The 144,179-nt window shown below is 47.4% G+C and overlaps 1 protein-coding gene across 1 annotated transcript; it reads left to right on the forward strand.

Moving 5' to 3' along the window:
- The first annotated feature begins 26,925 nt into the window (after positions 1 to 26,925).
- On the forward strand, positions 26,926 to 96,759 carry LOC146177489 (BTB/POZ domain-containing protein KCTD9-like). The gene is made up of 10 exons (XM_084581578.1): positions 26,926 to 27,003; positions 27,636 to 27,757; positions 35,343 to 35,399; positions 37,497 to 37,678; positions 44,577 to 44,644; positions 61,962 to 62,081; positions 86,146 to 86,295; positions 94,318 to 94,432; positions 94,749 to 94,882; positions 96,709 to 96,759. Exons 1-10 carry the CDS (start codon positions 26,926 to 26,928, stop codon positions 96,757 to 96,759), a joined length of 1,077 nt encoding a protein of 358 aa, XP_084437704.1.
- Positions 96,760 to 144,179: the final 47,420 nt, after the last annotated feature.

The raw sequence follows: 144,179 nt of genomic DNA on the forward strand, positions 1-144,179 counted from the left end.
CCCGGGGAGTGGCTGCACTCTTAGAGGATATTTCTTAGAGTTACTATGTCATTACAGAATCTGCAGAGTTGGTCCTCCGGATTTACCATTTGCTTGAGGTATCTCCATCTGGGAGACATGTGGTTCTTGGCTGGCAGACGCCGCCAGGTGACTGCCTCTGTGGACGTGCGGGACCTATCTGCGCGTGGATGTTTCCGACGTCCTAACTTGTACTGCTCGACGACCTCGTGGTTGGTCGCGCGCGTCTCGACCTTAAAGTTAGGTTGAAGCCGGCGTCTCCCCTCCTTCCCCCAGATATTGAGCGCTAGGGCGAGGGCGTTAGCCGCTTCGTTTCCTGGTATGTTGGATTGATCAGGGGCTCAGGTTAGGGTGATCCTCTATCTTGCCTTTCGGTATTATGCTCAACGCATAGTGGGATATCTTGCATTTGCAGAAATTCCTTACTGCCGATTTGCTATCACTGATGATGAGCTTCGCGTCCGTACTAACGCACGCTAGGGCGATCGCCGCTTCCTCCGCTTCCATGGCGTCTACTCCGCTTGTATATATCTTGCCTTGCTCTATTCCGAACCCGTCGACTACCACCGAGACGGAGTTCCCGTTATCGTCAAAAGCGGCGTTTGTGTAGACAACCGTCTCGGGTGGCATTCTGCTTAGTTTTGTTACAAAGTGTTTGGCTCTGTGCTGGCGTCTTTCCTGATCATGGTGCGGGTGCATGTTCTTAGGTATTGGTGCAACCGTGAGGGCTTTCCTAATGTGGAACGGCTATGATTTAGTGCCTCTCTTTTTTTGTAGTCCTACCCAGCATAGAATCGGCTGTCCTTTCTCAGTTATACCTAGGCGTTCGAGTTTCGCCATTCTCGTTCCTTCCGCTAACGCCTTCCTAGTGTTATGCACCCCCATTCTCTCGAGTGCCTCGGTTGAGGTCGAGATTGGGAGTCCCAGTGCTCGTTTCGGGCATTTTCTTATCATGGAGTCTAACTTTTTTGTCTGTCTTTTTATGTTAAGGAATGGGGTTGAGTAGCAGATGCGCCTCAAGATGAAGACTTGGTCTAGCCTCAAATTGTTCTCCTTTAGTCCTCAGCTCCTGGCCACGATTTTTCTAGTGGTGATTACTACTTGGTTTGTGTGCGCACCTAGCTTAGCTATAGTCGTGCGGGTGTTTCCTGTTTTGCTTCTGAGCAGCTCCTACCTGATTCTGCACAGAATTGAACGGGGAAGAAATTGCGCAAGTATATGAGATCCGAATTCTGGGCATGCTTGATGGAGGCGAAACGAAGTGGCGACCGTGCGTTGTGCGATATCAGTGCACCTAAAGATCCCCAGGTAGTCGAATTTACTCCGGAGCCCTCCACTACGGCACCATTTTCTCTCTTTTCACTTTCACTCCTATCTCCTTCCCTCCCCTTCCGGCGCGGTTCACAGAACAAGTGTGACTGATACTGCGTCTTTCCTTTCCCATGTGAACCAATTGTATACTATATAGCCAGCGAATCAACGCTATTGAGCTTATGCATGAATGATACTAGTAGCGTTTTGAATGAGTATGCTTTGCGGAAGCCATGTTTCGATGCTAATAAAAAGGAATTAGCTTCAAGAAAGCTAGCAAGATTTAAAGAAAGTATGTGTTTCAGAATTTTACAAGAAATAATGTTTAGTGCGGAGTTGCTTGCATTGCCTAGAGGGGTGGGGGGGGGGGCTGAAGTTTATCGGCCACTTTAAGAAATATGAGGGAAATGGCTTATGCTACACTAGGTCTATCAGTTTAGCTCATCTGTGCTTTGAGTGAAACTCTGCTTTGTCGTCAGTACAGCACAGTGGTTCATTGTTTACGTGCCTAGCACGATTAATGGACGCTGTAGTGAAGCGTACGAAATAAAGATGTCCTTATCGGATTTTAGTGCTGACCTCCTTAAGCGACTAAGGCTATGAGGGACATCGTAGTGCTTCATAGCTTTCGACCACCTGGATTTTTTAGGGTGTACGCCCCGCCGAGGTGGGGCAGTGGTTAGGGCGCTGGATTTGGGATCGAATCCCAGCCGCTTCTCGATGGAGGTGAAAAGCATGGTACCCTTCTGCTGTGCGATGTCTGTGCACGTACAGAACTCCAGGTGGTCGAAATTTCCTAACCATCCAAATACGGTGCCTCTCATTTTGGGAGGCACCGTAGGTGGATGGCTTTGGGAGGTTAAACGCCCTAAAGCAAATCACCTTTAAGGTCTATTACGCGCACACAGCACATGGGCACCTTGATGTTTCTGTCTGTTGAAAAGCTGCCTCTCGAATCGGGATTTGACGCCGGATCCAGGTATTAAGCAATCGAGCGCCCTAACCTCAGCCCCATCATGGTGGGGTCATATTGTTACGGGGATGCACTTAATGTAACAGCACTGCGATGGGCTGAACTCGGAGCTGAGACTTCAGTAGCCGTGCAGTGTCCACTCTGTGAGCGTCGTCCTCTTTCTCAACGCTTTGTCGTCGTCGTCTTCGTCAGTGAGCACATCACTTTGGTACCGCGTTTCCAGGTAACACTACCCCCCTCGGCAAAAGGCAACGTCCCGGTGCGTATTAGGCGTGCGATGTGGAGGGGGAGTAATATGGCTTTAGGCGGGCGACATGTACGATTTCGGAAGTGGGTGTAGCAGTCGGTGACTTTGGGTGGAGCGGTGAAATCTCATAGGTAACGTCGGTCACTGGGCGTAGTACACGGTAAGGACCTGTGTAGTGGGGCAGAAGTTTTTGACACAACCCCACACGACGGCACGGAAGCCAGAGCAACACCAGAGATCCGGGAGGGTAGTGCACATCGCGGTGGTGAGCGTCGTAGCGGCGTTTTTGAGTTTCTTGAGAGATGGTGAGATTCTGACGAGCAATCTGGCGAGCAGCGTCGGCTCGGGCGATGGTATCGCGGGCATAGGTTGTGACGGGGCTAGCGGCGGAGAGCAAAGTGTCGAAGGGCAGTAAGGGGTCTCTTCCAAAGAGAAGATAGAATGGAGAGTACCCAGCAGTGTCATGACGCGAAGAGTTATATGCAAAGGTGACAAATGGCAGACTAATATCCCAGTCGCGATGACTGTCGGATACGTACATTGCGAGCATGTCGGTGAGTGTGCGGTTAAGACGCTCCGTAAGGCCGTTCGTCTGAGGGTGATACGCAGTGGTGAACTTGTGCCGAACTGAGCAAGAACGAAGTATTTCCTCAACAACTCGGGAAAGGAAACAGCGGCCACGGTCGGTAAGGAGTTGACGGGGAGCACCATGGTGTAGTATGACGTCGTACAAAAGGAAGTCAGCAACGTCTGTGGCGCAGCTGGTTGGAATGGCGCGAGTGATCACGTACCGCGTGGCATAATCGGTGGCCACAGCGATCCATTTGTTTCCCGACAAGGACTCGGGGAAGGGCCCTAGGAGGTCAAGGCCAACACGAGAAAATGGCTCAGTCGGGATAGCAATCGGCTGCAGGTGTCCAGGTGGTAGCACAGGGGGTTTCTTCCGGCGTTGACAGAGGTCGCAAGCGGCTACATAACGTTGGACAGAGCGGTAGAGTCCAGGCCAGAAGAAACGCCGGCGCACGCGGTCGTATGTGCGTGAGAGGCCAAGATGACCAGCTGTAGGAGCGTCGTGCATTTGTTCGAGAACGGCGGAGCGTAGGTGTTGGGGAACGACCAGCAAGTGCTCAGCACCATCAGGTCGCATGTTGCGGCGGTATAGCGTATTCCCATGAAGGAAGAACAGGGCGAGGGAAGAGTCACGGCTGTGTGTGCGGAGGCGGTCGATAAGAGAACTGAGGGTTGGGTCCAACCGCTGTTCGTCGGCTATGTGGGAAAAGTCCGATATAGAGAAGACCCAGGGGTCCGACTCATGGTCAGTAGAGGAAGGGGGATCGACGGGATAACGGGACAGACAGTCTGCATCCTGGTGAAGCCGACCGGATTTGTATACAACGGAAAAGGTATACTCCTGCAAGCGCAGTGCCCAGCGGCCGAGGCGGCCAGCAGGATCCTTCAGGGAAGAGAGCCAACATAAGGCGTGGTGATCGGTAATTACTGTGAAGGGTCGGCCAAACAAATAGGGTCTGAATTTTCCAACGGCCCAAACGAGAGCCAGGCACTCCCGTTCCGTAATAGAATAGTTCTGTTCCGCTGATGACAGGAGACGACTGGCGTAGGCAATAACGCAATGTTGGCCGCGTTGTCGCTGTGCAAGAATGGCACCAATCCCGTGGCCACTGGCGTCGGTGCGAAGTTCCGTCGGGTCAGACGGGTTGAAATGGGCCAACACAGGAGGATTGGTGAGAATAGCGATGAGGGTGGAGAATGCGTTAGCCTGTTCTGGTCCCCATGAGAAAGGAACGCCTTTCTTCAGCAGATTGGTGAGAGGACGAGCAACAGCGGCAAAGTTTGGAACGAACCGGCGAAAATAAGAACACAGTCCTATAAAGCTGCGGACATCACGGGGTGAACGGGGACATGGAAACGCATTGACAGCGCGACCTTTGTCGGGATCGGGTTGCACGCCGGTGGCATTCACTAAATGGCCAAGCACTTTAAGTTCGCGGCGACCAAAACTGCACTTCTTTGAGTTCAGTTGAAGTCCGGCACGGCGGAAAAGTGCCAAGATGGAAGAAAGGCGACTAAGATGGCTTTCGAACGAGGGCGAGAAGACAATCACGTCATCCAAGTAACATAGACAAGTCGTCCATTTGAAGCCGCGGAGTAAGGAGTCCATCATGCGTTCAAACGTAGCAGGGGCGTTGCAAAGTCCAAAAGGCATAACCTTAAATTGGTAAAGTCCATCGGGTGTGACAAAAGCTGTCTTCTCGCGGTCTTGTTCGTCAACAGAGATCTGCCAGTAGCCGCTACGAAGGTCGATGGAGGAAAAGTAGCGGGCTCCATGTAAACAGTCCAAGGCATCGTCTATTCGCGGCAGCGGGTAAACATCTTTCCTTGTAATCTTGTTCAGATGTCGATAGTCGACACAAAAGCGCCAACTGTCGTCTTTCTTTCTAACGAGCACGACAGGAGATGCCCAGGGGCTGTTCGAAGGTTCGATGATATCGTTGCCCAACATCTTGTCGACCTCCTGCTGGATGACTTGGCGCTCAGAAAGGGACACACGATAAGGCCTCCGATGTACAGGCTTTGCATCGCCGGTGTCAATGCGGTGAGTCACAACTGATGTTTGGCCCAGAGAACCTGCAGCAAAGTCAAAAATGTCGGAGAAGGATAACAAAAGGTTGCGCAGGTCCTGAGCGTGTTCGAGGCTGAGGTCAGAGGCAATCATTGCGGAAATAGGGTCGGTAATTGTGGTGGAGAGTACGGGTGTTGGAAGGACGCTTGAATGTGGGCCAGGAGTGAGTGCACAAATGGTGCAGTCTGTGAGAAAGGACAAGGTAGCAAGGGATATTCCTTCGGGAAGAACTTGGGGTGACAGACTGAAGTTCAGGATAGGAAGGTAGGTGCTGTTCTGTGTAACGCGTACGATGAGATGAGGAAGAACGACGTTGCGGTCAAGAAAGACCTCGGTGATAGGGTAAGCAAGATAGTCACCGTCAGGCACAGGCGGGAAAGGTGACAGAGGTAGGTAAACAGCAGAGTCAGGGGGCAGGCGAGCGAACTCAGTGGAGCGAAGGCGGGGTGCAGATGGAGGATGTTCTGAGCAGACAGGTAGGTCCAAACGAAGAAGGCCGCTAGAGCAGTCGATAAGGGCAGAGTGGGCTGTTAAAAAGTCAAGGCCGAGGATCACATTGTGAGGGCACCGGTTGAGGACAGTGAACAAAACAGGGATGTGATGACCGGCAAGGGTGACTCGGGCAGTGCACTGCCCAGTGACGGCAGCAGTACTGCCATCGGCAACACGAACGGTGGGCGAAGCGGCGGGGGTCTGTACTTTCTTGAGGCGGCGGCAAAACGATGAGCTCATGATCGAGACTTGGGCACCAGTGTCAATGAGGGCAGCGACGGGAACACCATCCACGAACAGGGACAGGAGGTTACAGGGCGAAGAAATGGGCAGTAGAGGATTTCCAGGTCGGGGTACCAATGCAGCGTCACCTCCGGGAGCTGCATTGGCTAGTTTCCCGTGAAGCGGCCGGCAGAGGACGGCGAGGAACTGCGGCCAGGAAGAGGTGAACGGGAACGGCGGGCTGGCGGGGAAGGAGACCGACTGGACACAGGAGGAGGCGGAGTAGTATCGGTGCGGGGCGGCTCATAACGAGGCGTGAAACGGGGGTGACCGTAATTGGAGTAGCGGTCAACGTAAGGAAAACGTCGAGGTGGTGATGTCCAGCGGCTGCGGCAGTGGCGAGCGATGTGGCCAATACGCGAGCACGTGAAACAGATAGGCCTGTCGTCAGGGGTGCGCCACTCATCAGGATTGCGGTATCGGTAGCGTGGCACGTAGGTGTTGCGGGGTGTAGCGGTGGCGACCATGGAAGGGACGGAGCTCGAACTGTGTTGTTCTACGGTGTGGCTACAGGGGACGCCCAAGTTGGCAACCTCTTGACGAACGACGGCTTGAATGAGGGATATCGTCGCTAGGTTGCTGTCCAAGGAGGGCGGGTTGGATGCAGCAGGGGCGAGCGCTTCTAGTTCACGACGCACAATGCGTGTCACATTTTCAGTGTTGGAAGGTTGCCTTAGGGTCGGCAGATCCTCGCACGTGGAGGTAGGGGCAGTGTTGGGGAGCCGATCGAAGCGATGTGCAATGCGTCTGTGTTTGGCCTGCTCGAAATGTCGACAAACCTGCAAAACGGAGTCAACCGTAGTACAGTCCCGACAGAGTAGAAGATTGAAGGCATCGTCGGCTATGCCTTTCAGGATGTGCCCCACCTTATCAGGTTCTGGCATGTCTTTATCAACTTTTCGGCAGAGGGCCAGAACGTCTTGTATATACGTAATATAAGGCTCGGTAGATGTCTGGGCACGTTTGGCGAGGTCCCTCTTAGCGGCGAGTTGACGGCCAACCGGTTTTCCGAACAGGTCACGGAGTTTTTGTTTGCAAATATCCCAGGAGGGTATTTCTGCTTCATGCGTTTCGAACCAAACGCGTGCTGTGCCAGTAAGGTAGAAGATGACATTGGCCAGCATCAGCGTGGCGTCCCACCTGTTGTGCTGGCTAACACGCTCATAAAGCGAAAGCCAGTCCTCGACGTCGACCTCATCTGTACCGCAGAATGAGCCAGGGTCACGGGGGTGGGCTACGACGACAGTTGGGGTTGTGGAGGTAGATGGAGCCGCGTCGGTTGTCATCGTGACGGTTCCGAGGTGACGGCCACTGCGGAGATCCAGCGTCAGATTGTGTCGAACCCGCGACCTCCACCAAGATGTTACGGGGATGCACTTAATGTAACAGCACTGCGATGGGCTGAACTCGGAGCTGAGACTTCAGTAGCCGTGCAGTGTCCACTCTGTGAGCGTCGTCCTCTTTCTCAACGCTTTGTCGTCGTCGTCTTCGTCAGTGAGCACATCACTTTGGTACCGCGTTTCCAGGTAACAATATAACGAGAAAAAAAAATTCGGCAGTAGCAGATTGGTAAGAAAGAAGTTTATCAACGAATTCTCGGTGAGGGGTTGGGCAGAAGAATTCCGGATCTCGCTACAGAATAGATATTTAGCTTTAACCGAGGATGACGACATTAGCCTAGAAGCAATGAGCAGTAATTTCGCAGATATCATTACTGAGTGCGCTGCTGAAGTGGGCGGTAGGATAGATAGAGAGCATACCGGTAAGCTGTCTAAGGAGACGAAGAATTTGATTAAGAAACGCCAAAGTATGAAAGCTTCCAATCCAACAGATCAGATAGAACTGGCAGAGATATCAAAGCTAATCAATAAGCGCAAAGTGGTCGATATAAGGAAATATAACATGGAGGAAATTGAGCATGCTATACAGAACGGGGGAAACCTTAAAGCGATGAAGAATTGGACATTGGCAAAAATCAGATGTATGCGCTAAAGGACATGGCGGGCAATGTCATCACGAATATGGACAGGCTACGCAAAGTAGCCGATGAGTTCTATACTGATCTCTACAGCAGCCAATGAAGTCGTGACAGTAATGAGATTGGCGGTAGGTAAATGCAGTCAGATGTTTCGCCTATGACGAAGGATAAAGTTAAGAAAGCATTAGAAACTATGAAAAGGGCGAAATGAGTTGGAGGGAATAAGGTAACTATAGATTTGTCGAAGGACGGGGGGATATCGTGCTGGAAAAACTGGCCCCCTGTATCCGCAATGTCATCAACAATACCGAAACCATGGAAGAACGTAAATGGGAAGTTCCTGGCCCTACGGGGCTGGGACGGTATTCGTCAACGCCGCTTGCGTCAGGGGCTACCCAGCCACCAAATTGTATCTGTTGTAGGCCGTCATTGCACCCGCCACTGCTTCGGTGGTGGATGACGGCTGTTGTTGCGGCGCGCGTCTTTCTCTCTGTCTTTTTTTCCTTTCTTCTCTATTTTCTCTTCTGTTCGCACGAGGCAGCGGAGGTGGCTCAGCTACAGAGCCAGCAGCAGGCCCATGCTTTTTCTTTTCCTTCTTCCTACAGCCACAACAACAAAAATAACAACAACGACTCAAACATGATCTTAATTCATAAGAAAGGGGGCACAAAGGAATTGAAAAACTACAGACCAATTAGTTTAGTGTCTGTTACGTATAGACAAACACCGTGTTTACAAACAAAGGGGGCGCTCGCGGCTCCGCAGCTGACTAGGGGTGAAAAGTAGGGTTAATGCCCATAAGAATTCATGGAACCGAAAGATTCTAAAGCAGTTTTCTCATTTCATGGGGCACCTATTATGTCGTTATGCGGTGCAGAGTAACCATGGACATCTTAGAATAGATAGTGAAAGTATGAAATCTCATTATTGAGGTGAAGTAGTTTTAAAACACCGTGAAGCGTATGGGGGTGCGCGTTGAGAGGGCGACCTATAGAAACACATGTAAACACAACTTACCGCAACATGTTTCACGTTTCGCAGAGCACTAAATGTGGTGGCCGGTCCAAAAACATTGGCCATTGCTTTGACGAAGTATGTGACAAAGTATTCTGCGTCATTGCGGAGGCAGTCTACTTTTAAAACTACCCGAATTATATATGTCTTGTGAATCCCCCAAAAGGCTCACTGCAAGCTGGGCGTAGCGAATCGCGCAGGTTTGTGTACAGTCTGATATGCTGCCGCATGGAGCAAATTAGCTTATAATACTGTCGCTGAAGTGATACTTTCTAGATACAATTACATTTAAGGAGTAGTTGTCAAACGCCATACGACATTACAGACCGAACGACAATCACGCATTGCAGCAGATGACGGCGTAGCTGACGATGTACCCACCGCGGCCGCCTCCAGCTATGGAGCGTCTGCTAGCGACGGCGCCTGCATGCGGTGCTTGGTCGTCTGCAACTGGGCGCGGTCAGATTATCGTGCTATTGACTTCCAAAGCACCATCGAGCGGCGCTGCTGCTCTTGACAAGGAGCGCCATCTTTGACAGAAAATAGAAACTGGGGATACACGCGGCGGCACCACCTAGGCATCCCGTGCAAGTTTTCTACTTTCGCTCGCTCGCTTCCGCGCACGTGCAGATGTCTCGCGCTGCTTTGTCGCGCGGTGCACACACTGGACGCCGCCGGCTCAGCTCGATGCTTTCACGGCGTGCGCCGTGCGCTTTCTCTCGCACGAGCACGCACCTTGACGCACCCCTGCAGGCACACCGCGACATGCCACATGCATTCCGCCTTGAACCTAACGCGTATTTTCATGAAGGATACTTAATTATAGGCGGGAAACGTTTTATTCACGTCTGCACTGTAGAGCAGACAACAGACGGGGATGAGTAAATATTGATTGTGAATGCGTCCCACGTTAGCAAAAACGTAGGAAGTGCATCTCGACGTAAGTCCGCTATGTAATTATATTGTCGTATATAATATGTTTGAAAACTGCTAAAGTATCATCAGTACTGTGAGATAAAGTGGCCCGCTCGTTGTCCATCGTTTTGGCCTGTAGCATGCGATGTATATACGGATTTGTTTTTTATTTTTATTGATACGGCGTTACCAAAGGAAATCTTGCAGTAGAAGAATAAGTATATAGTCCGAAGGAGGTGTTTCTTCAAAGGCAAGAACGCTAGCAATCTCATAATGACATACGTGCTCCGTGCGCTGCACGCGACATGACCGGCTCGCTGGCTCGAAAGGCAGATGAAATCCAAGCTTTTACTACATTGTGTTTTATTTCGGTTCTTGTTAAATGGTTGTGCTTCATTTATGATAATATTTAGTTTGAACTCACGAACCCTGTGACGCGAATGGGGTGCTCCGTGCGAGTAGTGTCAGTCGAGCCATAGCTAGGATCACTTTTGTACTGCACTTAACACATATCTTCGTTAATAATAATAATAATAATAATAATAATAATAATAATAATAATAATAATAATAATAATAATAATAATAATAATAATAATAATAATAATAATAATAATAATAATAATAATAATAATATAATATTAATAATAATAATAATAATAATAATAATAATAATAATAATAACAATTGGTTCACTTATTGGCCAATTGGCGAAAATCTGTAAAAGCCTCTATATGCAATAGCATTTTTTCCAACGCCGCCCCAGTCCCCGAAAAACAAAAAGAAAAGGCCTCGTTCCTAGATATTTTCTTGGTCAATCTAAAAATGAAAGGGCGGCTGTGGACACTTAGGGCGCATTCACATATCAGTCTCGATCGCGGACGTCGTATCTGTTGATTTGGTTGCTTTCAGAGTACTCACAAAGCAGGGAGAGAGCACAGACAATTGACAAAAGTAGACACGCGGGGAGCGAAAAGCAGGATAATCTTCCATCCTCTCCACTTTTTATGCATGGTGTTAAACCACTGTACTTTTCTGATGCCTCTCCAAGCCATCTTTGTCAACTGTTAACATTTTTGAGTTTACGAAGAAAGAAGAAATTGGCTCTTTTTCTTTCCACAAAGAACGCGAGACTTCTCAGAACGCTGTCATGCGGTTGGAAAACAGGTCTTGCGGACACGCTTCCAAAGGAATCTGCAAAGTTTCACACGTGAGCCTCGTCCTTTGGAGCTACGCCCACTGTTGTGGCTTCCCATGACACAATGCTACTTAGTACATCCGTATCGCATCAGCGGAAGCGTTTTTGTATCGCCAAATAACCGCCAGGCGCAACGCGATCGCCGCGCGTGCACAGGAAGCTAGCGGAGCGTCTGCTTCGGCGAGTGGTGGTGGTGGTGAAAACTTTTATTGTCCGGAAGAGGCGACACCGGAGCTCCGGCACCGCTCGCAGGCGTCCAGGGAGCACGATGTCACCCCAAGAGGCAGGGGCTAGTAGACAAAGCGGTTCGCCGCTTCGGTTGCCAGTCGGACAATGTTGGCCTGTGTCGCCGGGTCTTCGCTATGAAGCGCGGTCTCCCATGCTTCTTCGTCCTTGAATAAATTGTAGCCCGGGGAGTGGCTGCACTCCCACAGGATATGTTTTAACGTTCCTATATCACTACAGAATCTGCAGAATTGGTCCTCCGGATTTCCAGTTTGCGTGAGGTATCTCCATCTGGGAGACATGTGGTTTTTGGCTTGCAGGCGGCGCCAGGTGACTGCCTCTGTGGATGTGAGGGACCTATGCTTCGGCGAAGCCCCATCGTTTCACATTTCGCCACCACGCCAGGAATGCGGCGCTGCCGTCGCGCGGCAATTCATGAGTCTGGGTTCCCTATGAACCAACGTTACTTGCTGTGAATAGTCCCGTAAATCGTCAGACTTGCAGTACTTGCAAGGGAATGTAGTGTGCGCTGCAGCAACGTCGGACTACGTGAAAAGCTTGTCGGAACCGGATAAACAGCGCTACAATGAAAAGCTGTACGTTGACAACGTTGTTCACCCGGACTCATTTGCTGTGCCTGAAACACATTAGAACTAGAAGACGTGAAGAAAGAGGTGATTGACTTGCAGCAGTACAGAAGGAGAAGTAATCTGGAAATCAAGGGGCTTCCTGTAGTCCAGGGTGAAAACCTTGTCGCTACTTTGACAGATATATCACGCCATTTGCAAATTGAAATCAGTGAGAGTGACATTGATGTCGTTCACCGAGTGCCATCGATGAACAAAAAAGAGTCAAATGTGTTGGTAAAATTTCATTCCCATGCCGCTAGAGACAAAATGCTGAAAGCTGCCAAAAAACAAAGACTAAACACATTTCACCTGGGTTTCAACAGCTCAGAAGAAAAGAGTTCACCAGTCTATGTAAACGAGCATTTGTGCCCGGCAAAAAAGGTGCTGCTGGGCGACGCTTTGAAGGCAAAAAAAGAGAAGGGTTGGAAGTATGCCTGGGTCATAGAAGGTAAAATCTTGATGCGCAAGACAGACAACTCGCACGTACTGCAGGTGAAGCGAATGGCTGACCTCGCCCAGGTACAGTAATAAATAGGCTGCCCTGTAATCGCTGTATCTCCGAATGACTTACACTTCTGCTCAAATCGAAAACAAATGGCTTGGGCGCGGTCAGGTATCTGTGTTACACTGCAACATCCGGAGTGCTAGGAAAAACCTCGATCATTTGGTTGCTTATCTGTCACATTACTCGTATCGTTTTGATGTTATTGCGCTGACAGAAACATGGCTCAAGCAAGGTGAAACTGTTGAAATTCCTGGGTACAATTTCCTCTCGCGACAGCGGGATAGTGTATCACGTGGTGGTGGCCTCGCACTTTTTGTTCGAAAAGGGATCGACTACTGCTGTAAATGCAATGCTAGTTATGAAGCAGGTGTAGTTGAAACACTGTTCATTGAAATGAAGTGTGGCATCATTATAGGTGTTGTTTACCGCCCACCTAGCGCTTGTCTAAACAAATTCTATTCCGTAATGGAAACTACGCTATTATCACTTGCGACGGGTAAATCGTCTTTGATTGTCTGTGGTGATTTCAACATTGATTTGTTGAAAGATGATTGCCGTGATTACCTCTTGCGGATACAGTCCTTTAACTTGACAAATGTTATAGATGAGCCAACTCGAGTCACTAACCAATCCGCCTCTCTGATTGACCATGTGCTTTGCAACAAGGACATAAATGTGTTTGCTGGTGTGTGCGACATTGCCATCTCAGACCACAATCCCATCTTTATTCTTTATCCCTGTGACCCTTTGCTTTATCCTCCCAAGCAGTTTAGAAAACGTACCACCCGAATCGATTACGCTCAAGTGCGATCGCTGCTTCAGTGCACAGATTTCGAAGGCGTGCATGATGATGACATAGATATTGAGTATCAATACCTGGTAAGGAAAATCACAGACGTCATTGACCGATCCACTTACACATACACTAGGCGTAACTACACCATGGTATATGCCCTTGGATGACAAAAGCTATACTTGAAGTCCTGAAAAAGAAAGATTCATACTATCATAAGTGGAAAAACAATCGGACTAATAGGTATTACCGGGAACAGTTTCGATGCTACAGAAACAAATCGGTCGCCATGATGAGGAACTCAAAGAAACAATACTACACTAATCTAATTATGAGACAGGAAGGAAATTCCAAAAAGATATGTGGAATTGTGAGCGATGTTGTTGGATTAAAGAAAAAAGAACATATCCTTCCAGACTTAATCTCAGAGGAGATGGCTGATACCTTCAATAATAATTTCGTCGATCGAGGAAGAAAACTCGTTAATGGCTTTCCTTCAACAACGCCTCACCTAGGAAGACCTATTGCAACAAATAATACCTTCGCTTTCCGTGAGATAACTGAAGAAGAAATGAGGTCAGTAGTTAAAACTCTGCGAGAAAACAAAGCTTGTGGTTATGACGGAATACCATCGAAGGTGCTAAAAGACAATATCGACATTCTTTGCACCCCTTTATGCAACATAATTAACCATGCGATGGTTAGCTCTCAGTATCCAATAAGCTTGAAGATTGCGAAAGTTGTGCCAGTCTACAAGACAGGAGATCCCAATGACCCCAGTAGTTACAGACCCATATCTGTGCTTAGTATAATCGATACTGTTTTTGAAAAATTAATATCCTTACAATTGAACAAGTTTCTGCTTGATAATAATGTAATCTGTGCTGAGCAGCATGGCTTTATCTCAGCCAAATCAACAACCACTGCTGTCACATCACTTTCTCACCATATTAACACTGCTCTTCACAAAAATCAAATTGCAATAGTAGTATTCCTCGACATAAAAAAGGCATTTGAGTGCGTCTGTCACACAGAGTTATTGGAAAAATTAAAATCGTGTGGTATTACTAATGCCTCTCTCCAGTTTTTTGATAGCTACCTTTCCGCTAGAAAAAAAAAAGTAGTGCTGAGTGACAGACACTCCACACTACTACCCGTGACTTGCGGGGTCCCGCAAGGATCTGTATTGGGTCCTGTTTTGTTTTCCATTTTCGTGAACGACCTACCGCAGGCCGTTCAATTTTCAAAAGTTTTTATGTATGCAGATGACACTGCTCTTTTGTTCACATCTAAGTCACTTTGGGCCTAGAAAATACGATAACGTCCGAACTGTTTAATGTTTCAGAATGGTTTCGTGCTAATAAACTAACAATAAATGTAGATAAAGCTAAATATGTAGTATTCCACTCCAAGTGAAGAAACATTGACCCTAGTACGATTCACATATCTCTAAACAACGATTGTGTTCAGCAAGTTTGTTCTTTCAAATACCTTGGCATCATCTTTGACCAACACTTGCACTGGCAAGAGCAGATAGATAAGCTATCTAAAAAGCTAGCTTTCAGTTGCTACGCGCTTACCAAGGCGAAAAGGTATTTCCCGTACACCATACTACGTTCCCTGTATTTTTCGTTATTTCACTGCCACATCAGCTACTGCTGTGAATCTTGGGGACAAACGTACAAAACTTATCTACTTCCCTTACAGAGACTGCAGAAGAGAGCATTGCATATAATATACCGCGTATCTTTCAGCTGCAGCAACAATAATTTATTTCTAGAAAATCGAGTACTTTCTTTAGAATCCATGCTTAAATCAAAATCTGTGTATTGGTAAATAACATCATTAATACTAGTATTCCTTTGCCACTTGATATTTTCTTGTTGCCATCTCGCAATACAAGACACGCATTAAATGGCAATTTCAACCTCCCTGCCTGCCACAATGTGTACGGAGAACGTTTAGTGCAATTTTCTGGAGCAAAACATTGGAACACGTTGCCTATTAATGTGAAACTTGCAGGTAACTTTAAAATGAGTTGTAAAATGTTCTTTATTAACAGCCAAGAAGAGTTATGATCCCCTCCCCGCCCTCCCCCCCCCCCTATTTTTTGTGTGTGTGTGTGTGTGTGCGCTTGCGTTTTGTATTAATTGCCTATGAATTGCTTGCTGAAAAGTATTTTCCTCCGTGCCTGTTGATTCTTTTTGCTTGTCTGTTTTAGTCGTTTTTTTTTGTGTGTGTGTGTGTGTGTGTGTGTGCGTGCGTGCGTGCGTGTGTGTGTGTGTGTGTGTGTGTGTGTGTGTGTGTGTGTGTGTGTGTGTGTGTGTGTGTGTGTGTGTGTGTGTGTGTGTGTGTGTGTGTGTGTGTGTGTGTGTGTGTGTGTGTGTGTGTGTGTGTGTGTGTGTGTGTGTGTGTGTGTGTGTGTGTGTGTGTGTGTGTGTGTGTGTGTGTGTGTGTGTGTGTGTGTGTATGTGTGTGTGTGTGTGTGTGTGTGTGTGTGTGTGTGTGTGTGTGTGTGTGTGTGTGTGTGTGTGTGTGTGTGTGTGTGTGTGTGTGTGTGTGTGTGTGTGTGTGTGTGTGTGTGTGTGTGTGTGTGTGTGTGTGTGTGTGTGTGTGTGTGTGTGTGTGTGTGTGTGTGTGTGTGTGTGTGTGTGTGTGTGTGTGTGTGTGTGTGTGTGTGTGTGTGTTTTTTTATGCGCTCATTACGGCTGCCTGACCAAGTTTATTCTGTACTGGACCGTCTACTAGCCCCGCGGCTATCGGTCCAAATATTCTTTATGTATTTCGTTTCCTACGAATAAAGATCACTTTGATTGATTGATTGATTGATTGATTGATTGATTGATTGATTGATTGATTGATTGATTGATTGATTGATTGATTGATTGATTGATTGAAGTCCTCTGGAGTGACGCGGGAGCTCTGCCACCATTGGGCATAGTTTCCGTCTAGGCATACAAGTCTCTGGATGCATATAACTATTTTGAATCAGGTGGGTGCGCGCAAGGTGATCAGCGGGGATATATGTTATTTAACTTTTTTTTTTTCGTTTATTTTCTTTTCCCCCGTAGTATCACTATGGTTCTTTGCTATCAGTGTAGTTTCCTTGTCTTCTTTTTTTTTCCCGCCCGGCGCAGTCCATGCAGCACGTGTACGGACGTCGGAACATAAAGGCTGTCAATATGTTTGTTTACTACTTGCTCCCCACATGCATGTTTCGTGACGCAACTACCTATGCATGCATTTTGATACTTACCGCCTCTACTTAGCCACGATGGATGTTTTCAGAACGGATGGACGTCGTGACCGTTATTTTGCTTTTGGTTCTTCTCCATTTACAAAATGAACCGTGTCTCGACGGCATCAATTACTGCTTTACGCGGCTCATGCACGTCGCCAGCACTTGGAATGTTTCTATTTTACTTTCTACTTTCTATTTTCCTTTTTACTTTCTATTTTACTATGTTTCTACTTCCGCCATGCTACGTGATTTCAGGCTGTAGTAAAAGACCTTCATCAAAAAAAAAAAAAGCCGCTTGGGCCTGCTAGACGTGGGGCTCGTCTGGAAACGTTGCACACATATTTATAGATAAATATGCTTTGCATAGATGTCAGACGCGAAATGTTGTTGAATACGTATATTCATGGCCGTAAAATAATACACCACCACTTAACAAACGACTGGCTTCGTAGGCGCAAGGTCAGCTTCTTTGCGAACCATTCTTTACATATCTTTTGTATTGGCCGTGCTACCGCAGTGCATTTCTAACTCGGAATCTTGACAGTGTGGGATTTTAAAAGTATATTGCCTCCACAATGACGCAGCATACTGTGTCGTGCACACACTTCTTCAAAGCACTGGCCAACGTTTGACGACCGGCCACCACTTCTGCTGTTCGGCGAAACGAGTGGTGTTTCGTGCATTTATGGGTCGCCCTCCCAAGTGGCACCCGCATACGCTGCGCAGTGTTTTGAAAATACTTCCTCCCGTTAATGACATTTCATACTTTCGCTATCTGTTCTAGAATGTTCATGGTTGCTCTGTACCGAATAACGACATCCTAGATGCGCTGTGAAATTAGAAAATTGCTTTGAAATGTTTCGGGTCCATGTATTCCTATGGGCGCTAAGCCTAGTTTTCTTCCCAACCGGCCCAGCCTGGGGACAGAAGCGCCACCGCATCGCGCCTACGTCACAGATCGGTGTTGGTCTGTAAGGTATTTACCAAAGTAATCGCTAATAGAATCAGGGAAACTTTGGACTGGAACCAAGCAAAAGATCAAGTAGGTTTACGGAAAGGATACTCTACTATCTATCATATATATACCATCAACCAGGTGATAGAAATGCTCGGAATATAACCAGCCCTTATACATAGCATTCATTGATTACGCAAAAGCATTTTACTCAGTAGAAACATCGGCAGTCATACAGACATGCGAAATCAGGGGGTAGACGAGCCGTATCTGAAAGTACTGGAAAATATGTATAGTGGCTGCACAGCAACCACAGTTCTGCGTAGAGAAAGTAACAAAATTCCCATAAAGAACGGTGTTAGGCAAGGAGACACAATCTCCTTACTAATATTCACAGCTTGCTTAGAGGAAGCGTTCACAGAATTGGAGCAGTTAGAGATAAGGGTAGATGGCGAATACCTCAGTAATCTGCGATTTGCTGATGACATTGCCCTGCTAAGCATCTCGGGGGACTAACTGCAAATAATGATTGATTACCTAGACAGGAAAAGTAAAAACGTAGGCTTGAAAATCAATATGCAGAAGACTAAGGTAATGTTCAACAGCCTCGGGAAGGAACAGCGGTTTACAATAGGTGGCGAAGTACTGGAAGTAGTAGGCAAATATGCATACTTAGGACAGGTAGTAACCGCAGATCCGGACCATGAAAACGAAATAACAAGAAGAATAAGATTGGAATGGAGCGCATTTGGCAAGCACTCGCAGATTATGACTAGCAGCTTACCGTAATCGCTCAAGAGGAAAGTATACAACGGTTGCATCTTACCTGTACACAACTATGGGGCTGAAACATGGAGGCTAACCAAGAGAGTTCTAATTAAGTTGAGGACAACCCAGAGGGCTATGGAACGAAAAATGGTAGGGGTAACATTAAGAGATAGAAAGCGTGCAGAGTGGGTCGAAGAAATAACTCAAGTTACCGACATTCTAGTGAAAATTAAGAAGAAATGGACATGGGCAGGACATGTAGTGCGAAGAGAGGATAACCGATGGTCGCTTAGGGTAGCAAACTGGATTCCAAGGGAAGGAAAGCGTAGCAGGGGGCGGCAGAAAGTTAGGTGGGCGGATGAGGTTAAGAAGTTCGCAGGGGTCAAGTGGATGCAGCTAGCACAGAACCGGGTTAATTGGAGAAATATGGGAGAGGCCTTCGCCCGGCAGTGGGTATTGTTAGGCTGATGATGATGATGATGAGGTTTTCTTTACAGCAAATGAATGGAATGAGGGTTTGTCAAGGTTCTCCAACTCTAAAACACAAATTTATTGTCTAAAGTCAATATTAGTAAATTAGAAAAAATAACCTAACGAACTAATATATATTTCTGCAATGAGTATAGTCAGGCTGAGGTTGATGATGATGACTTCAGACTGCTCGCGTGTTCTAATGCGAGAACATTATTAGTGTTCTCTGGGCGAGCTATTTTCGAGTTAGGCCTTGGACATGTAATAAAATTTTTTCGGTTGGTATTGTATTCGGTGCAGACTTTTGCGTATATCATGTAGACTGTCATGCTTAGCACGCCATCTGGAAGCCGTATTCGCTGAAACTTGGTTGGTATCTGCAGACTTTGCAAATGAAGTTCGGCAATGCAAAGGCCTCATCGAAGGCGTTCAGTGGTAATCATTCATAATCGACCGACAAATACAGGAATGTATGAAGTAGCAGTGGCCTGGGTCAAGGAAGGGATTAGTTGTTCGGCTTGCTTCTTGCATCATGCGCCTGCCAAACGAAGTCGTTCGTTTTTAAACAGAAGCCTTTTAATCTCACGGAAGGAAATCCCGCGCGCTAGAGTTTTACGCGAAATGTGCGTAGGATCTGCGCATAGGATCTCTGCTCTGGTGTGTCACTTGCTAATCAGAAATGCATAAAAAAATTAACTGTTAATCATCCTGATGACGTAATTTGAAAAATAAAAATCGTGTCTCCACAGTGAATCAAACCTCCATCCTTCGGATCCCCAGCCGATCACATTAAAGAACTACGCCCCGTCCTGGTTTATTTTCCGACATTGTGTTTATTACGTACAAAAAGGGCACATATAGCGCCACGCTCCTCGTCTTGAAACGCACATCTAGTTCTCCTTGTCTATCTTGAGGATGGCAGTAGTAACAGCAATGACACTGCAATTAGTGGTAATGACAATGATGACAGTAGCGATGATAATGACGGTGCATTTATTTGATAATGATAATGAGAGCAAACGTGATGCACTGTGTACAGTAACAAGGCTTCGGCTTTCGAATTTCTGCAGTTCAGTGTAGAATCCGCAATGCCTTTGGAATTTTTCTTGATGTGCAGCTGCTGATGACGTATGACTATGAATCTTGATCACTAACGCATCATGTTTTTTGCCTAATCGAAGAAACAATGACATCGCATTAAAATCTAGAAGGTGTCAGAAAAGCCCTCGATCGTCCAATTTTACCAGGTAGAACAATGTGCCTCACTTTCTGCTGCTTTACTTTTACCCTGCGCATGCCATATATTGGTGATCCTTTATGAGATTAACTTCAGTTGATAGTCAGTGTTAGTCTTTGTGCTTCTGCTTTGGTCGACGTTCTCTGAAAAAGGCCTAGCAAGTATACCTTTCCTTCCAGCGGTGGAAAATCTTGCATGCTGGTCGAGGCTAGCAGTGTCGATATACAAGGCAAGGTTTTTGTCTTGCCCGTCGTCGTTGCTCTGGCCCCCATAGGTTATTCGGTATGCCCGGTCACTCAGCTTAATGTAACCAAATTTTTGAATAAAATGGTGCGTCCTAGTGTAGTGGAACTAGCTAACTGCTGTTGTCAGTTGCCTGGCCTAGTCTGCCGAAATTTTACCACTCGATCGGCACATTTGGGTGCCAGTAAGGACTAATTACCTTACTTTTTAAATATTGACAGAGAATATGTCAATACAAAGTTGTCAATTGCTTCGAAAAGTGGTTAGCTGCGTTGCTTCGGTGGCGGTGCGCATTCAATCGGGATGTGATACCGATTGCGCTTTGCCTTCACAGAAGGCTCATGCTGCTAATTACCAAGGATACCTTCGCTGAGGTCTGTCCCACAATCGTCGGAAAGTGGCTGCGCTGCAATCGTTGTTCTGTCAATACGACGGCAGTGTTTAGCAGGCAACGCATGCTCTAAAGTGAGCCCGTGAATTGTTTTGCACAGTTCGGCATGGTGCATATTTAAGATGGATCTGACTGCGCTCGTTCTTTGCCTTTGCAGGTCAGGAATGTTACGCCATATATATTGCGACATATATTCTGTAACTCTTTCTGCTGCGCTGTTGCAAACATCACGGTGTAATTATCTGCGCTGCACTGTTGTTGCGTTCCCGTGTCGAATGGCATCGAGCCACTTAAGCTGATAAGCAAAGTAGGAGGGAGTGCAGGGGTAAGTATTCATCTATGGTTGGCATTGACACGCGTTACTAGATGTTCACGCCTAAAATGGATGCCAAGAACATATTTGTTCACTTTGGAAGACTTAGAAAGTGTAATGACCTGCTATGAATGGGTTTATGCTGTGTTATTCTGAGAAAATGAGATAATTTGAAAGCATTTGACCTAAAACGAACGAGGAGCTGCTGTCACAGGCGATCAGAAAGGAAAACGCGATGACGTGGAAACACTCCTGAACCTTGAGTGGCAATGTGCTTGTGCGTGAATATGGAGGGTCCGATTTTGCCCACCTCAAGAAGCCTTTGATGAGGTCAAAAGCTCGAGTACCGGGAATCACTCATATTGCTCATTAAGAAGACTCGGATCAAAGCAAATGTTAAAGACTGGGACGAAATTGTGGCTGTTCTGACATTTTTTCTTTATTTTTCCTTTGATAACAATCGCAATTGGTGTTCGGCCTAGGCCATATCTGTGTAAACGTTCCTCTCTGTACAAGTAGATAATTTGAGTGATGGGTTTTTCGGGCTTATGCCGCGATGCCTTCATCAACAATAGGGCGTTCGGGGGAATTTGTGCCATCTTGTGTTGTAAACAAGAATATGCCTACTAACATTTCTTAGCGCGTTCTGCAGCTTCCCGGCTTCTTTTAGGCCTTTTCATGCCAATGAAACAAAGTCCCCGCTTCCTCGTTCCGTAGCACTACTACACGCGTTCTCGCAAAATCCAGATGTCTGAAGCTGGATTCGCATTTGACCTTTGGAAACGCCAGTAGGGCAGAGGACGAGGAGACAGAAGGCACGTGCGGCATGGATGATAATTCGGTATGCGTAGAGATACTCTCTTGTTTCTATATAAAACGTATGTGAGACCAATTCTGGAGTCGGGCTGTGTTCTTTTCTCAGGGAGTACTAAATACAAACTACAACCTATGTTGCTGCTATAGAGGCGCGCTTTACGACTATGTTTGGAGTTGTCAAAATCAATTTCAAATGCAGTCCTCTATTTAGAGTCCCCTGTACGTGACGTGAACTCTCGATTTGAGCTTCTCACTGTGCCAACCTTTTTACGAGCACAGGAATCTCTGTCTGGAGTGACTTCTCCCATTTTTATTACACACCAAGCTCGGTTTCTAGATTATCTTTGGCCGCAATACAAGCAACCACAATTTGTATTTACTCAGTCCTTGCTGTCCAAAATTGCAGTTTCGCTTATGTCAGTAAGACGCGTTAGCAATGTTCAAGCTACTTCCGCACTGCTCTTTGACCAGTCGTTGCCATCTAATGCAAAAAACTTGACTACCACTGTAATAAATGGGCACCTTGAAGGTTATCTATTACAGTATCCACAACACGTAGCTATTTTCGCAGATGCCTCACAACGGAATGGAAAAGCAGCAATAGGGATTTATTCCCAAGCACTTGATTGGAGTTTTTCTGTACGGATCCCTAATTACACACCAATATTTACTGCTGAATTGCTTGCAATTGGTTTGGTCCTTCAAAAAGTTCCCGGTAACATTACTCACGTAGCCATACTCTCTGACTGCCTGTCAGTCTTAGCAGCATTAGAAAGCCCAAAAATGCGTCTTTTGAAACAAACCCTGATGTTTTTCCTTTCGTTACATTTACAGAAAGTACGTTTTCAGTGGGTTCCGAGACACTGCGGCATCGCTTCTAAACAATGGCGGATTATTTAGCAAATTCACATCTCAATGGGCCTGTTGCCGATGTTGTACCCAATATTATCTTGATAAATATATCCCGTTTTTAACGGTTTCAAACGTTAAACTCTTTGAGCCATGAGCCACTCCTTGCGACTACAGATTTTAACCATTTAAATTTCCATTGAAATGTCCGATGTTGTACCTCGAGGCAATGTGAGGTCTCCATGACGCTCATGCGTTGTAGAATTCCTCCCTCAATCTTTATTTATGTCGCTCTGGATTCACGCCGTCAAATCTTTGTGCGTCATGTCATGACGTGGAAACAATTGAACATTACATCCTCTCCTGCCGCAGGTGTGCTACTCAGAGAAGAAATTATTTAGAAATACCTCTTGCTCGCCTAGGATTGCCATTTACAGTTCCTGTCCTCCTCTCCTTTGGTGCAACCGTCAAGGGGTATGCCCTAAAACCGGTGTGTCACTTACTTCATAACTATAATATTGCTACTGGAAGATTTGTGTGTTAGCGCTGATCTGTCGGAATTGTACTATGTGTTTCTTTTTATTATTATTTGTATTATTTTACCATTTTAATCCTGTTTTCATTGTTTTCTATTACTATCGCCTCAAAATTTCAAATGATTTCAGCAACACTAACTCCTAGTTATTAGGCTATCTATCATACAGTCAAATCAGCATTATCAATTATATTATGTCCCCTACAACGAATTCTGGCCAATCCCCCACTGTGGGTATGTGCCATTATAACGAGGGAGAACAAGTAGACGAAGAAGAAGAAACTACGAGGAGCAAGTCTCACGTGTCAAATTCTTTGCTACCCAATTCTTGGCCGATCCCCCTCTGTGGGTGTGTGCCAAAGGTTATTTGGACAACAACAACAACGTCGTCGCAGGCAGTCACCGTACAGGCATGGTAGCCCATAGAAAGCTGTAACCCGTCATGTGACGACACGTGTTGCTCTCTCGCAGCTGCCACGCTGGGGCAGTGGGAAGTTTCGCTTTGCTTTGTAATTGCGCTGTGGTACTCAGCGATCTCATCAAGAACGTTAACCCATACTAGATTTTTCGGAAACGCCAACATTGCATGAAGCTCCATTCTCCACTGTGAGAGTCAACATGTCTTTGAACACTGGGTACGGCAGACAAAACCCACACGAAGTGTGTCACTTTCCAGCTGGGCAGCGCGCTGCTCGTGCTTTGCGTAACCTCAGACGCTTTGTAGAACTCGTGCAATATCCCAAATACTTGCGCGTTCCCATTAGACATTTCTTCGTCTTCTGATGTTTTGACAGGAAAGGCTAAAAAGGGTGGACATTTGTTGTCTTCTAGTGAAGAGCTGACTTTAAAGTGTTGAACAGTAGTTATACCATGAATGTTTGCTGCCTAAGCCTGTACGACCATAATGAAGCAACTTCAGAAAAAATTTGCTTCTCACGACCATTTTACTAAACTAGGGCTCCAGTCCTTCTTCGTGCCTTTCATCGCGAATCTGGTGCTGGCTCCGGCAATTGAGTAAACGAGGCCAAAACTAAATTATTTGAAGGTGGTGTGATGAATCATGTGAATATATAGACGAAATAATGCAGACGCAGCGTGTGCAGTTCGAACGTATGCATGTGTAAAGCAACTATAAGTAAAATACCAGCAAAATGAAACCGAAAGTATAACAGGTTACAACGATGAATAACTTAAATGAAGCACAACCGCCAAAAAACATAAACCTGCAACACTCAGCGAGAAACAATTTGAACAAAATGTAAACTAATGGGACATGCGGCATTTTTATAGAGCTAGGCGCGAATGAGAAGACTGCTCTGTTTATTTTCTCTGGCCTTTCTTGGGGGAGTACCGTTGAGCTTTTTTGCTCAGAGCGAAAGGCTCTGTGCTCATCAGGGAGTCCCATCTGGCATCTTATAGATTAGATTGCGCGGTAACTATATAACTGCAAACACGCATCTGCCATACTGTACCACGTGCTCTCTCCAGCATGCCGGAGTGGATGAAGACGATGGCTTCACAGGAACGCGCATGCAGTAGTAAATAAGGGCCCATTACGTCACAGGCTGGTTCGAACGTTGCTTCTCTTCAGATATAGGTGAGTCCCTTTACTACTTAGGCAATTCGCAGGTTCTTGCATTCCGTCGATACTTGTCAATAGACGCCTAGGTCTGTTGCTACAGAAGCATGGGTAGCCATGATTGGCCACGTTTATTCTGTTCAGCCACGGTGGACGCATACTGTCAGCCATGATACTGCTTTTCGTGAATTGGCGAGGAGAATGAGAAATTTAAGGTGGTTTTGCTGCAGAAGTGAAACATGGCGGTTAGCATCCCCTGTCACTCGATATTTCTGTTATTTGGGTCTCTTGCGGCAATGCCTAGCATTCCGATCACACACCAAGGCACGTACGACTGTCGGGTGAGTCAAATTTTATGCCACATACTGACCTTTAACGTGCAGTGACATTGCCGCTGTGCAAGTGCTTAGCAGCGTCGCAGCAGCTGAGTGGCAAGGGCGCTTTACAACCCAGACGGGAGACCCGGAATACTGGCATGTGTGGTGCCAGTGCTCGGCGAAGTGGATCCACATGACAAGCCGAATTACGATTCGTCCGCACGGGCCAGCATGGGGTGGTTCAACGTCACTGATTCGCGCTCGATCGTTTCATAACTCCAGTCCTTCAGAGATGCGCTTTCTGTTTTCGGGCATCGAGGAAAGGTTTCTAGCCATACTCCCGATTCAAGCATGCACAATATAATATATTGCAATGAGGGGGAACACTTAAGCTCTTCCTCTAAGAGTATGACAGTAACAAAGATTACAAAAACTGCAATGGGAGTCATTAACGTTGTCCCGTTTTGCCCTTAAAGCTGCAACATGTCACCTTGGTTTATGCGATAGCCTTGAAGGCCTCGCTCGCCATGGACTGTGTCGTATGCGTCCTCGACGTGTCAAGCGAAAATTCATCTGGAAGATGGCAGCCGACATGGGAGACCACCGACCATGGTCGTAGGGTTATGCGATATAACTTGACATGACGTGATTTCGAGGAATTTGAACCTGGGTTATAGGATTCGGATGCGAGGGCAAGCGGAATCGAACACCCACAAGGATCTTTGCTTTCACAGTAAGACATGCTACCGTGAGGACACGCTGACACGTTATGACTTGATTAAATGGAGCTGTATATTTGTTTGGGATGAGGGTTCGCATAATATGGCATATTACGACTGCATAATATGGCAGCTGAGGACGGTATGCGCAAGATTACGTTACTGCAGGCCCAATATAAGAAAATGTGGATTAAGCGAGCAGTAGGTACATACACACGATCGAAAATTCGCGCATGGGATCCGTTACGTTATCCAATCATACCTTAAAAGCGGATCGTAAGTGTCCCTAGTCCAGTGCTTGCCCTCTACAGTATATCAGTTAAACGAGGTCTTTTGAAAAGATTGCAGGGCGCTTTAGCACAGAACAACGAGCGCTTCTTCTTTTTACTGTCACGCTGGTGTGCGGTTTAAACCCGTTTTATGGCTTCAGAGCAACGTGTCTTCGGACGCCGTTGCATAGAATTACCATGATAGTACTTGATGTAGGGCTTGTTGGTTCATTCTACAAAATATTGACGGCACAAAAGGCACCCACACAGGAAACGACAGAAAGAAATAGACAGTAAGAGCGCCACTGTCTATTTTCTGTCTATTTCTTTCTCTCGTTTCCTGTGTGTGTGTGTGCCTTTTACACCGTCAAAATTTGGTACCATGACAGCCCGTCGCAAATACGCGACACCGGTTGTGTGTGGCGGCACTGGTCAGTCGCTTGAAGGCGCTTTCTGCTTCCGTGTGCCCTTTAATGCCCTTTAGCAGCGTAGTACAAACGTTCGCTTCCAAAGGCTGAATGCAGCATGCTTATTGAGTTTTGTTTGGAGTAAGCGTGATCGCTGGCGCTACAGAGGAGCGCCTTCCGATTTGTATTTTACCACATAATGTATGGAACTTAGCAGCTCAGTACTTTGGTAGAACAGCGCAACAATAGCAATATTATAGAGCTGCTGGCCTTCCTCTTGAACCAACATTTTGGTTCATGGCCACTTTTCCCAAGCATTTCACCCCAGAAGAGGCGAGCACCAGGCCGGCGGAAATCTTGAATCCATCGAAAATCGGTGGGTACCCGGCGGCACTGGGGATCGAATCCCGTACCTAGGTTTTGACAAGATTTTGTATATCTGTAATAAGTGGTCTATGCTCAGATATTTTTTGGTGGTGGATAGCTTTTCAGTGCTTTTATGGGCAGCAGACGAAGACAATGCTCATGTTTTAGCCCAGACCCCCCTCCTACTGTGCCTTTTTATTGATGTTCTATGTAACCTGACGCTGCAGCCATGACGGATCCGAAAAGACCTCGAATGACGAATGATGAGATACTGGTCCAGCGCAACGGAAACAGGGCTGAATGGAAGGTAAGCGCCTTCGAATAGAGAGTGCGACTAGAATTTTGCTGCAGACTGGACTACATGTCTGTAACCGACATGTGTATTTTAACCTTTAGTTTCCCGAAGTAAAGGGCGCAGAGTAGAAATGATCTTGAAGCATTTCAGGGTGGTTTCCTTGGTCTAAGTTTAATGTACTTCGGTGTGTTCTCCGTTGAGGTTTTATACCCATATGATCATGTAAAAATAAGTTTTATGCAATCGTCGATAGCATATTTTGAACAAGTAAAACTGCGCGAAAAAGACGGGACATAAGAAACACACAGCCACAAACAAGGCGCCGAAGGCGCCTTGTTTGTGGCTGTGTGCTTCTTACGTCCCGTCTTTTTCGCGCAGCTTTACTTGTTCAATTAACATGAACCAACTAGCCCTTCAGAGTGTATTTATTACTTCAGCATATTTTGCTCAGAAATCTTGATAATTAGGGAGACATCTACTATGGCTAGCAGGAAACTGCTTACAGGCGCCTAATTTCTAAAAGATGAGCTGTATTTCGTGATTGTTGCTATTCCAAAGCTCTTAAAGCATATCGAGTTCTAGCTGGAGCCACGGAGACGTGGATAACTGGAACTAAAACGGCATATTTTTTATCCTGCGTGCAGGTATTTTCCCTCCCCAGCTCGCTGGATAAATTTCTTGAGGAGATTTCGGCTAGTTTCAACATGACGGCTCGGCGACTGTTCAACACGAAAGGAGGCGAAATCACCAGCGTCGCCCAAATAAAGTGAGCCAGATTTTTTCTCTAGCTCTACGCGGTAACAAATGCAATGAGCTCTGCTCTGGACACCGAACTAACGGATCTGCGTTTCTTGCCCCTCAGGAACCATGACATACTTCTCGCGTCGGCAGGCGAAGATTTCGTCGCTGGTGAGCTATAATCTTTTCATTGTTTTATGTCATATTGAAAATTGTAGAAAAATTAGGAGGACGCTTTATCTTCACTGTATAATCAGGAGTGATAGACGGCCCACTTATTGCCTCACTTCTAATGACCGCGCTTCGGCATCCCACCTTCGCTTCAACCAAACTACCTGCTTGTTACGAGCGTTTTAAGTCCTTCTCGGTGTCCTTGTTACTAAGTACGCTTGGTACTCGAGCACCATCATCAGAAGAGGGCCGTCTTCAAACGAGGTGACCACAGTATTACAACCATCTGGTACAATATCAGGCGACGTTACCTTCCTAGTGACATCCGCATGCAGGATCCATCACAAGTGTTCACACTCATCGACACACACACACACACACACACACACACACACACACACACACACACACACACACACACACACACACACACACACACACAAACACACACACACACACACACACACACACACACACACACACACACACACACACACACACACACACACACACACACACACACACACACACACACACACGCGCGCGCGCGCGCACACACACACAAGCACATAAGCACACACGCACGCACACACACGCACGCATACACACACACGCACGCACCCACACACACACCCACACACACGCACACACGCACGCACACGCACAGGAGGTTGATCGTCTATACTACGCTGGTTCCATTCACTAATGGCCAATTGCTACTGACTGATTCAGTCAATCGCACTATCATCCAACCTCTGTTAATCACATAATACTATATATGTCATATATGTTCCACAAAAGGTGCCCATATTTCTCCTGGCGCGTTTATCGACTTAGCCTTGAAGCAGGTGCACAGATGCGATTAGAACGTGGTGGCGGCATTTATGTTGACACAGACGTATTAGGTGAGAGTTCCAGTTGCCTTCGATTCGGTGCCACCCCAAATGTTGTCCTTGGCACTGTTTCCACCTCTTAAAAGAGCCCTTTCTACCGGTGTACGAAGACTTTTGGACGCATGAAAACCAGTACGCCTAGTGTAAAATGGCCTCTCTGAGGGGCACAGAGTTTTTAATTTGAACTTTAAGCTTGGTGACATTTTGCAAGAAATATATCATCATAATGAACGCGCACTGTACATAAAAAAAATAAAATAAAAAAGAAAACGATCTCGTACATCTTGGAATACTTCCTGTTCAGAAGCATCCCTTGGTTGTAAGCATTAGGACTACTGAAAGATTTTGACGTTTTCTATGATCAAGCATGTAAGTGGTTTTCAAAAATACAAGGCCCACGGCTTCAGTCGGTGGAGCGGCTGCCGAGCCGCACCGCGGCGCTGCTATCTCTGCCCGGCGCTCGGTACGAGGGTGCCCTATGTGACGACAGCTCCCTCCCTCCCTCCCTCTCGCGCTGTAAAGTAACACGCCGTTGGAACTGCGCCGTTGGAATGTGCGGCGTTCCTCCGTTTCGCCTTTCTTCCTCTATGGTTTCGCCGCTCCCGTTCGCTACGAAAGAGGGCGTCTGGACTCTGGATATTTGCATCACCGGTCTCGGCGCGCCTTTGCAAATACTGGCGTCCTGCTACCTTCCTCCAACATACGTTCATTGCCGTACGTGCATCGAGACGCGAAAAACGAGTGTCGTGCCTCTCTCTCGCCGCGCTGTTATCGGACCTATAGGGACCGGGCGCCCGTTGTATGGCGCCACCGTCGCCTCGGTGGAACAGCGCCGCCCGCGGCGGAGTGCCGAAACAGCGGAATGCCGAGGCAGCTGAGCGGCGCAGTCGTTTTCGTTCTGCGAGGCATTTTTGAGCCTGTTCCTACCCGTCGTTTTGCGGTGTGGCTTTGAGAGCTTTGAGCTGCGTTGAGTAATCGCAAGGAGTATTGTTTAACCGGGAAATCTTGAAAAATAAAAGGGCCGTTCTCGGCAGGGCGTGCGTGTCTTTTTTTTTTTTTTGAAACCGCCGGGTGCATGGTATTTCTGTTATATACTCGAAAATGCCGCGCGCGTGATTTCACCATGCGCTAGGAACACCTTCGTTAGGCACTTGTTAAGGCGACTTCGAAGACGGGAATTGCGCCTGTACTGTGCGTCTATCTTAAATTAGGTCTAGTCGGAATCTGCCTGAAGTTCAAATACCGCCGAGCCGTGTAGTAGTGGTAGTTGTAATGGTCAGCGTTCATGTAAAATGAAAAAGATGCTGCACCTGTCTTTTTTGGTAATAGCTAGGCTCAAACGATTCAGAGTAGAAAATAGCAAATGACATTCCAGTTTCAACCTTGCAACGAGAGCTGTAAAAGGAGAAAAATAAACAAGCAAGACAAAAGTAGGATCCTATTTATGGTTGGAATAGCAAGCACACATATACTTCCAGGACTTCCTGCACAATTACGCTACAAAAGCTCACTGAACCCGGCCTTAAGACTATCAAATTTAATCATAATATAAGCCAAATGAGTAATACACCTCAGCATCATTTTTACATATACGACAATGCTCTTGTTGAACACGTCGGAGCTGCTACATATAATTGACTTAGAAAATATTATACTATACATGTCGTTCACCCGACATGCTGCGGAGGTGGGGAAAAGAAAAAAAAATTAAATTTCCTGCTTGCGTTCTCTCAGCGCAGGAAGTTCAATGCGATTGAACCCACCTGCCTTGAACATCTGAAGGCAATAGTCCAATACTGTCAAACTGTTAAATACAATCGAAAAAAAAAACACAGTGTGATGTGTTGTAAGATAAGACACCGACCACTAAGAGAGCGTTCTATTGTTAAATGAATCCCTCTGATGGCTCGTTCGCTAAGGTGCTCTACCTTCTCAGCGTACCACGAAGTTGCGGGGCCGATACCTAGCTGAGAGTGTGATGAGTGTGAGGGGACACGACCATGTATGTAGTTTTATATTTGCACGCAAAGGAATCCGGATAACTGAAAGCCATTCCTTTTACAACTTTGTCACTGCAGCTTGCCGGACTGCTGCTAAATCTGTTTACATTGGCCATAGAAGCAATTTCTGAGAGAGAAAACGATCTTGTCATACTACGCCACAATCAGGAAACCTCACGTTCCCTAAAACGCCGATGAGAAACACATGTATTTAGGCGGGCCAGGAAATGGACGCTGCTGAGAAAATACGTAAAGCCGTGTCAGGTGCAACGTGAATGCGAAAAAAAAAACTGCTACACGGCCTTCGAAATTAAAAAAAAAAGGCTACGTTTATGTTCGTCTCCTCACATTAAATTGTATTTTTTTTTCTTGTTCGACCTTTATATGAAGCCCATAGCAGATTTTGTGACCATGCGGTATTGATTGCGCTGTGAAATGAGTGATTTTATTAGGCAAAATGGACATGCCACAAACAAATATTAACAAATTCTAAGAGTATCAACGAAGAGCTCTCAGCGCATTTTCATTAGTTGACAAACGAAAAGAGGAAAAATGACAAGATCATGGTAATAGGCATTGTTCATGTCTCCTATCTGCTCTTTCTGTCAAGAGAAAAAAGTAAATTATCTTTACTATGTAAGCGAAAGTATCTGCACAGACATTGTCTCTGCCCATCACTGAAGATCTAACGCAGCCCGAACGACGATGGTGGAACTGCCTTTTCTTTTTCCGTGCTGGGGTTTTCTTGTACACAGGCGGGGAAATGCTAGCGTTGTAACTTACGTTGTAGGGTTATTTCGATTTCCAATTGTCAATAAAGTAACTACAGATGAAGGAGTGCGGCTTCGACACCGAGACTCTCGTGCCGTCACTCCTGGGGAACAGAAGGCACAGAGCATCCGGTAGCAAGCGGAATTTTAAAAATTCCGCACTTTCCATGACCACACAGTAACCAAATACGTAGATTCGTGCCTTTGCCTTTCAAAGAACCATGCTTAGGTCACCCGCTACTCATGCTTCTGTGGAAACCCGTAGAAAGGAATCGACTTAAAAACGTCCGACGAGTTTGCGTAGCTGCCAGTGGAGCCAACAACGCACCACGTTTCGCCAGCCTTGTTTGGCCAGACTTCATTTCACTGGACATATTCACACAACTAGCCCAACTTTCTGTTCTCTTGAGGATAGTATATTCACGCACAACGTCATCTAAACCTTAGGATTTCCAATTTCCGCACAAACCAATGACGAACAGTACGCTCCAATGCGCTGGCAATGCGCCGGCCCCGGCCGGCGCATTCCGGCGTTTGAGCGATGCGCCGAGAGGCGGCGCCACCCGTACAGCTGTCCGGTCCCTATGTCCACGGAGCATTCAGATGCCGCGCTCTGCAGTGGAGAGACCTTGCTACTCAGTTCGCTTCTCTAGTGCCGTTGTGGCAAAACTCAGTATGACTTTTTTAGAAAAGTCTGCTCTCCTCAGTGCAAACTCTTCGAAAGAAGAAATACCAAGTTTAATGGGAACAAATGTTCTACCATTGGCCATTTTGTCTAGTACAGTTGCACTTGACAAATCGGAGACCTTAAACGTCTACTGTGAATCATGTCAGTGAGAATAAATTTGAACATTGTGCTAGAATTAATGATATATCACTGGATAGCTTGTCAGGTATGATAACACTGTAATAATTGTGGGTATTAATGAGTTGTCACTAATTTGTAATTTGCGGTTAAATATTTCGCTACACCTTCAAGTCATAAATTGTTGGTAGCTATGCAGAGTATAATTGCGCTGGACTAGCTAATTGTACTTTTCAATTATTCATCGCTCTTTTGTTAATTGCAAATAAGTATGAAATATGCTACACCATGAAATCATGCATGGTTGGAAAACGTGTATGAAGCGTTATAGCAAATAATAATTGGTAGGGGCTAAATTATTGTCGCTAATTTGTTAATTGCGTATAAATATATACGTTGAACTACTACCTCAAGTTACGTATAATTAAATAGCTTATATAGAGTATTATTGCACAGAACTAATATAGGCGTTATTTATTTAGTGCTAATTTGGTAATTACGAAAAAATATATGTTACGCTAAAACATCCAAATACGTATCATTGGGTAGCTTATGTCGAGTATTATTGCACAGAACTAATAATATGGGTTAAATATATTTATTACTAGTTTGTTAATTGCGATTAAGTATATTCCCCACAACTATTTAAAATACGAAATGAGACCACAGCCGGGGTAAGGGACTAAACCGAGAAACGGCTGGTGAAAGAAAGCAGCACAATCGATGCCATTGAAACGATCCGAGACTCTTGCCTATACGGCCATCTTTGCAGCTATGCGGAGCTGAAAAATGTTATTATTTTATTTCGGGGCGATGTTGGTTTCAGCAGTTTAAGGACACCTGAATATCGCCTGGACTCATTTTACGCCATTGCGAAATTTTACGTTGTATTGGTATGTATGGAGATCGAACTGTAGAATTCACCAAGTAGTACTAGTATATGTGGCTGCTCTTCCAGCTCTGCACGATGCCGTTCAAGCTTGGATGACCTGTACATGTTTTCGTAGGCATTGCCAGTAAGGACCATTAAATTAGCTAAAGGTCCTATCTGAAGCTCGTTCTCGTCTGTTCTCGACCAACACTTTCTTCGGCGTGTTGGTCGCCAATCTCGTTCGCAGAATCTTTGTCCTTGAGAAGCAAATTTGCAACGCCCTTCTAAAATTGAGAAATAAAATGCTCCGAGAAACATTGTCTGTGAACAGGTGGAAAATGAAGCAACAGCAATTGAATATATCCAATAGTTCCCCCAAATTATTTCTGACAGGTGCTGCTGTGAGAAAATAGCTTGGGCAATTTGCAGTATGGCTTGTTATCAACGGTGTTTTTCTAGTACCAACATTATGAAAAATACCGGGAAGCAAAAAAAAATGTGTTATAATCACATGTGGGCATTGCATCCAATTATGGAAGTGATAGTAATGGGTGATACATAGGCACAAGGGAGAAGAGCTGGCCTGGGACGAAACGGGGATTCGGCATGTTAAGAGAAGTGAAGCAAATATATGTGTCCTAGCAGGATGGCAAAGGCCAAGCCAGGCAGATCAAATTAGGAAGTTACCAGCAATGAAGCAGTCAATGCAGGCACAGGACAGGCTGCTCTATATGAATATGGGTGAGAGCTTCTTTCTTCTATGGAGGCTAGTGATTATTGCATGACTATGAGCTTTTAGCGATTGATGTTTTATGAATGAATTCAATGTAATTGGCTGTATATAAATCAGTCATGTGTGTTTTTTGTGGTCATGGTTTTCGATAGACAAGCTAAAGATGAATTGTGTCTAGGCGCATACACATTAGATTACGAGATGATTTCTTATGAGATGTGCAAGAATGTAAAATGAGAAATTGTGTACAATGAATATGCCGATTTTATCACTGCGCTTATTGTAAACTGTGCGCTCGACTGGGGACAAACGACGAACTGCCACCTTTTGGATTCCATGCACGTGAGAGTGCATACAATTCTCCAAGGATGTGCATTTTAATCCAACCCATATTGTAGTTTTGACAGAGGTCTTGAAGAGTGAACAACGTTGAGATAAATGTCACGACAGGACAGAAGTGATTACGGCAGATTATCCTAGAAACCTTTATTTTGGTTAGAATAATGATATTCGAATTTGTAAATTACTGCCGATATGTTAAATAAGAAAGCTAACAGTGAGGCTGGACACAAGAATAAGGTTGTTACTTCTGCAGTGAAGTCAAAGTCTTACTGGCTTTTCTCGTACACGGGGATATCTGCTTAGAACAAAAGTGCTGGATAATCATACTTAACAAAATATTGTTTAACTGAGTGCACATATTTCATATCCCTTTTCGTTAGAGCCACTAAAACGGATAAAAATATAATGTGCCACTGTTACCTATATAGACAGTCTTGTACAAGCGCCTACCCCTGAATCATGGCTATACAGCTCCATTCAGCTCGGTTGTCGTCACGGAGTATTCTCAGCAGCAAGTTCGCATTTGCTAGTTGCACAACAGAATTGGTAGAAAAACCTATAGACTAATTTCTCAGAAATATGTTAGACTTGTCCTGGGGTTCAATTTAATTGAATCAAGTGAAGGCGCCCAGTGTTAGCAGTAGGATCAGCCGGTACCACTTAAAACGAGCGCTGACATCCAAATATTTTATAATCTACACTAGCTGATTGCATAATGCCAGTTCCATTGTCGATTTCGTGAGCTGTCATGTCACTGCACCATAATGGTTCTGCGAGTGAGCTGCTAGAGATTCTATGAAATGGATCAGTGCTTAGAAGATGACAGGATAGAAAAGGCGCGCACAGGGATGGGTTCAATGTGCTCTATCACAACGGAAGGAGATATTCGTTCTTTCAATGCATCTGCGCAACGAACAAAACAGAATGAAACATCGTCACTCACTGCTCAGTTGGACTGTATTTCCGTTTCTGTTTCGTGGGAGCGCAGGCCTTCCTCAGCCGCAACTCTCTGCTGCTGTTCCTCTCAGCGACAACACAGAGTGGATCCTGCTCAACGTAGGCGGGAAGCACTTCGCTACCACGAGGCGAGTGGACGCATGGCATTACTGGCGTACGCGGCGCATGCAACAGCTATTTAGTCAGTCCTACTCAATGCACATGCATAGCACCGATGGATTGCTTCCGTGAGACCTTGAGCCCAGCCTTAATATCAAACCCCCCTTCAAGCTTCAGCAACACGACTGTTGCATCATTGCTTAGCTTACGTAGTGTATAATAGCAATACAAGTTTTGTCTCGTTCGATATCTTATATCGAGCATATTCTTGCAATTAATGTTCACGCATCGTAAGTAATAAAAATTAATTTGAAAATTGCAAATATTTAGGCCACAGCCTTCAGTAATTTATCTCTATATAGCTTATGACGAGTAAAATTCAACTGTAAAGATGGCAGGGCTTAATAATTACCAATGTATTCGTTCTTGTATCATTTTGTACTCTATGCTACAACGTTATACCATATTTCGTTGAAAAGGTATGAACGATTAGCATTAAAACTAAGCGCTGAACCTCGCAAAACAGTTCTATCGAAACTATCACTCTTCTAACTCGTTTCAACAATGGTAAACCACTTCCCATTTATCCTGCTTGGATAAACAGCGACATCGGTCGACAGTGGTATCATTTTCCATGCACCGATAGAGCACTAGGCACGGTGAAGAATGACCTCGTTTTCGTCAAAGCTGAAAAACTCAATTTTAGCTGTCCAGGGAGGTAAAAGTACACCCGTTCATAAGCCTCTTAAGGAACCTGACAGTCCTGTAATTCGAACTACCGTTCTCCCTTCTTCCTCATTATTCGAATAATTGCAACCACAACTGCGTGGTCAGTGACTGAAACATACACGGCTCGTTTGGTCTTCCTTCCATCTGTACCACTCCGTCTGTTAGCCACGTTTTATACCATTCAAAACTGGTTGACAGAATCAATTTTGAAGTGCTGTTCATTTACGCAGTCAAATTTACAAGTAAAACCGTTTGCTGGGCTAGTTGGAATCTTTATCAGTCCAATTTATAGCGTTATTTTGTCTGCAGCCAAAACACCTTTCCGTTACTAGAACCTTGTGCTCTGATTAAGTTAGTTTTGAGATTGCTCACTTTGGGGGGGGGGGGCGAAAGTTTTTGCCATTATAGTTTTTGCCTCTATAGAACGTGTTCAAAATAACTCCGTCCGTTTCATTTATTCTAATTACAGCCGAACCGAAAGTACTACAGCCATGAAGTCCGACCTTCAACTTCCATCATTAAGATCACGTCGCAAAATATCTCGCTTAGTCCTGTTCCACAAGCTCTATCATCATCCTAGCCTGAGTGACGAATTCTTTCTTCAACCTCACTATGTATCCCATCGCATTCACCATCATCATAAAATCGGCCTCGGTAGATGTAATACACACTCTTTCTTACAGTCATTCATACCCCGAACATCGACTGAATGGAACCACCTTCCCGCAGATATTGTTTCCATCAATGATAACTCAAATTTTCGTGCTGCTTTAGCTAATACTGTATACTGACTGGATTTTTTGCACTGCTTCTTGTTGTATATAATTGTTTTGTATTTATTGTTGTATTTTAGATATTTTTGAAATTCATATCCTTCTAAACGAGACGGTTATGCTTATTTTGTTTTGTTGTTAACCCACTCCCCTCTTCAATGCCTTTACGGGCCCTGAGGGTATTGTAAATAAATAAATAAAATGATATAGTCTTATAGTGTACAGCTTAGACCACTGACAATTCTAGGCTGACAGGTTTGATGAGCGAGGAATTCAGAAAACGTCCGAGCTGACTGGAATAATTAAAACTGTAAGAATGTCTTTATAATTGATAACACAATATTTACCACATCGTAAGCAGCTGTTTTGAGTGGGTAGTGAGATCAGTACTGTACTGTGAAAGCGATGCGATAATAGCAAGAGTCTAAAAAGAAGCATAACGAAGCAAGAAAGGTTTTGTGATGACAATGGGAGTAAACTAAAGGAGCGAAGGAATAGCTCAGTATGACTAGGGCACAGAAAAGTATTGGTATTTCATTCTCTACAAAGACAATGTGCAGCTAGAAGTTTTTAAAGTCAATACTGTCATAGTACGTTTTGACAGAGACCCACTGCTTTTTTCAGGTCGACACTTTCCTCAGCGGGACCGCGGTCCTTGCTGGCAGGACTCTGGCAGAGCGGAGCCTCCCTTGCCAAGGACTCACAGGGCGCGTTCCTGTTTGATCGCGACCCAGTCTACTTCCGACCGCTGTTAAACTACCTCCGCTACGGGCAGCTGATCCTGGACAAGGGAGTTTCTCCCAAAGGCGAGTCGTTTACGCGAACTTATTAGCTTGCTGCAGTGTTTGATGCAGCGGATGTGAAAGAAGCAATCACGGTGCAGAAATTTTAAATGGAAAGAAAGAGGGAGATAACGAGCGACATAGGGATGGACGACAACTGCGGGAAGGCTGGAGAGTGCATTTAGAAAATATGAGCAATATTCTAGCTGAAACCGATTATAGGGTATGCAGGGAAGCGAATAAAGTCATGTAACCTAATATGGGCTTGCAAATAGTGGAAGATTGTGATAGCAAGAGCAGGAACCTTCGACGCTTCTTGCAAGAAAATTCTTTACAAGAGCTCATGCAGTATGCTTTAATGGCAATTTTCGAAAGAAAGTAATTGATGACGTGCTCATTGCTCGATCGCATTCGAATAGAAGAAGCCGTATGCTATGTGTTTTGAATTCTGTGGAGAACATGAATAGAGGAAAGAAGGGCATTATGTCGCGGAAGGGAAATGATTCCCGATATTTCCTCACAGTCGTAGAGCGACGAAGCGTATCTGTACAGCTTCCTGCCAGACATTACATCTCTCTGTCTTCGAGTGATCTCTTTTTTTGAGCACAGGTATTTGCTTGCCGAAGTGCCTACCTATTGTAGTTACAGAAAAGTGGAAATGCGAGTTCCGCAAACGGCACTAGCGGAGAAAATCAGAGGTTTGGCGGGCGCGCCAAGAAACATGTAGATTCGGCGGGTATCTGGCCGCATCTATGGCCGTTCTATTCTCGACCGCGAAGCACTTTCTACTTTCGAAAATTATCGCATAATTCACTGCTCGCATTACACCACACCGCCGGAACAAAAGTAAGTAGGTAGCCACAAGCGCCTACACAGAGCAGTGATAGAGGGTGCCATAGACCTCTTCTCACGTTTCGGCCTGAGCCGTCCAGAAATTTAAGAGCGGACGACGGGGGAACGCGATGGGGATAAAGGCGCGCTCGCCTGTGCGCTCACACACACACACACACACACACACACACACACACACACACACACACACACACACACACACACACACACACACACACACACACACACACACACACACACACACACACACACACACACACCAATGAAAACGTAGGATATTTTAAGAGGGCGCAGCCGTGCGAGAACTTTCTGCACAGTGGGCTTCAAGACTGCCGGAAGCGAACCTCTCGGAAGATATTAAGCACAAGGGTAAAGGGGAAATGAGCGGCTCCTTATGACACAGAAAACTGCAGAAAACGGCATGAATGAATTTAACCCGAATTTCACGCCCCATTAAATGCCGCCTATGTCATCGCGTCGGCGTGAAATTCAAATATATATATATTGTCGCTATATTTGATGAGTGTGCAGGTGCAGTTATGCGCGAGATGCGCATAGCCAGTACTAAGATGTCATGAGACCTCTTCAAGACGTTCGAAAGGTTTGCACGGTTTCTATTAGGTGAACCTAGTTCACTTCCTAGTCCCACAGCATCGTCTTCCATTAATACTTCAACCTGCTATGTCTACAGTTGAATGTCTCTACGAAACAGGCTTAGCATTGTGAGCTTTGCACCTCATTCGTAAGTTTTGTAACTAGTAGTGGTCTCAATGAAACAGAAAAACCCTTCAGAACCCCTATGACCGCTGTTCTCGTGTATGCATCCTTTTAATGCTTCTACCACTTTTCCGATGTCTTATGAATTGAGGTTCACGTAATAATGTAGTATCCAATAAGTGCTAATTTCCACAACTTTGCGGGCTGGCTGCTTACTCGGTTGCTGTGGTTAAGCACTGTGGAGCGGTGAAGATGCAGTGTATGAGCGAGGCGAAAGCCTCTCCGCGAATGATGGGGCGTTAGGATGTGGGGTGAGGGTTTCTGCCGGTTTGTCACCCGTTAATAATTAAGGGGGTATTATTAACGATGCGCCCTTAACGGTGCGCACACTCCCAGACACCCTTAGAGTGAGTGGGGGTAGCTGTTCCGGTCGCAAAGGAGATGCCCTCGACTTGCGTGGCAAGCTCAGCCGGAATTCAACTACCTTGTAGTGACAGAAGGGGGGTGGTCGTTTGGTGCCCAGCGGTCGCCGGTTCAAACCAGAGTAAGGATCGGAGTCAGAGGTAACAAACAAAACCACAATTTATGCACAGCAAGAGACGATACAAAGGAATACACAATATCACTTGAAGTACAACAGACGAGAGGTTCACAGAATACAAACGCTAAGCATGCAATTACACAGGTATCCAATAACGTAGAGGCTTTACAACAGATGAAACACGAGAGAGTACATAAACAAACACCAAATTGTTCACCGGGCACTGTTGCAGTCCGACGCCTCAAGAGTCACGATGTGGCCGCCATACGAGACGAGCGCCGCTCCCTTGAAAGTCCGTGGGCTTGCCAGCAGCGGGTGATCCCCGGGAGTCCAGCCGAAGCGCGAGCACGTCGCAAAGCACTTGACGAACTGAATGACTGACTGACTCATCAAACGGCGCGGTCTCTTTAAATAGGGCGCGCCGCGTCTGTTTGTTAACACGCGCCAAAGCTAGCGCGCACACACACATAGCTTCGCTGGTTGTAGCTCCCTCTTCTCCTCCCGTCGAGCCGCGCGTCGTCATTGGCCAGGTCCCATAGAACCTTCTCGAAAGGCCTGGCACATTCCAGGCCGATGAACCACCGTCCCCCCCCGGGCAAGGGGAAAGAGGGTGACGGCAACGCGTACAAAGCTACGCACTCTCCCGCGCGGGGAAGGGGTTTTTTTCTATACATGCTTTCCACGCGACGCCGCGCGGGCCTCGCGCCGTGTCGGCTTAATGAAATTGTGCGCCGATTTCGTGACACTGCCCCTCCCTTAAAGAATATTGTCCCACAATATTCACACCAACCACGAACATCGCGCGCACATGCATGCGCTCACAACTGTATGGGGCAAATGTTCACATCACACATATTGCACAAAATTCACAAGCTGTAATAACACATTACAGATATCATATATCAATGCCATGAAATTCACAAACATGTCAACACACTGTTCTCGGATACACATAGGAATCAACAACACAGAAACGCACAGCTATTCAAATGTGAAGCGCACAAACCCAAGGCATGCTTTCGCCTATATTTCCACAAACGGCTTGTGGCTCTTCCTTCGAACAGGTGAGCCCCTCTCAAACTACCTAGCGCGCCAGTTCTCTTTCTTACGAAGCACTGGTACTTCTTTCTCACGCGTGTCCTGCTTTTCTTCCTCATTCGCGTTTTGATCTTCCTTATATTGTCTGTTTGCCGATCAGAAGTAGTTTGGCCCTTGTACCTGAGGCCCCCAACAGTACGCTCGCGGAGAGAAATGTTGCCTGCAGGCCTAATATTATTCCGTGCCGGCCGCCCAGTTTCTTCTCTGTCTGAGTTGTTCTCCTTGCGCTTCAAGCCCTTCAGTAACTTCTTCCTTTTCTTTCTTCTTGACTTTTCCCGCTCCATTTCACCTGACTTGGCAGGTTTGAAGTTGTTTCTTTTCATTTTCACTTTTATTCGCACCTTTGGCCGAGAAACGTTTGATCCGGTTTTACCCTCATAATCAGAACATTGCTGTCTGAAAGGAGCGTCTTTTTGAGAACTTTGTTCTCCCTCAATCCTTTTCATTTTCTTTCTTTTCTTTGCGATCTTAAGTCGTACCTTCTCAAAGCAGGACTCATTTTCAACTAGGGACTCATTATCCTCACTTTTGGTTACCTCCTGTTCCTTAAAATGTTTCTTGAAACTTTTCATTGCAGTGCAGTCTTCGCTTTCTTCCATTTCTGAATCCTCAAGGTTAGGATCTGCACTGCCACCTTCATCCCAGCTTTCGTGCTCACTGCAATTTGAAGTCTCCTCATCCCGGTCACTCATGCACTCAGCCATGGTGTCATTTAATAAGAAGCCACAATCCTGCCCTTCTTCATCTTCAGGGGATGAAAATCCGAAAGAGGTTTCTGGCTCGATAACTACCTTCACAGCTTCGCCGCAACCTGTCATTTTGGAGGGGACAATCTCACTTTCTTGAGAAATCTTAGCTCCAGAAAAGTGTTTTCTTGCTGAACATACTGTCGTGGGAACGGACTGTTCCACAACCTTACTCTGACCCCTGGAGCTAGTCTCACCTTCTTCAGTGGTTGTCAAGGAGCCAGTCGGTACCTTTTCAAACAATATAGCCGCGTGCAGCGGCGGTTCCGCAGCCGGGCAGTAAGCAGTAGAGCCCTTAGCAGCATTTTCTAGTTCGTCAACCTCGATAGTAATGCCCATTTTCTCTCCAGAGTCAGATAGTAGTAACTTTGTATCTTGAGCCTTCACTTCTGTCTGTGTAGGCATACCTAGCGTACTCCACTCATCTGACAGAGTTTGTTTTGCTTTGGGAGCAAACATCTCTTCAGCCTCGTCGGCGTGACAAAGTTCGGGATTTGGTGGTCCCGCGTCCTTGATGCTACCCAAGATTAGATCGTACACTAGGTGTTGCATGCATATCGCAGTCACAACGCCGGTGAAGATCGGAGTCTTCACATGCACTTTGGCTTCAGGAAACAGTTTAGCGGAACCATCGAGGAAAAGCACAGGAGTCATTTCTCCGGTAAGCTCTTCATCAAGAACTAATTCTCTTTTTATAAACACTGCAGTGCTCCCTGTGCTTGTCAGTACAGAAATCGATTTGCCTCGAATTGTTCCGCTGAGAACCGGAATTCCAGCACTCTTGGATCCCGGCGCGGTGCACGCAACTGTGCATAATACTGGAGTTTTCTCCCAGCTCTTTTGTTGCACACTGTCGATGTCGACGTCTTCATCGCAGCGTTCAAATGAAGAGTCGCAGACACATGACGGCTGTACAAATGGCTTCCTTGGACAATGCACTGCTTTATGTCCCTTACCACCACAACTAAAACAATTAACCATTCCTGTGTGCACAAGGTTGTTACGGCAATCTGAGGCATAGTGCCCTACTTTATTGCACCTGTAGCATTTCACTTGGGGCCGGAATAATTTCTCACTATTGCCCCTTCCTTTGGCTAGCGCTGTCTGCTGCCTCTCACTCTTCATAGGCGCTTCTTTGACCTTCAATGAAAGCATTTTCTCCTGGTGGTCAAATTTTGTTTCTTGCGCCTTTTGATATTTCACTGCCCATCCTCGGGCGCTTTCTTTTTCTTCTCTCCCAAAATGGGTTATTTCGGTTACTTCTCGGGCTCTTGCCCTTTCTCTTGGCGCCCCTAATCGGGCTTTTTGAGCAGCTACTCGAGAGCTCTCTGCCTTGTATCTTTTCCTCTGTTCTTCATTCGCAGAGGCTTCTATATAAATCAGCCTTCGCCTCTCATTTTCTTTTCGCTGACTCTCTCTTTCCTTATTAGCCTCTTCTAGAACCTCTCTTTCTTTTCGGTCCACCCATTCACGCAGTTCAGCTCCTTTAAGACCTTTCTCTAGGCCCAACGCAATAATCTCCTTGAGATTCATGTTCAATCTGAACTGCCTAATGCTAACATATAGCACTCTCAATGGACCCTCACAACCGCTTCAGCGCGGTACCTCTCGCTATCGCTCTGCTGTTACGCCGTTTACGACCTCTTCGTAAACTCTTCCAACTCGTTCTCCGTCCTCTGCGCTTGAGTGCACCAAACGTCCTGTCGCGGACGCCAGAATAATTGTCACCCGTTAATAATTAAGGGGGTATTATTAACGATGCGCCCTTAACGGTGCGCACACTCCCAGACACCCTTAGAGTGAGTGGGGGTAGCTGTTCCGGTCGCAAAGGAGATGCCCTCGACTTGCGTGGCAAGCTCAGCCGGAATTCAACTACCTTGTAGTGACAGAAGGGGGGTGGTCGTTTGGTGCCCAGCGGTCGCCGGTTCAAACCAGAGTAAGGATCGGAGTCAGAGGTAACAAACAAAACCACAATTTATGCACAGCAAGAGACGATACAAAGGAATACACAATATCACTTGAAGTACAACAGACGAGAGGTTCACAGAATACAAACGCTAAGCATGCAATTACACAGGTATCCAATAACGTAGAGGCTTTACAACAGATGAAACACGAGAGAGTACATAAACAAACACCAAATTGTTCACCGGGCACTGTTGCAGTCCGACGCCTCAAGAGTCACGATGTGGCCGCCATACGAGACGAGCGCCGCTCCCTTGAAAGTCCGTGGGCTTGCCAGCAGCGGGTGATCCCCGGGAGTCCAGCCGAAGCGCGAGCACGTCGCAAAGCACTTGACGAACTGAATGACTGACTGACTCATCAAACGGCGCGGTCTCTTTAAATAGGGCGCGCCGCGTCTGTTTGTTAACACGCGCCAAAGCTAGCGCGCACACACACATAGCTTCGCTGGTTGTAGCTCCCTCTTCTCCTCCCGTCGAGCCGCGCGTCGTCATTGGCCAGGTCCCATAGAACCTTCTCGAAAGGCCTGGCACATTCCAGGCCGATGAACCACCGTCCCCCCCCGGGCAAGGGGAAAGAGGGTGACGGCAACGCGTACAAAGCTACGCACTCTCCCGCGCGGGGAAGGGGTTTTTTTCTATACATGCTTTCCACGCGACGCCGCGCGGGCCTCGCGCCGTGTCGGCTTAATGAAATTGTGCGCCGATTTCGTGACACGGTTACATAATCAACTCGCTGTGATAGCGACGGCATAGGGGCAACTAAACTGGCCCATGGACCTTCCTTCATACTATCATTCACTCATAAGTGTCCAAGTTGTAAAAGAGACGTTTACGCTTGTAGTTTCACGGTAAGTTTAGAAACTTTAGCTTCGATGAGCAGGTGCTAAGGGAGTAATACGGGGAGATGTTTACCTACTAAATATAAAACACCAGCGCCTGCTATAGTGTACCACTAGTTTCGAATTTAAATGGCTGTTCCCCTGACCACGAAACGTTCCTCGCAGGCGTGATGGAAGTAGCGAAGTACTTCCGAGTACTCTCCGTCATTCCGACGCTGGAGAAGCTCAGCAAGGTGAGACGACCAAGCTTCTAACCAAGGAATCACGATGGGGACGGCATATCTGCTGTGATACAAGTCTTAAAGAGATCCAAGGAATCGAAGATATGGCAGCAAAGAAACCCAACGCAGCTAAACCATGTGTGGTCGATGGTCAGGAAGAATTATTGGCCTCCCGCATGCTGTTATACCTCCGCTGTTTATAAATCCTAATTTTATCTCTTCTAGCCATATATATCTATTTTCCTCTTTAATTTTCACTTAGTTATTCATAATTATATGCGACTACATTGGCCTTGTACGTGGTGCCTTTTAAATATCCGCGCATAGAAAATATACGAGTAATATAAGGTGAGTATGATATCCAAAAAACCCAAGAGGAGGAGAAGGCAGAGACTGAGATTCAGGCTATGTAAATCACGGCTGTGAAGCGATTCTACGATTGGGAGATCTGGCCAATGCCTTAGAACTTTCGTTGCATCTAATTTTTATCGGTTACTTTTGTACGATTGTTTATTGTGCTAAAGCTTCATGCGTATAATATTTACGCCAAAATTCCTGTTATTCATTCCGTTTCTACAATTGTGCAAAATATCCATGGCACAGATGAAACATAAAACTTATATCACCGCTTCTATTACCCTTTCTGTCGCTCTCGCCTGTTTTTCAGCCACTTTGGATATTAAAACAAAACAGGCTCCCCGCTGATTTTTGAACCTCGTTTGCTTGCGTTCGAGCAAGTAGGTATATATATAAGGAGGGGGTTGAAGCTCTGACCCACTCGGGCAGAGTGGGTCAGAGAAATAGCTCAAGTTACCGACATTCTAGTAGAAATTTAGAAGAAGAAATGGACATGGGCAGGACATGTAGTGCGAAGAGAGGATAAGCGATGGTCGCTGAGGGTAACAAACTGGATTCCAAGGGAAGGAAAGCGTAGCAGGGGGCGGCAGAAAGTTCGGTGGGTGGATAAGATTAAGAAGTTCGCAGGGGTCAAGTGGATGCAGCTAGCCCAGAACCGGGTTAAGTGGAGAAATATGGGAGAGGGCTTCGCCCTGCAGTGGATATAATCAGGCTGATGATGATGATGATGATGAAGCTCGAATGGGTCCGGTAGGGCATAAACGTAAAGGAGGTGACGCACGGTATAAAAACAGTAAACTTTAATCAGAAGTTTCGGCCGGGGTCCGGTCTTTGTCAAGGAATGTAGGAATTCGTTGACAAAGGCCGGACCTCAGCCGAAACGTCGGATTAAAGTTTACTGTTTTCCCACCGTGCGTCATCTCCTTTACGATTATATATATATATATATATATATATATATATATATATATATATATATATATATATATATATATATATATATAAGCAGATCAATTAAGGGGAAATGAGGGTGCTCGTTATAATACATAAAGGAAAGAAGCCAACAGTTGGCGAGGCCAAGGAAAGCGTTGGGGATGGTACTTTATGCCTTTTTTTTAATGTTTACTTGGATAATCACAGAGATTAGTAATGTAATCTGTTTAGGGGAATGATAATGAAACACAAAGAGGAAGAAAAAACAACGTGCCGATTGTGGCAGCCAAACCCACGACCTCCGAATAACGAGTCCGGTGCTCTTCCAACTGAGCTACATCGGCCGCCGTCCCCCCTGCTACTTTCTTGGGTCTTTATGTTGTCTGTATACGAACCTTGAGAGTGTTCACCAGCGCCACCCTCAGCCAAGGCGGCGGATGTGGAACGTCCTTTGTTACCGCCAGCGTCACGTACAACGGGATCAAGAGCGAGGGCGAAAGCTGTGCTAGAACCCTCTTACGCTACCTATGGCTTCAAGAATGCCAGAACCGAGACCCCCATAAGCTACAAGCAGATCAATTAAACAAAGATAATTATACACTTCGTGTTTAATTATCTTTCTTCTAAACAGATTACATTACTAATATTTGTGATTATCTAAGTAAATATTAAAAAAAAGACATAAAGTACCATCCCCAACGCTTTCCTTGGCCTCGCCGACTGTTGGCTTCTTTCCTTCACATACCGGGTGTCCCAGCTAACTTGAACCAAGGGTTACAAAATATTATATTTGAGGTAGGTCAGTGAAACCAATTGCATACAACTGCCAGCCTGTTTGCGCACTACAATTTTTTGTTTTGCAATTACGTAATTAGCTAATTATGTTAATTTCTCTAATTTAATAAATATCAACTTTAGACCAAAAATGTGAATTGGAAAGTTGTAGAGCACCTTCAGAAACCCCCATTTCATTAATTGCGATAAAGAATGTCTCACGTGTATCTTTTTTTCCGGGTTCAGAAGAAAGCCCGCGAAATATAAATAATACCACGTGACTAGTGCATTTGTGCGCCGCGATTGTGGTGCTCTCAGTCGTGGTTTGAGCGAACGAAATTAGCTGCGGCTGTGTCTTCTTGGCCCCGTTAAAGCGGCAGGCCGATATGCCTACGATGGCTTCTTTGCCCGGTTCAGACAGCCGGCCCACGTGACGGTGCAGTAGCAGCGAGAGCGGCGAGCCGACGCCACCGAGATTCTAACCAGGCCTCATTCTCTCCCATCAGCGAACGCCACGACAAACAGATGTGCGATAAGGTATCAGCCACTGTATCTGCGCATACATGCTTGGGTAAAGGGGCGAGATGACATCATGTGACTCGACTAAAATTAGCGCTGCACCTTCATTTGCCGGTTCTTTATCGTCATCCACCTGTCGTGATGTAGGCTGCTGCGGTGCTCAGGTCTGGCCAAAATCGCGGTGGCGACGGGCGAGCTCGAGCTCGCTCGAATCATCGCCAAAATTTCTGCCTGCCGCTGCAACGGGACCATCGGGTCACGGCCGCAGCTGATTTCGTTCGCTCAAACCACGACTGAAAGCACCACAATCGCGGCGCACAAATGCGCTAGTCACGTGGTATTATTTGTATTTCGCGGGCTTTCTTCTGAGCCCGGAAAAAAAGATACACGTGAGCATTTTTTTACCGCAATTAATGGAATGGGGGTGTCTGAAGGTGCTCTACAACTTTCCAATTCACATTTTTGGTCTAAAGTCGATATTTATTAAATTAGAGAAATTAACATAATTACTTAATTGAGTAATTGCAAAACAAAAAAAATTGCCTGTAGTGCTGTTATGACCGTGCATCGTCCGCACTTGCGCGCTCTATTGTTTGCCCACACATTTTTGGTCTAAAGTCGATATTTAATAAATTAGAGAAATTAACATAATTACCTAATTGAGTAATTGCAAAACAAAAAATTTCCTGTAGTGCTGTTATGACCGTGCATCGTCCGCACTTGCGCGCTCTATTGTTCGCCTGTGGGCATGGATATGTGCTGTGGATATGTGCTGTGGATATGTGCTGTTGTTGCAAGGGCGCTAAGTGGGCCTGTTTCCATGAATCCTTTTGTGTGAGCCTGTTTTGCTTTGTCGAGACCCTGCAAATGCCAAATTGGCCCTGTCAAGGGAACGTCTAGAAAAATACAAAGAAATGTCGCCCTGTGGGAAAGTGCCGGAAGTGCTTTCGTTCAATTGTTCACCCTTCCCGTCGAGAAGCGCTATGGTCAAGTTAGGAATGCCTATTGTCCAAAGGAGATGACGTCCGCTGACGTACAGGACAAGAAAGGAGCATGACGCATACGGTTATTAGAGGAATTCCCGGGAATGCAGGAAAGATTTGCAATGACCGGAAAGGTACAATGCTGGGAGCAGTATGGGGCGCGCATATGCACTTGGGTTTCTGAGAAGGAAATCCACTTACCGGTACCAGCATATCGGATCTTTGCTGAAGAATAGAAATGTACCTCCTCGCCGTTCCCAAGCTCTTCCCGCCAACAAGTGACCACGCCCAACGAAACAATGCCGACCAGTCAGTGCATCAGACCATCAGTGCATGTGTTCGATTGGATGCCGATATCTGAGGGGCGTGCCCTGGAACTAGTTGGTCAGCATCTTCAGAGAGGGGCTGGACATAGGGGGTTTTAAGGACGTTGCAGAGCACGAAATGACGCTCTGAGCCCTGGGTAAACGGCTCATCCAGACGCTTCTCGCTATGAACTCTTAACGCTTGCCATTTTGCTGATATACCCTTCTTTTTCATGTAAATACGTTTTCTCAAAGTGCCATTAAACCTGCTTGTATATATTTTACCAACTTCGAAGATTCAATCCTTCACCAACCCCGAGTCTCTGCACGCTACCCAGTGAAGGCCGGGTCGACTTAGGCCCAGCGTCACGACAGTGCGCAAATAGGCTGGCAGTTGTATGCAATTGGTTTCACTGACCTACCTCAAATATATTATTTTGTAACCCTTGGTTCAAGTTAGCACCCGGTATATATATATATATATATATATATATATATATATATATATATATATATATATATATATATATACAGGGTGTTTCATCTAAGATTTTACCTATTTTTTAAAAATAGGAAAATTAAGTTTTATTGTCGATTCTTCTTTTAGCTGTTGTATTAAGAGTAGAGAAAAATCAGGAACCATAAAGGGTACTAATTAGCTTATTAATTAACTAAGATTACCTAATTAACTTTTTATTTATACCAGCTAGGAGCTGCTTTCAAATTGCAACAGTGAGCTAGCGGTGTGAGAACACCAAATAGTATTTTAAGCGACAGGAAACGCGCATTTCTTAAGGACCGCAGCGCTGGCAATTCTGGCCGCTTTCGACGCAAGAAAACGAAACCTAGCAGTCAAGGCGCGCACTTATGCACGCCCATGAGTGACGCAGCTGTGACGTCACCGAGAGAAACCAGCCGTCTGGAGGCGGCCGCTGCCGCCCGCGAAATACGCGCCTGGAGCAGCGTCATGGTCTGGTAGGATCTTGAGATATCACCAACGCATTGCGGGCGAAGCTTGTCATTGTGCGGGCGTAGCGCTGATGGTACATGGTAGAAGAACAAATGGTAGCGTAACTCCCATAGAAGCCTGCGTGTCGACTCTGAGCGAGGCTTTAGTTTCCCAGCGCCCCCTGCGAACTGTGAGGCACAACAAACACGTGACGTTGCTTGTGACGTCACAATGACGTAATTTTGGCGGGGAATTTGATTGTCTTTTTACTTATGAACGAAAAACAAGGCCAACCACGACGGAGGCAGAACGATGCTCGGATAAGGCAGAAAAATGGACACCGTAACTGTTCAGCCAACTTGACATGGATTTCTACAGTCAAGTTTTACGTTAACTGAAATGTTACGGCATCTTTAATCACCTTATCAAAGCATCGTTCTGCCTCCGTCGTCGTTAGCCTAGTCTTTCGTCGCGCGTCATGTAAACGCAATCTGGGGCTTATTTCTTCGGGCACGTTTGTGAACAAGGGCCTTCAAGTGAATTCGGCAAGCACATGGATAGAACCACATGGATAGAACCACATGGCTTGAGGCATTTCACTAAGGGCATAAATGAGTGAAGCTGTGCTGTATAGAAAGCCAGGCTTTATTAATTCACGATTACTTACATAGGCGCTTCACGACAATGAAATCTTTAAGTGTAGGAAAGCGACCACCGCTCATTCGTCACGGTCTTCATGAAATCCTCGTGATAACAAAATTTCCTGACCGTAGGTCTCCAAACGAGACGTGGTGAGATTATAAAAGGGTGAAAGATCTTGCTAACAAAGCACATATCAGCGTCAAAGAACAACAAAAACAAACGAACGGAATAACTAACGCTAGCGCTAGAACGCCAACCTGTAAGAGCTTAGGTAAGCAATTTAAATTGGGATTGCTAGTATTTAGAAGTTAATGCGTCTGAGAAGTGAAAATATCTAGCTTCGCTCCAATAAATCTCGCCCTGTTCACGATTCCCATATTTTACTCGCGCTTCATTTGCCACTGAAAGGAGTCAATGTGAGGTTACAAAGTTACAACTTAAGCATTTAACATGTTCATGAGAAAGATCCCATTGACAATAGGAACATCACTGTAATAACAGCTAAAGCACGTTCAGCGAACGTTGGTGCGGTAATACGACGCAGTAAGCAAAACACGCAGCAAAGGGAGCGGAACGGAAGGCTCTGAGCAATGCGACACGCGTCTTGGGGGCAATAAAATCTCACCTTCACCATTCAATTAAAACATGCAGCGATACGCCGCTTATGCAGACGTGTATCCGTAAAACAAGCCACCACTTTTGCGACGTGCCTGGGAGGCCGAGCCGAGCCGCCGAGCTGTGACGCAGCATTGTCCCATCGTCCGGAAATGCGCACATGCAGCGGCAATCAGTTTCTCATCGAGCACAGACAGTCTTCGCCTTGCTGTAAAGCTCTACCACAACCAGCAAAATGAAATACTGACTGTTTGTTACAGATAACCCACTCTGTACGCAGCACGCAACGATGAACGTTGAACCGGGGCCGACGACGCACCCATTCCGCGGATGAAAAAAGCTTTGGTCTGAGCTACATCTGAGCCTCTGAGCTTTGGGCAACTACGCAGCGGATAATAAGTGGCCGAGAGAGGCCGTTAGAAACAAGTTAAAATATTCTTAAAAATGTGACACGTTTTTTCTTACACAAGAAACAAAAACTGCATTCATTCCTGCGCGCGAATATTATGTTTACTTTCTAGTTCTTTGGAGTTCTGGCAGATCTTATTTTCTGTGCGCTAGTAATTTGCCTCACAGTTCGCAGGAGCCCTCATCATCGAGTTGATGCCGCTGGCAGTAGGCAGCTGCACGCGTTTTCTTCAAAGTTGCGCGACCAGTTGTACATTGACCTTGGATGGTATGGGCAAATCAGCCCTCCCTCTTGGCTACAAGCTTTGGCTCCCAGAGGGTGAAATAAAAAGAAACGCAGTACATGCACAGATATCGCACCACTGGATGTGATGACGCAGCGCCAAACGAATATTTCACGAGCGGCAGCAGCCGCCTTCAGACGGCTTGATTCGCCCGGCGACGTCACGACTGCGTCACTCGTGGGCGCGTACAATTCCGCGCTTCGTCTGCTAGGTTTCGTTTTCGTGCTTCGAAAGTGGCCAGAATTGCCAGTGCTGCAGTCCTTAAGAAATGCACGTTTCTTGTCGTGTAAAATACCATTTGGCATTCTCACACCGGTAGCTCACTGTTGCAATTTAAAAGTAGCTTCTAGCTAGTATAAAGAAAAAGTTAATTAGTTAATCTTAGTTAAGTTTTAAGCTAATTAGTACCCTTTAAGGCTCCTGATTTTTCTCTACTCTTAATACAACAGCTAAAAAAAAGAATCGACAAAAAAACTTAATTTTCCTATTTTTAAAAAATAGGTAAAATCTTAGATGAAACACCTTGTATAGACCTCCTTCACTCCGGCTACATAAACGAAGATGCGGTGGCGCTGTCGTCGTCAGTGACTTTCACGTGGTAAGCAAAACAACATTTCAGTCGCTTTCGCCATTTTAGTGGATCGCCGCGGTACAGCGCTAAGGCAGGATACCGACACCGGCTTATCGGAGTGCTGCCATGCCTAAGCTAGAGCTTATTCACCTTTACGCCAGAAATGTACAGCTGCTTAAAGGCCAGTATATTGTAATGCGTAGGCCTGTTTCTTTGTTGTAGGATGCATAGAAGTGCTTACTTATTTGTAAACTCCTCAATCACGTTTTATTTTCGATTTGTTAATTATACGTATGCGATAGTGAGCTGCTGCACGAGTCATCAGAGTTGAACTCTTTCGTGGATATGCTGCATGGCTAGTTTTCGCCGTGTTCACCTCAGATTATTTTAGCCTACACAGTAATGAAGATTGCCACCGCGCGTTGACAGCCGCTGATTTGCTCGATTGGAGCTGCATTTTTTTATACCGAACCGTTTCAGCTGTATTCACAGCGGCTGATAGTGATTGCGAGTCGTGGGGTTCAGCATCACCGAGCGATATATGGGCTCGGGATTCAAACTCTGAGGACTTTTATACGTACTGGCATTTTATATCATGCATGTTCACGCGGCCATGGTAGCCGGGACTGAAACGGGTCGCCCTAGCTACGGAACCACCACGAGCACTGCAGCTGGTAATTGTAATGCAAGCTGAAAACGTGAATACCCATGACGAAATTGCGAAAGGTAACGCTGACAGTCACCTATGAAGAGAAGCAGATACAACAGACTGCGGCGTGGCGATTTCAACGAATAACACTCGGAGAAGCAAATCTGTGCGGTGCCAACGCGCAATGCCCTTGCTACTGTTGGCATGCTTATCTAAAATCTACTCGAAGCGAGCGAGAAGCTTCGTGCTTAGAAACAACGTACATTTGACGCTCGGTGGGAAGAATCATTCGAGAGAGCAATAATATGTTCCACGCGGAATATTTCGTATATGTGTTTTGCGCGCGCTGTTTACTGGCGAGAGAAATCACCGTCTACGTACTCGACTGAGTGGTTGTGAGAACCCGACGTTTTGAAATTCTCTACGGGTTCCGCGGTTGACTTGGTGAGCTTAAACAACAAACAGATAACAACGTTGCTCATTTTCTCTGGCGGTCAGCAACGCTTCGCTTGTGCGTCTTGAACTCAAGCTCCGTCTTGTACGGCGTACGGAACCAGGCGCCGCAAGCCGTGTACGGGATAATTTTTTTTTTCATGTACCGCTTTTGTCCGCACCGCTGAGGCTCACGAACTTATCTTATTTCGTCCGCTCCCGTGCTTTTTGCCTACCGTGGGATGGATGGATGCGCGGACGGACGGACGGACGGATAGATGGATGGATGGATGGAAGATAGAAGCGTCCCCTTTGAAACGGGGTGTTAGCAGTTGCTATCATGGTCATTGTTCGCCTATATCTTAAGTATTATTTTAGATTGGTTAACTATACCATCATTCTATTTTTCTTTCTACATTACTAACATTATGTCCCTTTTCTGCTTTTAAGCCACCAATCTTCCAATCGTTTTTTTACTAGCTTCCACCGCAGGTTCATTCACCCGGCCACTGGTATCTGTAAATCCCAGAGCTTCAGGAAGAGTGACTGCGCCTGCATCGACTTCCGGATGGATACCATTACATTCGAGTATAATATGGTTAATTGTTTCTGTGGGCTTAACACATATTGCACATGTGTCATCTTCCCTGTTAAATTTCATTTTGTAGCTGCATGTTCTACGACACCCTCATCTTGCTTAAGTTATCAAAGAAAGCTTCCTTCCTGATCTACCATATCCACTTACGGTATAGTTCTACACCCTGTTTCTTTTCCATCGAATTTATCCAATTTTTACCTTGTGTGTTTTTCAACAGTTGCTTAACGCTCATTTGCTTAACGCTTACTGGTTATTTTCCTAATTCTTTCCTCCATTGTGCGTCAATGCTTTTTAGGCATAGGTATTTAAATACTTCAGCTGCCCATCTGTTACTGTCCAATTCCTTCAGGCGTTCCTCATATAATATTTTACTCTAAGCGTCTCGTACTTCAAAAGATGCCTAGCCCACATCTCCCTGTACCGCGTGATTTGTGGTTTTGCCGTGGGCACCCAGTGCCAACCATCCGACGGCTCTCTGATTTATTTCTAATGTCGACTGTACCTCTGATTTTAGGCACTAAACCGCATTTCGGAAAGTAAGCCCTGGTACCATAATTCCTTTCCAGAGACCCCTCAAACCCTCATATCTGCTGTATCCCCACAATGCCCTATTCTTCATTATCCGGGCATTTCTTCGCCCTTTTGCCTTAAGTGATTGCTCATGCTTTTCAATGTATGCCAATCCTTCGTTTACTCATACCCTGAGATATTTATATTCTGCCACTGTGGGCATTTTATGACCTTGCATTTTAGGATCTGATCAGTTAAGCCGTTAAATATCATCAGACCCGACTTAACTGCGCTGAAACTGAAGCCTAGAGCGTCCCCTTCGTCTCCGCAATAGTTAACTAGAGTTTGCAATTCTTCCAGACTCTCAGCTAGCAGCACAATATCGTCTGCATACATCAAACCGGGGATAGGCGCTGCTCTACCGCCTTTCCACCTAAACTATATGACAGGTTGAAACCTAGGTTACTGTCTTGTATCCTCAGTTCCAGGTTTATCATATAAAGCATGAACAGCACCGGTGATAGAGGACAGCGTTGTCTTAATCCTTTGCATACCTTGACAGCTTCCGTACTTCTAATCCCTTCCATATAATTTCTACTTTTTTATCCCGGTATATTTCCTGTAGGAACTCTGTTATCTCATGACCGATATCTTCGTTTTTAATATGTTCCACAGGAGTTCCCTATTTGCGTTGTCGTACGCCCCATTTATGTCCAGGAAGGGCAAATATAAAGGTCTATTTTCCGCTCTAGATATTTCGATGCATTGGGTAAGCACGAACAGGCTATCATCTAAGCGCCTACCCTTTCTGAAGGCGGTCTGAAGTTGTCCGAGTATCTTTTTACTTTCTACCCATGCTTGCATCTTTAATTTCACCGCCTGCATGGCCAACCTGTATACAACAGATGTTATGGTAACGGGCCTGAAGGATTTTATGTGCATCCTTTCTCTTTTCCCTTTACAAATCAAATTGATTTTACTCTGCCGCCAGCTGCCCGGAATTTGCATATTTGTTATGACTGTTTCGAAAGCTTTTTCAACGTTTCATTACTTCTTGGACCAAGTTCATTAATCAGCTTGATCGGAATTTCATCTATTCCTGTAGATGGTCTTCTAGGAATAATTTTTTCTCTGCCTTTTTGCAGTTTAGATCGGTCTGTTCTAAGTTGTTTTTTTGTATTCTGTTTTCTAGTGTTGCTTCCTTATTTCGGAGATTACCCTATCGTCGCTCTTAAATGACTCGGCTACAACTGATGTAATGTAGTTCACTGCGTTCTTAGCCTTTAAACAATTTCCCTCCTTATATTGAATTTGGTCCTGCTGTCTTTGATTCTTTGTACTTAGCCAGCATATATGGTTCCAGAATTATCTTGGTCCGCCTCTAGTGGCTTCGTTTGCGTCAGCCATCCAGCGATCGGTGGACTGCTTTATTTTACTTTGGACGAGGGTCTGTACCTCACGTTTCTTTTGTCGATGTGATTCCCAATTTTGGTGAGGTACCTGTGCTTTCTTTGCCTCTCAGTGTTCCCTTGAAGCTGCCCGTCGATGTCCAATGCCTTCCCCGATTTCCTTATTCCACCAGCTCCGTGGCTTCCTCTTTCTATTCCAGTGGTTTGCTACTTTACCCTCCCTAATTTATCTCTTTATGAGTAGTTCCACCTGTTCATAATACCGGTCTTCCATGGGGCTTTTCTCTATTTCTTCCTTTACATCTGCTGCTATCTGCGCTATTTGATCATCCTTCAGTTTTTAGTTTACTTTTGTCTAAGTTCCATTTCTCTTTTCATCAAGGGCCTCATCTGCAGACTAATATGTTTATCATCATTTCCGAGACTACACTCCCCTTCTTCGTATATTTCCATTTTTGTGACCTTGCTATAAAATCCCTGCGACATTAGACAATAGTCGATGGTCGTCTGTTGTGGAATTCCCACGTGATTTGTCCTTCGTGTTTTGTTTCTCTGTTTAAAAAGCTAGGTCATGTCGCTAACAGAAATCTAACATTAGCTTCCCGTTACAATCCGTGTATCCATCCAGATCATTGATGCGGCCTTTCATGTACCCCAGTAGAATAATATTCTCCCCGTCTCCAAACTGGCTTATTTTGTCACAGAGATATTCGAAGAGATCCTTGTTTTCTTGCCTGCATTGATGTCCTGTTCCTAAATAAACTACCTCTAGGCATGTCCTCATGCCGGCAATTGTTCCTAATACCCAGATATGTTCTTTACAAGATGATTTAATTCTTTGCCAATTTGTTCCCTGGTGTATCAACATACCTCCCCGCCACCATTTTTTTCCGTTCTCGTTCTGTTGCACCCTTCCCAGACGTAGCCTTCTATAAACGGTGGATCTTCTAGATCCCTGAGATGAGTGTCGCATAGAGCGTAGACACCTATTTTGTCATCCTTCAACTGCTGTTCTATCTCTAGCCATTTCGCTCTTTTTCTACCTCCTTGCATGTTTATGTAGCTGAACCCAGTGTTAAATCTCATTTTGTACTTTTCTTTCTTGACCTCCTTCTTGCCATTTTTTTGGGCTGAACTGCAGTTATTACGCTTTCTTCTGCTTCACTTATAACTACCCCTGCACATGGAGCCCTCGCGGACCCCCTAAGAAAGTTGCAGCCCTGCCTGCAGGCGCCAGCCGATCTCTGCTTCCACCCTTTTGTTAAACTAGATGCCATCTCGCTGAAATGCCCTGCCATAACCTGCTCTATGGACCTCCTTGTTTATCTTAACCACTTCAAAACTCTTCTCCAGACTTAACTTCCTTATCTCCTCATTAACTGTCACCACGTCCTCCTGCAGCTTTCCGTTCGTTACTAGCATCTCCGGTACTGTGCATACAACTATCTGCGCTTACTGTGCTATCGCCCTGATATCATCAACTCCCTTAGCTAAACTTTCCACCACTCCTGCAGCGTCACCATTTAGGACATCGTTTAGCCCCGAAGCTACTATCACTATACTGCGCTCTGCGAAACCTTTCAACAGCCTATTTTACTCTCTTTCATCACTGCGCTCATTGTCATCTCTTGGAAGGTTCCAACAAAACTCGCTTATCTCCCCTTACACGTTCCATGATATCTCGCTTGCACCTGCTCGCGTTGGAATCCCCATGTGATACACACCTGGGTATTCTCTGTCTCTCTCTCAACTGTTGGCTCCTGCTTTCGGTTATCTGTGTCCTTCTCTCTGAAATTTTCATTCCTCCTTCTTCCTTTTTTCCCGACTTCTTAGTAGCTATTTACAAATAACTCTGTTGGTTCGGATACGCTTGACCTACTTTGCTTATGCCTTCCATGCCAGTTCTGATCACAGCCACGTGGCCCTGCTGAAATGTTCATCCTCGTTGTTTCCAAGGGCAAAGTCTACAATTTTTTTTTCCATTTCAGGAAGCTGTCTCAGCAGTTTCTGATTTTCGGCCCTTAATAAACCTGCTTCATTTTCTAAGGCTTCCACACGAGACACTAAACCGCCCTTTTCTAATTCAAATCTATCTAGGCGCGCACTCAGCACGCAACACCGGCACAAAAAGCAATTGCCTTCCGCTTCCTCTGCCGAGTCAAAACGCTTTTCCATGAGATTACCCTGTGCCTCACAGTGAGCACACTTTACCTCCTTTTGATTGCACATTTTAAGCATGTATCAACTGAACTATTTCTACTGCATATTCTCAAAATATACAAACTGCGAAGGAAAGACACAAAAACGACTAGCAAACACGCGTTGAAATACATTCTGTGAATGCCAATGGCCTAGAAAAAAGAATAATTATCTAAACAAAATAGTTAAAGAATGAACGTGGAGAAAATCTAGCTGCCGGCGCAAAAACCCAGGCCGTTAGGACAAAGAGTTCAAATCTTTTCTTCAGGCTGCATCTAACCTAAGTAGCTGAAAACAAAATAAAGTAATAAAAGAAAGAACTCATCAATTTGACGCTTTAGGAAACTCCCGCTGTCGCCAGTCCGTCCGTTTCCGATAGCCACGTGCAATCGGAGCTGGAGGTGGTGGTGATAAACATTTATTTACTCTTTCTACAAGGAGGTGTTTGGACCGAGGCCCTATTGGCCCCGGCCCTCACAAATCTGGGTGGAACTTCTATTCCGGAGCCCCAATGGCGTCTAACACCACTCGCGCCCTGGCGACCAAGGCCCGCTTGAGAGAAGTTCCGCAAACCCCGCTGCGCCCCTCTTCCACGGTGGGCCTAAACTCAGTTTCGAACCTCGCAGCCTGCAAAGGTGGTTCAGTTTGTCTTGAAAGGATACTTCCTTTGAGCCTCACCTGTAGTGCTCCCTATGAGCCTCACTTGCAGCAGTCCTGCAGCTCCTGGCCGTGAGGAGGTGGCAGGCTAGGAGGCCACGATGAGGAGACGGCGTGTCTTTGTGGCGGGCCAATGGGTTACCACTGGCCGTTGTGCCTCATGTCCTGTGTCGCCGGCCCTGCAGCCTGCTGGAACTTGTACATCAGGGCCTGTACATCAGGGCCTGTACATCTGGGCGGGGCGGCGTCTGTTCATTGGCACCGGGAAATGGGGGTGGGCGCAGGGGTGGGGGCGCCATGAATGCCGTGGATGACATGCCCATGGGCGGAGCAAATCAAAAAGGGGTGGTCGGTCCTATCTGAAGCCCCCCACCCCTAGCATTTCCTGCAGCGTCCTCTGGAGTTGTGCCGTGGCAACGCCAGGTGGTTCAATGCGATGCGGCGGCGGTTGCTGCGCATCAGTGGGTACACCTGGAAGAATCAGCTGACGCATTGTGCTGCTGCTGTTGCGGCTGCTGTGGCTGATGCTGGAGGATGTACATGGTTATCTGTCGCATGGTTCCTGGAATGATGCTGCTGTTGATTGTCCAACAAGCGTTCTCTGACATGCTTTTGATCATCCGTCGCATGGCCTCTGACGTGACGTTGCTGATCGTCCAGTGCATGGCCTCCAGCGTGACGCTGTGGATCGTCCATCATGCGTCCTCATGTGTGACGCTGCTGGTCGTCCGATGGCTGACCTCTGCCATGGTTCTGCTGGTCGTCCATCATGTGGCCTCTGGGCTGGTATATGGGTCCTTCACCCCGTGCCCTCCTTTGCTGCTGGTTCAATTGCGACAGCTGCTGGATCTGCACCTGCCGATTTCATGGCCCACCCCTGACATTCGGTGCCTGCCACTGTGTGCGATTGCCGCGATTCCTTTTGCGATCCTGGCGGTCCAGATTGGCTGCACCACTCTTTTCTTCCGCATCGCCATTCTTCTTCTTGGGGCACGGGCAGTCCTTGGCACGATTGCCTATCTTGCCACATGAGCGGCACCCTCGGTCCTTTAGCGGCTCTCCATCGCCCAGCCGCTGTCTGTCAAAGAAGTATGTCACAGCCGAACATTCATGACAGCTGAGCAGCGCCGCCTCCCAGGCCTCCCTAGAAGGGTGGGTAATGAAGAATTGGGAACGAAGTGGATTGGATGGACATGCCCAGACCATGTAGAAAACATCAGAGAAGGTCGGTCCACACAGGCTGCCTCCCCGATCAAAGTCTATAGTGAAGTGCTTCAAGACTGCTGGGCACATCATTGTGTTTGTAAATATTTTGAGAAGGAGAATTTCGTCCGCTCTCCATAGACCTTTACAAGGTTCCGAAAAGCGGCGGTGGCTGTCCCAAGCAAGTCTGAGTGCTCGGGGAGAAAGCACGCGGGCCGCCTGATTGGCTAACTCATTGCCCAGGAGTCCCTGATGGCCGGGAGCCCAGATGAGATTACAATTTTGAGGGTTGCTTGATCGACAGCAAATTTGTAGGATACGCTTGGTTAGAGGAGGTATCCAACCCAGCTCATAATTCCTATAGGCCCCATTAGAGTCGGTAATGTGTTTTACTTGTGGGAGGGAGAGGGCGAGCGCAATCGCAATTTCTTCCGCGTATATTGGGTTGTGGGCCTGGAAGGTGTGTCCTGCCACTGTGTTGGTGTTGCGGACCACTGCCGCTGTGAATCACCTCTCACGATATGGACCGGCAATGTCCACGTAATATACACCTTGTCGTCTGCCATAATGCCGCTTCAGTGCTTTCGCACGCGCCTGGCGACGGCCATTTGATCAGAGTGTGACATGTTGCGGGTAATGGGTCTGACCCTGAGGGCGCGTCTACAGGGTAATGGCGCTCGTACCCAATCCTCAAAGGTGGTGGTGCGTTGGATATGTAGTCGGTCAAGAATGCGGCGACCGGATGGCGTTTGTTATAGGCGCGTGTATTGGGCTTCTCGGAGTTCCCGATAGGTGTTGACCATCCTAAGGTCCAACAAACACTGGTTGGATGTAGCAATGGGGAGGTCAAGAGCGCGATTGATAATTTTGCGATGTATCCCCTCGAGTTTGACCTGATTATGTTTGCGCATGTGAAGGTAGGGGGTTGAGTAGAGAATTCTACTCGTAACGAATGCACGTGCCAGCCGCAAGGCATCTTTACTTCGTAACCCACCACGCTTATAGAGACCCGGCGACCATACGGCCCACCTGGTCGCCATACATGCGAAGTTTCGTTAGTGTTGTGTCCGGTCTGCGTTGTTGGTGAATAAAGAGGCCAAGGATGCGGATCTCCTTGGCCTCTCTAATTAGACCCGAAGGGAGTGTAAGGTGAACTGATGTGTTATCCCGTGGGGAGGGACAGATGCGGACAAATTCTGATTTGGTGGGGCACATTGCAGATCACAGTACGCAGCGCAAGTGTTCACCACCTCCGCTGCCTGTTGTAGGCATGTTTCCATGTGTCCAAGATTACCTTCCGTTGCCCAGATAGAGATATCATCCGCATATATGGCATATCGGATGCCAGGCATACAGCTTATTTTGCGGGAAGGCCTTTCATTGCAAGGTTGAAGAGGAGAGGAGACAACACTGCGCCTTGTGGTGTACCCCGGGATCCAATGGTATAGGGTCCGTGTTCCGTGTCTTGAATTAGAATATAAGACGGTCGACCCGTGAGAAATTGCCATATGGATTGATTAGTATTCTGACCACAGTTGGTATCTTAGATATGATTTAGTATCAGTTCATGTTTGACGTTATCGAGTGCTCCTTTCAAATCTAAGGCCAGGACTACCTTGTCATTGTAAGAGAGTCCCTTAGGCTCTAATATGTCATGATGAATTTGTAGAAGGATGTCTTGCGCGGATTTCTGCGATCGGAAACCAAGCATAGTGTCCGCAAAAGTGTGATGTGTTTCGAAGTAACTAGACAACCTGACTCGCGTCATAGTCTCCATTAATTTGCCGACACAAGATGTGAGGGAGATTGGGCGCATGTTTTCCAAATCAATTGGCTTGCCTATAGCGAAGGAACACGCGTCCGCACCACACGGCTGTCAACTGTTCACAGACGACTGTGTCAACTGTTCACAGAAGGATCGCAGACGACTGCAGCGCCACCTGGAATGCCTTGTTAGTTTGTAAACATGGAGGAGGTCTATATACATACAGTACATAGACCTATATAGTATATCGTGGATAGTGTGAAGTACATGCCCGGCTTAAGCTTCTCTATATCTTTGCAATTTTCTGCTATTTTCTTCCTTTTTGGACAAGTTCGCATCCAGGGCAGCTGCAGTTTTAGTTGCCGTGTTCAGTATTGTTTGGGTATTTCTCATTCTGTTTAACTCTGTGTTTTCTTTTATAAACTTAGCGATTGTACCTTTTTGTGTTCATCTTCGTCCCTTTTTTCTTTCATGAATGATTGTGAATACATGCTTAAATTTACACTGCCTAAAGTTATACGTGATCACCTTTGCGCTTGTGGCTTAATACCGAGTGATGCTCTGCAGGAAGTAATCCCACCACGCCAAGCAAGGTTGGCGCCCACCTCCTCTGGCTCGCATCCGCTAAGTCGGGAGGACGTGCTCCAAGCCCTTGCAAGAATGCCTTCGGCGCAGGTTCGCTTCCAGGTACGTGTCCTCTGCAGCATTATTGCGCACTTTTCTTAGCCCTTCGCACTTGTTGAGCACTTTTCTGCTCTCAGAGCCGCTACAAGGATTTTATTCCTAAAGAAATACAGAGCCGAAGACACAGATATTGTCGAAGCAGCTCAGCAGTTTGCTCGCTGCACAGTTCCACCTACTTATCAGACAACTTACTTAGTAGTGAAACAATATTTTGAAACAGTATTAGTATTTTGTTCATTTGCTATTGTATTTCTTTGGCTCTATTTTGCCGGTGCAAGTATGTTCTTCACCTTGTCTGTAGTTCATATATATACATATACATATATAATGATGTGCAAAAGCCCCTCTCCTCTATAATGCTTCTTGTAAGCCGTGAGGATACAAATAAATAAATACTTTCAGGTTTGGGGTAACAAATTTTACTGATTTTTCTCTGCTCCTCGCTGACAAGCGTCATGTCCAAATACCACTTGTCGCTCTTCCCATGAATGCTATCAACTATGATTGCTCATTCCGGTATGGCATAAGCTAGAAAAGGATGCCGCGTGCTTTTTTGCTCCATTTCACCATCGCCAAGCGTAAGTCTTGTACAAACACCTTGGGATAGATTTTCTATGTACCCCGTCGTTCTGGCCTGCATATACTACCACAATGGCCGCTTGTGATGTTCACAAGTCTGTCTTTATCCGCGACTGCTAGCATATCCTGCGGCATACTCCTGGTCTTCTTCCTCAATTGAACTGCTCTGTAGCACCACACATGCAATATATCGTTTGCCTCAGGCGGCCCCCATTTTATACCACACAAAAGGACAAAAATGCATTCCTTTTCTCTCTCCCTCATGACGCCTTTGTAGCATCCTACCCATCTATTCGATGCTAGATTCAACGGCGACTTCATGACACCTTCTCTGCGCTCTCTCTATGCCAAGACGAATGATATATTCGTTGCTAGCTCTCGCTTTGCAACACCTCATTTCCCGTTTATTTCTGCTGTCTAGAGCCGACATCCCGTCATATCATCCAGCAGGAGGTTTTGACTCCGGCCACGTCCAGCTTCCGTTGTCCTCCCAACGCCTTCGTGAACGATGCATGCCTCGTTGGCGATTCTTCCAGAGGTGGAGGTGTAAGCACATCAGGTCCCATGACGTCAATTGTTAATTCCATCTCTCTCACAGTCTGGCTGATTTTGAAGTTTGGATGAGACCTTAAAACGTGTTTCGCAAAAACTTCACCTCTTACTGTATGGCTCTGCGTTTCTTGCGTTAGTACATGGAACTCACATTCCAGAGTCACTCTTTATTCATTCCACTCCACGGTCACCGCATCAAAAAGGGATGCTAGGTATGCAATAGCAGGGCGCCAATCATGTTTCACTTGATCTATGCTCAGGGCAAAATCTGCATCGCTCTCATTTGTAGAATCCATTTGGGCATCCAGTGCGGCCACCCGGACGCAGATTCTCCAGGGGATAGTCTGACCGATTTTAGCCGAAGTCAGGTCTTCCAACTGAATCTCGTGAAGGAAAAACTACCCAACTCATTTTCCCTCTTCACCTCCTGCTTCTCGTCAGCGATGCGTTTGTTCTCATGGATTGTGTCTCTCGCCATGTTTCTATATGCTGCAATAAATGCATTTCCGCTACGAAACAACTCCTGGCTTATTATAAACTTCAATCTTCCACACAGTAGCAAATGGGTATGTGAGCTCATGACGCCATGTCATGCGGAAGATGATAGCGCCGATGACTACCTAGTTATTGATAGCAATGATGATGTAAGGAAAAGGCTTTCGCATACTCGCTGTTCAGCGGACAGATGTGAAATCCTGTCATTTTCGCTCACCCCTGCCTTTCTATCTTTATCCGTCGATTCATATTTTACCCGATCATACAGCCATCTTGATAACACAATCCGCATCCTTCGCTTTCGTAACTCATGTTGCGTCGGCGATCCTATTGTCTCCATTTAGCACTGCTCCACACAGTAGAATCTTTGTCAAAAGTGTAGAGTCAGAGTGTCTGTTTCTAAGCCACTTGGTGCGGCTTGTAATGCATTTCTAGGGTTCCAAATGTCTTGGTGCTGAAACGATTTTTTGTATAAATCTTTCCAGTGGGATGGACTTCAACTAATACTAATCAGTGCTACTAAACAGCTAAAACGTAGAGCCCCTGGGATCTACACTTTTTGAAAAGGTTGTACCTGGATAGTGCACATATATTATCGCTTTGCATAGCAATGAAGGGTATATCCATTTTAGAATTGACTAATTAACCAGATTTGTCTTAAACGCAATTATTTTATATTCTATTTATAAAGGTTGCAATGTATATTTGATGCAGACTGTGAGGAATATGATGTCAGGAATCCTTTCAAGGAATGGTGAATATCACCATGCTAACTCGAAGTTTACTTGCGCGGCATGCTACGTAGCCCAAGAGGTTCGCTTTTAAATTCTGCAATGGGCTTTGTTCGATATATCCAGATTTCATAATCTCGAGCTGGTAAGAAATCTCGCTTTCATACTGCACAGGCTGAGAAATTTCAGGATCGTTTCCAGGAGCTCGGTTTCAGTGCTTGGAAGCAATCCGCTCGGGCTCTATGGTCCAGAGCTAGAAGAGGAGCCGTAGTGGAGGGCTACGGAGTAATTTCGACCACCTGGGCACGTAACGATCCCCAGGTGGTCAGAAATACTCCTCAGCCCTCCACTACGGCTTCTCTTTCTCTCGATCCCCTTTGACTCCCACCCTGCTCCCATCTCTTAGGGCGCAGGTCAGGTATCCGCAGACACGTTTGACAGATGCAACCAAACACCAACCCACGGCGCAACTATTTGGGCCGTGACCCCTTTTCCCAAGCATTTCACCCCAGAAGAGCCGAGCACCAGGCCGGGGGAAAGCTTGTACCCATTTAAAAACCGGTGGGTACCCGGCGGCACCAGGGATCGAACCCGGTACCTCCCGATTGCGAGCAGCGGTGGCGTAGCGGTAGAACATCCGCCTCGCATGCAAGAGGACCGGGGTTCAAATCCCGGTGCCGCGCAATTCTCCACCGGATGACAAAAAAAAAAAAAAATCCGCGTGTCGATGGAATTGCATATACAGGTTTGGGGTGCGACCTGATGCCGGTGAACACCTCCGGCAACGCACTCCCTCACCAGAACAGGAGTTGGCCACCCTGGTGCAGTAATTGGCCACAACCTCCTATGATAAGCTCCATAAAACCCCGGCCCTCAGTCACCAGCGGCTGCGGAACAACTGACCACGGCGGCGGTCAGACCTGTGACGCAGCAGGGGGTGCTAAGAAAGCCTGGCTCCGCTGGACAGGCCGCCATTGGAAACTGACCCTGGCAACGTTTAATGCTAGAACCCTTGCTAGTGAAGCTAGTTTAGAAATCTGAAGAAGGAACGCAATAGATTAGTAAGAAAGAAACCCATCAACGAATTAGCGGTGAGGGGGAGGGCAGAAGAGTTCAGAATCTCGCTACAGAATAGGTTTTCTGCTCTAACTGAGGATGGCGACATTACCCTAGAGGCAATGAACAATAATTTCAGAGATATCATTACTGAGTGCGCAGTAGAAGTAGGCGGTAGGATAGTTAAAGAGGATACCGGTAAGCTGTCTAAGGAGACGAAAGATTTGATTAAGAAACGGCTGAGTATGAAAGCTTCCAATCCAACAGACCAGATCGAATTGGCCGAGATATCAAAGCTAATCAATAAGCGCAAGGTGGCCGATATAAGGAAGTATAACATGGAGAAAATTGAGCATGCTGTAAAGAACGGGGGAAGCCTTAAAGCGGTAAAGAAGAAATTGGGCATAGGCAAAAACCAGATGTATGCGATAAGGGACAAGGCGGGCAACGTCATCACTAATATGGACAAGATAGTCAAAGTAGCCGAGGAGTTCTATACAGATCTCTACAGTAGCCAAAGTAGTCAGGACCATAGTGAGATTGGCGGTAGGGAAAAACAGTCAGACGTTCCACCAGTGACGAAGGACGAGGTCAAGAAAGCACTAGAAACTATGAAAAGGGGGAAATCAGCTGGAGAGGATCAGATAACTACAGATTTGCTGAAGGACGGGGGGGATATCGTGCTAGAAAAACTGGCCACCATGTATACGCAGTGCCTGGTGTCATCGACGGTACCGGAAGCATGGAAGAATGCAAACATTATCCTCATTCACAAGAAAGGGGACTCTAAGGACCTTAAAAATTACAGACCAATCAGCTTACTGTCTGTTACGTATAAGGTATTTACTAAGGTAATCGCCAATAGAATCAGGACAACCTTAGACTGCAATCAAGCAAAGGATCAAGCAGGGTTTCGGAAACGGTACTCTACTATCGATCATATCCATACCATCAATCAGGTGATAGAAAAATGCTCGGAATATAACCAGCCCTTATACATAGCATTCATTGATTACGAAAAAGCATTTGACTCAGTTGAAACCTCGGCGGTGATGCAGGCATTGCGAAATCAGGGGGTAGACGAGCCGTACGTGAAAGTGCTGGAAGATATATATAGTGGCTGCACAGCAACCATAGTTCTACATAAAGAAAGCAATAAAATTCCCATAAAGAAAGGTGTTAGGCAAGGAGACACAATCTCCCCAGTACTATTCACAGCTTGTTTAGAGGAAGTATTTAGAGACTTGGAATGGGAGCAGTTAGGGATAAGGGTAGATGGAGAATACCTCAGTAATCTGCGATTTGCTGATGACATTGCCTTGCTAAGCAACTCGGGGGATGAACTGCAAATAATAATTGATGACCTAGACAGAAAAAGTAGAATGGTAGGCTTGAAAATCAATATGCAGAAGACTAAGGTAATGTTCAACAGCCTCGGGAAGGAACAGCAGTTTACATTAGGTAGCGAAATACTGGAAATGGTAGGCGAATATGTCTACTTAGGACAGGTATTAACCGCAGATCCAGACCATGAAAAGGAAATATCAAGAAGAATAAGATTGGGATGGAGCGCATTTGGCAAGCACTCGCAGATTATGACTAGCAGCTTACCGGTATCGCTCAAGAGGAAAGTGTACAACAGTTGCATCTTGCCTGTACTCACCTATGGGGCTGAAACGTGGAGGCTAACCAAGAGAGTTCTACTTAAGTTGAGGACAACCCAGAGGGCTATGGAACGAAAAATGGTAGGGGTAACATTAAGAGATAGAAAGCGTGCAGAGTGGGTCAGAGAAATAACTCAAGTTAATGACATTCTAGTGGAAATTAAGAAGAAGAAATGGACATGGGCAGGACATGTAGTGCGAAGAGAGGATAACCGATGGTCGCTGAGGGTAACAAACTGGATTCCAAGGGAAGGAAAGCGTAGCAGGGGGAGGCAGAAAGTTAGGTGGGCGGATGAGATTAAGAAGTTCGCAGGGGTCAAGTGGATGCAGCTAGCACAGAACCGGGTTAAGTGGAGAAATATGGGAGAGGCCTTCGCCCTGCAGTGGGTATAATCAGGCTGATGATGATGATGATGATGATGATGATGATGATGCATCTTTGCCGTCTGGTGAATCAATTATTATTAAGGGAACGCTTTTTATTTTCCTTACTGCCTGGTCTTGACACTTTGCTTTTCACGAGAACAAAATCAACAAAAATCACGCAAGTGCTATTTACTTATGACACACTAAAATTCACGCATACACAACAAAGGCTTTAACCTTGTGAGCCACTCGGGAGGTTCAGCTGCAGCTTTCTGGATTGCCAAACACCTGTCCACGATCTCCCGAAAATTAATTCTGGCAGGCCGTGCATCTTTATCGCAGTGTTAACCCACCATTCGTGAGCGCCATATACAGTGGAGGCTCATGAGCATAATTAAATCAAATGGTACCCCATCCTCACTTTCTACGCATAAGTACCGAATGCCACGCTGGTCTAGCGGAAAATCTTTCATTAGCGTTCTTTGCAATTTTGTTGGATCGGAAAACATTCATTTCGTCAATGCAGATGCAGACGGTTCTTTGCAAAACATCCCAAAGATATACTTCTTCCCAACAGTGTACAAAAAATAGTCTATTGTTTCTACCTTCCAGCATATTAAACAATGTGATCCGCAGGGTACAAATAGGTAACGCGAAATCGAGTGAAATAAACAGTTTGCAAAGCGCTACCGCATATATCTAGCGAGAATGGGCGGCATGATATACATGTTCGGGAACAGCAGCTAGCTGTGCTTACTGTACATGCACCTTGTCGGATCATGGGTTGCCCACTCTCTAGGGAGTTCTTTGTAATGGCAGGCGGCCACATGGTCTCATGTTTTATGTAAGAGGGGACCGTACTGTACATCAAAAGGACTGAGTATACTGTGAGCCACCGCTCGAACAAACGTCTTTATTCCAGCCACAGTCTGGAACACTGCGAGTGATCTTGCGAACACCGGTGAATGATGACGCTGCGTATGCACAGGTGAAAGAAGTGAAGGTTTTGGCACCGCGCTCACACAAATCCCTCCGGCAAGGAAGCGGCCACCCTGGTCGCTGTTTAGATGGAAGTGGGTCAGCGGATGTACGGCTTCATGCGCGAAACATGAACATCTTCTGAGCGCCGACGCCGATCGGCGACGGTATGCGACGGGAAAAAGCGGTAGTTGACGGGAGATGTTTTCTGGAGTAGGGTGTAAGGACCGATGTAGCTATGGAGGAACGTCTCGCACAATCCAGGCGTGCGGATTGGCGTCCAGAGTTGCACTTCATAACCGGTTGAGAAGGAGGCTGTGCGGTGGTGCTGGTCATAGCGTTCTTCCGTTCTTTCCGGGCGGCTTCAGTGTTGCGGCGAGCAATTTGCTGGTAATGGGCCATACATGTAGAAAACTGGTCACCCAATGGGGAGGCAGAAGCAGAGAAGGTGGGGTCGAATAGAGTTGTTGGTTGACGGCTATAAACTAAGATTGGGTTGTAGCCAGTGGTGCGTTGAACGGCGGAATTATAGGCATAGGTAACGAAAGGCAATATGGTGTCCCAGTTCTTATGGTCAGGACTCGCGTACATGGATATCATGTCGGACAAGGTGCGGTGAAAGCGTTCGATGAGGTCATTGGTCTGAGGACGATAACTAGAAGATGTCTTGTGGACGGGGTTGGCAGCGTGGAATACTTCCGCCAGGACTTGGGAAAGAAATGTCTTCCCGCGGCCGCTAATCAAGATACGGGGAGCACCATGACGCAAGACGATCGCTCACAGCAAAAACTCAACTTCAGAAGCGGCACCTAAGCAAAGAGGGGCTGTTTTCGCGTAACGCTTCAGATGGTCAATGGCGGTTACAACCCATCGATGACCGGTGGCTGTGAGAGGTAGGGGCCGAATAATCAATGGCGATAGAATCGAGAGACACAGATGGGCAAGCAAAATGTTGTAGGGGCCGGCAGAAGAGATGTTGACCGCTTATAATGTTGGCAAGACGGACATGATTATATGTATTTGGCGATGCTGATAGAAAGCCCGGGTCAAAGGTAGCGGCTTTTTATACGGTCGTACGTCTTGTGGTGTCCTAAATGACCGGCAGTGGCATCGTCATGGTACGCCTCCAACACTCGATGATGGAGAGAGCGAGGAACAACGGGAACCCACCGGTGACCAGTCGTGTGGTATACAGAGCGGTAAAGCGTTCCGTGTTTAATCTGGAAAAGGCGAAGCTGACGACGCAGGCAACAGTTGGGTGCCGGTGATTTACGGCGCAGGCGAGCGATAATTGTGCTGCAGTAAAGATCAGTCTGCTGCTATGCAGGAATGTTACTGCTTAGGTCCAGCGGAGAGGCCTTGATGGGTGCAACATCTAGACGATCACTGGAAGGCTGACGTGAGGGGCAGAGTGTAGTGGCCGCTTGGGAGTTGGTTGGAGTAGAAGACAGTGGGCAACGAGAGAGGGCGCCAGCATCGAAGTGTTTTGTGCCGCATTTGTAGGTGATGGTAAAGGTATATAGTCTTTTAAACGTATCACCCAGCAGCCGAGCCGACCTGAAAAGTTCTTTAACGACAACAGCCAACACTGCGCATGATGGTCGGTGACGATTATAAAGTGGCGGCCATATAAATAGGGTCGAAATTTTTGGACAGACCAAACAACGGCAAGGCATTCTTGTTCCGTAATCCTTTAGTTACGCTCAGCAGCTGTGAGAGAACGGCTAGCTTATGCCACTACCTGCTCTTCGAACGCAGCGTTGCGTTGCAAAAGGACTGCACAGATGTCTTGTCCACTGGCGTCAGTATGAAGAATGGTGGGAGCTGTATCATCAAACTGTCGAAGCACAGGAGTTGAAGTGAATGCATGCTTGAGGGATTCGAAGGCCTGTTCACATTTATTGGACCATAAGAAATGCGTGTCAGACTTCAGGAGGTTGTGTAAAGGGGCCGCAATAGAAGCAAAGTTTCGGATGAAACATCGGAAGTACGACGCCAAACCGAGGAAGCTGCGCAGTTCTTTCTTGCGTTTGGGCTGAGGAAAATTGTTTACAGCTGAAATTTTGTCGAGACCGGGCTGTATGCTCGCCTTGCTAACGACATGGCCGAGGACTTTGATGGTTTTGCTGGCGAAATGACATTTTTTGTGTTGAGCTGGAGACCGGCTCATGCCAGACATGTGAACTTCTCTGAGACGGTGCAAGTCCTGGACGAAGTCCAACGAAAATATGATAATATCGTCTAGATAACACAAGCACGTCTTCTATTTCATGCCTAGAAGCACTGTGTCAATCATGCGCTCGAAGGTGGCTAGAACATTACATAAACCGAAAGGCATCACATTGAATTCCTAAAGACCATTGGGAGTAGCAAATGCAGTATTGCCCTTGTCTGATTCATGCATGGGAATTTGTGAATATCCCGAGCGCAAGTTGAGACTTGATAAATACTCTGCTCCCTGAAGGCAGTCCAGTGCGTCATCGATGCGTGGTTGCGGGTAAACACCTTTGCGGGTTATCTTGTTAAGGGCCCGATAAACCACACAAAACTGCACAGAACCATCTTTTTTTCTGAGAAAACAACAGAAAAGGACCACGGAGTGCTCAATGGCCGGATGCTGTTTCGCGCGAGCATGTCGGCGACTTGGTCCTCAATGGTTTTGCGTTCTGATGAAGAAACGCGATATGGGCGGCGACGAACAATGGTTGATCCTTCAGTCTCTATGCGGTGGGAGGTGACACATGTTTGGCCTAAATTTGACGTACACGCCGACAAGTGTATAATCCAGGTTAACAATGATGAGGTGCTCACGGCCAGGGCTAAAAACGTACTCAAGGGCAGCGAGCACACGCAGTGGGGAGGAGGAAGATTCTGCTTCGAACTCAGTGTCCGCAATGTGAATGAGACAGTCACTGCAGGAGACAAGGGCAAATACCGACGATAAAAAGTCCTAGCCTAAAATTAGTTCATGAGCGCATGACGAAATAACCACAACCGCAATATGATGCCGCTGGTCATCGATGAGAACGCGCGCTGTGCATTGCCCTATGGGTGTGATGGTAGTAGCGTTGGCTCCACGGAGAGGGGGACCGATGTACGGAGTTGTTACTTTGCGGAGACGATAACACAAGTTGCTATTTATGACGGAATAAGTGGCACCCGTATCGATTAGGTGTGCAGCGTATACTCCTTCGATCAGTACTTTCAGCATATTAGACGGGTGTCCTGGAGGAATTGCAGAGTTAGTTTGTAATGCAGCTTTCCCTCCAAAAACTGCTTCTGTTAGTTTTTCGCGCTAGGAAGGAACGATTGGGAGAGCGGTTGAAAAGGGAATGGCCGGCGAAAAGGCGATGGTGAGTGGCGTCGGGTAGAAGGAGAGGGTCGAGAATTATCCTGGGAATCCTGCGGCGAAAGAGAACGACAGAAGGAATCGGAGTATGGGATCGTAGAAGCTTCTGGATGGCGCAGGCGGGCATTCTGTAATGGAGCGTAACCATGATGTTCGTTTTGCTGGCGCCGGCGATAGACGCGGGACATGTGACCGCCGATTCCGCAGTATTAGCAGACTGGGCAGGAAGCACGCCAGGATTGTCGATAACGGGGCGGTTGAGAGCATGGGACTACTGGAGCCACATGACCACACACACGAGCAGGACAAGGAGATTGGACTGGGGCAGGTGGCTTCGAAGCCATTTCAGCGTATGTGGGGAAGCAGCAGGTGGTAGTCGACGTAGCGGGTGCCACGGCGCAGGGGAAGGCGCCAGTTCGTCCTTGACGACGCTGCGCAAATCTGAAGTGGTTCGCGGGAGGCTCGGGCTTCGATGAATTAAACTTGCTTGATTGGCGAGTTTCTCTCGTATAATGGCACGGAAAATGGTGCGCAGGTTGCCGTCAACAAGAACGTCATCATTGATGCTGTCTTGCTGCAGGCGGCACGACTGAATTTCGTCCAGGCGTTTGCAGGTGGTGGTTATGTCCGACACAGTGGAGAGGTTTTGAACCAACAAGTCGTTGAATGCGACGATTCCGATGCCCTTAACAATATGGCGAACGCGTTCAGCTTCCGTTATAGCAGCATCAACTCGGCGGCAAAGAGCTAAAGCTTCCTTAATATATGATGTGCAGGACTCACCTTGCTGCTCAAAACGGGATTTGAGCTTCCGCTTAGCCTGCTCAGAACGACCAGATGGCGTGCCGAAATTTTTCCGCAGCTGCTTGGTAAATGTCGACCAATCAGGGATGTGGACCTCGTGATTGAGAATCCACGTTTTTGCGACGTCATTCCAGTAGAAGACAACGTTCAGTATCTTGTGGGAGTCATCCCAGCGGTTCAAGGAACTCACTCTGGTGTAATTATGAAACCAGTCTTCGACATTGTCGCCGTGAAGGCCGGTAAAAAGCTCGGATCACGCTCGCGGCTGATGATAGTTCAGGTAGGGGTAGCAACAACAGCAGGGGCAGATGCCGGGAGTGGGTGGGTTCCGTTGTCCTCGTTCATACCGAAGGGGTGTGAGGGCAAGCGAAGGCCGAAACAGAGCTCCAGAGGGAACAGTAGACAGGTCAAAGGTGAGACGCTTGGGATACTAAGGGCACTTCCACCACTTGTGGGCCACCGCTCGAACAAATGTCTTTATCCCAGCCACAGTCTGCAACGCTGCGCGCGATCTTGCGAACACCGGTGAATGATGACGATGCTGCGTATGTACAGGTGAAAGAGGTCAAGGTTCTGGCACCGAACTCCCAATATCACTATATTTTGGCCCATTCAAATCCATGTCCAAAAGGTACACCAAATGAGGATGGTAATTTGACATCAAGAACACGTGAGAGTGAGTCACGGGTAGCTGCGGTTAAATAAACATTTTGGATCTGTAAAAGCAGCCTGTATATACAAAGCAGCTGTTTTACGTCTATAGAAACGGATTGTTCGTGCTAGGGTTATTTTTCTACTGAGTGCAAAGAACGTGATGGTTTTGTTAGAGTGACACAGATGGCAGAGGACGAATGTGAAGTGGGGCGAAGATAGGGTGTGCGTTCGCATGCGGTGCAGTGTGACGACTTTTTAGAGTGATAAGGACCAAAGAAGGCGGGTAAAAGATTGAAGAAGCCTACAAAACTGCCATCGCGGGGAATCGTTTTTCTAGGAAACCACCCATGGTGCAGAGGGAAACATCATGAAGCGACCTTCCATTTTATTGCATTATTGCTCCCGCTAAACGGGAGACGCCCCGACCGAGGTGTTGCCCTATCTGGAAATCCTATGTGCCAGAAGTGGCTTGTACGTTGACCGTGGCGACGTTTTATATATTCCGGCGCACATGGCATAGAAAACAGCGAAAATGGTAGTATCGAGGATCTACATAGAGGTAACGCGGCCGAATGAGCACTACTGCCCATGGTAAAGCGCCACATCACTCATGTGAACCCAGGCTCCAGGGTGTGATTCCGTTCTCTCAACGGTAGGGTCCTCTGAGCAGCGTCACCTGGCGACAGATAGCGGAAATATTGTAAAAATGAAGAAGAGCCCGTTTAGAGCACGCCCCACTCGTTGCTTCAGTGGTGCAATGGATTGACACTGCTTACCTACCCACTAAGCCAATAAAACATCAATTGGAGTTTTGTAAGTTTTTCCCATTTCTTTTTAAATCGTGCGCCTTTCTTACTCGTTTTGAAATCGCAATGTTATATTAAGCTACTGATATATCGCCTGGGGTGTGTTCGCTTTTAGGTCGCATTATGTGATGTTTTTAATTCTTGATAGCCGCGAAACCTGCCGTGAACAGAGCCATGAAGTGACAGCATGACAACGCTGACACTGTTCAATTGCCTTCACAGTAACCATTTCCTGCCTTCAGAGAGTGTATGTTACCTTTAGGTTGCGTTCACGCACATCTCTCGGTAACAATCGCCGTTTAACGCTCTGAGAGGCAACCAGTGAGGAGAAAAACGTTGCCGGACCCTACCGTTGAGAAGACGGAATTACGCGGCGCTAGGTCGTCTCTCCAGAGACCATGTCAGGAGTAATAACGAAGTTAACAATTTGGCAAGAGGAACGCTCGTCCGCATCCTCTCATCGCGCATGAGAAGCATTCCGCGCAGACCGTAGGTTCGGCGAAATTTGAGTACATTCTATAAGAGTTAAGAAGAGGAAAAAAGGCTCGCGCATCTGGAACATTCGTGCTTTTTCACAGTACGGCTTTCCTTTGTAGAAATTCCAAACGTGGTTACTTTAAGCATTTCTGCCCGCGATAGTTGTTTTTTTTGTCGGGCTTACACAGAGGAAGCAATGAGGACCCATCTTTGGAGAAGTCCAGACCAGAAAGCTGCCACCACTAGTGATACAGGGTGCCAGCTTGTGGTGCTGAGTTTAGTCTGCAGATAGCACGTGTTACGTAGCACGTGTTACGTGTTACGTGTTACTCGCTTCTTATTAATATTCAGTAACACATCAAACGGGGCCCCTTGTGGTCCTGATCTTCAGGTATTGCTAGGGCAAGTACCATAATACCTATGAGGATCTCCTTTATGAATAAGTTGGGCAAGGCTTGCCCCTGGTAATCTCATTCGGGCATCATCGGGGTTTGGCAAAGGTAAGTGAGCACATATTTCCACACCAGGCACTGAAAAATGCCTCGTGAGGAGCAGTCGTCCAGATTTAAAGCAAATGTGACCTTTATATAGACAAGCCTGGGACCACATAAGTGGCTCGGCCGTTCAAAATCTCTGAAGGTCTCGCTAGGGCCAAAGGAGACCTAAAAGCGGACATACCCGCACGTTGCCCGCGTAGGTCCCTTGTCGGGTATCCGAAAGAAGGTCCGATGGAATTGTGGGCTCTATGCAGGAAAACGTTGGGCTAGCCCAAAAGGGGCTACCTACCCGAAAACACAATAGGTACCGCATGGACTATGAAGGGGCCTAAAAGCGGTTATGCCCTTTTGCTATCCACAATGGTGTTTTGCATGGCGCTTTAGGGCAGATGCTACTCAACTGTGAGTCTTCAGCAGACAGAAGATGAGTTAGCCCAAATGGGACAGCCAATTCAAAGCCGAATAGGTACCTTATGGGCCACCGCATTTTAGCTAACCCCTCTTCTGTCTGCTTAAGGCTTATATTTGCGTCGTATCAGCCCGTATGGGCCTCGACAGGGCTGAAACAGGGGCATGTCCGCATTTTGCTCGCAAGGGCCATTTGTGAGGCACTTGCGGCACACATTATACATTTGGGCTTTCATGAGCCAGCCCAGTCAGGCTGGCTGATGAAAGGCTGAAGCGGGCCCGAAGTGAGCTGTATCTGGGTTTAACATTCCAAAACTATCCATCTTTAGACTGCTATTTTGTTATGTAATTCCTATTATACGCTCCGGTAATCGGCCCTTCTAGAGCTATCACATAAAAGTTTTAAGTATATTTGTAACATTACTAATGATTATGCTCTGGGTTGCCACTTATGCTTCCCTGCGCCATTTTTGTTCAGCATGAGCCATTAAAAGAAAAATTCCAAACTAACATTTGGAGACTATGTGAGCGAGCCCACATTGGAACTGTGTTAGAAGTAAGCTTCTGGTTTGTTGCTCTGTATAGAATATAATGTCACGAAATCCTGCACTATTTTTCACATTTCATAGTGACTTCGATTTGAGCAGCCCAGAAAGTTCCAACTTTACCCATAAGGCTGCACATGTGCCAGCCTAAATCAAGCTGGCCTCCGCAGAATCCGCACCGGTGCTATTCATGTATTGTAGGGAATAACCCACATCACCATTAAAAGTTTGAACAATGGGTGAGCCCCCGCCTATGCACAAGTAGGGCTCATTAGTAATTTTGGCATGCTGCCCACGGTCCGCTAGCTGGGAAGAATATGGGCAGCCCTATTAGGGCTTATCACACGGGTACGAATTAGGACCGATCGGAGGGTATGTCCTCTGATCGGAGTCCGAGTTTCAACTCTGAGTCCGAGTTGAAATCCCGCATAGGTCCCGCAAGGCTGCTCATACGCAACACACATGGGCTGCTCATATGGGCTCAACATGAGCCCAAACTTCCTAGCTCACTTTATGCTACTTGGGTAAGCTTTATGAAGTCAAGCTTTGTCTTTTGCTACGGCCTATCAAATGATGTCCTTCGTTTTTGTGACTACACATCCCCCGGTCACACCAACGGGGCACACAAATAACTGAGACGAAGAAAAAAGCCAAATATAGAAACTGACCTTTGCTGCAGGAATAATATCATTGCGCGTGTTTTATACTGCAAACAATTCAAACAGGGCAAAGGAAGCGGAAGTTCACACGCCGTGTATTAGAGCGTTCGCAGTATCGTAACGTTGCTTGTCTTACCAATGACAAGCAACGTTACGATACCGACAAGCAAGCTCTAATTCTGAAACGGAGCGGGCCTGAGTAAATACAAGGCACAGTTAAAAATAATTATTAACTGCTCATAACTAACAGAAATGGTGTTTTAGAATAGTTCTGTACTAACAGGACGTGAAACGTCGCATATATATATATATATATATATATATATATATATATATATATATATATATATATATATATATATATATACCAAATTGTTGCCCACGGTGTCATTGTGTAAGGGTAAATGATTGTAGCTACGATTGTCTGAATAATCCCAAATTTGACTTCGGAATATTTTTCTGCATTTATTTTATGATTCTTCTTGCTTTCAGCTTGAGTAGAACAAACACTGAGACAGGCGCATGGGAAGACCCGCAGAGTATTGGACCAAACGCGTCTGTCATAAAAAAGTCTCACATTCATTCAACATTAGGATTCTTGCATCCACTGCACAGAAAAACGCCCACCACAAGGTACGATTGCTCCGAGAAGAGAGTGTGTCGTGCAAGCGATCTTCAGGTCTTCTCCCTTTCCAAAAGTATGCAGTGTTAGAAAGCCATGTCTGTATTTGACGCCACACTCGCTCATTAATGTTTACAAGCACAAAACCTCTCGCAGCAGGAAATTGTCAGCAGCACGCGTGCGAGAATGAGAGTGCTTTAGATTGTTTCAACAACTCACTAGACATATACCGAGGCTTTATTTTATTTTTTTTTTAAGGGGGGAGGGGGCTACTATGGACGTCATGTGCTCTAAGCAGGAATGGTGCATTTCAACGCATATTTTGAATACGCCATATAGTATGTGCTAGTCCCCCCAAACACGGAGCACGTGCCGGTGGAAAACATGATCTGCTTCGTCCAGACTGCTCACGAAGGGAACGCCAACAGAATCAAGCTGAGCATCCGGGCGATCCACACGCACCCAAGATATACAAATGCGCATATCCTTGCAGGGAGAGACACAAAACGAATTTTGTTCGGTCGTGTGCTTCGTTTTATGTTGAGGTACTGGTGCATAGACGTTTACTGCAGTCCTGAGCGAAAAATCCTTTGCTTCCCATTCTCCTCATCACATGTTGCAAATGTTGCTAACTTTGACGTTTAGATGTTTTATTCTCCCCAGAACATGCATGCTCCGATGAACGCCATTCCATTTGTGCTAATACGGAGCGTATTCGCACGAGCCGGTCACTTGACCCATCCCGCTATGAGAGACTGGCTCATCCGAGTCTCCAATCATCAACAACACGAGTGAGGGTACAGGGAAAAAATAAAGCAAATAAAGTGTTGATTTATACATATATATATATATATATATATATATATATATATATATATATATATATATATATATATATATATATATATATATATATATATATATATATATATATATATATATATAAGCAGATCAATTAAGGGAAATGAGGGTGCTCGTTATAATACATGAAGGAAAGAAGCCAACAGTCGGCGAGGCCAAGGAAAGCGTTGGGGATGGTACTTTTATGTCTTTCCTTCATGTATTATAACGAGCACTCTCATTTCCCCTTAATTGATCTGCTTGTAGCTTACGGGGGTCTCGGTTCTGGCAGTCTTGGAGCCATAGGTAGCGTAAGAGGGTTCTAGCACAGCTTTCGCCCGCGCTCTTGATCACGTTCTACGTGACGCTGGCGGTAACAAAGGACGTTCTACGTCCGCCGCTATGGCTGAGGGTGGCGCTGGTGAACACTCTCAAGGTTCGTATACAGACAACATAAATACCCAAGCAAGTAGCAGGAGGGACAGCGGCCGATGTAGCTCAGTTGGAAGAGCACCGGACGCGATATTCGGAGGTCGTGGGTTCGGTTCCCACCATCGGCACGTTGTTTTTTCTTCTACTTTGTGTTTAAATATCTTTCCCCTAAACAGATTACATTACTAATTTCTGTGATTATCTAAGCAAACATTAAAAAAAAGACATATAAGTACCATCCCCAACGCTTTCCTTGGCTTCGCCGACTGTTGGCTTCTTTCCTTCATATATATATATATATATATATATATATATATATATATATATATATATATATATATATATATATATATATATATATATATATATATATATATATATATATATATATATATATATATCTTGTGAGACAGCACTTGCACAAAACGTCTGTTCTATTCCAGAGCCAGCTGGCACACAGCGCGCGACGCTCCGAGCAGCAGTCAGCGATGATGATGATAATGATGATGGATCTATACAGATGAAAGAGGTGAAAGTTCACGCGTTGCGCTCACACAAATCCCCCCGACAAAAGAGCGGCCACCCTGGTCGCTGATTACAGGGATGAGGGACGACGGGCATAGGGCTTCATGCGCGAGGCGTGGACGATCTCTTCGGAGCGACGACGTCGATCTGCGACGGTGTGCGAGGGAATAACGCAATAGTTCACCGGAGACGTTTGTTGGAGTACTGTATAAGGGCCAATGTAACGATGGAGAAACTTCTCACATAGGCCAGGAATGCGGATTGGTGTCCACAGGAGAACTTCATCACCGGGGTAAAAGCAGGGAGTTCGATGGCGTTGATCATACAGGGCTTTGCGTTCCTGTTGGGCATCTTCAGTGTTCAAACGGGCAAGTTGGCGACACTGGGCCATACGAGTGGCAAACTCTTCGCCCAGAGATTCAGACGTGGAGGGAGCAGAGAAGAAAGTAGTGTCCAGTACTGTCGATGGTTGACGGCCATAAACTAAAAAGAAAGGGCTATAACCAGTAGTGCGCTGAACAGCGGAATTGTAGGCGTAGGTGACGAAAGGTAAAACGTTGTCCCAGTTCCGGTGATCAGGAGCGATATACATGGATATCATGTCGGACAAAGTGCGATGAAACCGCTCGATGAGTCCGTTGGTCTGAGGGTGGTAGCTAGAAGAAGTCTTATGGACGGTGTTGGCTGCGCGCAGTATTTCCTCAAGGACTTGAGAAAGAAATGTCTTTCCACGGTCGCTAATGAGAATACGAGGAGCACCATGACGCAAAACTATCGCACGCAGGAAAAAATCGGCGACTTCAGAGGCGGCACCGGAGCGAAGAGGTGCGGTTTCAGCGTACCGCGTTAGATGGTCGATGGCAGTGACAACAAAACGGTTGCCGTCTGACGTCAAAGGGAGAGGACCAAATAAGTCAATGGCGACCGTGTCAAAAGGCACGGATGGGCAAGGTAGAGGTTGCAGTAGGCCAGCAGGAGGGGATGTTGAACGCTTGCGATGCTGGCAAGACGGACATGATGAAATGTATTTGGTGACGCTGGCAGAAAGCCCAGGCCAGAAGTAGCGGCTCTTGATACGGTCGTAAGTTTTAAAGTGGCCTAAATGTCCAGCAGTGGGGTCGTCGTGGTAAGCCTCCATAATTTTAAAACGAAGGGAGCGAGGGGCAACGGGTACCCAGCGTTGACCCGTAGGGTGATAAACGTCGCGGTAAAGTGTTCCATGGTGAAATCGGAACCGACGAAGCTGACGGCGCAAGCGACTGTTTGGGACAACTGATTCTCCACGGAGGCGGGCGATGATTGTGCGGCAGTAAGGGTCAGCCAGCTGCAGGGACGAGAAATCAGCATTGTTGTCGAGTGGAGCTATAGTGATGGGTGCAACATTCAGGTGGCCAGGAGAAGGCTGACTTGGATGGCAGCAGGGAGAGGAGACCGTATGTGGGGCCGCGTCAGTAGGTAGCAATGGGCAGCGGGAGAGGGCGTCAGCGTCGAGGTGTTTTCGCCCAGATTTATAAGTGATGGTGAAGGTGTATTCTTCAAGACGTAGTACCCAGCGACCCAGTCGACCCGATAAGTTCTTCAGCGATGACAGCCAACAGAGTGCGTGATGGTCTGTGACAATGGTGAAGTGGCGGCCATACAAATAAGGTCGAAATTTTTGAACCGACCAAACAACAGCGAGGCACTCTTGCTCGGTAATAGTATAATTACGCTCAGCTGCAGTAAGCGTACGACTGGCGTATGCGACGACTTGCTCTTCAGACACTGCGTTGCGTTGCAAGAGAACCGCGCCAATACCGTGGCCACTGGCGTCTGTGTGAAGTATGGTGGGCGCGTCAGCGTCAAAATGGCGAAGTACAGGGGTGGAAGTGAGTGCCTGCTTGAGAGCTTTGAAGGCGTCTTCACATTCAGTGGACCAGGTGTAAACCACTTGGGAAGACACGAGCTTGTGTAGCGGGGCAGCAATTGTTGCAAAGTTCCGAATAAAACGGCGGAAGTAGGAGGCTAAGCCAAGGAAGCTGCGAAGATCTTTCTGACGTTGGGGCCGAGGAAAATTAACGACAGCCGTAATTTTTTCGGGATCAGGCTGGATTCCTGCCTTACTGACGACATGGCCGAGTACTTTGATGGTCTTACTGGCAAAGTGGCACTTCTTGGTATTCAGCTGAAGCCCCGCCTGGGCAAGGGACGTGAGGACATCAGTGAGACGCTGCAAGTGCTGAGTGAAGTTTGACGAGAAGACAATGATGTCGTCGAGATAACATAGGCATGTTTTCCATTTCATGCCGCGAAGCACGGTATCAATCATGCGCTCAAAGGTGGCCGGCGCATTGCAGAGTCCGAAAGGCATCACGTTAAATTCGTAGAGACCGTCGGGGGTAGAAAAGGCAGTCTTGTCCTTGTCTGCATCGTGCATAGGAATTTGCCAGTATCCCGAGCGGAGATCGAGACTGGAGAAATACTCAGCGCCTTGAAGACAGTCTAATGCGTCATCAATACGAGGCAAAGGGTAAACATCCTTGCGCGTGATCTTGTTAAGTGCCCGGTAATCCACGCAGAAGCGGACTGAGCCATCTTTTTTTGCGAACGAGGACCACAGGTGAGGACCAAGAGCTCGTGGATGGTCGGATGACATTTCGAGCAAGCATGTCAGCAACTTGCTCCTCAATGATTTTGCGTTCTGCTGCTGAAACGCGATACGGCCTTCGTCGAACAATAGCAGAGCCATCCGTCTCTATGCGATGAGAGGTGACGGAGGTCTTCCCCAACGCTGAGGCGCACACATCAAAAGACTCTCGGTGCCGCAGGAGGACGTCTAGCAGAGCTGTGGACTGCTCGGATGTAAGGTCAGGGCTGATGGCGGCTGCGAGCGCAGAGGATGTCGGAAATTGAGGCTTGGCAGGAGTCGGTGGTGCGCTGGAAAGTGTGTTGAGGGGAACGGGATCGCAGTCAAAAATAAACCCAACTGTGGCTCCTCTGGGCAGTAAGAACGGCTGGAGAGTTGTATTAAGGGCCGCAACGACCGCGCAACCGCTGGTGAAGGAGGTGAGGCACGAGGCAAGAGCTAGGCCGTCGGAGGTCCACCGAGGAGCGGGCATAACGAAGGCTTCGCCATCGAGAGGGTAGTCCAATGCCACGATGATCAGCTGCTCGCGTCCTGGGGGCAAAACGAAATCAACTGCTGCGAACACGTGTGGTGGTGAACAATCAGAAGTCGGTAATGTATCGGGGTCCGCAAGATGAATAAGGCGCTCACGGCAAGAGATGAGGGCGGACGCCGACGATAAGAAATCCCACCCCAAGATCATGAGATGAACGCACGTGGGGAGCACAATAAATTCGATATGATGCCGCTGGTTATCGATGAGGACACGTGCTGTGCATTGGCCGGTGGGTTTCATAAGAGTTCCATTAGCTCCACGAAGTGGCGGACCGATGTATGGCGTTATAACTTTGCGCAGATGAGAACACAGAGAGGAATGCATGACGGAATAAGCGGCGCCGGTGTCGATGAGGGCCTCAACGTACAATCCTTCAACAATCATCACTAACATATTCGACGGTCGCCCAGGAGGAATTGTAGATTTCGAACTCGAAGCAGCTTTCCCTCCAAAAACTGCTTCGGTTAGTTTTCCGTTATAGGTTGGAAGGGTTGCGAGGCAGGACGAAGCGGTGACGTGCGGCGAAAAGGCGAAGGGGATCGGCGTCGGGAAGGACGCGAGGGCCGTGAAACATTGGTGGAATTCGGAGGAGAGGAAGAACGCCGGTAAAAGTCTGAGTAGGGCAGTGCAGAATCATCAGGCTGGCGCACGCGGGCACGTTCAAAGGGAGCATAACCCCGTTGCTCGTCTTGTTGGCGGCGGCGACAGACACGGGCAATGTGGCCACGTATCCCACAATAGTAGCACACAGGGCGGGAGGGGCGCCAGGCTGTAACAGGACGATGCACTGTAGGATATGGTGCCATTGCCGCGACGTGACCGCACACGGGTGCCGAACAAGTCGGGGAAGGCGGAGTGGGTTGCCGTGAAGTAATCTCGGCATAGGTTGGCAAGGAATGTTGGGGGGCGTTGGGAGGCGGCGAGGGAGGTTGGGAGGCAATGGGAGGTGGGGCAGGTGCCACAGTGCAGTTGAAATTCGTCAGTTCATCTTTGATGATGCTGCGCAAATTCACCGTTGCTGGCGAAAGAGTTGGAGATACTGCAGAGGGATTGGTGAGGCCGTAGAGCTCCTCCCTGATCATGGTGCGGATTAGGGACCGCAAATTTCCATCTATAAGGGAGCCACCATCACTGGGGTCTTGCACGAGGCGGCAGGACTGTAGCTGGTCCAGACGTTGACATGTGGATGTGATGTCAGATACGGACGACGGGTTTTTAAACACGAAGGCATTGATAGCAGCAGTGTTGATGCCCTTAATTAAGTGGCGAACACGCTCAGATTCAGGCATAGCAGCGTCGACACGGCGACAAAGGGCCAGAACGTCCTCGATGTACGACGTATAGGACTCGCCGGGCTGCTGGAGACGAGCTTCAAGTTTTTTCTTTGCCTGCTCTGAGCGACCAGCCGGAGTGCCGAAAATTTTCTTTAGCTGGTCCGTGAATGTAGGCCAGTCAGCGATGTCATCCTCGTGATTGAGAAACCAGGTTTTGGCGACGTCAGCCAAGTAGAAGACGACGTTTAGCAGTTTATGAGCGTCATCCCAGCGGTTAAATGCACTGACCCTGTTGTAGTTGTCGAGCCAGTCGTCGACATCTTCACCGCGAAGGCCAGCAAAGATTTGGGGATCGCGCTGGCGGCTGGTGACAGTCCAGGCAGGGGCAGCCGCACCTCCACCACTTGTGAGACAGCATTTGCACAAAACGTCTGTTCTATTCCAGAGCCAGCTGGCACACAGCGCGCGACGCTCCGAGCAGCAGTCAGCGATGATGATGATAATGATGATGGATCTATACAGATGAAAGAGGTGAAAGTTCACGCGTTGCGCTCACAATATATATATATATATATATATATATATATATATATATATATATATATATATATATATATATATATATATATATATATATATATATATATATATATTATCTTTGCATCAGACAAAGGATTTCCCGAAGTTCCTCCACTCTGGGCAGTCGGCAGCCGGTTTCGCTCCAGCTGCCACAGTGTTTGCGCAGGGTTTACCACAACTGTCGAGTGAACAATATGGCAGCGCCCAGGGAGCCCCCAGATCTGCAGCCACTATACAGGAAAAACTGATTCACCATCTAGAAGTCGAGAAAGTTGCCAAGGCCACCTGCCTCCATTAAGCGCAATAATCGTTTCGAATATATACAGTGTCCCATAAAAGAAGGAAAAATGCTTCTTATAGTGAAAGCCATGTTGCTGGGTCTCCATCTTCTTAGTTCGAAAAAATGCAGGAAATTCGTTGGGGGCCATAAATCAGGGTTGATTGCAGATGGTTCATTTTTAACGATTGTTTGTTACACCACAAAAAGCCTATCGTGGCAATAATTGTAAAAAAACTACTCGGTGGCCGTGATATGCAATACTTTTGCCGAGTTAAATCAAAAGCGGCAACCATTCGCAATTATAGTATATTACTGGAGCGAATAACCAATAACTAATCACGCAGATACTTCAGGCCTGCAAGAAGATATTAACAAAGTGCTAGCATGGTGTGACCAATGGCTCATGACTCTGAATGTAAGTAAGACTTTCCAGCTATCATTCCGGCGCCGCAATAACTATGTCGCTCCTACTTATTATATTAACAAAAACCCTGTTGCCCTTTCTGACTCCTGGAAATACTTAGGTGTCAATCTCTCTAATGATGTAACCTGGACACGTCATGTTAACAGCATCAATAAATCAGCTAACTGGTTGCTAAGCTATTAACGTCGCAATCTGGCATTTTCACCTTCCTTTCTCAAATTACTTGCCTACAAGACCCTAATTCGCCCGAAACTAGAATATGCTAGCGCTATTTTCAACCCTCATCACAGTCGCCTAATAACAATCCTCGATTCCAATCAGAACCGCGCCGCTAGATTTATTTTATCCGATTATTCTTACAGCAGCAGTATTACAGCATTAGAAGCACAGCTTAGCCTTACCCCCCTGTCATATCTGGTCGTAAAACTGCCCCTCTCATTGCTTTTCATAGATTTTATCACTCATTGCCTCCTGTCAACGATGTAATCAGACCACCCTATTCCCGCAATACCCACCCCAACGCTGTGCATCTCCCACGCACCCGCACGGTCACATGCTAAAACTCATTTCTCGTTCGCACTGCCAATGATTGGAATCACCTGTCTGACCATATTGCCACCATCAGTGACCTGCCACGCTTCAAGTCTTCAATCGAAACCCATCTTTCAAGCCTCCCCTCATAAATTACTTTTGTCATGTTTGCCGATCCCTCATGTAATGTCCCGGCTAGGGATCTTTGAGGTATATGGGGGACTACTTATGCTACTCTGAATGAAAATAGTCCAAAAATGCGGGAATCTGTTGAGTTTCCAAAAACAAGTTTCTAATAAGGACAAAGACACGCCACCTACGACATCCTATATTTGGTTTTTGTTCATATTTACATATCGTACTTTATAAAGCTAGAGCCACATACAGACAGACTAACGATAATGGTCGCCCTGAATTCGCCCTGAATTGCGCTCGGCTCTTTTGGGGTGAAATGCTTGGACAAAGGGGCCATGGACCAGATAGGGTTGAAAATGGGGCCACAAATGGGCTTTTGTTGCGCCAGGAGGACTCATTGCTGTCCTATTGCGGAACAGACCACTGCCCTATCGGCCCAACCTGTGTCAAATCGGTGCAACTATTTCTTAATGGTTTTCAAATTTTGTTGACCTTTAGGCAACGATCCCTGCCACAAAACGCCTACATTTCCAGAAATGTGGGTTCTTGAGGAGACATTAGTTCAAGATGTCCTTCCCTGCTTTTCCCCAAGTGCACTGCGGACGCGATGTCCATTCTACGCGCTCTTTATGTTACTCGCTCAGGCTGCGGACCTCTCGGGCGCTGACCTTTCTCGGCTGGATCTGAGCTACGTGAACTTCAAATGGGCCACCCTTCGTCAATGCAACCTGGCGTCGGCCATCCTCAGCCACTGCTGTTTCGTGGGCGCTGACCTCGGTGAAGGTAATCTCGAGGTAAGAATCACTGCATGGGTGGTCTATGTCGTGAACCTTAAACTAGCGTGCAGGTGGCACAGTAGTTTGTGCGTGACGCTTTCTTGGGTGTCTCCATATAGCGTCATCTGTTGGTCGCCGCCAGTGAACTCTCTGTATTTCAAAAAAGCTTTTTCATACTGTAATATTGAAAAAGTTGCTGAAGTTAAACGTACAGCATATATTAGATAATAAATATTAAATGCACTTGAGGCAACTAACGGTAATTGTTTCCAGTTGCTGAAGACCTGCCCCGCCGGGGTGGTGCAGTGGTAAGACGCCCGACTACTGTGCCGGAGTTCCCGGGTTCGAACCCGACCGCGGCGGCTGCGTTTCGATGGAGGCGAAACGAAGTGGCGTCGTGTGCTGTGCGATGTCAGCGCACGTTAAAGATCCCCAGGTGGTCGAAATTACTCCGTAGCCCTCCGCTACGGCTCCTCTTTCTCTCTTTCCACTTTCATTCCCACCTTCCTCCCTTCCCTTACGGCGCGGTTCGGGTGTCCACAGAGCAAGTGTGACAGTTACTGCGCCTTTCCCTTCCTGTGAACCAATTTAACTTATTTAACTTTTTAACTGAAGACCTTGATGTCTGATTTGTTTATACGACAATGTAGTTATTCGAGATTTGGGCAAACCTGAAGTTAGGAGGAACAATTGTAGAGCGAGGATAGTTTTCCTAGCACACTTTGTACCGTCCTTCAGCAGATTTGCAGTTTCCTACTCCTCTGAAGCTGCTTTACCATATGTATTGCATATAAGGTCTGGTTTAAATGGAGAAATTAAGTCTTAGGAAATTTCAGTGAAGCTTCGTTTTTGGAATATTCTTATTTTATATATTTTTCTCTGAGACACTGATAAGATTTTTCATTCCGTTTCCTATTCCAGTCTGTGCTAAAATGAGGAAGTACCATCGTATGGCTACTACATCGGACCTTGTCGAGCACCTTAACATCTTTCACACTAACAGGGTTCGCGCGCATAATGAATTTACTATTCCCTTTCAGTCCCCTGAGGACTATTGTGACTGTGCAACCACTATAAATATAAAGCGAGAGCATTAATCGCCATGCTCCGCGAATTCCGCCGATTCAGGCGCGTTGACTTTCAGCGACCTTCAGTTGCTCCGGAGCTATGCTGGTTCGTTTTTGTGGCTAGCCACGTCATTCGTTGTGTTTATTGCCCCACCGACACGCAAGCTCTCTTCACCAACATAGCTGTAGCCGTAGCGCGCTTCCGCTGCCAGACGGCGTAACTGATCGGGAGCTCGGCCGTGGTTGAAAGAGGAGCGCAATGATCGCCTAAGCACTGCGCGCTGCGCCGTGGATCCGAGCGAAGCTGGGCCATCTCGGAACATTAAGCAAAAGATGTTATAACTTTCTCAGCGAACAACATCGTTTCTCTTTGTATAACTAGGTTTGGAAGAATTAAAACTTCAGTATATTTATTACTTTCAAGAGCTCTTCATATTCAGCCCCCGGCAGCTGGCCGGGGGCGTGTCAGGAGGGCCCCGCAAGCTGAGGTCATGTGAGGTTACAAGATCTATTCATGGCCTCAGCCGCCAGGCGGATCGCGTGCCACTGAACGGTGGGATATCCGCTCCGCAGACAAATATCCCAGGTTCCCAACTGTCAATGTTAATGCCGGCGCCTGGGGAGTCGGCACATTCCCATGTTATATGATCTAGTGTGCCTTTTTGGTCGCGACTTTTACACTTTGAATCTTCTTCCTTCCTGCTCTGTGTTAAGAAAGCACAGACCGGAAAGGTGTAGTTACCTGCATGTAATCGCCTCCAGATGCGTGCTTCATTAATAGTGAGAGACCGATCTGGGGGTGGGTAGACTTTTCGATCCAGTTTGTAATATTCAGGGATCTCATTGTATGTGATAGCGCAATCTTTTATTCTACTGCTGCCCTGCGGTATAGATTCGGGCCAACAGGGGCGCAGCTTCGTTGTCAGGGACATACTTATGTGCTAGTATCCATATGATAGATACGATTCTATAGTAATGGGATTTGAGAGCAGATACTTTTTGGCCTCCTTTGAGATCCATCCTTTTGCAAACTTCTAGACAGGCGTTTTGCTGTCGCTGAATATAGTTTTGGCCTGTGTGTCAGTGCATGCGAGCAATATTGCGAACCCTTCAGCTGCGCTGATGTCACGGGGGCGTGTTGAGGCCTCAATTTTAGGTGCATCTTCTCCATTTACTACTGCCGAGACGGCTGCTCCGTGTCATCCACATGATGCGTATACATAAGCAACTTTCTCGGCTGCTGTGTTCCATTCGTTTAGCGATGGCGTTTGCTCTGTGCGCTCTGCGTTCTTTGTTGTAGTCTGGGTGCATGTTTAGAGGTAAGGGTGGTACCAGTATGTGTTCTCTATAAGTTGGGTGGGATAGACTTTTTGTCTGTGGGCCTCTGTCTGATTGGAGTCTGACCCAGTCTATGTTGTTCTGCCTCTCTCCTTCTGACATATTATTTCCAGTTGAGCGATTCTGACTGCTTCAGTGAGTTCTTGCCATGTATTATGAATTCCCATTTTCTCCAGCTTCTCTGTTGATGTAGAGATGGGGAGGCGTAGTGCGCGTTTGGCGCATCTAAATTGCAAGGCAACCTAGATCAAACTTACGTTAAGCATGCCTTGGAAGGTTCGGATGAACAACTGATGAGTAAATTAATCGAAAATATGTATTGGACAAACTGAAACCGAAATGCTCCACGCATGTGAGGGGAAATCTAACCTAGACTTAGACGCCCCCATCACTAGGGCTGAAGTCCGAGCTCAGAATATTGGACTAAAAACAAGATCGGCCCCAGAACCTGACGGGATCACGAATGCGATTCTCAGAAATCTACACGACGAGTCAATCACAGCCATGACAATACATATGAATAAGGTATAGGAGACTGGAAACCTGCCGCAGGAATGGAAAAACAGCAGTGTAGTCCTCATACCCAAACCGGGAAAGGCGCCCAACTAGAAGACCTACGACCCATATCGCTGACCTCGTGCGTAGCCAAGCTAATGGAGCATGTTATTCAGACGAGACTTACCAAATACATGGAGCAAAAGAACCTCTGGCCACGCGAAATGGTGCGCTTCAGGCCGGGATTAAGCACACATGATGTGATGCTCAGACTTAGATACGATATCAAAACACATGAATCTTCAGATACAAAGACTATATTCGGACAAGACCTAACTAAAGCCTTCGACAATGTCAAGCATAAGGCTGTGCTCGAAGGTCTCCAAGAGGTTGGGGTTGGAATTTGAGATGGGCAAGACGACTCACTTTAGTCAGTGGATCGGAGCGGCTCCGCTCACTTGAACGGCTCACTGGCTCACATCTGTAGAGGCGAATGGGTAGTACTAATATTATATATATATATATATATATATATATATATATATATATATATATATATATATATATATATATATATATATATATATATATATATATAATATTAGTACTAAAAAGTAAAATCAATTTTGGCCCTCACGTAACACAGCAAGCGGTGGCATTTAGCATCAGTTTCTGCCTTCGGTTGTGATTGCAGTTGCGGTTTCTGCCTGTTGAGACGACTGATGAAGGCACCAAAAGAACGCGGAACATTCAGACCACTTCGCTCTGCCTTTATCCTCTTTGGAGCATGGCTCCGCTCCGGACACTAAAAAACACCGCGTACTGAGCACGCTTGTAGTACGATAACATTGGCCTCGATCTCCTGACGCCCGGCTTCGGTGGCGTCGAGGACCGTTTTTTGCCAATTAAGGCTTCTTTACTCCCTCCTTCAGTGGCATCGGGTGTCACACCATATTACGCATACAGAGCCAAAGGGATTGCAGCGGACCCCTTTACATAGCGGACGAGTACGAGTATCGGTCTCCACTCGTCGGCATGGAACGACACCCCAAAACGGCAAGACAAAAAAAAAAAAAACGTGCGGGCACCAGCAGTAGTGCGTCCGCGATACCCGCGGGGAGATCCGAAGGCAATGGGTTGATTGTGACACTGACAAGGAAGGGCGGTATAGTTGCTTTCCCGCTTTGCGTTTTGAAAAATTTCTCCCGGCTCTGACAGACAAGGCTCACTGAACGAAAGAGTACCGGCTTTTCAAAAGAACCACCGTTTCAGCCATCTAGCAGATCTCCATCTAGAACAAAAGCAAAAGAACCATCTCACTCGCTCTCCAAAGGAATGGCGCACTCCGCTCAAAAGACAGCCGAGAGCGAGGACATTATTGCGAATCTTGCGAGAAAGGACAGGAGGCTGCTTTCTCGCATGGCTAATAGATGGCGCGGAATTTGCACCCTCCTGTGACGGAAAGGTTCACTGAACGAGAGAACCAGCAACCAGCTCTCCGAAAGATCCGACGGTTCTGACCTCTCCGATGGCTCCGAGCGCTCCGGCCGCTCCGGATCCGACGGCTCCGGCGGATCCGGCTCCTACTTTGCGGATCCAAATGGCTCACCCGCTCTTTGAAAGGAGCGGATCCGAAGATCCGGCTCGCTCCGGAGCTACCCATCCCTAGTTGAAATCAGAACCTATAACAATACCAAAACTTCTTCACAAACAAAGAAGTCATAATGAACTTTCAAAGCGCCAAAACACCCAGTCACTTTGGGTAGCAAGGGAGCGCCACAAGGCTCTGTCGTGTCTGCCTTTCTAATTAACATTGCTATGAAGAGGCTACAGACAAAAGTAAAGCAATTAACGGACATAAAATTTAGCATGTACGCAGATGACATATTTATCTGGATAAATAGAGGTAGCGACGCAGAGATAGGGAACGAACACTAGGCTGGCACAAATAAGGTGGTTGAGTACTCTGCGAAGCGCGGTCTATTCTGCTTACCACTACAGAACTATTCATCTACAGTAGGCGGGCGTCTTACCACTGCACCACCGCATCGGGGATCCGTAATGGAGGGCTGCGGAGTAATTTCAACCACCTGGGAAGCTCTTCGAGGAGGTGGTGAAGGGCGGCAGTTCCTGGCCCTACGGGGCTGGGACAGTAGGTCAACGCTGCTTGCGGCGGAGGCTACCCAGCCACCGAATTTGTATCTGTTTTGTGCCGTGATTGCACCCGCCACCGCTTAGGTGGTGGACGACTGCTGTTGCGGCGCGCGTCTTTGTCTCTCTCTTCTTTTTCTTTCCTTTCTACTTTTTCGCTTCTGTCCGCACGAGGCAGCGGAGGGGGCTCAGCTACAGAGCCAGTAGCAGGCCCGTTCATGTTCTTTTCCTTCTTCCTAGAGCCACAACAACAACAACAATGGCGAAAAGCGCAGCACATGTACGCTTCATCGTTTCGCCTCCATCAAAGCACATTTATTTGGTTGGGTTATATTTTGCGTATTCAATATAGCTGACTTGGATAAAATTTTAAAGTTCAGTCAAATTCCATTATAGATTGAAGTCTACGTTCGGTCGAATATTTCTAGCTGCTACCTAATAACACTCCAGCAGGACACAACATTAAGCTGATAGGACTGTAAACTTTCAAATCTTTACGTGTGAGCCTAACGTTAGAACATTTTGATAAAATTGAGAGGCTCACGGTAATGAATCACTGTGTTTGCTTTGATTTCTTGAACGTATTTCTACCCCAACCCTCTCATCGCACTCCAGGTACCAACAGTACGTGTTCTTCACCCATTGCTATGATTTGCGAAGTGTTTCCACGTCTTTTAGTACCTTTGGATATCGAACGTATTGTATATGCCTTCGTCGAAATCGCCTTGGTTTAAGCTTCTTTATAATTATGCGTGCAAGTCCTTAGTTACTTTAAGGGCAACTGCAGTGTTTTCGTTAAAATATTGAGCTATTCTTTAGAATATTCGGGGTGCCAAGATTCCGATCCAAACAATCATTTGTCGAAATCCTAAGTATAACTATTATAACATCAAACGAAACCGAAACTTGTTTCGATAGCAAAATCGACATTTTAGTTGACTAAATAGTAACTACACATAGAGTATTGATAAAACTCTTGCACGTGCGTTCGATGGTCGAAAGAAAGTCTGGAAATATTTGTTGAATAAATAAAATGTCTGTGATAGCTTAATAGAGTCGTCAAAATTTCATATTCACGTGGACAGCGGGCAGTAACACGGGTATAATATTTGTGGCGTCACAAACGCAGTGTTGCCCGCAGAAAGCCTCTGAACTGAGGTCACGAAAGCTGTAGATTTTAAAGGCTATTTGCGTGCGAATTATTTTTCGCACGGCGCCGAGATTTGATGGAATGCGTGAGGGCAAAGAGAAAAACCCACTGCAAAATCTTTACCAGAATATGCAAACGGCGATAAACTTCTGGAGTTTCCATTCAGCTATTCTGTATACTGTCTTAACTTAGATGTAATGTCATTTCCTTCAACATAATGGTGCCTGTCGGTGCAACGGCAGCATTGGAGAAAAATGAAAACTGAAATGAAAAATGAAAATGAAACGAAATGAAAAAGAACTTCTGCATTTGGTGTTGCCACTGCTGGTAACCGCTCTAGAACGAGGTTTTTGGAAGGCTCTTCAGGAGATTCTCCGTTTTTGCCTGAACCTCTTAAAGTAAAATAAAATGAGTTTTCTTTAAGCAAGATTTCACTTTACAAAATAAATAAGAGTGCATGCACTGAAATCAGGTGATTAAGGAGGATGCTTCATCACAGTACGGTTTTTGCTGGTCACAAACAGCTTGACAGATAGGGCCGTGTGATCGAGTGCATTGTCCTACGTGCGACAAGCATCCATCACTCTCCGACTGTGGCATTTCATTTTTTTTCTAATGTTTTCACGAACCCTTTTGAGTACTTCAATGTAGTAGTGTTGATTAACAGTCTGACCACTGAAAACCCACACAATCATTAAAACTCCACTCTTTTTTCAAGCTACACACTTAGTCTCGTTTCTTTTGTGTCACTCTCGTATATCGCCAGGCGGAAAATTACAACGTTCAATGGCACGTGGCGCTTTTTTGTGTGCACAAATAAGCCACACTTCAAGAAACCATTGTTCCTTCCAGTTTAAGGTTTAGAAAATCGACGGCAATCAGTCTGAAATGTGAAACAGGACGAATGTATATTGCAGAAATATTTAAAAATAACGTAAATTAATGGACCTTGAAGCCTCCACGTGCATTAGCTATCAAGTTTTATTTGCGTATCAATAGTTTCCTAGCATTTGGGCTACCACTAATAGTTTAGGCGAAATCTTTCTAGGCTATTGGAACGAAATTCCGTGCGCGAAATTTGCGTGCGGGCTCTGTGAATGAGATATGCGCGCTGACTTGTCACTTTACAATAACGGATGTATGATAAGGGAAATTAGGTGTCAATCGCCCTGATTATATCATCAGAAAATAAAAGTAATTTCTACACCTGGAATCGATCCTTCATTCCTCGGGTACCCAGCCGAGCGCATTAACCAACTGCGCTACGTCCGGAATCGTGAAAAGCACGTCGTAGATATTGTTGTCTACCGTGGGGATGATAGTAGCGATAACAATGACGCTGAAATTAGTGATAAAAACAATGCAGTAACGATTACAATCAAAGTGCATTTAGTTTATAACGATAATCAGAGAAAACCTGCATGATGCACCGTGTGAAGCAACCACGCTCAGGATTCCACTGTTCTGCACTGTAGATTCCACCGTGTTCTCTAAATTGACACTATTGAGTCAGAACTATGGAACAGAACGAATGAATGTTGTTAGATAATTGAAAACAATGTACAAAAATAATTAAATGTGGAAGCCTCCACGTGAATTAACGGTCCGGCCTTCAATTTGCGTATGACTGGTTTCCCAGTTTTTGAGCTACCCCAAACTATTTTAGCCCGAAGGATTGTTAGGATACTATACTAGTACCTAGGTCAGCTTGTGCTTATTTATTTTGGGCTGGCAGTTATGCCAGTTCACTTCAATCTCTCCTGTACTCTTATTCACCGCTTCGACCCTTTCTTAACCAGATCTTTCGTCCTGCAATTACCAGTGCTTTTGTCTTTCCAGAAGGCGCACCTGATCGGAGCGAAGTTCACGCGTGCCAACCTGGAAGGCGCAACACTGAGGTCGTGCACAATGGGTGAACCGAATGGTCCATCTGAGGACAACGCTGAATTCAAAGGTAATTAGAGTTTCTTGCACAGCTTCGCTGCAGCTGAACCGCTTAAGAGATGCCACTTGTAACTTCGGCAGTCAGCTCGCTGAACGTAAAATGCCGCTATGAACCATTAGTATATAGCTGTATTTCAAAAAGCGAAAAGCTGAATGTCCGTAAAACACCCACATCCGAGGTTCCTGTAGTGTGTAAAAATATTGCCGATTAAGGACAAAACACAGTCATCGCTGATGGCCGCATTTCACTGCAAATTCCTTCTCTGCGTTTCCTGTCCCTCTGTCTTGCTCCACGTTCAACTTTCATTCTACTCATTTCTGTGTAGAGGCCAACCTGCAGGGTGCTGTTCTCGACGACAGCAAGATGTACGGAGTCAACCTGAAAAGTGCCTCACTCAAGGGCGCCAGCATGAAAAACTGCGACGCGCGCAGCGTCATCCTCGCCGATGCCGACATCGAGGTGCGCTCTGCGTTTCCTCTTCTCGCCCTTCGCGAAATCACTTTAAACAAATTTTTGTGACCTACAACGGCGCAGAACACGAGAAGAGACAGAACACGATCGTGCAGTCGCTTTATTTCTTGCAACTCATGCTGAACGCTTGTGTTGTATTCCTAAAACCTTTTATAGATTTCTTGAAGCCTATCCCCCTTAAAGCTTTGGAAAGACGTGAAAGTTCATAGTTCTAGGATTTCTCACGACCTCTACGTCCGGTCTCTTGGCCTTGCATCAGCTTTTCATTTATTGACAAGGGTCTGCTAATCTTAAGTCACTGTCAAGGCGGGATTAGTGGCTTAAAAAGTGCTGGCCACACCGGCCCCTGGGCAGACATTTTAATTAAAGAGTCATACCCCTGGACGGCTGAACGGACTACAGCTCGTGGCATTAGGATGCTTAATCCTAGATCGCAGGATAGAATCCTTACTGCAGGTGCATTGAATTTGATGGAGTCAAAATACAACGTCTGAGCGCTGTGGAATGTCAGTGCATGATAAAATCCCCGGGTGAATAACTTTTTCTGGAACCCGCCACTTAGCGTATTTCATAGATAATGTGAAGCATTGAGACGTTAACCGCACTTGACGTACTATGCCAATGAACGGGCTAAGCAGATGACCACAAAGTGAGAGTAGGGGCTGTCTTGGTCAAAAATGACTGCAGAAGTGAAGACGAAGACAAGTCCACTGGTCGAAACGTTGGCTCGACCTGCGAGCTGAGGCGTACCCCTTTACCTTTATTTTGTTCTACTTCATACCGTGTAAACCATCTTCTTCCTCTCGCTCTACCTAAATTATTGCTTTTAAGAAACTTTTGACACTGATTTCCTGCAACTGCTGATCCTGATAATTTTTGTTTTATTTAAACTTGGTTGGTTGGTTGGCTGGTTGGTTGGTTGGTTGATGAGGTTTAACGTCCCAAAGCAACTCAGGCTATGAGAGACGCCGTAGTGGAAGACTCCGGAAATTTCGACCACCTGGTGTTCTTTAACGTGCACTGACATCGCACAGCACACGGGCGCCTTGCTTTTCGCCTCCACCGAAAAGCTGCCGCCGAGGCCGGGATTCGATCCCGCGTCCTTAGGAACAGTAGTCGAGCGCTGTAACCACTGCGCCACCCCGGCGGGGCTATTTAAACTTGGAATGGTAAGCATGAACAGACGGATGAAAGCCGCAAAAATTGTCGCATGCTTATGCGGCATTGACAACAAAAGCATTTTTGCGGTGTTCGCTGTTCGTAACCACCAACAGCACGAAATCAAGATGAAATAAGAAAACGAAAGCGAAGACACGACTGGTAATTCTCGACAGACTTTAGAGCAGTTAAACCGCACCACATCTAGATCTCTTCTTGCATTTGTTAATCGATGTTGAGCGCACGCTTCTTTTATAAGCACATTTTTGGTAGATATATGGCGGGGAAAAAGCAGAGATAACAGATATTGCTTACGAGTATGTACAACCGGCAATTAAGATACTACTAAGAAACGCACATACTCTTGCTCAGTAACGCATGCATGCACGCATGCACACACACAAACACACAAGCGCGCGCATGTGCAAGCAACAGAGAATGCAAATATTAATATCCTATCACAGTTTTAAATCGGTGACCACGAACTATTATGCGCATATCCTGTACACGGCATTTACTTTAAGGTTTGCTATTGATTGTTATGCGCGTTGGAAGCCCTACGACAGCGTGGCTGCCGGGATAGTACACATTTGTGGCATTTGTCAGATGAAGACATGCAGCGAACACCTCTGAACTAAGAAACGTCCAACTTGCAGGACTGCGACTTGGCAGGGACAGACCTGAAGGATGTGGTCCTTGCTGAATGACCTACGTAACTGGATTAAAGAGACCCGCGTGCTGTTGTGAGCACGACGTCGCGAAGAACACCTGCGTTTGGAAGACCTATTCTTCGGCGTTTGTCGACATCCTAGCAGCACGGAGACAGCCAGCAGGTGCACTACCAGCGAAAGCCTTGATGTAGGGAATCAATCCGAACCATTGCCATGCTATCAATTTTTCTGAACTGTGGGACCTTCTCTTCTGACAACGCTGTGACACGCGATATCCATCTCTTCACTAGTATTTGCGCATTCGCATGCGGAAAAAAGATGTATGCCGTGAAAGCCGTATTTGCGGAGTCTCTTTTCTGAGCAATTCTATAAGAGGCAACACCTCATTGACCGTGCGTCTTATTACTGAAACAGACGTTTGAAGCATTCATGAAACTCAAGAAAACGATGCTGAACATCTTCAGCTCGTGTGGCTTCTCAGTTAGACTTCAGCGCAAAACGTGCGAGGGCTGATGTTTGTTCTCTGCTTAGTGTCCGTGTCTCTACCGTTTGGGCTCAGACTACAGACTAAGTCCCACTAGTTGTGCTTCACAACCGCAATACCTGAAATGTCCGTAATACATAACCTAACTAAAGAGAACGTTGTGCAGTCAGGTAAGAGAAGGGGAAAGGTATAAATTTATATTAATGTCATTCCAAAGATTGTGACCCTTAACGACCAGTAACAAGGCGCACAGAATAAAACAGGAGTGTCAATTTTTCCAGCCTTCCCGTCAGAGTTGCTGCTTTGCCCTGCTATCGTGATCTTGCTTGTCCTGCCAATAATAACTCATCTTTGGGAAGCTTGTGGGCCTACATTGCATTTCACAAGTGTACCTTCGCAAATACCATGTCATCCGGCACAACATCTAGTCATCTCTCGATGGCCCCATTTGCTTGCCTTGACATATATTATGGTGAGGCTACCCCCCCCCCCAAAAAAAAAAAACATAAAATATTGTGCCTCTGCCCGTGCCACTAGGTATAGCGGGCTTGCTTGCCTTGACAGTCTCGAGCGAGGGCAGTCTGCTGTTTTCGGCAGTGTGGACAGGTACGATGTAGGAGATGGTCATCACGGTACGATACAAATGGGCTGAGGCTTCATAACCGTTGACGGGACGGCAGTGTGAGTCTGACGAATACGACGGTAGCGGTGGAGATGATGGCTATGCTCAGGCCGCCTATGTGAGGATTGTGCAGCGCAGCCAGAAAGAGTGAATGAAAAATCGGTTGGGGTTCAACCCGACTGAGTGTACTTTACAGAGCGCAAGCTCGAATAAGCATGGTTAGACAAGGTTTCCTGTCGTTTAACATCTGCATGGATGTGCGAATGTCAAGCGAACGCAGAAGAAGTACTGGCACAAGTGCGCGAATCCTCCATGGCTGTCTGCGAACCTCAGAGGCACAACAGCCGGGTCTAGACAAGAAATTGTCGAGGCCATTTTGAAAGGGGACTTCCAAAAGGCGAGCGAGAAGGGCAGCGGATGAGGTGGAGAGAAAAGTAGGCAGAGGACTGAAAGACTGCGCGGCATTGTGTCAGGAAGTGTGAATGTTTGGAGATAAGCACTGGTACAAAGTTTGGCAAGTATGTGAAGAAGAAAGAGCAGCAGCAGGTTTGCGTAGTAGAAGTGAGCGCCAAGGGCGCCTTTCGCCAATCCTGAGGTCAAACCTCGGCGTCAGTTGACCTTTATGATTGGTATCAGTAGAGCTGAAGTGTTGAAAGCCATCCACCCAACTCTTATAGGATGGCGGAAAAGAGCAAAGCCAACGAGCTCATTTTGCCCCTGTCATTTCCTATAGTCTACTGCTTGAGCGGCGTTACCATTCGGTGCAGAAAGAACAATCACTGTCTATTACTTAGTCTACCTCGATACCAACTGCACAGATATCCTCAGCCACACAGCTTCGCGCGAACTTTGTGCGGAAGCGTGTCTTTACGTTCGCGTTCAACATATTAGTGAAAGTGAAGCACATCAGTGTGGCCGCGGCTGATTCTGGCATCATCATTCATATGCTCAAGAGTATCGCGGACCAAGCAATTGAAATATTTGCAGTCATGAATACGCCAGCGAATGTTTCAATTTTGTCGGAGGATGAGATGGGGGGGGGGGGGGGGGGGAGCACCAACATATCTTTTTTCACTCACGCAGTTGCACAGAATGTATTTGGCGTCGGTGTAGCCCTATGCGCTCGTTGTAGATACTTCAGGGCATATGCAACGCAAATATGAGATGTATGCAAGAAAAGTTTGGGCTTGCCGATATTGAGCTGTCCTCGTATTATCGCTATCGCTAACACATAGGCCCTGGCGAATTTAAAAAGCGGCCTTGCCTGGCTGCTGCCCGCATGAGTATTTTTTACGGTACTTGTGAGCACACTCAATAAAGAGGAGGAAGAAAACTTTATTGAAACCGAGTATGCAGCGTCGAGAATTTCCTCAGCCAGGGTCACCAAAGCCAATTGGTCTTTCTCTGGTCAAAGGCTAACCAAGCCCGCCACGTTGGGGGAGAAGGGTGTGGGTGACTGCATTGCAGCAGGTGAGGAAAGCATGCAGGGTTCAGAAAACTTCGGGCATGTGGGGGAATGCCTGACGTGGTAAAGAAATGATCGGGCAGGAGTAAAGTGTGTATTTAGGTGTATACGTCGAATAATGCGAAATGGAAATGTACAGAGTTTCTCTGATGTTGTGATAGCGAAGTCTGATTTCTTTTTGTAGTAAAGGGTAAAAACGGGAGAAGGCTTTTGCTTTTAGTATAGTCCGTTAGTTCCTTGGAGACATCATTTTTCCTCGTCGCCGACAGCCCTACTCCCTGGTGAATCTGTTTCCTTGGTGCCCTAATCCCTGCACAAGTCCACAGCAGGTGGCGAACATCCACATCTCCAGCCGGTGTAGAACATTTCGGGCTGGTGGTCAGTCCTATGTCTCGGGAGTCCCATTGACATGTGACGTACGGGGTAAGGGCCGCCCCAGCCCTTATCCGCCTAAAAGATACCCCCTTTGCACGGCTGGATGAGGGAGCGTGTACTTTTCCATAGAGGGGAAGCTAGGATGGCGATAGCAGAGCGGGTAACATAAGGTAGCTTGGTGGGTGGTGCATTAGTGTTTGGAATTTGGTGTGTGAGGTTGTCAACTTTTTTCTGCTCAGCGTTCTCAATTCATTTTTCAATTTTTCATTTCATTTATTGAAGCCTTAGAGGCGCGAGGGCATTACATACACTGGATACAAGATGTATCCAATGTATCTGGAAGCGCATCTGTGTCTCCTTATTAAGTGCATGGACCTCCTAGGTTACACGTATGTGACACTGTTTTCAGTTTTATGGCAGCTAAGGAGACGGTATTGTGGGGTTCTGCTATGAAATCTATTTTATTTATGGCCTTCATTGCATCGCTGATTGCATATATGGCTATCACAAAGGGGTCCAGATCTTCTGTTTCGTATTCATTATGTACGTTTAACTCTTCGTGAGTCGGGCTGGTAGCTGCTGTTCAGCCGCCATTTCCTATAAATGGCACGTCTGTATATGGAATACAGGTTCCTCCGCCACTCCGGCTTGTATTTAAGACATAGCTTAGCCGTGTTGTTTGTCATAATAGTGCTGCACTCCCATGGAGGGGGTCAGCCATTGTTGGTATTTGCCTGGTCACCGCATTGGTCAAGGATGCCAAGGGTATAACATAATTTCATTTCATATTGTCAAGAAGACAGGGATTTATGGAAAACGGTAACGGGGCAGAGACACACAGTCTAGACAGGGGTTCGCGGGAAACGTAACACAAGGACACAGAGTCAAGAGTCCACAGTCCTAGCCAGAAGACGCGCACGAGTCTACAACTTATTTGCCTTTCAAGCGCTACCTCAAACCCCCAGGTGGCATTATTCCCCCTAAAAAAACGCAAGCTCACAGAAAGCATGATCAGAATGGTAAATACGGCTTTCAGCGGGTGAAATACGGCTTCATCCGAAGTACATGCACTACGTCAGACGAGCACTGACGACTAGAACTCAGTACAGTTCCGTCTGGAATAACCTCGTAAGTAACATCTGATAGGCGATGCAACGCTTGAGAATCGTTTCTGACAGACTGGGCGCCGGACAGGTGTCCAAACCCAGACGTCACCAGGCTGGAACACGAAGTAGCGATGTCGGTCGTTATATCGGCGTGCATCTGTTGCTTGCTGTTTTGTAATGTGATTACGGGTGAGGTGGCGAGCTTCCTCGGCGTAGTTGGCGAATTCTTCTGCGTCAGCGGTAAGCAGCTGGTCGTCAGCCGCACATGGCCGCCTAGCGTCGATCATGGTCTGTACATTGCGTCCGTGTACTAGGCGAAACGGAGTGAATCAAGTTGTTTCTTGGACGGCCGTGTTATATCAAATGTGACATAAGGCAATATCTCGTCTCATGTTTTATACCGCACATCTACGTACATAGCGAGCATGTCCGCTATTGTTTTGTTTAGTCGCTCGGTAAGGCCATTAGACTCAGGATGGTAGGCAGTAGTCTTTCAATGATATGTCTGCCTTAGTAAGAAAACTTCAAGAACACGCGCTGTAAATGCCTTGCCACGATCAGTGAGGACGTATGAAGGGGCGCCATGGCAGAGGACAATCTGCGTCATGAAAAATTGTGCCACTGGAAGGATGTTGAACGTGGCTCCGCCATGTGTTCCGCGTAACGTGTCAGATAATCCGTAGCCACGATAATTCATTTATTGAAAGCTGACGATATAGGAAAAAGACTGTGAAAGTCCATGCCAATTTGGTCTACTGGTACTAGCGGGGGGCGGGGGCGGGGGGGGGGTATAGGCTGCAGGAAACCCGCTGGCTTCAATGGCGGTGTCCTGCGTCGCTGGCACTCGCGGCAACCTCTAACGTATCGATGAACGGTGGCGGCAAGTTTCGGCCAGTATTACGCCTGGCGCACTCTGGTAAGAGTGCGTGCAAAGCCCAAGTGTCCAGCGGTGGGTTCATCATGGCAGGCATGAAGGAGTTCGTCGAGGAGATCTGCAGGGATGACCATAAGATAGTCTCGGTCACTGTTGCCGGCGCTTTTCTTGTAAAGAATTCCGTCGCGCGTACAGAAGGATGACAGGTTCTTAGCAAACAGTGGGGATACTGTAAAATCGAAACCCTCCAGATGATCGATCACAGTTTTGAGGTCTGGTACAGCCCATTGCCGGGCCTTTAAATCAGAGGAACTGATAATGCCAAGAAAATGGGCGTCTTCATCCGTACTGTCATGGGCCAACTCCACGGATGATCGAGACAGTGTGTCAGCATCTTGATGTTTACGTCCAGATTTATAAACGATAGAGTAATAAAATTCCTTCATACGAAGACTCCACCGTGCAAGACGTCCTGATGGGTCTCGGAGACTATCCAGCCAACACAAAGCATGATGGTCTGTCAGAACTGTAAATTTACGTCTGTATAGGTAAGGTCGAAATTTCATTGTGGCCCAAACGAAGGTGAGACACTCCTTTTCAGAAGTGCCAGCCGCGCCCGAGAAAGGGCGCCTCCTTTCCTCGCCTTTTTCCTCGCCTTGCTGGTGCTGGACCAGAACAGCACCCAGACCAACGTTGCTGGAGTCGGTGGGAATTTCGGTGGCGGCGTCCTCATCGAAGTGTGCAAGAACGGGAGGGTTGTGCAGCCGTTGGCGCAGCTCGTTGAATTCCTCCTGCTGCTCGGAAGGCCAGATATACGGGACGTCATCACGTGTCAGGCGCGTCAAGGGTTCTGCAATATTGGCAAAATCAGCAATGAAACGGCGATAGCACGCGCACAGGCCTAAGAAGCGTCGGACTGCTTTCTTCGTGGTAGGAATGGGGAAGTTAGCTACCGCGGCTGTTTTGCCACGATCAGACCGGACACCGTCAGCGCTAACCACATGACCAAGAAATATCAGCTGCTGATATCCAAAGTGACATTTTTCCGGTTTGAGTGTCAAATCGGCCGAGCGAAGAGCGTCCAATACCGTTCGCAGCCGTTTAGGATGTAGTCAAATGTTTCTGCTGAGGCTGATAAAACTTTATTCACAATGGGAGGAATAGGTGAAGTCAGCTAGCGTGCCGCAGGCCGTGAAGACGTTTGGCAACGCCGGCCCATTCGACGGCCTTGAACTGAATCCCAGGGTCATCGCTGAACCTTAGCTTGTCCCAAGCTTCTTTAGAGGGATCAGGCAAGAGTTCTGAGAGAGGCTTATGGGCTTTGCACACCCAGATCATATGTTCGAAGTTGTCTTTCTCGCTGAAAAACCGGCAGAAGGGATTCATATTCTTATTTATGAATTTTGATATGTAGCTCGGATTGGGGAGGGGCCCCCTGTAGCTATCTTCATATTGTTGTTGTCTGGTCAGTGTTTTATGGGGTGGTGGGAGTGTCCTTCTCATTGCTTTGTAATGTGCAGTGAGTTCGTGGTATGATACGGCTGGCTCACCGAAGGGTTTCGGTTCCTGATTTTGGCCACCGCTCGGCCGGGTAATTCTGGAGCGTATTGGTGGGCAGCCTCATTTCCCTGATTCGCTGCATGAGCTGGGGTCCATATTATTTCGATATCTCTCTTGACAGGAAATTCTCTCATTTCACTGAGTATTTGTGAGGCGGGTTTGGAGATTCTACCTCTAGCAAAGTTACTGATTGCCAATTTGGAGTCGCTTACTATTGTCGCATTAGTAAAAGCGATGGCCGCGGCGATGCGGCCTCCTCCGCTACTAGGGGTCTGGATGTAGATACAGTTTCTGCATAGCGAGTCTCGCTGGGTTAGTGTTGGGCTGTGTGACTCCACATATCGAATATTTATTAGGGTCTTCCGCATCTTCTGCGGCGTCGACGTAGATGACATCCTGTAGCCGGCTCAGGGTTTTCTGCAGGCTCTTAGCTAGTGCTTTTCTTCTGCCTTGATGAGCGTGGGGGTTCATGTTCCGAGGAAGAGGTTTGATGGTAATCCTCTTTCGGATATCGCGTGGAATAGTTCGAGGAAGGCGTTGTGTGGATTCGCCCTCAATAACTAACCTCTTAAGTATTGTCCTACCGGCGGGCATGCTAGATAGGCGCCTTATTTGGGCAGTTTGTTGTGCTTCTTTGACTTCCTCACATGTATTGCGGACCCCGAGTTTGAGAAGCTCTTCGTTAGGAGTCGAGCGAACCAGGGCAGTTGCTGTCTTGTAAGCCGTTCTAATGATGGCGTCGAATCTCTCAACTTCGTTGCTTTGGAGTTTTAAGTACGGGAGGGAGTATATCATCCTGCTTATGATGAAGGTGTATGATTTTGAAGAGGTCGCGTTCTTTCATGCCTCGTTTTCTATTAGTGTTTCTTTGTATTAGTCTGGCTGTTTGGTGAACTGCCCATTTCAGTTTGTTGATTGCTGGCGCGTTTCCAGAATTCGTTTGCAGCCTGAGCCCCAGGATCTTGATCTCTTGATCCTCTGTAACTTCCACGCCCTGTATAATGACTGTCGTCAAGGGCGCATTTAATTGCCTTTATGAAACACTATAAGCTCCGATTTTTTAGGGGAGCATTCTAAGCCCGCTTTCCTGGCCTCTTCATCGATGACGTCTGCAGCTGCTTGAAGAGCGGCCTCGATTTCACCATGAGAGCCCTTAGTTGCCCATATTGTAATATCGTCCGCGTAGAGGCTGAGCTGTACTCCTGGTATTTTGACGAGTGTGTCCGGGATTTTGATTATTGCCAGATTAAAGAGGAACGAAGAGAGAACAGCCCCCTGAGGGGTGCCTCTATTTCCCAGCTTTATCGAGTCGGATTTCAAGTTGCCCACGTACAGTTCAACCCAGCTCTCACTGAGAAAGGCCTTTTAGCCTTTCACCTAGGGTTAATTTCGTTTAGGGGCTCTAGTATAATATTGTTACGCCCTTAGCGTCGCGACGGAGACGTTCTAGTCGGTTCAGTACGCTAGGTACACACGGCTAGCGGGAACGACACAAGTGCCACCAGACAAAGGTCGAACGGGCGCGCACACTTCTTCTTCCTCTTCCTTCTTTCTTCCTCCGTGCTCTGTTTTAGAACAAGTCCGTAACACTTCCCCCGTCGCAGGCGAAGCCCTCCGGGCGAGTCAATTGTCAGCACGAGGATGACAGGGTTTCAGACGCGCGACGTGGGCAAGCTCAGTCCGTGAAGAACGTCGGCCACTTTTTGTAAGGCGCGCAATCCGATAGGTGAGGTCACTAATTGCCTCGAGGATAACATAGGGACCGATATAATGCGCGAGCAGTTTCTGACTTAAGCCACGCTTCCTTAGTGGACGCCAAAGCCAGACCGTATCTCCAGGGAGGTAGGTGACGTGGCGATGGTGGTCGTCGTAGCGGGATTTCGAGCGCTTTTGTGAGGCGAGAGTTCTCAGGCGGGCTATCCGGCGGGCTTCTTCAGCCCGGCACAGGATCTCAGCAATCTCAGGTTCGTCATCTGTGGAGAACGGGAGGATGGTGTCGAGGATGTGTCGAGGAGACCGGGCATAGAGGAGAAAGAATGGACTGTAACTTGTTGTTTCCTGTTGGGCGGTGTTGTATGCGTATGTTATAAATGGTAGCACAGTGTCCCAGTCCTTGTGGTCGGCGGCGACGTACATTGAAAGCATGTTGGTGAGTGTCCGGTTGGTTCGCTCGGTCAACCCATTTGTTTGCGGATGATACGGGGTAGAATGTCGGAAATGCGTTTGGCACAAACGAAGGAGTTCTTCGACAACATCAGCGGTGAACTGACGCCCTGGGTCGCTGATCAACACTCGGGGAGGCCCATGGCGCAGTATAACAAAGTGCAGCAGGAAGAGGGAGACTTGGTGTGCAGTAGCCGATGGAAGGGCTGCCGTCTCACAGTAACGAGTGTGGTAATCAGTGCAGATGACGATCCAGCGGTTGCAAGAATGAGACTTGGGAAAAGGTCCCAAGAGGTCTACCCCGACTTTCTCAAAAGGGGATCTTGGAGGCGTCACCGGATGAAGAAGACCAGGAAGAGTGCCGGCGGGGCGTTTGTGACTCGCACATTGAGCACAGCTAGCCACATACTTCTCAGTGGTTTCACGCATCCGGGGCCAGTAGAAACGTTCTTGGATGCGATAGAGCGTCCGCGCAGATCTCAAGTGTCCCGAAGTGGGGTCGTCGTGCATAACGCGCAAAACAGAGGAGCGTAGGCTGACGGGCACCACCAGAAGGTAGCGGAGACCAGTGGGAGAATAGTCCTTTTTGTACAAAAGACCACTCCGTATACAATAGGGAGTGGAAGCTGTAGGGTCCCTTGCAGCGGTAAAGAATGGTTGGAGATTCTCATCTTTCCTCTGCTCAGTGCGGAATGTACGGGTATCGGGGAATGGAGGTAAAACCGCAGCGATGTAATGATCAAAATTGTCGGCGTCACATTCCGTTGTGGGAAGCGGTAAACGTGAGAGACAGTCCGCGTCAGCGTGCCGGCGTCCACTCTTGTACGAAACTGTATAATCAAACTCTTGTAAACGAATTGCCCACCGTGCAAGACGGCCAGATGGGTCACGGAGGTTTATCAGCCAGCACAGGGAATGATGATCAGTGACCACTGTGAAGGGCCGCCCGTATAGATAACAGCGAAATCGCTGAACGGCGAAAACTACCGCGAGGCATTCTTGCTCAGTGATTGTGTAATTTCGTTCAGGTTTGCTTAAGGAACGACTGGCGTAAGCAATAACGTGTTCCTTGTCGCCGTAACGCTGAATCAGCACAGCACCAATCCCAACACCACTGGCGTCCGTGTGCAGTTCCGTTGGAGCAGAAGGGTTGAAATGCCGGAGAATCGGATGTGACGTTAGTAAAAACTTGAGCTGGCAAAAAGAAGAGTCACACTCTGATGTCCACTCGAAGGGAGCGTCTTTGTGTAGAAGGCACGTAAGCGGGTTAGCAATGTCAGCAAAACGGGGAATGAAGCGGCGGAAATATGAGCACAGTCCTAGGAAACTTCGGAGTTCCTTCACGTTCTGAGGTGTTGGAAACGATGCAACGGCCGCAGTCTTTTGAGGGTCAGGTCTGACACCTTCACGATCGACGAGGTGTCCTACTACCAAAATCTGGCGCTCACCGAAGCGACACTTCTTCGAATTAAGTACTAGACCGGCGTTGTTGAAGCAGTCAAGCACGAGAGCGAGGCGTTCGTTGTGCTCTTCGAATGTCCGGCCAAAAATGACATCATCGAGGTAGCACATACATATTTGCCATTTCAGTCCCCGTAGGATAGAGTCCGTAAATCTCTCAAAAGTTGCAGGAGCATTGCAGAGCCCGAAAGGCATTACATTAAATTCAAACAGGCCGTCGGGTGTGATAAATGCCGTTTTTTCCTTGTCGTCAGGGTGCATAGGGATCTGCCAATATCCCGATCGCAGATCGACGGATGAAAAATATGATGCCGAGAACAGACAATCTATGGCGTCATCGATCCGCGGAAGGGGATACACATCCTTCTTTGTTGCAGCATTCAGACGGCGATAGTCGACGCAAAAGCGAAATGTACCATCTTTCTTCTTCACCAGAATTACAGGGGCGGCCCAAGGACTGCATGGCTCTTGAATAACACCCTTTTCCAGCATATCCCTAACTTGCTCACTGATGACCTGGCGTTCTGTTGGTGACACTCTGTACGGCTTCTGCCGAATTGGGTGTGAGTAGCCTGTGTCAATGCGATGCCGGGTACGTGTCACGGGAATGCACCGTGAGCCGCTAGGCTCGGAAAAATCAAATATGGAAGAATACTTGACCAGTAAGGCCTCCAAAGCGTCACGCTGGTCCCTGGTTAGAGAGCGGCTGATCATCCGATGTAGTTGCGAGTCAGGGGCTGGAGCGGCAGCACTTTCGCCGGGTGCATCAGTAACCAAAGCCACCGACGGGGCGTCGTCTTGGCTACAGGTCGCAATCTTCATATTCACAGGCAACACTACTGGTTGCGAAGAACAATTAATGGCCCACAGCCGTGAGCAGCGCTTGACCACCGACAGTAGGCAATGAGGAACCAGAATGTATTTCTTTGCACAGTTAGAATGAAGCGGTGCCACTGTAGCGTCGAAGGTGTCGGAAGCACGGCTGGGGCACAAAACTGGGACGCACACCATAGACAAGGCTGGCACATTGGTATCCTCTGTTACACAGAACACATCTTCACGGACATGCGGCTTCTCTAAGAGTCCAGAAGGAAGGGAACCATCAACGCAGAGTTCCCCAGAGCGGCAGTCGACCGTAGCGCCACACATTCTCAAAAAGCCAATACCTAGAATTATGTCATGCGTGCATCGCGAAAGCACTGCAAACTCCGCTGCGAATACCGTTCCACCCAGGGACACCGAAGCACTACACATTCCCAGGGGACACAACACCTCACCACCCGCGCCATGAAAATTCACATTTCTGTCCGAAACAAACATAACTTTGCGTCCTAACCGCTTCTTAAACGATAAACTCATTATTGAAATGGTTGCCCCGGTATCCACTAAAGCCATTGTCGCCACACCATCCACAAGCACATAGACCGCGTTCCTTAACATAACAACAGATGGAGGAATTTCTTCAGGCAGCGCACAGTCTCCAGCGGCCTGACCTCCAGCAGCCGCGCTGACTAGTTTTCCGGCAAAGGCGATGCCGACCGCCTTCGTGGTCGTGGTGACGGAAAGCGGCGCGCAGAAGAGGCAGGTGGTGGTGAGACACTTCGTTCGGAAGCAGGAGAGTTGTTGCGCGGTCCATTGGTCTGGGGATATTCATACGAAGATGGGGGCCATTGCCAATTAGAGTCGTAGAAACGGTTACGTGGCGGAGCATTTTGGACGGGCCGATCGTAACGGGTGAGTGGGCGGCTGCGGCAGTATCGAGCTATGTGCCCCTCAATGCCGCAGCGTCGGCACACGGGGGCTGTGCGACGAAAAACTTGTTCCCTGGAGGGCTCCGAGGAGACAGGGTGCATTGGGTAGCGAAACTCTTCTTCAGGTCTTCGGGTTGGACGCCGGAAATAGCGAGCAGGTGGTGGTTGAGGATGGTACTCATAGTGCTGATCATAGGGCGACAAGAAGTTAGTAGGGCGCGAGTCGTAGCGAGGCGGGTGACCAGGGCTATCGAACCTTGGCGTCGGGCTGTTGGAGTAAGCGTCCGCCTGTGCCGTATTGATAGAATTCACAACGGGCATCGACGGGAGCAAGGAGGGAGGCCCTCGAGAGCCGACAACATCAGAGGGCAAAGATGATGGAGACCGTACATTGGGCTCAAACAGCTGCAGTTCCTCACGAACTATTTGCCGGATCGTCGACGACAAGTCCATGAAGTTGTCTTCAATGCTCGCCACAGATGGAACGTTGGCGAGCCGCCCAAATTTTGGCGTTATGCGACGAGTCTTCAATGTCTCGAATGTGCGAACATGCCGAATGACATCACAGACGGCGTTCAGGTCACCTTTGGCAATTAGAAAATTATAAACATCATTTGCGATGCCCTTCAGAAGATGTCCTACTTTATCTTTCTCGGTCATATTAGCGCTTGCAGTTTTACATAGCTTCAGGACCTCCTCTATGTAAGTTGTGCATGTTTCCCCAGGTAGCTGAGCTCTGTGCGTAAGCGTGTGTTCAGCTCGCTTCCTTCGTGCAAGACAGTTACCGAAGCACTGCCGCAATTCAGTAACAAAACGGTCCCAGGTGGTAAGAGAGTCTTCGTGGTTTTCGAACCAAACAAGAGCGGTATGGGTTAGGAAGAAAACCACGTTTGCGAGCTTAGCGGCGGCGTCCCATCGATTGTAGCGGCTCACCCGTTGGTAGTGGGTCAACCACTCGTCAACGTCCTCGCCTGCCGCTCCCGCGAAAGTCCGGGGCTCCCGATAGTGATGCGAAGAACTGTTCGCTGCACCCGCAGGCCGATCTTCAGCCTGGATCACCGCGTCACCACGGGCTGCTTGCGGGTCATTGGCCGATTGCATGGCGACGACTCCGGCGAGGCTCCAGTTGTGTCGGTGCTGTCTGTAGCGCCAGGGATCGTACCCCGCACCTCCACCACAATGTTACGCCCTTAGCGTCGCGACGGAGACGTTCTAGTCGGTTCAGTACGCTAGGTACACACGGCTAGCGGGAACGACACAAGTGCCACCAGACAAAGGTCGAACGGGCGCGCACACTTCTTCTTCCTCTTCCTTTTTTCTTCCTCCGTGCTCTGTTTTAGAACAAGTCCGTAACAATATAATGGGAGACATTGTCCAATGCTTTCTTTAGGTGGATAGCCAGTATAGCCTGCGTATTTACCTTTTAAAATCTGTTAATGATGTCATGTGACAGTTGAATCATGACATCCTGTGTAAAAAGCCCCCTTCTGAAGCCCCCCATGGTCTGTTGTAGACGCGAGTATTCTTCGGCATAGTCCTGCAGTCTATTAAACACAGCATGCTCCATTAGCTTACCTAAGCACAAGATAAGCGAGATTGGCCTTAGGTTATCGAGGTTTATCATCTTGTTAGGTTTTGAAAACACGATGACTCCGTCGAAATAAACCAAACAGGTTTGTCATTTAAGACTAGCAAGTACGGTGTCCATCATTCTCTGGAATATCGCTGGCCCTGAACACAGACCGAAAGGCAATATTTTAAATTCATATAAGCCATCGAGTGTGACAAAGGCAGTCTTTTCCCGACCACGCTCATAAACTTCTATCTGCCGATACCCACCTTTTAAATCGATGGAGGAAAAGACCTTGGCGTTGCGAAGTCGGTCGAGTGAATCGTCGATACGGGGCAACGGATATACATCTTTTTTTTTTTTTGTGATGTCATTCAGTTTCCTGTAATCAACGCAAAAACGCAGCGTGCCATCTTTTTTCTTAACCAACAGGACTGGCGACGACCACGGACTTTTAGACGGCTGAATAACATCATCGTTAAGCATTTCCTGTACTTATGTCCGAATTGCCTCACGTTCTTTGGCCGCGATATGGTACGGCTGCTGTCAAATAGGTCTGGCATCGTCAGACGTTAAGATGCGATGCTTGGTGATAGACGTTTGCCGGACTTTCGATGATGAGGCAAAGCACGGGGCATACTCCAGCAGTAAGGCACGCAGGGCGCGTTGTTGACAGAAAGAAAGGTCACTGCTAACATCGATGTGGTCTAGAACACCAGGAGTATCAATAATGTCAGACGCAAAGCATTCGGAAACCTCGTTTAGCAGTTCGGCGAACGCGATGGCAGTAGAGCGATAGAGGTGGCGAGATTCATTCGTGAAGTTCGTGACGAGAAGCTCAGAGTGACCATTGCTGAGAATAATTAAGCTTCGAGATGCCATGACAAAATTAACGCGAACGGTTGCCTTCAGCAATTATCGGCCCGTCACGCACAACACTCACGAACACGCTGGAGCAGGGAAGCACTTAAAACCTCTTGGCTGAAACACATAGGGCGCATGTAGGTTGGCCGTCAGAGGGGCTGGCAGCCGCTTTCTCCGTTGAGAACGAGACCGTTCGCTGTCGGAAAACGATGATGGCGCCATATTCCCGCAGAAAATTCACACCGAGAATCAAATCACGAGAAAATTCCCGGACAGAGACGCAGCTGGCAACAAACGTTGACGTACGAATCTGGATTCTAGCCGTGCACTGTCCAATAGGAGTAATAACATGCCCCCCAGCCGTGCGTATTTGCGTGCTACACCATGGTGTCATAACCTTCTTAAGGTTCGCTGCCAGTTTCCCACTAAAAATTGAAAAGTCTGCTCCGGTATCCACTAAAGCGCTCACGTAATGACCATCGATGCACACAGCGATGTCCAGCGATAGCCGTTCTCGTGAACCAAATGCTGTTGTTTCTGCTCCAAACTCCACATCTGTTCTCATTGGGGGGACTTTTTTGTGCTGAAATTTAGCGGCCCCGCCCCTGGAGGTCGCTCTACTCAATTTCCACGCCGGGGGCTTGGCGAGCGACCAGGCGGTACTCGCGGGAAGTCACCTGTTGTTGTAGGTGATGGCCGACGTGGGGATGGAGACCTGGATTTTCGGCTTGTCATCGGGAAGCTCTTGTGCGAGGTTGTCTGTAACGTCACGAGGTCGTTGACCGAACGTGCGTCTAGGTGCGTTGGCGTAAAAATTCTTAGGTCCGAGTTCTCGATAAGGGCACCGCCGGAAAATGTGGCCAGGTTCCCCACAGTGATATCAAAGGCGGCGGCTGTCAGGGGCCCGCCAGACGTCCGTTCGTCGCATGGTGGTTGCACATACCGCGTTGGTTGCTGTACAGGAATGTATTGCGTTGGCTGCTGGACGGGCATGCACTGGCTCGGTTGTAACGTAGACAACGGAGCTTGGACTGGAACTGGGTGTCTGAGAATGTTGGCGTAAGTCTGACAAGGATAATCAGGAACAGGGGTACCTTGAGCTTCAGCAACATACAGAGATGGCTGCGTGACTTGCTGAATGTCTTCGCAAATTATATGTACGAGAGAATCACCCCTGGGTTGAAACATGCCACAAACCTTCTTCAGTTGCTCGCGTATAATTGCTCGAATAAATTCTCGGAGGTGGATGGTATTGCTTGCAATAGCTGTAAGAGGCTCGGCAGCAGTCCTAGTGAGGATTGGGCTGTCGTAGACAGCCAAGCGCTGGTGTAGCATCTTTTCCATTGCATCTTTAAATAAAATAATTGGTTCACAGGAAGGGAAAGGCGCAGTAACTGTCACACTTGCTCTGTGGACACCCGAACCGCACCGTAAGGGAAGAGAGGAAGATGGGAATGAAAGTGGAAAGAGAGAAAGAGGAGCCGTAGTGGAGGGCTACGGAGTAATTTCGACCACCTGGGGATATTTAACGTGCGCTGACATCGCACAGCACACGGACGCCACTTCATTTCGCCTCCATCAGAACGCAGCCGCCGCGGTCGGGTTCGAACCCGGGAACTCCGGCACAGTAGTCGAGCGTCTTACGACTGCACCACCCCGGCGGGGCTAAGTTAAATTGGTTCACAGGAAGGGAAAGGCGCAGTAACTGTCACACTTGCTGTGTGGACACCCACCCGCGCCGTAAGGGAAGGGAGGAAGGTGGGAATGAAAGTGGAAAGAGAGAAAGAGGAGCCGTAGTGGAGGACTACGGAGTAATTTCGACCACCAGGGGATCTTTAACGTGCGCTGACATCGCACAGCACACGACGCCTCTTCGTTTCGCCTCCATCGAAACGCAGCCGCCGCGGTCGGGTTCGAACCCGGGAACTCTGGCACAGTAGTCGGGCGTCTTACCACTGCACCACCCCGGCGGGGCGTCCCCGGCGGGGCCCATTGCATCTTTCTGGTGTAGCATCTTTTCTCTGTTAAAGATGACGTAACTGTAGTTGGTGGGCTACGCACAAGACCAACAAAAAGCTGTTCTTTAACCCCACGCATCAGGTGGTGCAGCTTTCTGTCTTCAGACATGTTAGTATCCGCACGTCGAAATAGTTTCGTGTCCTCAACATACATCATGACGGACTCGTTTGGAATCTGCATCCGCGATTACAGAGCGCGTTCTGCTTGTTCGCGCTTATCCAGGCTGACATACGCCTCGATGATAAGACGATGGAACTGAGGCCATGATGTTAATGTGACTTCTCGGTTCTCATACCATGTCAAAGCATGGTCTTCCAGGCAGAAAATAGCATTCCGTAGCTTTAAGTTGTCGTCCTACTGATTAAAAGATACGACTCGTTCGAACTGAGCTAGCCAGTTCTCAACGTCTTCATGCGCAGTGCCATTGAACGATTTCGGCACTCGGGGGTTTTGAAGGTAAACAACAATAGCTTGCATGACCGACGTAGTGCTTTGAGTGGCTGGCCGGAGGCTCTTTGTTGAAATGGGCTCTAAGAGCCCGTGTTCGGGGGGAAGGCCGAGGTTCCTCCGGCTGACGCGATGTACTTGCGTGTCCACAGGAAAATGCTCGGTGTTGTTGATTCGCGGAGGAGTGTGTGACATTGAGAGGTAAATTACCCAGCTGGCTCCACCAAAACTGTCACGAAGACAGGGATTTATGGTAAACGGTAACGAGGCAGAGACACACAGTGAAGACAGGGATTCGCGGGAAACGGTAACATAAAATCACAAAGTCAAGAGTCCACAGTCCTAGCTAGAAGAAGCGCTTGATAGTCTACAACTTCGTCTTTCAAGCGCTACCTCAAACCCCCAGGTGGCAATATTTCTTGTTGCCTCTCGCTGTTCAATGAGTTCTTCTATTGTGTTGAGCGTTGCAGATTAATGAAGCATAGGTGCAAATGTCAGGTTCTTTGTGTTCTTGAATTCTTCAGCACCTCTTCAAGATGTTCGTCGATTTGGCGGGCGACGTGTAGTTCACACACACACTGAGCCGAAGGACGACGCGCCTAAAGTAACAAGCCGAACCTAACTTTATAAAACAAAAACACGAAGTACAGAAACTTGTAATTTACAACAGATGGTTTACCAAAGGGACTGAACAAAAACTAAGCGCAGCTGCACGAGCTGGCACGCTAAGTGTAACATGAGCTCATAACTCCCTTCACGACTTCTAAGCCGGGGCCTGCCGCTGCCGCTATCGTAGCTTCGCCGAGCCAGAACCGGCGTTCGTCGCGCGCCGCGCTTAAATAACCGCCGCAGAAATCTCGAGAAGCGGAGAAGGAGCGGAAACAAGGTAGCGCTGCCAAAGCTATGCTTCCCCCCTCCGCTTCGCTAGAGAAGCCAAAAAATTTCTGGAAGCCATAGGCTGCACGCTTGGCCTCCTCAACGACATGGAGTTAGGACGGCCTCGTGCGGGCGATGGCATGCACACATGGGCCAGCGTGCCTTTTCGCACATGTCGACGGCTGCAAGAGGGAGTAGCACGGTGGCCGAGATTGCGCAATCGATCGCCCCTTCGTCGGGACGCCGCTCGGCTTTTCCACCTGGGCCGCTTTCTCCGGCGTGGGCGCCGAAACTTAAGAAAATGGACCACCGCGGTCCTACAATAGGGATAGGGCTACGCTTTGGTAACGTAGTGATTGTGCGCATTGCGTTCCTGTTTATTGTTTCCAACTCTGCCCACTGTCGCCTCGTGAGTCTTTGGAACCGGGCCTGATATAGAATCCTGGACTGAAGCAGCAATTATGCAAGACATCTTGCCATCTCCGTTCGGGCTCCTCGTTTTCATGAAATACGTTTTATCAATTGCAAGGAAATCACAGCTTTTTCATTCTATAGAGCCATTGTGTTCCTTCTGACGGATTTATGAATATCTAGGCCAAGCACTCTCAACTCGTCCACCTCTTGTAATACCTGATTTGCAATATTAGCGTAACTTTATTCGTTGCCAATTGTTTTCTTCCAGTCTTATTTGCAACATGAATATAGCTTGACTTTCGGGGTGACAGCTGCAGACCTCCATCGCGGACGTATTCATGTAGTGTATTCAGGGCCTCTTGTAAATAAAGATTTTCTGTCTCAAGGCGTTTATGAGTAGACCATATTGTGACATAGTCTGCTTAAACAATGAACCATGCCTCTGGTACTTCAGCTAATTTCGACTCCAAAGAGATGAGTATGATATTAAACACCAAATGTGCTAAAACAGACCCTTTCGGAACGCCACCGTTTGATGTGTAATTGCCGATGTGTGGTTCATTTATCCGGGCAGAAAACATCCTGCCTTAAGCAGGTGATGAACCGTTTTATGACCTGTAGTGGAATGCCCATATTTGCCATGTTGTTTATTACCTTGTCACGTAACACTTCATCGTATGCATTTCGTATGCCATCCTGAAACTTCATCGTATGCTTGGCTTGCATAACTAGCCTTGGTAACGATGAAGTCATTCCAGGAATTTTAACATTGCCACTTGGTGACTTCCATATGCAAAAGAGAAAAAGCGGCGTAACCGTTTCGCTTCATCCTCTCATCGTAACTTCACCGCGGAGGCTATGGCTACGTTTTGTACTATGTTAGAAACGACCAACTGGGACTGTTTACTCAGAAGAAAACCCAAATTTATCACATGATACCGTCCTGAGCTAGATAACGGATAGTTTTTAACCGGGCAAAATTGCAAGAGTTTGAGAAGCCCTGGGTAACCAAATTAGGTATATAAAATAATAAAGGCATGCGGTAAACTTTATTATAGGTTGGTGAGGTCACTGGACATAGTTCTGTTAGTTGAACATGAACAAATGAGCAACAAGCTCAGTTTAGATCTGAAGCCCGGTTACAATACTACGCGCAAAAGTTTGAGGCGATCTCAAGTAATTTTATTAAGATATGGAATTGCGTCGGAGAACTTTTTTGTAAATCCTAGACACAGGATTCCAGATGTTCTTAATGGTTGTTATTTGTATTGGGTATAAGGATGCTTGTTTTGCTAACAAATTGAACTCATATTTTGTTAACTCGGTTGCTACGTTGTAAAATGTTAGAGATAATGAGATACTTGATAGTAATATATCTCAGTAATATATCTTCCTGTGCGGTTGATTAATTATTCCTGAATCCATGCAGTCAGCGTGAAATAATTTTCGGAGTCAACTGTTTAGGTACAAATACCGCCCCTGGAAATGATATCAAAGCTCTGCCTATAGTATCCATACCTGACACTATATATATCTCTGCAGCATACAGGATTCTTCCAGTATAGTATGACAATTGCAAGGAGGGTCGTTTTACATTACAAACCTACTTCAGTGTTGCCAATATCTTCTAAAGTGTTAAAGGAAGTGATAAAATCACGCCTAAATATGTTCTTAAATGAAAGAGAGTTTGTTGCGAGGAGCGATGTGGTTTTCGTACAAATAGATCAACTGAAACTTGCGCTTTAACTTCATAATTTTGAGGGCCTGAGCTGAACGTGAGGATTGTCCTTGAGTGGCACACGCTCATTAAAATAGGTTATTGTTGAGATGACCGTCTGTCACCAGGTCTTTCCTATAATCCCCGCTGAAGCCAGTAAGCATGAGAAAAATTTCATTAAGAATATTTTATAGTAAGAAACCAGCATTCAGTTTCTTGAGGAACCTACAAAACGTGCGTCCCGACCATCCCCATAACTTTTTCTTGTGAGGGCGGTGAAGGTGCCAACATTATCAGCTGAAAACAGCAGCTGTGGTACTTTTAGAGGAAGAACACCCTGTTTCCCTACAAGCGAAATCTTCCGTCGCGATGTATTGCGAATACCTTCTTCAGTAAGGCCACTATCATGTTAGTCGACTCGAATGAAGAGGATGTAGGTTGTTCTGTGTGGCAGGTACAGTTACAGATACAGGCCGTAAAAGAGGTAAATTCTGTCAGCGAGCATGCACTGCGTAACGCCAAAAAATCTTGACGCGGACGATTTGTAGGTACTTCAGCTAAACTAGCGCGTACAAGGCCTATATCAATAATGGCAGCGTTTGGGCGAGCTGGTTAGACATGTTAAACCTGGAAAGCGCATAACAAACACAAGGAGAACAGCAAGAGACAGACACACGAGCGCTCGTGTGTCTGTCTCTTGCTGTTCTCCTTGCGTTTGTTATGCGCTTTCCAGGTTTAACATGCCTATGTCAAAGTGCCAAGGTACACTTCCATTTTTCTATGGACGTAAGAGTAATTGAAGGAGCAATTTTTTTAATATACAAGGACACTTGCGACGAGGATACTGAGTAATTATTGCTGCTGTGGTTCACTTAAGGCGTTAAATTGCCTTTTGTGGCTTCAAATATATCCTGAATATGCATAGAGGTCATCTGTTCTAGTATATCTAGTATCTAGTATATCTAGTATCTAGTATTTGAAGCAGTAACTAATGCTTCAAACTCCTCAATCACTTAAGACGAGAACAAATATGACAAGTCAGTAGCTCGACAATGTTCTGTAATCCTGTGCTTTATTTCAATCAACAAAAGAAAAAATTTGTGAGATAAGGAAAGCTCAAGTTTATGGGAGGTAGCGGATTTAGAAAGCCGCGAAACGGCAGAATGATTGTACAAGGTATGCAGCCTTAATGCACTCACATGCTTCCACAATGACGTGTCTTGTACGCCTTGAATTGTGGCGCACAACTGCTTAAACGTTTTTGTCTGAAAACGTATGATGATATGTGATATAACTAAGTAAGCGCACGGAATACATATTTCTTTTGACGTATGGTCATGTAGTCGCGACGACATTACAGGGTTCTAAAGAAGCTATTGGTTTGACGTGTGACCTTGGAAATAGGAACAATTGTGTTCAGCGCTCGTGGAACTACAGAATGTGTCCTGCTTTCTGCAGCACTCATTTTGATGCTGGCGACGAAACATCTAGAAAAAGCCGCCAAAGGCAACTGAACAATTTCGAACATGGTAGAACCACTCGCGCGTGCATGCGATCATTCGAGGTAAACCTTAGCTCAAATTGCACTGCAGTCTGTAGCCTGCTGACATGAGCAAAAACATTGCATAATATCGCGGCATTAATTGAATCGAATACCACTGAGAAAGAGCACACAGTTGTAAGTGCTGTCCTGTGTTGCCTTCTTGCCTCCGTCCTGTCCTTTCCGCGGTTTTGTTCTTATCAAGACCGACTGAAATACAGACCTGCACAAAAAACGGTCCTATGGGACCTCGTGCGCCAACTTTCGTTACCTTTCTCGTCGTTGAAGGCGCTCGGTTGACCTGTCCGTCTGTCATATTCATCATCAAATCACAAATTAATATAAACAAACTGTACCCAAATTAAAAAAAAAAGATCTTTGCCCAAGTTATACTTCTAAAATTTTGCCTTTTTGTATTTTAGCGGAGAGTGTTTATTTTTATAATGTTTTTCTCTCGCTAGAAGACATACCGCGATTCCGCTTTGTGCGACGGCACTGCAGTTACTCGCTGCACATACTACACATGCGCAGAACAGGTGCTTGTGCATTACAGCGTGGACAGATAAATAAACTATAACGACGAAGAAAAATGACAGAACTAATAGACCCTTCTTATTAACAGGTTTACAGTAGCGCCAGGTCACCTGTAGTGTTCGTTCCCTAGCGGCGAAGGCTATGAACTAGAAGGTGCGTGCTGGAGCAGTGCTATCTGTGCAGGTCTGTATTTCAGTCGGTCTTGGTTCTTACAGTGTTGCATTAATTGGCATACAGCCAGGCTCTCTGGAGAAGTATAGTGTTTGCTGATATCTAGGCTGCCTAGTACCAGGCATAACAAAATGTTAAACATTTGTGGAGTAATTAGCATATACTGCGCACAACACTTCGGGATGAGCAGCGTGGTCAGAAGCATAATGTTTAGATAAACAAGTATAATTTTTCCTACGTAATTTTGGAAGTCTCCTGAGCAATAATTCGTCAAAGGTCATCAATACAAAAATATTAGACACTTTTTCATCGATTTTAGGGATATGCAAATATAAAAGAATTTTTTTTATTTAAACGCTTCCAATTCGGCTAGGGGAACTAAGTTATGTATTAAGGCAGACAAAATATTTAACGCTTTTCGAACAGCATTTGAATGACTGCTATGATGAAATGCAGACGTCATCTACGACAACTGTATCGAAGAGTGTGTCCACTTTCATGCTGCACAGACTGCTGTCGGAACAAATTAGCGCATGAACCCATGCCGGCACCGCAACACTGTATTATCGTACCAATCGTTCAAGAGCTCATGCCGGGCCTGCAGTAATACATTGTTCGGCACAGCAGGGTTAAAAGGGTTCACAAACTCCGTCGCAATAGACCCATCCCACCGGCCAGTTTCACGACGCCGCCGCTGCCGCGGTGCATGCTGGTAGATGTAGTCATTCGGCCGCCTGGAGTGTCCGCGTGCCGTGTTTCCGAACAATTTTTAGCTCCTGTGTATGCCCGGCTGCATTGGGAAAATTCACTTGTTCCTAGGTGCGATACAATAGCACAAGGGAAAGCAATTTCGTTTGTAAGTGTTGAGCTCGTTCGGTCGAAAAGCCCTCGGCGCAGTTGTCGTCGTAACAGTAGTAGTAGTCGACAACGCGTGTCGAAAATATTCGGGAGCTGCGGACAAAAAATTGTATCATGCTGATTTTTGGTTGTAGTGATTGATCACATCATCATTATCATCATCAGCCTGACTATACCCATTGCAGGGCGAAGGCCTCTCCCATATTTCTCCACTTAACCCGGTTCTGTGCTAGCTGCATCCACTTGACCCCTGCGAACTTCTTAATCTCATCCGCCCACCTAACTTTCTGCCGCCCCCTGCTACGCTTTCCTTTCCTTGGAATCCAGTTTCTTACCCTCAGCGACCATCGGTTATCCTCTCTTCGCACTACATGTCCTGCCCATGTCCATTTCTTCTTAATTTCTACTAGAATGTCGGTAACTTAAGTTATTTCTCTGACCCACTCTGCACGCTTTCTATCTCTTAATGTTACCCCTACCATTTTTCGTTCCATAGCCCTCTGGGTTGTCCTCAACTTAAGTAGAACTCTCTTGGTTAGCCTCCACGTTTCAGCCCCATAGGTGAGTACAGGCAAGATGGAACTGTTGTATACTTTCCTCTTGAGCGATACCGGTAAGCTGCTAGTCATAATCTGCGAGTGCATGCTAAATGCGCTCCATCCCAATCGTATTCTTCTTGTTATTTCATTTTCGTGGTCCGGGTCTACGGTTACTACCTGTCCTAAGTAGGCATATTCGCCTACTACTTCCAGTATTTCGCTACCTAATGTAAACTGCTGTTCCTTCCAGAGGCTGTTGAACATTACCTTAGTCTTCTGCATATTGATTTTCAAGCCTACCTTTCTACTTTTCCTGTCTAGGTCATCAATCAATATTTGCAGTTCATCCCCCGAGTTGCTTAGCAAGGCAATGTCATCAGCAAATCGCAGATTACTGAGGTATTCTCCATCTACCCTTATCCCTAACTGCTCCCATTCCAAGTCTCTGAATACTTCCTCTAAACAAGCTGTGAATAGTACTGGGGAGATTGTGTCTCCTTGCCTAACACCTCTCTTTATGGGAATTTTGTTACTTTCTTTATGCAGAACTATTGTTGCTGTGCAGCCGCTATATATATCTTCCAGCTCTTTCACGTATGGCTCGTCTAACCCCTGATTTCGCAATGCCTGCATCACCGCCGAGGTTTCAACTGAGTCAAATGCTTTTTCGTAATTAATGAATGCTATGTATAAGGGCTGGTTATATTCCGAGCATTTTTCTATCACCTAATTGATGGTATGGATATGATCGATAGTAGAGTACCGTTTCCGAAACCCTGCTTGATCCTTTGCTTGATTGCAGTCTAAGGTTGTCCTGATTCTATTAGCAATTACCTTAGTAAATACCTTATACGTAACAGACAGTAAGCTGATTGGTCTGTAATTTTTAAGGTCCTTAGAGTCCCCTTTCTTGTGAATGAGGATAATGTTTGCATTCTTCCATTGTTCCGGTACCGTCGATGACACCAGGCACTGCGTATACAGGGTGCCCAGGTTTTCTAGCACGATATCCCCCCCGTCCTTCTGCAAATCTGTAGTTATCTGATCCTCTCCAGCTGATTTCCCCCTTTTCATAGTTTCTAGTGCTTTCTTGACCTCGTCCTTCGTCACTGGTGGAACGTCTGACTGTTTTTCCCTACCGCCAATCTCATTACGGTCCTGAGTACTTTGGCTACTGTAGAGATCTGTATAGAACTCCTCGGCTACTTTGACTATCTTTTCCATATTAGTGATGACGTTGCCCGCCTTGTCCCTTATCGCATACATCTGGTTTTTGCCTATGCCCAATTTCTTCTTTACCGCTTTAAGGCTTCCCCCGTTCTTTACAGCATGCTCAATTTTCACCATGTTATACTTCCTAATATCGGCCACCTTGCGCTTATTGATTAGCTTTGATATCTCGGCCAATTCGATCTGGTCTGTTGGATTGGAAGCTTTCATACTCTGGCGTTTCTTAATCAAATCTTTCGTCTCCTTAGACAGCTTACCGGTATCCTCTCTAACTATCCTACCGCCTACTTCTACCGCGCACTCAGTAATGATATCTCTGAAATTATTGTTCCTTGCCTCTAGAGTAATGTCGCCATCCTCAGTTAGAGCTGAAAACCTATTCTGTAGCGAGATCCTGAACTCTTCTGCCCTCCCCCTCACCGCTAATTCGCTGATGGGTTTCTTTCTTACTAATCTGTTGCGTTCCTTCTTCAGATTTCGGCTAATTCGGGACCTCACCATCCTGTGGTCACTGCATCGCACTTTCCCGATTACCTCTACATCTTGCATAATGGCGGGGGTTGAACACATTATGAAGTCGATTTCATTTTTAGTCTCTCCGTTCGGACTTTTCCATGTCCATCTCCGGTTCTTCCGTTTGCTGAAGAAGGTATTCATGATTCGTAAGTTATTGCGCTCTGCAAACTCAACTAGTAACTCCCCCCTGCTATTCCTAGAACCAATGCCATAGTCACCTACTACCTTGTCTCCTGCCTGTTTTTTCCCTACCTTGGCATTGAAATCGCCCATTAGTACAGTATACTGCGTCTTTACTTTTCGCATTGCCGATTCTACATCTTCGTAGCAGCTTTCAACTGCCTGGTCATGTAGGTGCATAGGCCTGTACAACCTTCAGTTTATACCGCTTATTAAGCCGAATTACGATGCCTGCAACCCTCTCATTAATACTATAGAATTCATCTATATTACCCGCTATATACTTATTGACAAGGAAACCTACTCCTAGTTGTCGCCTCTCTGGTAAGCCTCGATAACACAGTACATGCCCATCTTTCAGTACAGTATATGCCTCATTCGGCCTCCTAACCTCACTAAGCCCTATGACATTCCATTTCATGCCCTCTAGTTCCTCTAACAGCACTGCTAAGCTAGCTTCACTAGCTAGGGCTCTAGCATTAAACGTTGCCAGGGTCAGTTTCCAATGGCGGCCTGTCCAGCGGAGCCAGACTTTCTTATCACCCCCTGCTGCGTCACAGATCTGACCGCCGCCGTGGTCAGTTGTTCCGCAGCCGCTGGTGACTGAGGGCCGGGGTTTTATGGAGCTTATCATAGGAGGTTGCGGCCAATTACTGCACCAGGGTGGCCAACTCCTGTTCTGGTGAGGGAGTGCGTTGCCGGAGGTGTTCACCGGCATCAGGTCGCACCCCAAACCTGTTTATGCAATTCCATCAACACGCGGGTTTTTTTTTTTTTTTCGTTCATCCGGTGGAGAATTGCGCAGCACCGGGATTTGAATCCCGGTCCTCTTGCATGCGAGGCGGATGTTCTACCGCTACGCCACCGCTGCTCGGTGATCACATCACATAGTGGTGTGTTATTGGCGATGACGAGTGAATAAAATTGTTATAATTATAATTAAATATTTGTTCAATTGGAGATAGAAAAAATTAGAAAAGGGGGTTCAAAGGTGTCAAAATACTCATAATGAAAAGCCAGTGCTTACTGAGGCTATCTAAAGTATTTAGAAATGCAATTGATCAATAGTCCATTGAAATAAATTAAAAAATGCTAAATACGAAAAAGGGCTTGGTAGGTGTAAAAGTGCTCGGAATAGAAAGCCAATGCTTGATGACGCTAATTAAGAAAATGTGGAGTGTGCAATTGATTGAATAATTAACTTTAATATCATGGTGGTACGTCAAGACCTTATTTTTTTATCGATGTAACGTGCTACACGGGACACTTGCAACAGCTTACCCTGGTCACTCTGGCCAAAATTCAGGTAAACTTTCACAATTCCACTGTGTCCGCGGTATCTCTGAAATCTCACCCTTTTCGCGCGTACACACGTCACCTAGTCTACTAGAAGTCAGTAGATATCACTGTTGCAAAGGTCTGTTAGCAAATATCGGCTTTGTGCAAAATCCAGATTACAATTAGGACACGAAGGACTGGCGCCACAATTCATAACTGTCGCCAACCTCCATCGCATCCCTATGGCGTTCGCCACTAAGCTAAAATAACGTAACACGCATCGTAAAGCACGCGCGTGCTAAAACAAAACCCCCAAACAATCGTTTTCCATCAAACTATTCATACATTGCTCAAAGATAGGATAGCACTTCGTAATCACACGGTAACGACAGAAACAAAATTAAGGGATCACTTGAGCTCCGCCGCTACGGCTATGACTCGATAGCGTTTCACACACATGGATGTTTTTTGCTTTCATTTTTTATGTTGTGTTATATATATTTTTTCTGCTTTTATTTCTATTTTGTTTTTATTTTTCTTTATACGTTAATACTTAGCATTGGCAAAAATTGATTTTCCATTCTTAGCAGCTATATATATTTAAAAGCATTTTTCATTATGTTCAATTATTTAAAATAATACATTCATAACACACACTGTGAAATTTCTTCATTAGCATCTTGACGCATTGACTTTTCATCCTCAGCATTTTGAAACCTTTAAACCCTCTTTTAATATTTATTTTTTTTTTCAATTTGTTTAATTCATTATTTGATCTATTACACGCACTAACTTCCCTTAATTAGCATAATCAAGCATTGGATTCTGATTGCTATCAATCTGACACGTTTAGGCCTCTTTTCCTATTTTAATCTTTTTGATTGTTTCAATTAATTGGTTCATCAGAGACAGTCCAAATTTTGTTAACTAGCATAATTAAGCACTGACTTTTCTTTCCGAGCAGTTTGACATCTTTGAAGCTCCGTTCTTGCACTTTTTCATTTTAGCGGCTCTTTCAATCCATTAATCAATTACGCACTCTAAATTTCCTTTATTAACATCACAAAGCATTGGCTTTTGATTCTCACAATTTCAACACCTTCGATCCCGTTTTTCCGATTTCTCTCTTTTTTTCAATTCTTTCAAGTATATAATTGATCAATTGCACGCTCTATATTTTCCTAATTACAATAATCAAGAACCGCCTTTTAATTCTGAGAACATCACCTCCCTTGTCTCTCAATAAAGTTTTTCCGTCAGCTGGTCACCATTCTGAGCATTTTGACATTTCTGAACCCCCTTTTCCAATTTTTTTATTTTTCAAACACTCAAATTAATTTATGAATTACACACTCTGAATTTTCTTAATGAGCATCACCGATCATTGGCTTTTCATTCTGATAATTTTACACTTTTGAACGCCATTATTTCAAATACATTTGTTCATTCCTCATTTCTTTATTCGTCAAATAATCAGTTAATTACAATTATTTCTTTAACTCCTCATCGCCTATCACACATCAATTGGTTATCAATCACTAGAACCACATATTGCCACGATATGATATTTTTTGCTCAGCCCCCGATTATTTCGCACATGTGGTGCCGGCTATGCCGACGCCTTTTCAACCATACAAAGTATATATGCCATCGCTAAAAGAAAAACAGGATGGTTAGAAAGTTTGCCTTGCATAAAACAGTCAGCGCAATTTTATAAAATAATGACATGACACATTTTTCTCGCCGGCGAAGTCTGAGAAATGTGCGATAAGTTCGTGTGAAGCGGTGATTCCAGTAGTGCAGTGGCATGTGCACGCGCTGACCAGCGGACTACAACTAACATGGCGGCGGACAAACTTCGGGAAACCGGCGCATGCGCAGATCGGTTGGTGGGATCGGTCTATTCAGCATGTCGCAGGTATTACTCGCAGTTATCGTCTCTTTCATTTAGTGAGATATTGTAGCGTGTGCAACAGGAGCCGCTAGGCGGCGGCTCATCGAGAGTCTCGTGCGCGGACTCGAAGAAGTGGCCCCGTGGCGTTCGAGAAGAAGCTGAAGTCGACTCCTGACACTCGGTGGTCTGGACCTGCTCTTCTGTGCCTGCTAAGTCAACCCCCTATTAAAAACCAACCTTCTGATTACGGGCCTAAACGGCTACATGACACTGGTGGAGGTGAGGCCTTGAACTACATGTCTCGGGCCTCTCGCAGCCACTCATCGAGTCCGAACCGGCTTCCGCTCGTATCGACACCCGTTTATCGCCGCAGCCGTCGCCTCCGGGGTCTGGCGCCGGAATTCGCCCCTCTACCTGAACCGACGCCAGCTGACCAGCAGTTCGAGACTTCTGCAATGGCCCAGGCAAGTCAGTATAAGTTGCTGCTTCACCAGCCTCGTACGTCCCCCAGTTTCCATGGCGGTACTTTGGAAGATGTCGATGACTGGATCGACCAGTTCGAGCGAGTGGCGCAATTTAATTAGTGGAGCCCGGCTCAGAAACTGCGCAATGTATATTTCGCGTTTGAGGACTGTGCTAAAACGTGGTATGAGAATAGGGAAGCCAGTTTTCAAAACTGAGATTCCTTTCGCCAGCAGCTGCGGAAAACCTTTGCCAGCCACGACCGCCGTGATCGCGCACGCCGCCTGCTAGAAGCTCGTGTGCAACTACCTAACGAAAGCGTGGCCATGTTCGCCGAGGACGTGACCCGTATTTGCCGACGGGCGGATCCCGACATGACGGAATCAGCGAAGTTACACCACCTGATGCAGGGCTTAAAAGAACCCCTCTTCACTGGTCTGGTTCGCAGTCCACCTCAAACCGTCGCGGACTTCATCAATGAAGCTACCCTTATTGAGCGAGCCCTGCAGCAACGATACCGGCGCACGGAGTCTGCCAGCGGTCAACCCTTCAGCAGTGTGGCCACATTGATCTGGTCCACTGAAGATCACTCTCTGCGTGAGTTGATCCGCGAGATAGTTCGCGAGGAGCTCCTCAAGTTCAATTTTGGATCGCCTAACCCGACTGCCGCGGCTGTCACCGAAGCCGTGCGTGAAGAAATCCGTCAAACATTTTCACCGCCTGAGTCACTGCTGGAGCCACGTTCTATGGACTACGCAGCGGCTCTTCATCGGCCTGCAGTCCTCCTGCGGAACAGCTTCGTTTCGAAGCAAAGCCGCCGCCCACTCTGCAGTCACCGTTCTACCAACCTTCTTACCTGCCGCCATCCCAGCAGAGCCCCGTCATGCAGCAACCGGTTCGGAAGGCAGACGTCTGCGGAGAACCCAGCCACTTGTACCGTCGTTGTCCATACCGTGAACTCGGTCTTCGGGGTTTTGCTCGTGATTCCCCACGTTCCTTGGTCGGCGAACGCCCTCCAGAAATCGAAGAATATCTGGCAACCCGTGCAACCTCTTCGAGCGACAGTACACAGACTTCTCCCGTGCGCTACTCTCCACTCGGCCGCCGTGAGTTCAGTCATGTGCCGAGGCGCCGGTCACCAAGCCCACACCGGGGAAACTGAAGGCGGCGACCTCAGGGGGGCAGATTGCTGACGAATGGAATCATTGTCCCGAAGACCCTCCCGTGACGACTCAGCCCGATGCTGTCACTACGATGCCTCCGCCGCCCCATGAACCCGAAACTCCCAATCAACCTCTAGCCGATCACGTTGGTAGCGCCGACCTTTCCGTTCTCGTCGACGGACACCCAGTAACTGCTGTGGTGGACACCGGAGCAGACTTCTCAATAATAAGCAAGGATTTCGCAGATCGGCTCTCCAAGGTGAAACCTGAATGGCTGGGGCCACAAATTCGTACTGCTGGCGGTCACCTTATGACGCCGATCGGACGATGCACTGCCCGAGTAACCATCGCCGATTCAGCCTTTGTAGCCGTTTTTGTTATCCTGCCGCACTGCTGCAAGGACCTTATACTCGGCATAGACTTTCTACGTGAGCATGGGGCCATTATTAATGTTCCTCGCCGTATGGTAACGTTTTCGACGCCTGCAACGATGACCGCTGACTCCGAACGACGCCACGCACCTTTACGCATCGTTGACGCGGATGTATCCATGCCGCCACATTCGTCTGCTATCGTCACAGTCAGGTGCGACGACCAGTCCTGTGCTGCCGGCGTTGCCGAACAAAACACAGAGCTTCTGTTACATCATGGAGTCTGTGTTGCACGCGGTATAGTTCATATGACTAATAGTCTAGCTCACATGCTGATTACGAACTTCGGGAACGAACGGCAACGCATCGCTAAAGGCACCACAGTAGCTTACTTTGAAGGTGTCGCAGAAGCTGCCCACGACTGCTTTGTTCTTGAGACCAACACGTTTGCCAGCCAAACGCCCAACTTCGACCCTGATGTGAATCCCGCTCTATCACCGGCAGAGAAGGAAAGACTCGTCGGGATACTCTTTCAGTTTCAAGACTGCTTCTCATCCGCCCCCGCAGTTAAACAGACGCCCTTGACCAAGCACCGCATAATAACCGACGACCGCACCCGACCAGTCCGACAGAACCCCTACCGAGTGTCACCGCGGGAACGCGAAGTCATTGCTCAACAGGTAGACGAGATGTTAAATGACGGTGTCATACAACCATCGAGGAGTCCCTGGGCTTCGCCTTTTGTCCTCGTTAAGAAGAAAGACGGAAGTTTAAGGTTCTGTGTGGACTGCCGTAAGCTCAATCAGGTCACAAAAAAAGACGTCTACCCGCTGCCACGCATTGATGACTCACTAGACCGGCTGCGCCACGCGCGCGACTTTTCATCGCTTCATCTTAAGAGCGGTTACTGGCAGATTGAAGTCGATGAACGTGATCGCGAGAAGACAGCGTTTGTCACGCCCGACGGACTTTATGAATTCAAAGTCCTACTTTTCGGACTGTGCTCCGCTCCAGCGACATTTCAGCGAATGATGGACGCAGTTCTATCTGGTCTTAAATGGCAGATGTGTCTAGTCTACCTGGACGACGTCGTTGTGTTTTCACCAACGTTTGAGGAACACCTCCAACGTTTCTCCGCTGCGCTACGGGCTATCAGACCTGCCGGCCTCACGTTAAAACCACAAAAGTGTCACTTTGGCTATGAAGAGCTCCTGTTCTTAGGCCACGTCGTCAGCCATCGAGGAGTTCGTCCCGATCCCGCTAAAACAACAGCCGTCACCAAATTCCCTACTCCATGTAACAAGAAGACAGTTCGTCGTTTCTTGGGTCTCTGCGCCTATTACCGCAGGTTTATTGGAAACTTTTCACGCATTGCCGCTCCGTTGACACGTCTCACCCGGGACGATGTCACCTTCACCTGGACGGACGAACAGCAAAAGGCGTTCGACGAGTTACGGCACCGCTTGCAGACAACACCTGTGCTTGCCCATTTCGATGCAAATTCCGAGAATCTGGTCCACACAGATGCCACTAACGTGGGTCTAAGCGTTGTACTCGTCCAGTGGCAAGACTGTGCCGAGCGAGTTATCGCATACGCCAGCCGGACTCTGTCACGTGCCGAATCGAACTATTCCACCACCGAAAAAGAATGTCTGGCTGTTGCATGGGCGGTGATGAAATTTCGACCCTATCTTTATGGCCGGCACTTTCGGGTTGTGAGCGACCACCATTCTCTGTGCTGGTTAACTAACTTGCCAGACCCCTCCGGACGCCTTGCACGATGGAGTTTAAGGCTACAGGAGTTCGACATGACCATCGTGTATAAGCTTGGACGTCAGCACAACGACGCCGACTGCTTGTCCTGTTCACCTGTCGAGGCTGCGCGGGAAGACGAAGAACCAAACTTCCCCATTATCGCAGCCGTCGACGCGCTCACTGTTTCGCAGCAGCAACGTGACGACCCGGCTCTCGAACCACTTATCGATTTTCTGGAAGCGCGCACTACAGAAGTTCCCCGTCTCTTCTCCAGAACGCATTCATCGTTTTGCATGCGAAAAATGTCTTATACAAGATCAACTTCGCTCGGACGGGAAGAGATTACCTCCTCGTCATACCAGAGTCTCTTCGCGAAGAAATCTTACAGGCATGTCATGACGAGCCCACCGCGGCTCACCTGGGGTATGCTCGAACTCTCGCCCGAATTAAGAAGAGTTATTACTGGCCAAACCTTGCGGCCGCAGTACGACATTACGTGAGAACATGCCATGGTTGCCAGGGACGGAAAACACCGCCTGTGAAACCGGCCGGTTTACTGCATCCTGTACAAGTGCCAAGATACCCATTCGAACAAGTCGGCATGGATCTGTTGGGTCCTTTTCCAATTTCTGATTTGGGCAACAGGTGGATAATTGTCGCTACAGATTACCTTACGAGTTTCGCTGAGACGAAGGCTCTCCAGCGCGGTACAGCAATCGAGGCAGCAAAATTTTTAATCGAACGCATCCTCCTGAGGCACGGTGCCCCGACAGTTTAACAGACCGAGGCACTGCTTTCACTGCCAAGCTACTGGAATCTGTCATGCAGCTAAGCGGCACTACCCATCGCAGGTCAACCGCCTACCATCCACAAACTAATCGCTTGACAGAACGTCTGAACAAAACTCTCGCCGACATGATGTCCATGTACGTGGATGTTGAACATCGGTCTTGGGATGACGTCCTGCCATACGTCTAGTTTGCGTACAACACGACGCAGCAAGAAACAACGCAAATGACGCCGTTCTCCTTATTGTATGGCCGCGAAGTTTCGACAATGCTCGAAGCCATGTTGCCCCACGACGGCCGTGACCTCGAAGTTGGCGCCGAGGAGTTCACTCAACGCGCAGAAGAAGCGCGAGAGCTGGCGAGGGCCCGCATCCGGAACTAGCAAAGTCGAGGCGCCCAGCGTTACAATCACCGCCACCGTGTAGTGACTTTCGAACCGGGTGACAAAGTGTGGCTCTGGACTCCGATTCGACGTCGGGGACTATCCGAAAAACTTCTGAAGCAGTACTTTGGCCCATACAAAGTGCTCCGTCAGCTGAGCGACGTCACGTACGAAGTACTTCCAGGCGGCTTTTCTTCTACTCGTCGCCAGCAGAAATCCGAGGTTGTCCATGTCGTGCGCATGAAGTCGTACTTTCCGCGAGATAATTAGCGCACCGCCTACCGCATGGTTCTTGCTTTATTTTTTTCTCTCTGCTTTCGAATTCACCAAGTTGACATTTATTTTTTTAGAGAGGGGGGTAATGTAGCGTGTGCAACAGCAGACGCTAGGCGGCTGCTCATCGAGAGTCTCGTGCGCGGACTCGAAGAAGTGGCCCCGTGGCGTTTGAGAAGAAGCTGAAGTCGACTCCTGACACTCGGTGCTCTGGACCTGCTCTTATGTGCCTGCTAGGTCAACCCCCTATTAAAAACCAACCTTCTGGTTACGGGCCTAAACGGCTACATGACAATATAAACCTAATTCACTCGTTTGGTTCACCTTTCAAAACGCTTCTGTGGAGGCAATTAAAAATGCGTGGGAATGCGAAGGTACTATAGTGATTTTGAGCCTTGACTACACGAAATATTTGTTCAAATAGTAAATTTAATAAATAAAAATAAATATTGGTATGCACATGCCGGTCGAGATTGCCGCATCTTCTAATGCAGGGAAAAGTCTTGGTTTATAATTATATCCAATTAATAATTAGGGGGATTATTATCGATGCGCCCTTAATGGTGCGCACACTCCCAGACACCCTTAGAGTGAGTGGGGGTAGCTGCTGCGGTCGCAAAGGAGATGCCCTCGACTTGCGCGGCAAGCTCAGCCGGAATTCAACTACCTTGTAGTGACAGAAGGGGGTGGCCGTTTGGTGCCCAGCTTTTGCCCTTTCAAGCCAGAGTAAGGTTAGGAGTCAGAGGTAAAAAACAAAACACTTTATACACAGCAAGAGACGATACAGAGGAATACTCAAACACTAAAATTGCACAGACGAGAGGTTCACAGAAGAACAAACGCTAAGCATGCAATTACAAAGGTATTCAATAACACAGAGGATTTACAACAGATCAAACACGAGAGTTCACAAAAACAAACACCAAATTGTTCACCGGGCACTGTTGCAGTCCGACGCCTCGAGAGTCACGATGTGGTCTTCACACAAGACGAGCGCCGCTCCCTCGCAGGTCCGTGGGCTTGCCAGCAGCGGGTGATCCCCGGGAGAACAGTCCAAGCAATGGCGAACACGCCGCAACCACTGACTGACTGACTACACAAGCGGCGCGGACTCTTTGAAAAGAGCGCGCCGCGTCTGTCTGTTAGCCCGCGCCAAAGCTAGCGCGCACACACACTTAGCTTCGCTGGTTATAGCGCTCTCTCTTCCTCCCGTCAAGCCGCGCGTCGTCATTGGCCACGACCCGTAGAACATTCTGGAACTTTCTGGCGTATTCCAGACTGATGAGTCCGCGTCATTGCCGGGTGATGAGAAAGAGGGCGACGGCGACGCGTACATAACTACGCGCTTTCTCGCGCGGGGAAGGAGGTTTTTCTCGAGCTTTCCATGCGACGCCGCGCGGGCCTCGCGCCGTGCCGGCTTGATGAAAATGTGTGCCGATTTCTCGGCAAACACCAACAAATTATTGCGGTATCTACAAGCTCACAGCAGACATTTTCTGTTGCGCTTTATTTATTAACACTGCCGCATTAAGATCGGTTCTTTTCATCGCTGGAATATACAGCGCCTATTAAACCGTAACGTCTTCATGTCTTCATGTGTCTTCATGTTACTTTTTTAATGTTACTTTGCTATGTTCACAGATTTCTGTCCGCAAATCGCGTACGTGTCCGCCGATCGCGTCTGCAAGCCGTGTCCATAGGCCGTGTCCTCAGTCCGCTTCAGCAAAATCGTATCCGCAGCAGTTGTAATTTTGACGGGGTAAAGGTTAATGAGTTGTGTCAATCGATAGAAGGTGAAGTAATGTTGTTGCCAGAAAAATACTTAGGCTAATAAGTTAATTAGGCATATTTACAGGCAAACAATGCAAAAGCTGTCCGCAGCAGTTGTAATTCAGAACTGGTAGAGGGTAATGAGTGCTGTCAATCGATAGAGGGTGATATATTTTGTCTGAAAAACTAATTAGGGCTATAAATTAATTACGTAATTAGAGGCAGATAATGTTAAAGGCGAAAATGAACTCATTAGTTAATGGCTTAGTTAATTAAATTAGTCAATTAAGGTGACGTCAAAGATGTGACGTCACGCAATCGGAAGTAGAGTCGAAAAAGGACGTAGGAAGGAATTGGCGCGCAATTTTAAAGTACCAAAGACTTAAATGGGTAAAGAAGTGATTAAAACAACTAGAAGCAACCAGAAGCAATCAACAGCAACAGACGCGGAGCCCTAAGGGCCTCGGCCTTTCAATACTGGGTGGAGACTCTAGTCAGGGACCCTATTGGAGGTTGCCGCCACCCGCGCATGCCTCGTTAAGGCCCTTTGGGCCTGTAGGTCGCAGCAACTGATCAGGGTCGCCTCCCAGTCCTCCCGGGAAGGGTTAGGAATGGGGGAAGGGATGGGATTCGTTGGAAGGCGCCTACCATGTGGTAGGTGTCAGCCACGTCCCCACAGTACTGGGACTGGCCAGTGAATTGGGAGCCAAAATGTTGAAGTACTGCCGGGCACAGTATCGTCTTAGAGAAGAGGCGCAGGCGCAGTCTCTCGTTCGCATTTCTTAACCCTTTGTAGGGGTTAAGGTATTCGCGAGAAGAGTTTTGATAAACATTTACAATAACTTTGAATGTGTAGGCAGCATTGGAATCAATGTCCTCAGCCGATTCGAGTCCGGAGGAAACTGCCCGGAGGGAAAGTGCGCGGACCACTGCGTCAGCTGCCTCATGCCCGGCAAGACCCTGGTGACAAGGAGCCCAGACGAGATATCGGCACGCGGGGTCCGTGTCCCGACTGCAATTTTGATATATTCTATAGGCTAAGTGGGTGGTCCACCCTTGCGCGACGTTCCGACAAGCCCCTCGTGAGTCGGTGATGATATATTTAGAAGTGTGGTCTAAAGCGGCGAGTGCAATGCCTACCTCTTCAGCGTGTGTTATAGATTTGGGCTTTATTGTAAGGCCGACTGTGTTCCCGCTGTGAACGACTGCGGTTGTATACCAGGCCCACGGATGGGGGCCCGAATCATCCATGTCCCAAGTAGCACAAAGTGGGCTATGACGTGGGGGCCCGCGTTGGTCCCGTAGGGGTAGCCCATACGGGCCCCATGCGGGATTTGCAACACGTACCCAGAGGGGCCCCGCTGGGGCTGCCCAATTTTGCCGCGATCGGTCCCAATCTGTATCCGGGTTGGCAGCCCAGATAAGGCTACCCGCTTTCAGCCCAGATAGCCGAATGTAGGCAACATACCAGAATCACTAATGGGTCCTACGTTTGTTCAAGCAGCGCCGCCCTAATTATCAAGATTTTAATTTCTAAGTCGAATAATCCCTCCAATACCTCAATTGAACCTTCGCACGCTTTGCGGAGGCCGCTCCGTTTCGGGCTGGCCCACGTTCTGCCCTCATGGGTTGAATCTGCCATTTTTGGGGCTGCCCAAGTTTATTAATCATCAAGCGTGAAACATTGAGCACTATTTCTTTACCTTGTAATCGACACTCAGTAATATGATAAATTTATTCTCAACACTACAATAATGTGGGCTGGTGCACATCAGCCCCAAAATGTTAGTCTGAATATTTATTTCGGTACTGTATCTAGAATAATAATGGCGGAGAAAACATTTGGAGGTAGTTTAGTACATACTCGTAAAGAGGAACAGTTACTGCTACATATTTTCTGCCAATTATGCATAATTACTATAGTGTTTGGAGTAAAAATAGTTAGTCTTCATTCATTGCATGGATATGCTTAGGACAGTTATGTGAAACCTCCAGAAGAGGCAATTTGCGGCCGGTATAACATGACTTCATCATCATCATCAGCCTGACTATGCCCACTGCAGGGCGAAGGCCTCTCCCATATTTCTCCAATTAGCCCTGTTCTGGGCTAGCTGCATCCACTAGACCCCTGCGAACTTCTTAACCTCATCCGCCCACCTAACTTTCTGCCTCCCCCTGCTGCGCTTTCCTTCCCTTGGAATCCAGTTTGTTACCCTAAGCGACCATCGGTTATCCTCTTTTCGCACTACATGTCCTGTCCATGTCCATTTCTTCTTAATTTCCACTAGAATGCCAGTGACGAGTTATTTCTCTGATCCACTCTGCACGCTTCCTATCTCTTGACGTTACCCCTATCATTTTTCGTTCCATAGCCCTCTGGGTTGTCCTCAACTGACATGACTTACATATATTAAATCGTGTCTTAAAAGCAGGGTGAAGGCATTTCAGAGCGATGAGCCCGCCTACGGCCAATTTGGGGCCCACTGCGGCCTTTAATGGGGAGCCCCAATTGGGCTGATCTTATTTTTACCGCATGAAATACGAACATAGGTTGCATTTACCCGCAAGTACCCCAAGAAATACCAGTGTGGGCAGTGTGGGGACATTCCCGCTTTTCAGCCCTGCCGCAAACCGTGTGGAACCTATTCGGCTTTTTAGTGGGCAGCTCCATTCGGGCTAGCCCGTTTTTTATTTGCTTTAGGCCCACCTTTGCATCGTATCTGCACTGAAGTGCCCCGCAAGAGACCGATGCGGGCAGAAGCGGGAAGGAGCCACATTTCCTGCCCCGCTACAGGCCGTGCGGAAATTATCTAGGTTTTTGGTGGGCAGCCCAGGCATATTCTGCATGAAGCCCACATTTTCATCTGGCCTTCCCTCAAATACCCCTCAAGGGTCCCTTGTAGGCAATGCACGGGCATACCCGTATAATAAGCCCCATCGCGGCCCATGCGGGACCTATTGGGCTTTTGAGCGGGCAGCCTCAGTTAGGTTAGCCCAGGATTTTTCTACACAAAGCCCAAATTTTCTTTGCATCGGCCCTAAAATTCCCCAAGCGGGACCCTTCATGGCCAGATTAGGAACATGTACTCAGCCCTTTCCACGCCTATGTGATGCCAGATGGAAAATGCAGGGGCAAGCCCAATTTGGGCTGGCCCGCGTGATCCCTAAAGGGGGCCATCTTGGGTGTTACTGTGTTTGCCCAAGCCCAACTTGCCCTTACGGGCCCCAGGTGGGCCACGCAATGTGTGCTGCTTTGGGTATAACACACCTGATTTGTTGCCATGCTCGCGGTCGAAGGCTTCCGCCTGCGACAGGTGCCGCCAATTATAGTCTTCTCGTGACATGTTGGCAGGGAGAGGCCGCACTCTGAGGGCGCGTCTCCAGAGTTCTGGGATGCGGAGCCTCTTCTCTGTGGACTGCGTATGTTGAATGTTTAGCCGGGCAAGAAGACGGCGACCCGACACTGTCTGTGTGAGGCGGCTATATTGGTTCATCAAATTTCCTTCCCGAAGCTCCCTGAAAGGGTTCACCACCCCTAGGGAAATGAGCCGACTGTTAGAAATGGAGTTTACGAGGTCGAGCGTACGTTTCATGATTTTTCGGAGGATCACCTCGACGGTGTCCTCCTCATGCTTCCGTAAGTGGAGGTAAGGAGTCGAATACAGGCTTCGACTGGTTACGACGGCGTTTCCCAGCCGCAAGGAATCCTTACTTCGCAGCCCCCTGCATTTGTTAGACACCTGGCGGAGCTTGGCAAGTGTTGTGCCAGGGCGTATTTGGTGATGGATGAAGAGACCAAGTACTTTGATCTGTTTTGATTCATGAATAGGACCGGTCGCAAGCGATAGCGGGATTTATGCGATGCATCCTGGAGAGAGGCGGAGATGCACAAACTGTGATTTCTGAGGGGAACATTGAAAACCACAGCGCCGGGTATGGCAGTCCACTATGCCTGCCGCTGTTTGCAGGTAGGTTTAATTGTTGCCCACACTGCCCTGCATGGCTCATAAGGTGATGTGTCAGCGTAGAGCGCGTGCTGCACGCCTTAGAACTCAGCCAGCTGGGCTGGCAGACGCATCATGGCATTGTTAAAAAGCAGCAGAGAGAACGGCGCAATGAGAACGGCCCCGCGTGCCGAGCATAAATGGACCGTGCTCCTTGTCTTGTATTTTGATGTAGAATTTTCGGTCTGTCAGGAATTGGCTTATATAATTGAACGTATTGCTGCCATAGTGTGTTTCACTTGGATGGGTCAGTATGACTTCGTGTGTGACGTTATCAAAAGCGCTTTTCACGTCTAGAGTAACTACAACCCGGTCATTGTGGGGGCGTTCGAACGGGTTGAGAATTTATCTGTAAAGTTGTAGAAGGACATCCCGTGCGGATCTGTGTGGGCGAAATCCGAACAAGGTGTCCGCGAAATTGTGCCTGCGTTCAAGATAATCGGATAGCCGGTCGCGCCCCATAGTCTCTATTAGTTTGCCCACACAGGGAAGGGGCGGAGATTATCCGTGTCGATTGGTTTACGAGCTTTCGGGATGAAATTCCCAAGTGCCGTTTTCCATTCGATGGGTAAGGGAGTTTCCCCTGTCCAAATTGCGTTAATGTATTCGAGTAGGCACTGGTACGCCGAGTCAGGCAGGTTCGCCGAAAGCTTGACGTTGACCTTGTCCCGACCAGGCGCGGTGCATCTCTTCATTTTGACTAGAGTGGCCCCAAGATCGTGAAGTTGGAAAGGTTTGTCCAGTTCCGAGTTCTCCTTGCGTGTGTAGGAGTATACCGATCCTCGGGGGTCTTGAGCTGTGCACAAGTAGCAGTCCCGGAGCGACTGTGCCAGCTGCATAGTGTTGCCTTTAGAGGAGTGGATTGCTCGGTGTAAATGTTTTGGGTTTCGGTACGGCACTGCGTTGAATTGATGAGAGCTCGGAAGAGCCTCCATGTATTACGGCTAGAAATTTGTCGGGCCGCTGTATTGCAACGATCCACCCAGTTCGAGTCAGCGAGCTGGGCCGCGTACTGGGCAGCTCGGTGGGTGATATCGTCAATACGCTCTTTAAATCTGCGGTTGTGTTTTTGGCGACATAAGCGGCATGTAAGGCAGCGGCGAGCTTCTCAGAGGTGAATGAGGTGGGTTTCCCCGTCCGTTATTGACTCTGTGAGCTGGATCTGAGTTTTATGTGTGCTAAGGTGGGAAAACAGGGACAGGGACCAGTTGATGTACCCTTGAACTGCTATGGACGTGTTTTGTGGCGGGAAAATGTTGCCGGAAGGTAGTCCAATTAGAGATGTGGGCTTGTGTGGTACGACGCTTGAGGGGTGTGCGTAGATTGTGGTATTAAGACGGCACTGGTCACTGCTGAGGGTTTCCTCACTGCTAACCCAGTCTGCATGTCGCATATTGCGAGTGAAGGCGCGCCGCACTCCCGCACGCGCAATGTACCCAACGTTGCAGTGGCTGCGCCTCGCTGTCTGGAAGTGTCTGTCTAGAGAGGTAGAAACGGAGGCGAGACACGGTTTCTGTGGCGCTGGCACGCGCGCTTCTATGTTGTACGGGGGAGCCGACTTAAGATGCCGGTCGTCCTCTATTAGAACTTCCCTCCTTCTATTGTTTTCCTCTCTTTGGGAAACCATGGTTTTCAGTTTATTATGTATATGTATACCGTATAGTATTTTGTATAGTGCTTTGGTCTCAGAGTAATGTGCGTTTTGTATGTATATATGTACCCGATAAATTCTCTTTACACCAATTGCACGAAAGTAGGATGGCCTCCTAGACAGTCAAGGATCTCGAAGGCTACGCAGAACAGACGGCAGAAAGAACGACAGCCCTCTCTGTGTCTTTCACGCGTTCGTCTTGAGCACACAGGGATGGCCTACTCATGCAGCATTTGACGTCAGTTCCTGTGCACCGGCGCGGAGGCAATGTGCCTCAGCCGAAGCCGCTATCTCACTTGACCTAGAGTCACGACTGGCCGAAAGGCCGGAACCGGGCGTTGCCACTCCGGAAGCGGAATAGGTGGCAACATCATGTTCCGGCGTCCCCACCAACCAAACGACCCGAGGTCACGTGAGATAGCGACACTTTCGATAATGACGCAAACTTGGAATACGGGCCTAGACGACATAATCAGGCAATGCCCCTTTTGGCTCCGGGCAATGGCCAACATTCAAGACACAGAAGCTTGGGTTTCCTTCTTACAAAGCGAGTATCTTGAGACCCCAAAAGAAGTATTCCGCCTGGCGGATGAGGCCCAGAAGAATCAGTGTATTGCCGCGAAACCTTCAAAACTGTATTTGTCGTTTTTTAACAGCCGCCGCCATACGGCATTATCACTCTGATTCTGGATCGCGTATCAGTTCTGCATTCTTTGTTTGTTAATGCTCGATGTCACGAGGCACACCTTTATCAGTTTCGTTGTAGCGCAAGATGCACCGAGATCTGTCCCGAAGATTCCAGCCACTCATGTGTCTTTCTACAATGTTCCAGCTTCTGCTGGTAGCTGTTTACGACGTTATCTAGATTGTTCTCAGCAGCCTTTAAATTGAGCGTTGACGAGTGTGACGGGCATTCTTTGTTCGATGATCGACCAGCACGTTTCTTGCTATCGCCGCCGCCGAGTTGCTTAGTTCTTTTGCGGGCGCAAAGTCAGCCCAATAAACAGTTAATTTCAGTACCATCGAGCCTGTGTCTTCTTTTGGTGTCAACGGCCTTGTCACCACTACGTGACATCTGATGGAGGTGCTGCCTTTGATCCTTCAAGCGAAGACCCCAGCCTTGTTCCTGTTACCCTGGAGGAACAGCCAACAGGCCACCGAACCAGTCACCGGCTTCAAGGGCTCCAACCTGAACACAGTCTCCTGCCGGACCCCATTCGATCTCGGAAGGCATCGACGCTGACATTGTCCCAGCCTACAGCACCGGTTGTTTTCGTTCAACCCCGTGAGCCCCCCCTGCTTCCATGGACGACCGGACGAAGATGCAGTAGACTGGATGGACCTTTTCGACCGTGTGGCAGAATTCAACGGCTGGAACGACGCCGCGAAACTCACGCAAGTCTACTTTGTTCTTCAAGGACATGCCCGAGTTTGGTTCGAAAATCATGAGGCAGCTATGAAGGATTGGCAGATTTTCAAGGAAGCGTTTTTTACTGCCTTTTCAAGCGTTGTCCGAAAGGAAAGAGCCCAGGCCCTCCTTCAGTCAAGACCTCAACTTCCTAACGAGACTGTCCTGGTGTACATTGAGGAGATGAAGCGCCTCTTTCGCCGCGCCGACCCTAACATGACCGAAAGTGAGAGAGTCAAAGTTTTAATGCGAGGCGTTAAAGAATCGCTTTTTGCAAGTCTTGTTCTAAATGCGCCAAAAACTGTGGTGGAATTTGAAACGGAAGCGTCTACCATCGAGAAGACGTTGGAGACCCGGATGCGCCACTACGAGCGACCACTTCAGCCGGACTACTCAAGCCACTACCCCAGCGCATCTGCGAGCGCAGAGAACTTTCGGGACCTCATACGGGAGATCGTGTGAGAGGAGCTCCGCCGACTGATGCCATCATCCCAACCCCAGGTGGCGACGCTCGCGGACGTCGTCCGTGGAGACGTCCAGCATACGCTGGGCGTAACTCAAGCGACGGCTGCGACTGTTCCAGCACAAGAGACAACAGCGATGAACTACGCTGCTGCATTACGTCGACCTCCGCCCCTACGTGATGACTTTCCGAGCCCTCGCCGCTACCGTCCTGTTGCTGAAAATCGCCCCTTGGCCCCCGCCCGCCAAGCCTACCAACGACCAACAGGCCCCAGGAAGTGCGACGCATGGAGGCTAGCGAACAACCGGCCATTATGCTTCCACTGCGGTGAGGCCGGCCACATTCTGCGGCACTGCCCGTACCGACGAATCGGTCTCCGCGGATTTGCAGTCGACGCTCCACGACCACGCCCATGTGAACGACCACACGAAATCGACAACTATCTGCGTAGCGGTGAGATTGCGCTACCAAGACGTCGATTGAGGTCTCCATCGCCGTACAGGGCCCGCTTTTCGTCGCCAGGACGTAACTATGATGATAGTGTGCGCGGAAGGTCCCCAAGCCCGCGCAGGGGAAACTAAACAGAGCAACCTTTGGAGGTGAGGTTGCTCAACGGCGAAAAGACGAACATCCTCCGCCGCCGACGACCACTAACGACGAGGCAGCCATTTCACCGCCGCTCCACACGACGTCATCGACGACAACACGCCCAGTGCGCAAGCAGACACCGCCGCCCAGCGAAGTAACAACGGTATGCCCCGGCCATGACCTGAAGAAACGACGGAGCCGAGATCGGACACTAAGGCCCACGTGCAATGCGAGGACGCGAACAAGTGACCTTGAAGTTGATATCGACGGTCGCAGAGTCACTGCCCTAGTAGACACCGGAGCTAACTATTCAGTCATTTGTGGACCGTTAGCCTCTCAGCTCAGAAAAGTTACCACCGCTTGGGATGGCCCGCTGATTCGCACCGCAGGTGGCAACTTGATTACTCCATCGGGACGATGCACTGCAAAAATAACCATAAATGGGCGCACTTACCCCACCAGCTTAGTGATCTTGCAGCAGTGCTCCCGCGACGTGATTTTAGGCATGGACTTCCTAAATTAACATAGGGCTATCATCGACCAGCGATCCAAGCTCATCAAGTTCTCTGCAGACAAAGCCATTCCTGCTACGACGACGTCGACGCAACACATCGCTCTAAACGTCCTCGATGAAGAATGGACCGTTCCGCCCCGATCAAGCATCGCAGTCTGCGTAGGTAGCGCAAACATCGAAACCGCTGAAGGCATCGTCGAAGGAATTATCTAATTGCTCTTAGAACGAGGTGTCGGCATCGCAAGAGGCATCGCGAAATTCTGGAGAGGTCACGCTCATGTGCTGGTAACCAACTTCACCGAAGAATACCGGCATCTCAAAAAGGGCACAACGATCGCTTTTCTCGACGAATTAGCGGACCTCAAAGATGTATTTACCCTCCACGACCAAACGCTGGAAGACGAACCGGACCGATTCCGTCAGCCCACATTTGACATCAATCCGGCATTGACCCACAGCAGGAAAGATCAGATTCTCAGTCTTATTCGAAGCTACGGGCAGTGCTTCTCGTCATCATCGAAGGTACGACAAACACCACTGGCCAAGCACCGCATTATAACGGACGAACACGACCGACCTCTGCGTCAAAGCCCCTGTCGTGTATCGCCGCGAGAACGCCAGGCCATACGCGATCAAGTTGAGGAAATGCTGCGTGATGACGTAATCCAGCCATCGAAAAGCCCCTGGGCGGCACCAGTCGGTGAAGAAGAAAGACGGCACACTTCGCTTCTGCGTTGATTGCTGCCGCTTGAATAGCATTACTAAGAAGGATGTCTACCCACTTCCCCGCATCTACGACACTCTCGACCGGCTCTATAATGCAAGGTACTTCTCATCGATGGACCTGAAGAGCGGATATTGGCAAATTGAGGTCGACGAAAGAGATCGCGAGAAGACCGCATTCATCACACCGGACGGTCTTTTTGAGTTCAAGGTGATGCCATTTGGCCTCTGCTCCGCACCAGCCACATTTCAACGAGTAATGGACACAGTCCTGACAGGCTTCAAGTGGCAAATTTGTTTGGTATATTTGGACGACGTTGTTGTCTTCTCGTCAAATTTGGAGTTCACCTAAAACGACTGCCGACAGTGCTGGAAGCCATCAAGTCATCGGGACTAACGCTAAAAGCAGAGAAGTGTCACTTCGCCTACGAAGAACTGCGTTTCCTAGGTCACATCGTTAGTAAGGATGGTGTTCGCCCAGACCCGCAGAAAACAGCTGCAATCACACAATTCCCACCGCCTGTCGGCAAGAAAGCTGTGCGCCGATTCCTTGGGTTGTGCGCTTATTATCGACGATTTGTCAGAAACTTTTCGCGCATCGCCGAACCATTGACGCAGCTTACAAAGGCTGACGTACCTTTTAAATGGGAAGCGCCACAAGGAGAAGCCTTCGAGGAACTTAAGCGCCGCCTGCAATGCCCTCCTGTACTTGGCCACTTCGATGAAAACGCCGAGACCGAAATTTCCATCGACGCGAGCAGTGCGGGCCTAGGAGCCGTTCTCGTCCAGAAAAGTGCCGGAAATGAGAAAGTAATCGCCTACGCGAGCAGGACCCTCACAAAAGTCGAAGTCAATTACTCAACTACCGAGAAGGAGTGCCTCGCGATCATCTGGGCCACTTCTAAGTTTCATCCATACCTATACGGCCGACCATTCAAGGTGGTAAGCGACCATCACGCGCTCTGTTGGCTGGCTAATTTGAAAGATCCCTCCAGCCGCCTTGCCAAATGAAGCCTACGACTTCAAGAATTCGACTTGACTGTAGTCTATAAGTCGGGCCGGAAGCATTCCGACGCTGACTGCCTATCACGCGCTCCCGTCGACGCCCCCCCGAAGAACGATGACGGCGATGCCTTTTTGGGACCGGTAAGTGCCAGCAGTTTCGCAGAACAACAGCAATCAGACCCTGAGCTGAAAGCGCTAGCCGATTACTTAGAAGGAAAGACCGCTTCCCTTCCTGGTGTGTTCAGACGACATTTATCTTCGTTCGTGTTAAGCAATGGCCTCCTCGTGAAGAACTTCGCACCCACCAGGACTGCGCAACTTCTTGTAGTGCCTAAAAACCTCCGGCAGGAAATAACGCAGGCGTTGCATGATGAGCCCATAGCAGGCCATCTCGGATTTGCTAGCACGTTGCGTCGAATCCAGGAGAAGTACTACTGGCCACGACTGCCTGCCGGAGCCGCCCACTACGTGAAGACATGTCGTGAGTGCCAACGACGCAAGACGCCGCCTATCAGACGAGCAGGTCTACTAAACCCGATTCCGCCCCCAGACCTGCCTTTTCAACAAATTGGGATGGATCTCCTCGGCCCCTTTCCAGCTTTGTCTATGGGTAACAAGTGGATCATCGTGGCCACTGACTACCTCACCCGTTACACCGAAGCAAAAGCACTACCAAATGGTACCGCGCTAGAAGTCGCCAAATTTTTTGTCGACAAATTCTTTTGCAACACGGTGCCCCAGAAGTGCTCATCACGGACAGGGGAACGGCATTTACGACACAGTTGACGCAAGCCAACCTGGAATACAGTCATACAAGCCATCGACGAACAACTGCATACCATCCCCAGACCAATGGCCTTACGGAGCGCCTAAACAAAACGTTCGCGGACATGATCGCCATGTATACGTCGACGCTGAACACAAGACCTGGGACGCCATCTTGCCGTACATGATCTTCGCGTATAACACGGCAGTCCAGGAGACGACCAGAGCGACCCCGTTCAAGCTTGTGTACTGCAGGGAGCCCACGACGACGCTCGACGCAATGCTGCCGCACGTAACCAACGAGGACACCCTTGACGTCGCCGCCTACCTGCAGCGTGCAGAGGAAGCCCGACGACTCGCATGTCTGCGTAATAAAGACCATCAGCGCACCGACAGCCGACGATACAACTTACGACGACGCCACGCAGAGTACAACCCAGGAGACCAAGTGTGGATTTGGACACCAATTCGCCGTCGCGTACTAAGTGGAAAGTTGTTGCGTCGACACTTTGGCCATACAAAATCATTCGCCGCGTCGGACCACTGGACTATGAAGTCATTCCCGACGGAACATCAGCGTCACAACGGCGACGCGCACGCCCAGAAATTGTACATGTTGTACGAATGAAGCCATATTACGCGCGTTAAAGAATCTGTGGTGTTTAAACTTTTGCAGTGTTTATGTTTAAGTTGCTTCGTTTTGAAACATCGAGACGATGTTTTTTTTAAGGGGGGAGTAATGCCGCGAAACCTTCAAAACTGTATTTGTTGTTTTTTAACAGCCGCCGCCATACGGCCTTATCACTTTGATTCTGGATCGCGTATCACTTCTGTATTCTTTGTTAATGCTCGATGTCACGAGT

This window comes from Amblyomma maculatum, chromosome 10, assembly GCF_055883805.1.
Source record: "Amblyomma maculatum isolate TAMU_Amacu chromosome 10, ASM5588380v1, whole genome shotgun sequence".
Classification (NCBI taxonomy): domain Eukaryota; kingdom Metazoa; phylum Arthropoda; class Arachnida; order Ixodida; family Ixodidae; genus Amblyomma; species Amblyomma maculatum.

Coding starts and splice junctions, on each gene's coding strand:
- LOC146177489 (XM_084581578.1), top strand. CDS start 26,926: ATGACGGATCCGAAAAGACCTCGAATGACGAATGATGAGATACTGGTC. Junction 44,645..61,961: donor CGCTGGAGAAGCTCAGCAAG/GTGAGACGACCA, acceptor GATGCTCTGCAG/GAAGTAATCCCACCACGCCA. Junction 62,082..86,145: donor CGGCGCAGGTTCGCTTCCAG/GTACGTGTCCTC, acceptor TTACTCGCTCAG/GCTGCGGACCTCTCGGGCGC.